Raw genomic sequence first — 144,179 nt, 5'->3', positions numbered from 1 at the left:
CACCCCTGGAACATCTCTTTTGGAGACATTCTAGAAATACTCAGAGGGGTAACTGGAAGCTGAAAGACCCTACCTCTGAGGAGTCTGTGTACTTGCAAGCATTTGGTTCTCACACACCTACTTCTTGAGCGACTCCTCCCACTGACGATCTCATTAAGTTGATCGCTCAGTGGGCTTGGAAGGCTCTCAGCTCCATAGAACCAATTCTATGAGGACTAGACAAGATACTGTCTGCTCTTGAGGACCACCAACACTGAGCAAAAGGTTTAGCAGTAGATGCAATGGTAGTGGCGGTGGCCACCAAAAAGGAACTAGCTGAGAAAAGTTTCTCTCTTCATGCCCCTAATCGAGAGTCTAGGGCGATGGACAGATTTGGAAAGTGAGTTTATGCATCATCGACCTAGGCCTTAAGGTCTTTGAATTTTATGGCATATTTCACTAGGCTCCAGAGGATCTGATAAAAGAGCTATTGGAAACCCTAACAGGAGCTGTGTCTGGCGAGGACCAACATAGTATCGCCTCCCAGTTAGCTACCCTGGACTCTATTTCCAGATCTTCCATGAGGCTCATTGCACATGCAGCCGAAGGGGTGACCAGGTCAGCTGGTTTAGGTGTTGCTATTAGACAACACCCCTGGATGCACCTGTGTGAGTTTGTGGAGCCATTCAAGTCTTCCTTCTTTGATGCTCCCTTTGACTGATCTTCTTTGTTCGGCCCCAAAGCCAAAGAAACTCTAGCCAGGTGTGAGAAGGATGGGAAGACCCTGTCTGTAGTGGGCATACATTTTTCTGGTCCCCAATGATCAGACTCTAGGAATCGGAGGAGTGGAAAGATATGGTTCAGAAAGTCCCAAAGACTTTTCCAGGACACACATGGTGGAGGGGCTCCCCTTGGGGCAGATGGGGGAGCTCTAATGGAAGACGCCGACCCTGAGGCAGAGGTGGCCCACAGAATCAGGGTTCCAGAGATTTTCTCTGGCCAGCCATACCAGCACTTCTGAAAGGGTGCCTGATTGCTTACCTTTGGAAGTGGTCAGGGGAAGATTTTCTCTGCATTCAAGATCCTGGCGACAGTTAACCTCAGATGCTTGGGTGCTGAGAATTATTACCAGAGGTTACACAGTCCCCTTCATCCTTTAATCCAAGATTTCTAAAAAGGCCCTCCGATTTTCCACACAATCAGAGGGACCAAGTAGCCTTAAAAATACAAAAGCTGCTAGAGAGAAGTCATCCAAAAAGTCCCACCATACCAGATAGGATCCAGATTTTACTCGAGGTTCTTTTTCATGCCAAAAAAGACAGGGGACTTTAGACCAATTTTGGATCTCAGCCTTCTGACAAGTTTGTTCAACAGTCAAAATTCCGGATGGTCATGGTTCAGTTTATACTTCCCTTTCTAGAGGAAAATGAGTGGATGTGCTCTATAGACCTTCAAGATGCGTATTACCACATCAAATTGGAAAAAACACTCTACAAAGGTTCTCTGCTTTCGGCTAGGGAGCCAATCACTTTCAGTTCAGTGCTGCCCTTTTGTCTCACCACAGCCCCCAGGGTGTTTTACCAAGCATCCGGCAGCAGTAACAGCTCACTTGAGACTGCACAGATTCCGGGTGGTTCCTTATCTAGATGACTGGGTCATCATTGCTCCTACCAGGCATCTACTGCTTCTGCACTTGTTCGCACATCTGGGCATCAAAGTGAATCAATCAAAATCTCAGCTAAGCCCCACACAAGATCTAGAATTCATAGGAGCTCATCTGGACACCATCTTTTGTGTAGCTTCCCTTCCTATACACAGACTGGAGAAGATAAAATCCCAAGTACAAGCTATTTGCAGAAGCAAAGTTCCGGCATTACTAGTCCTTCAAGCATTAGGTTCCATGGTGGTGGCCATCATACTGGTTCCTCTTGTAAGATTCCATATGCAGCTGCTACAATGGCTTCTAGCATCACAAAGGCCCATTCTGACCACCCAGTGACCTACCTCATTCTTATCACCAGTTGTTGCAAAAAGGACCTGTATTGGTGGATGGAATCTGAGGAAATTCATTTAGGCCTTCTCTTTGTTCCCTCCTCAACCCAAGGCCATAGTGACCATGGATGCCTCCCAGATGCGGTGGAGGTGGGGCATTATCTGGGAAGAACAGTCCAAGGCAACTGTCCTCAATAGAGGCCAACCTGCATATCAATGTTCTGGAGTTCAGGGAAGTGCTCTCAGTTTTGCAAGCCTTTCAATCTGTCCTCCGTCTGGCAGTTCAAGTAGACATCATGTCCATGGTCTGGTACATTAACAAAAAGGGTGGAACCAAATCTTACCCCCTGTGGCGAGAAGCTCTATGACTGTGGCAATGGGAGATTTCCTGCAACCGCTTTTGGAGGACAACACACATCCCGGGGAGCTCGAACATAATAGCAGACAAATTGAGCACATGTATCCTACTGCCTCACCAGTGGTCTCTCAATCCCAGAATAGAGAAAGAGATTTTCCTTCACTGGGGCTAGCTTTGCTGCGACCTATTTGCATCCTCCCTGAACAACAAGTGCAGCAGCTACTTTGCCCTAATCCCCCCTCAGGGGGAGTCCCCGAGAGACGCTCTTCTCTTCACTTGACCCTTGGGTCTTTTGTATGCATTTCCACGTTTCCCCCTCATTCCCCCCTCATTCCTGTCTTTCTCAAGAAAGCAACCAGGTTGAGAAGCGAAGTGATCCTCATTGCACCCTATGGTCCTCAACAAATTTGGTTCCCCTTTCTATGGCCTCATCTAATTCACCATCCATGGATTCTGGACCCAGTTCCAGACCTGCTGTTTCACCCTCAGGGACTGGTGCATCCCAACCTTTAAAACCTTAAACTGGTGGCTTGATTCCTCCAATTCTGCTACTTGCCAGGCATAATAATTTACATTTCTCAGTGTGAAAAATTCTGCTGGCTTCCCATAGACCATCCACCAGGAAACTCTACCTTAACAAGTGGAAGAGATTTTTGACTTAGGATTGAGATCATATGCCCTTCTCCGCACCGGTGGAAAAAGTTCTAGAATTTCTAGCCATTCTTTTTGATCAAGGAACGTCCGCCCCCACTATTAAGGTCTAATTAGCTGCCATCTCTAACTTCCATAATGGTTTCAAGGACCTTCCTCTCATTTCACATAGACTATGTAGTGTGTTCCTCAAGGAACTCTGCAATTAAAACCTCCGTTTAAAGACCCTCTAGCCCCCTGGGATCTGTCCATTGTTCTTTAGTCATTGGTGCTTCCTCCCTTTGAACCAGCAGTAACATGCCATTTAAAGTTTCTTTCATGGAAAACAGTTTTTCTCATAGCTATTACCTCCGCAAGATGGATTTCTGAGATAAAAGCTTTATGCTCGAACCCCCCCTTACTTGGTTTTCTATAAGGATAGAGTTTCACTCAGAACCAACCCATCTTTTCCTCCGAAGGTGGTCTCAGAATCCAACATTAATCAAACCATTGACTTGCCGCTTTTCTAATTTTTCCAACAAAGGTGAATATTGCCTATATTTGCTGGATGTTCACAAATACGGTTCTATCTTAGTAGAACTAAAGAATCTAGAAACTCAGACCAGTTGTTTGTATCCATTTTTCCCAACTTTAAGGAAATGTTTCCAAAGTTACCTTGTCAAAATGGCTAAGAGACTGCATTACTTACATATGTAATAAAAAGAATCTCAAGTTACCTGCACCTGTGAGAGTGCATTCCACCAGATTGATGGCCACTTCAGCTGTTTTCCATCCCAAGGCTTCCATGAAAGAAATTTGCACAGCAGCAATATGGCTACTTCACATACCATTATAAGCTATTACAAGTTGGATCTGGTCTCCAGGGGAAGAGCTTTCTTTGGTTCTCAGGAATATCTTTCCATAAGGTCACCCAGGACCTAAAGTAGCTGGGGACTCTGTCCCAAGGGTCAAGAATAGATGAAGATTGACAACATTATATAAAGAAGTTATGTACTTACCATATAACGTTCCATCTGTGTTGTCGAGCTTCATCGTACATAACTACTACTTTTTTTTTAATCCATATCTAGAGTGAATATTTTGAATGTGAACAAAATTACATCCATTTTGAGTGGATAAAATTAATTGGATGTCATTTTCATTCACTCCTCAACAGAAGGGTTTTGGATCTGACTCTGCCGCTTCTACCAGATCTTCAGATAAAAAAAAATTTGAGCTTCTCCCTTACCCATAATGCCGTGCCAGCCTAACATAGCCCAGATCTCATTTGCCGCCATTTAGCTATAGATGCGGATCCTCTCGCTCTTAAGCGTTTTGGGTATTTTCTTTGGAAAATGTTTCTCTCAGTTTTGTTGACATTTTTTGTTTCCTGTCTCCTCTCACCTACCTCCCTTGTTTTACCCTCTCAACTACTGTGAGTCACTTCTGAGTGCCTTTTTACTGTTTTTTAGTAATTCACCTCAGTACCATTACTAGTACTCACTCTTTCTAAAACTCTTGCCTTTCTGCTCTTCAGAGTATTTCTATCTACCATTGTTGGTAGTTATCTATCCTATCCCCTTAATGTTAAAAAAACAAAAAAATATTAGTAGTTTTGTAACTTGTTCCTTTTTCCCCCTGTAGCTTAGTTAGGAGGCCAGTATGGCAAACAAGCCTAATGTTTTTAAAAAGTGCATCACCTGTGGGCATAAAATACCAAACTCTGATGCCGCCAGAGAATGCATTTCTTACCTAGGAGCCATGCATTTAGAAGCACATCGCTCAATTTGCTCTAGCTTCAAATCTCTAGGGCTGTTACTGACTGGAGGAACAAGTTAGTCTTGAAGGGCCTCCTGCATTCTACCTGTACCACAGCTGTGGCTCAACCCCCCTAACAAAAACTGATAAAGGAAAACCTGATTCACCTTCCAAAGAAAAAAAATCTCGAGAGGTCGCTGGACCCTACTACTACTACTTTGACTCCTTTATCTCAGCATCTTTCAAAAATTTTAAAGAAAATCAGTTCCAACCATCACAGATCCATCCACATCAAAGTCAAAATCACCAAGGATCCAATCACCACCTTTCCTACTCGATCCAGTACCATCTAGACTCAAAATACAAATGTATTCTTCTGCCAGTCTTACTTTTAGAATTCTTAATTGTCAAGCCTTGTATTTTTTTTTTTTTTTTGCTTTGCTTTGAAAATGAAGAACATTAGTGCCACTTTTCTTTAATCTTTAGGGCAAGTCTTCTGTTAATGAGACTATTTGCATGGTTACATTTTCAAAATTTGCCTGGATATATAAAACCTGAAATTTTGAATTTCCCTCTTGATAGAGAGCTTATGTTTATATTTAGACCATCTGCTGCTGAGGCCCTGAAAAATGTCAGCAGAGCGAAAAAAAAAATAGTAAAGGGGTGACTTGATATTTCAGACTGCCTTCATGTATGTTAAAGGTTTCAATCCCAGTTCAGGATCCTTCTATAAAAATCACAATAAGCAGACTCTGCAAACTTCAGGCAATTAGATGTTTAAGAAATGATGGCAGGGGGACTATAAAAAGAAGAGAGGGAACCTTCCAAAAAGGACAATCCAGCAAGTCTACTAATAGTCCCCCACCACCACCATCGATCATTAAACTATTTTCCCCAAAATATCTGTCCATTTATCTCTTTGGCAACAATCATTCAGAATCTGCTGGCTCAAGGGGCAGTGGAACCTGTCCCATTATCCCTTGCATTGAAAGGTTATTAACGGATGTCTGTTACCCAAGAAAGAAGATTCACTGAGGCTAGTCCTAGACCTTTCCATTCTCATACAGTTTGTGAAAGTTACAAAGTTCAAAATGCTTTCCCTTCATATCAGTTTACCTTCTATTCCCCCTTTTCAGTTTTTTGATGATTCTAAATTGAAAGGATGCTTATCGCATTCCATATTTCAGTTTTGTTTTCTTTTTGATCCAAGGGTCTTTACAGAATGTCTAGCTCCAGTGATATATCCTATTGCAGACTGCAGCATATTTACAATTTTCCCTATTTAGATGACTTGCTTACCTTTTGCAGTGTTTTTGAGAAGTTTCAGGGAACTTGCATTTGGGTGTGAAATCACCTTTGTAGACAAGGTTTCCTGGAGAACATTCAAAAATCATGTCTAATTCCATTCCTCAGAATAGAATTATTGGTGTCTCCTGGATGTATTGGTTCAGAGATTTTTTCCCCACAAGAAAAAGTAGATTTATATCTAGATCTTTTCCTGATATTTTTTTACTGAGTTGAGGACTTCAGCAAGGGAATTTCTGCAGATTCTAGGAATCATGTTATCTGTGATTGTCATGATTCCCATAGACATACTTCACATGAAAAAGATTCAGTGGTACCTAAAATGTGCATGGTCATAACATTAACACACCTGACTCTTCAAATTCCAGTCGTGGGATTTGTAAAAAGGGAGCTACTTTGGTGGAGAGACTGTTCTTATCTGCCAGAATCAGAGGTGCTGCAGCCAACTGTCATAATGTCAGGAAGAATGTATGATAGAAGAGTGCCAAAAAAGCTACAAAGTATGGTGTATATAGAACAGTGGTGTGACCAGTGACTGTGTGGTACAGAAATGTGGGCAGTAAAGGTAGAGCGGTTGAAGCTAAAGGTGATGGAGATAAAGTGCCAGATATGGATTGTGACATGCACACCGTGGGATAGATGAAATTAGAACATTAGAACAGATGCCATATTAGCTCCAGTTGCAGACATGTTCAAAGAGACTAGATTATCGTGGTTCAGGCATTTGTGCATATAAGCAAAAGACAGTCTGATGTAGAAGTTTTAGTTTAGACAGGAAGAGGGCAAGAGGAGATGAGTGTCCAGCAAAGAGATGAATTGTGTGGGAGAAAGCCTGCAATAGGCATGACTGTCAAAGGTAGGAAGGCATTGAATTGAGAGATGGCAACACTTGACACAACAGCCTGATCCATGTAGAAGATGGGGTCAATGATGTTAACTAGATTTGTGTGAATCCTGGTCACCCATTTCCTTTTTCTGACTCCACTCACTGCCAGTAATGAATTGGATAATGTCAACTAAATTATACCAAAGCTCATAATGTTGAACACCTGAAACAGCGTAAAACATTAAATTCCAAAAATCATTACCATTATAAACCCAGGAACAATTGCTAACATAGGTCCCAAAGGGGGAGGGGGCAAGTTATGTATATTGGGTGTTTGACATGTTAGGCTTTGATGTAGCTTAGTTGGCATTGCCTTATTCAGTAGAGGCAGTGTCAATCATGTGATATTCTGCCTCACCTGAGATATCACAGTTCAGCACAATCTCATTTTTCAGGCTTCTTACATTCTGTCAGAGCAAAGCTTTTTAGCAGACAAGCTAAGCAGAACCAGGACAGATCATCACAAGTGGAAATTGAATCAAGGGGGTCTTCCAGGATTTGATCCAACTGGTAGGAGCACCTCAGATCTGTTCACCCTCATTCACAACAAGCTTACAAAATTCTGCTTCAGGACTCCTTGCAAGCAGGCCTGGACGAGAATGTTCCAGCATGTCTTTCCACAGAAATCCAGGACCATTCTGAAGATTCAGAACTCGCCAAAGATCACTGTAGTGATTCATTTTTGGCAAGGCAACCATGTGGTTCTCCATTCTGGAAATTGCAAGGACACTTACAAGCTTCCTCACAGACTGGGTCCTACTCACACAAGACAGGGGTTGTTTAATACATCCCCAATTTGAAACCACTTCAGTTGACTGCCTTGATGGTAGAATTTTAATATTGTATTGGCACCGATTCTCTAAAGATGTGCAGCAGATGTTAAAGGAGGCAAAGATAACTGATACTAGGAAACCATATGTTGACAAATGGAAAGGATTATGCAGCTAGTGCTACATTACAAACAAAAAAAAAACTTTTAAGGCTAGCATATCTCTAGTTCTACAATATTTGAAAGTTATCATCTGGCCTTTCTTCTTCCTCTGTTAGGGGTCATCTTTCAGTATGTCTGCCCATGGATTTCCCTCTCTTTCAGTGTACACTCATGTCGAGCTGTTTTTGAAAGAATCAAAGTCCTAAAAAGCAGGTGGCCTCTTAAGATCTCTGTTTTGGGAAAACTAACTCTTGTTCCATTTGAAATAGCTTAGCAGTCTGATTTGAGGTTCTTAACATGGAAACCAGTGTTACTGATAACCTTAAATTCTTCAAAAAGAGTGCCTGTGTTCCAAGTTCTGTTGGTGTCTAATCTTCACAGTTTTCACAAAGATAGGATTTTGTTAAGAATGAGTCCTTCATTTATGCTTAAAGTGATAACAGTTGGCTTTTTGCCAAGATGTTCACCTCACTGCCCTCTTTCCAGAACCTAAAATGAGGGAGAAAGAATTATTCATACTTGAGGTGTCCACAGACCGCTCGTATACTGCAAACCTTCATAAATACCAAGTTATTCATTTCCAGTGAAGGTAAGAATTTGTAACCAGTGGTGAAAACTGGGATTTTATAAATGATTGTCCCATGCTCTTTCATTTTGTAACTCCTACCATTTTAGGGCAATTGCAGGAAGGGTCAAGGCACAATCTGAGGGCATTTGCTTCCGTGACTTTTTGGAAAGGGTTGGACTTGAAATGTTAGACTGGAACTTTGGCCTGTGTGCATACTTTTACAAAGCACTAGAAACTAGACTGTTTTCCCTGGCCTACAGTACACTTTCGTAGGACCATTTTCCAAGGGCTTCTGGATCCTTGTTCTTCCTTCTTCCACTCTCTCTAAGATTTGGTAATCTACCCACTTAGTTTAGGCTGCTGCAGTAGTGATCAGATGCCCCCCCCCCTTTTTTGCATGCTTTGTTAGGGTGAGGACATTCAATTTTGAAAACCTAGCATTGACTCTTTCAAGGCCGTAGCCTCCTTTCCTTAGTTGGCATGAAAGCTTGAGCACTCACTGGTGCGGGTGTGTGGAAGTAGCTCTTAAGTTTTGAAGCTGGCTGGCCGTTATATCCTATGCAGGTTATAATTTATATAGCTTAGGGTATTGCAACAGTGATCTATTTGAATGTCACCTGTTATGGTAAGTTTACCTACACAGCTGTTCTTTTCTTTCCTCTCCACTTTTCCACTGCCAGATAATTTTACTTTGGGCTTAACATTGTGCTGTTGGAATACCTCTGGGTCTTCAGGAAACCCATAAGGCTTTTCAGGCTGTGGGCCATGGGCATCATATATCACTATTGTAGGCACACTTGTTAACCTTCCAATGAAGTAAAAACAGCTGTGGCTGCTCTCCTTTTAATAGTGCATAAAATCTACTTTGGCAGGAAAGCTGCACACTGAACAGTCAAGGGATTGTTGATGTCTGAATGTAATTCCCATGAATAGTAAGTTATACTGTAGCAGTTCCTTTACTCAAACATGTATCATGGTGAGTGTACTTTCACAGCTGTACTGTTCATTTTGGGGATCATTGCTGTAATTCTTGATAGGATTTTGCAGCAGGCAGTTGTCCGTTTTTCAGCCATAGTCCAAGAGCACTGTGACATCCAGATCAGGGATGAGGTTATCTCTAGGGTTGCCACCTTTTAACAAGGGCAAGTGGGATGTGAGGGTGTGGTCAATATGATAGGGGGTCTGGCCAACATGACACTGACCACACCCCCATCATGACATCACCGGAGTTGTTAAAGGGGATGTAGTATTAGTTATGGATACAACATTGTGACATTACAGCATACTGAAAACTCAAACCATTTAAATGAAGTGAAATATTACTGCAAACACACATCATTAATCAGTTGTAACAGTAAATACATTTTAAAGGAATAAAAAACAGACTACTCATTAAACAGACACTTGTTTATTTAAAAAGTTAAATTCATAAACCAACCATTACTATTCAGAAAGAAAACTTAAAAAAATCTACATACCACATACAAGCCAAGTATAAAATTAAGACTTTTTATTGTCAATTAAAGCTAAAGCAAAGAAATAACACAAAACTACATACTGCACCCTAGCAAATAAATGTTAAACAAAGAAAAACACAAAATTACAAACTGCACCCTAGTATTTTATACTGCACACTAGTACACTAAATCACTTTTTTTTTTTTTAAAGTGTATTTTGATTTTGATTTTATGGCTTGAAGAAGGGCCCAATTTGAAGCAGTATTTGAGTAAAAGTCACAACATTTCATCCGGTAATTTACACTCATTAGTTTAGCTTTTAACAAGTCCACACTACATCAGTTTTGCACATCTGTCCATTTACCTTTCACCAAAGAAAAAACTCTTTCTGCAAATGCGTTTGAGGTCGGTATAGATAAAACCCCAGCAATTACCGGATATAGTGTAGTCAGTTCAGGCCCTTCTTTGAAAAGCTTCAGCCACTTCACTCCTGGGGTCAAGCTTGTGTTACATAACTGTTCAAGAGAGGGTCTAATTGCCAAGTAGTCCCTAAAAAGATAATCTTCATCTACATCCTGCAGACTCAGGGCAGTGGTCACATTAAGCAAGTCACTGAAGGCAAAGGGCTCATTTAGAGATAATTTAGACAGTGTAAACAAGTAGTTGCTTTCAGTATAATCAAACCACTGTTCCAGGTATTTCACTGCAGTCTCCAAGAACACAATGAAGTCTCTTTTTCAGTTTGTTAGCAGAAGTGCTGTCTAATGTGCTCATAAGTGCCCTAAGTTTCCCTCCAAAGAAAGCACCTTCAGCTCTTGCCTGCAGTTTTTGCTTCAGAGAGACCATTACACAAAAAGTTTCCATGGCAGTAAGTGCTGATTTTTCTAATGTACTTATATGTTCATTAAAATCAACAAGAACAGCACAGAGAAAGTGCAAATAGTACTGGGGCAGTGTAGGCAATTCATTCTCACCATGTTCATTAGCCGAAAAGTACTGCCATATCTGCCGGGGGTCTCCTCTTCTCCCTGAGAGAGGAAATAGGACTGGAGCACTGGGAGATTTTTCACTACTCTTTCAATGGCTGGGAGTAGTGACAGCTACCTTGTTGGCACATGTCTTAACAGACTCTCAAATTCCATGCCACAAAACTCAAAGAAGTCTCTCAAGTCTCTGGTCCTTGTGGCCGAACCTGAGAAGTGACTGAAAAGTTTCATTACAAATACTTCCACATCGTACGGTAGTTGTGCTGCAGCTTTTTTGGCTGCATTGTGAATGATATGGGCCACACAGCCTTCTGGAGTGATGGGCACTTTTCTTTTAATCTGGTATACACACCAGATTTCTTCCCATAGTTCACACTGGCATTATCAGCCCCATAAGCTGAAATGCTTTTCCAGGGCAAGGAGTGCCTTTCCATAATGTTGGAAATTTGCTGTGAAATAGCCTGTGCAGATTCATCAGGGTCTTTATAGAAGTCCAAAAGGCCATTCACCACCCCTTCTTCTTTAGAAAAATACCTCACAACAAAGGGAAATAATTTTATGTTCCCCTTGTTGGAAGCATCTGATGAAATTGCAAATGAAGTGCCTGGTTTTTGAAGGTCATGCAGGAGGTATTCCAATGAGTGCAGTCTCAAAACATTTTCGACTATGGCTTCAGTCTTGGTTCTGCCACAAGATAGTTTCCTTGCAGTATCCGAGTCACTGTACAACTAGCTGGCCAACTTTACTGAGCAGTCCAAGCTGTTATAGGAAATATTGTGCTTAACAGAATGGAAAATCTCAGAGGCTTCTGCTGCAATGATCCTAAGTTCTGGTTCCTCAAGGTTTGCGTTCCTTGCCCACTTTGTCATCAGGTGAGTGGATTTAGCTTGAAGAATAGCAGTCTTATGTTCAGTTGCCTCATGTCGTGTGACATAGTTTCTTCCACCGTTATTACAAACAGTTTGAAAAAGGTCAAATAGTAAATGAGGTAATGTAGGGGGCATTTTGGCCATTGAAAACTAACATTAATACAACTTGTAGAAAATGAAATGCATTATTTTTACCACTGAACAACCCCACCTCACCCCACCCCTCAAGAAAAAAAAAAAGTTAACCACATTCACTGAACCGAAAAACACTAAAATGAATGAGAATGCACAGTGGATACCATAGACCTGATTTAGCTTTTGATCACAGCAGTTAAAAAAAATGTATGGCACTAATTTACACAGCGCAATGATCTATTAATGAACATGCCCAACAGCAGCACTGGTCGTAATTGGATTATAATGAAAACAGTACATAAGTTTATTGAAGACATCACTAAAACACAAAATACAAACTTTGCTACTTATAAAAGCAAACTACCCTGTAACAACGACATGGTTTAGCACAATCTCAAATACATTGCATTAACTTCTGAGCATCCATCCACAAAAAAAAAAATAAACAGGAAAAAAGTCCAGAAACATTTTAACTTTTAAAAATACTTATTGCAAGAGAAGTAATATCAACTACAATGTACAGCAGACTCCATGGGCTCCTTTTCATAGGTTCATACTAGGCTATCTGCCCGAGGGCATTTACAAGCCTAGCCCATCGTTTTGTGGCTTACGCCACCCCTTTAGTATGGGGAACTATACCCATTATTTTGCTGTGCCTCTGTCGAGCAGTGACACTGAGGTAATCCCTGGGGTATATCTGCGATCTCCCATCCATTGGTCAAGATTTCTCTTGAACAAGGCCAGCGAGGTGCTCTGCCTCACATGTACCGGGATTTTGTTCCACAGCATAGGGAGTCTTTGGGTGATGAATCTATCCCTCCAGCACGTCCTATTAATAGCCGTGTCGAGGTTTAAGTCTCCCTCCTTGTGGCTCTGATGGATCTAGATTTTTTGAGGTGAAGCATATTCATCAAATCTGGGTTTGACATGGCCTTGTATGTTAGGCAAAGGTCACCTCTGAGCAAGCGGTGGCGACTGAATAGAGCTGGAGTTCTTTCAGTCGGGCAGCATAGGACAGATTTTTGAGACCCTTTATCCTTTTGGTGAGGAACTTTTGTGGCCTCTCCAGCTGCTGCAAGTGTCGGGTCAGATACATCCCAAATGGGGCATTGTACTCAATCATTGGTCTGATGAGTGATGAGTAAAGGGAGACTATGACCTCCCTTGATCTAGATGAGAATCCCTTCATGATAAGGTGGGCAATGTAGAAGGTCTTCCTAACTACTTTAGCTACATGGGTGTCGAATGACAGACTACTATCAACCTGGGTCCCCAGGTCCCTGATAACTTCTGTGCTCAGTGGATTGCCACCTATTTGGTAGCTAGGGGTAACCTTGTTTTTCCCAAAGGGTATGACTATGCATTTTTTGGCATTTAACTTCAGGCCGTGGCTCTGGCACCAGTTATCCGTTTCTGTGAGACCCTTCTGAAGGATATCTGTGTCAGATGTGTTTTCTACTATGGCCCAGTTTGCAGTCATCTGCAAACTTTGTCAGCCATAACCCTCCTGTGTTTGCTTGTACTTCGGAAAAGTAGATGCCAAACAAGAGTGGGCCCAGGACTGAGCCCTGTGGGACACCACTTGTGACAGGCTTTGAGTCTGACATGGCGCCAGCAACTCTGACCCTGTGGGTTCTGTCACTCAGTCAGTTTGCAACCCATCTTGTGATGTATGGGTTAACATTTAAGCTGATGAGTTTTTCAATGATACCCGAGTGGGGTATTGTATCAAAGGCCTTAGCCAGATCGAGGTAGGCTGTATGGACTGCCTTTCCCTCGTCAATGGCTTTGGTGACTGTTTCGAAGAAGTCAACCAAGTTTAAAAGGCATGATCTGCCTTTGACAAAGCCAAACTGGGTTGGATCCAAAGTCTGCAAATTCCCTATGTCTTTATTTATGAGGTCCATTATGATCCTCTCCATGGCTTTGCAGATAAGGCTTGTCAAGCTAATGGGCCGGTAATTTCCAGGGTCGGTGGAGGCACCGCCTTTGTGAAGTGGGACCACAGTTGCAGTGCGCCACTCCCTGGGTTATGTATCCAGAGGTAAGACTTTGATTAAACAGCTGTCCTAGCTGTGGGTTTAATTCCTCATTGAGTTCGTGGAGCACACAGCCGGGGACACCATCAGGTCCCATGGATGCTGTGTTTTTGCTTTGGAGAGAGCAGTTCTCACTTGGGCTGGAGATGTTTGGGGGCTGCAATCGTTTGGTATAGATATCTCTCCTTTTGGGGAGGGGAGAAGTTTGCACTGAACCTGTCAGCCAGTATGTTGGCAATGTCTGTAGGATCAGTAATCTTCACATCATTTTGAACTAGTTCTGAGCATATCTGGGAGTTTCCTCCTAGGTTTCTAACATAGCTAAAGAAGGCCTTATGATTGTCTTTTGAGTCTTTAGCTATTTTTCTCTCGAAATTTGCTTTGGATGATTTTATGAGAGCTCTTAGTTTTTTACTTATAGTGATCAAGGGTGTCTTACCTTTTAAGGATTTTGCTCTATCTTGTAGTAGCTTCCTCCTTTTGTTGTAGAGTTTGTTTATGGCTGGGGTCCACCAGACTGGACGCTTGCCTTTGGTACAAAGAGTCTTTGTTTTATTTGGGATTGCCTTATCCATGCAGTCCTGCAGGTGCTGGTAGAAGGTGTTTGTAAGTGATTCAGCGGCTTGAGTACTGTTTTCCGCCAGCTCGGGGGCCTTAAAGGAGACCACACTAGTGTGAAGTCGGCTTTTGAGAAGTTCTTTACTGTGGTCTTTTTTATTTCAGGTGGGGGTGGGATGAGGACCTCCAGCGAGATTAGTTTGTGATCTGATCTCACCAGTGAGGGGTATACTTCCGGTGTTGAACATTGTGCTCCCATGTTCGTGATGATGAGATCAAGTATGTTATCTCCTCTTGTGGGGATGGTGACTAGTTGTTCCATGGCATTTGAGTTTATGAATTCCAGGAACTTTTGGGCTAGGGTGTTTGGGCTTGAGTAGTGTTCCCAGTCTATATTAGGGTAATTGAAGTCACCTAGTATGATGGTGTTTGGTGATACATTTATCCCCTCTAGTGTTTTCAGGAAGGCCATGTGAGGTTCCTGAGTTTGTGAGGGTGGCCTGTAACATGCTACAATTTGCAGAGCAGTCTTGCCTATGGTTAATTGCACCTGGATGGTCTCCGATGCATCGTGCGTTGCCACCAGTCTTGAGGTGTGGGTGTCCTTGATGAATATGGATACCCCCCCTCCTTTCTTGGTATTGTCCATATTTTGGGGCCGGAACGCATGATATGAGGTAAAACCTGATAGCGCTGGGGTGCTCTCAGGAGCCTTGAACCAGGTGTCACAGCACAGACATCGATGTTCTCCATACTGAGAAGGGCCTCGAGTGCGTGCATTTTGAGATTTAGACTTCTGGCATTGAGCAGCATTACCCTTAGTTTTTTTCCTTTTTTGTGTTCTAGGGTGGTAGGTTTAGAATTTGAGCCTTGCCTAAAAAAGGCACTATGGGGGTGGCAAGAGCCTTTGCCAATATCCGGAATCCCAGGGGTGACAGGTGCAAGCCATCCCTTGAAAGCAGCGTGGCTTGTCCAGCATGTCATCCCAGGCAGACAGATACTGGATTCCCTTTGAATGACACCAGTGTTTAAGCCAATTGTTAAAGCTGATCATCTTATCTTTGTATTGTGGCATCACTCTTGGTGAAGGTAGGATACTGCTCAAGGTCAGGGTCATACCTGCCTGGGCTACATAATCAGAGAGCTCCTCAATGTCTCTTTTCATGTAGTCCAAGGAGGTACGTCTCAGGTCGTTTACACCAGCGTGGACAATGACTGAGTCATATTTGTACTTGCTGTTGAGAGACCTGAGTGCTTGCGTTATGTGGCGGATTCTAGCGCCCGACAGGCAGCTTACTGTGACCTTCTCCTTACTCAGTCTGGTGAGCGGGACGTCAGTGTGTCTGACTATGGAGTCACCAATGACTAGTGTGTCTGGCATTGTGTTTGGCCTTAAGGGCTGTGACTGTTTGACACTCTGACTGTGAGGTCTATGTGTTGCAGGTGTTGTGTTCTGAGGTGGTGGTTGTTTGGGTGTCTGCTTTGGTGGCCTCTGCTGTTTTGGTAGATTTTTGATCAGAGCCTCCGAGTATGTCTTTGTGTGTTTATGTGTATGATTTGAGGTTGTAATGGTGCTATGTGAGACTGGGTCTATAGTGTGTGTGGTAACCTTCTCCTCCTGACTGGTCTTGCCAGTCCTGTGTTGAGAGAGCTCAGCCTCCAGTTTGGCCGTATAGTTGCATCTCTCGCATGTATTTGTGTTTTGTGGGAGGAGGAGAGGGTTGTCTGTGTACATGAGGCAATTGTAACATTGCCTCAGTATTCCCAGGTTCACCAGCTGAGCAGGAGAGGACACTAGCAACTGATCCCTCGACATGCTAGAAGGATAGACAAAAACTTTACAAAAGATTCAGGGGGACGTGGGTGACCGAGAAATGGGGGTTACCCTTTTGGGGTACTATCTATGACAAGAGTGCCGTATCAAGGTAATAAGTACTGTAGGAGCAAGTGCTAGGTTTAACAGATAGAGAATAGTCTACTTGGAGTCAAGTGGAGATTATCTTTTTAGTTATAGGATACGCTGATTAGATCAGTAGTATAGTTCGAGGAAGGTAGTTTTAAGGGAAAATTTGAAGAGTGGACTTTAGGTAGCCCGAATAGTTTAAACCTGCCTAACCGGCGCTGCCCTAGTGTGCAACAGTGGCAACTCCGCGCTAACGCACGTTTACCGCGTTTTATACCAGGGGGCTGGAAAAAGCTAGAAACTGGCCCAAAACGACCAATAAACTACTAGTTACTGGCTGAAACCTCACAAAACTGGACAAAAGGCAGCTCAATGCTTCCCACTCCCACTGGTAAGCAAGGTAACTTCCTCTCCCCCAAATAAGGCAAGGAAACAGTACACAGGAACTACAACCAAAGCCCAGGAATCAGCAACTCTGAAACTGGACTAAACTAGTAAAGCGGGAAAAACAAGAGATATTTTTTTCTTTTTTTCAAAAAACAGGCAGAAACAGGTACAGCAAACACTTATAAATGCTATGAATCAGCTACTACAGCGTACACAGAAGAATTTGCTACAAATACAGTCAAATAGTAACAAACAAGGATTCCAAGTGCAATATTAAGTTAAATGCAGTAAAAACAGCTTCAATGTAACAGAAAGGCAGGCGAAATACAGTCGCTAGGTATTCAGATGTGGAAAGCAACAAAAAATATACTTAGTATCAAGAAAAGTCGCTTATTCAGCTGTCTGCAGCCTGGATTACTCTGCTGGCCCACGTGGAGTCTGTGATGAGTAGGTACAAGCTGAAAAACGCGCGTTTACCGCGTTTTATACCAGGGGGCTGGAAAAAGCTAGAAACTGGCCCAAAACGACTAATAAACTACTAGTTACTGGCTGAAACCTCAAAACATAGCAATTGAGTAATTTACCCAGCACAGCAATGCAATAAACAGGCCCAAGTAAAAGCAGTATACCCATATTCACATTACAAGCAAAGCAGTACATTTTAATCTTATTAAAAATGCATAATAAATTAAATGCACACATTTACAAGTATAAATGAAAACAATCTTGAAACAGCTTCGGCAAATTGGCAACATGTACCTACTAGAATAATAAATGAATTACATTAACTGTTAACATTCCCCCTCAAAAGGTAGACTTGTACCACATACACAGTGACTTGCAGGAACTAACAGGAAAAATTACCCAAACAGTATATCCTAACTTCCTGAAAACAGCATTAAATTGCACACATTTCCATACAAAAAAGTGCAAACTATGCTCGAACATTTTCTATCTGCAAACAGACAATACCCAGAAAAAGCTACGACAATAGAAATACATCACACTAAATTTATATTTCACTGCCCCCCACCAGAAATAAACAACTTCTATACACAGTTCAGCCTTTTAAAAGTAATGCTTCCAAATCACACCCCCAAGAATAATAACAATTACATATACATTCAGGTTTTATACCTTTAAAAACTACTACTCAAAAATATCAAAATAACCATTGCACAGATTTAAATACTGCATACTACTACATCCCCATCCACATCTAAACATTAAAAACTTAAATAAAGCACAATATTCCCATTTTAAATAACTAAAGCTACAAAATGCTATTATGTACTTTTACTACTTACTACTATCACAGTTATTGCTGGGCTAGCTGGCTTCCTTCCTGCTGGAATGGCTAGTTGGATGCTCAAGTGGTGGCTGGGGCTGGCTGGCAGGCAGGCTGCCTTGCTGGCTAGCAGGCTTCTTTGCTTGCTGGGCTGGCTGCAGAAATAAAAATCTCAGATCTTTTTCATTCGTAGCTGTAGAGCTTAGTGCTCTACAGCTGCGACCTTTATTGGGCTCTTCTTTAGTAAGTCTCCACCCCCTCCAATCCCTGCAGCCAATTACTGTGTTGCATTACCACCCGGACTTAGCAGGGAATCCCTCTAACTGCAGGTCCGGGTGGTGACGTAGCCGCATTGCCGTGGAAAAACCGGAAGTATTTTCGGTTTTTCCACGGCAATTGAATTCGCAATTGTGAAAAGGGGAAAAACGGGACTTTTAAAGTCCCACGCTTGGTGACTGTGGGAAGCGGGATGAGAGGGCTCAACCTGTGAGTGTCCCGCTGACAACGGGATGGGTGGCAACCGTAGTTACCTCCCTTGCTGAGGACATCAGACAAGCTTCTGTTTGCCTTTTGATATGTTTCATTGTTTAGCTCCTTCTGCTCATTTGTTGGGGAATTTTTTCATTAATGTCTAGAAAAGGCTCGTTCCCCTTAAGCCCTATCATTTGCAGTTTTTATTTTTTTAGTCTTTATGATGAATATGATGTAAACATTGTAAAATGCTTAAAAATTAAGTACTAGGCTAGCTGCCCTTTTGGGCTCTTTTAAGCATAATCAATTTCCATCCAAGTTGAGTACACACACTGTGTGCTAAATTCCTTAACCATGCGAATCCTTACCCCTCCCCCCCAATAGTTAAGATGAGTCTGGAATATGGGGCTTTTGTGGAACATAGGCTATCATCGCTAAGTCAAGATACATCCATTTCTCTTCTGGCATGCAAACCCTGTGCAGTTTTGGAGCACAGAAGAAATGCAATGAATTCTTAATTTCCAGTAAAATGGATAGATACTGGTTTCACAGCAGGAAAATGTGGCTTTTGAGATTATGAAACTGCTTAGGCAAGACGAGTTGTGATCCCTGACCAAGCAATTGATTCGACTTTAGTAGCTGTTCTGGAGGCAGACCCTGTGGTTATGGTAGCAGCAGCAGCAGCTCCTTAGAGATTCCACAGATAAGTACTTTTTTTTTTCCCTAGCCATACTCACCTTCCTATGGGGAACATAGGTAATCCAGAAGGCTTTAGTCAACTCTGGCATCCCACCTTTGACAGAGAGAGTGACAGTGCTAAAAGAAATAGAGTACAAAGGATAAGTGCAGATAAAATCATTTTAACTAGCAGATCTAGGAGACTGTCTCCAGTACCTTTCTTGTGGGAGGAATAAAGATGTCTTGTTGAAGTTTCAAAATGTTTATTCAGTTAAGTAGGTGGATGGGCGATTGAGACTGATCTTGTTCTAATACATTACATTAAACAGATCAGGTATTTAAAGTTACCGACAATGGTGGGAGGGTCTGCGGAGCTGACTGGAGAAAAATCTGGGAGATGGAAAAACAAGGAGCCAATCCCAAAGCTTAGATGTTAGTCCCATTTTTGAATATTCCTGTAGGAGAGACAAAGGTTTACCTGTTCAGCAGCCTGTGGAACTTCATTCTTAGTTAAAAGGTTTTTATTTTTTAACAAATAAAACATGACAACACACCATGAGCTACTGCTGTAGAACTATATTTAAGAAAACACTTTCACCTGAGCTCCATCAGGTCAGTCTAATATAGTGGTTTACACTTTGATCATTGAAAATGCCTGCTTTTACAAGGCTATCATCAGACTTTATTAGCCTGTTTTTAAGTACGTAATACATGAAGCTGTATCTGCCTTTGTGGTTATCATATTCCTTGGAGCTAATTATGAAAGCTTTATTACAGAATTTTTTCTCCCCAGTCTGACTTGTCCTTATCAGTACTTGGATCACATGTAATATGAAAGGCTCTGCCCATTTTTATAGGGCTCATATCTCCTAAAATATGTTATGAAAGATTTACCGCCTCTTGTATAGTAAAAAGGTTTACAGTGCTTGCTTATAAGAGATTCGTATACATGATTAATATGACCGGTCCCATTCTTCTTGAAGACTGACCTTTTTATATGCAGGGGAGGTAGTCACAGAGTTACACTAATTGACTCCCATTTTTGAACAATACATGAATCTTGAGAACTAGCTTACAGTGGAAACAAGTCAATGTTCATTTTTACAGAGCTCATGCATGTACATAAGTAGGAGGAAAATTGTAAGTGAAGTTTGAGACCTCAACCTTTGTATAGGCTTTCTGTGCCCATGGAATAAGAATCAACCAAGTGGTGACTTGCTGAATATAAAAAATCTTTAATGAAAATTAAGAATTTCAGATCATCTTTGAGCATAGGCAAACGGTGCATGTGGTGTAAAGAATAAAGCAGTGTGGAATGGTGCCCTGGGCTAACAATTTTCAGTAAGTTTGTTAACTTCAGGCCAAGTGGCTGGAATCTGTACCTGGTTGCCGCGGGGTAGCTGCAGTGAGAATGCCCTTGGTCACCAATGTTCCAGTCTGAAGTCCTCACTATCAAGATTCTTCCTGAGTCTAGCAGTTAGTGAGGGTTCTTCAGTTCAGATTCTTCTCTCTTCAGATGTAAGGTGGTGAAGTCAGTGCTCTTCATTTCAGACTTCCTCTCTTCAGGTTCCAGGTGGTGAGGTCAGTGCAAAAGAGGGCTGGAAACTAAGCGGAATCAGGATGAAAAGACAATTAATCAGTCTCTTGAGTGAGGGGATGGTGCCATGGGGCTTAGGTTGTGGTTAGATGATGTAAGAGGCTAATGTAATCAGTATAGGTGTGGGCTGTCAATCAAACTAGGAGACTAGTGTTTGGCTACCTTTTCTCACTCCTAACAAAAGGAAAGCCCAATACCCAAATGAGTAATAGAAAGCATTTTCAAATAAATGGAAGTTTTTTTTTTAAGTATGTGCACATTATGAAGTAAAAAAACACTTTCAAACTGATCACAATTACTGTTTAGATTTGTACACCTCTTTTTTTTAAACACCTTTATTGAATTGTCACTTGTGACATAGGCAAATTGACATTTATATAAAAGTAATTAAACTATATTAACAAGTTCACATTTGCAAACATTATACTTCATATATATTGCTATATATCATATAACCTAAGCAACATTACATAAATTATTCAATTCCTGCCCTTTTTTTTTTTAAACAAGAATCATCTTTATTAAACCATCACCTATGACATAGGCAATCATACATTTATATAAATGAAAACAAACCACACAGACACAAGCCTAGTTGCAAGCATTTTATATCACAAACAATACTGATTTCTCCTGAGTACTCTCATTTGCAAATATTGTATATCGCTTATAATCAACCCAATCATTTTCAGTCAAACACTGCATAGCTCATTTAAGTCCTGCCTTCTTTTAAACCTCATTCCTCCCCTGTGTGTATTGTTCCCACACTTCCCATTTTTTTTCCTATGTAGTTTGTGCCTACCCTTTACTAAAGATCTCAATTCCAAATTTCTTACTGCATCTAATGTAGTTGGTTTGGATTTTGATTTCTATTTTCTAGTAATTGCTTTTTTGGCAGCCACCATAATTAGACAGCAAGGCCTTACCATGTCTAGGCAACTCCAAGTCTTTATCATAGCTCAAAAATCATCTCCCTCGTCACACTAGTCTGCCCACCCAGCATCTCTGACAATGCATCCTGCAGGGAGTTGTTAAAGTCCATCAACTCACCGCACTCCCAGAAAATATGTTCCCAATTACCTCATTATTCCCTGTCACACCTCCAAGGATTTGTACACATTTTGAAATCACAAAAAAATAAAATAAAACAGAGTGGCTTGTTTTCCATGTACTAGTTCACCAGATAAACCATAATAAGGTATATACAGTGATTTTACATATCTAATGTCTTGACTGGCTTTTTTTTTTTATATTAACCGCAGTGACAAGAACTAAGTTTATGTCCAAATCCTGGGTTAAACAGTACAGGTGTTTTAGCTGTATGATTTATAGTTTAGTTTACTTAGTACAAGTGCACATTTAATGGAAATGCTTGAGTTTAGCCAGGGTTATGGTGAGCATCTAGCTTGAACTGCCGGTTTAACTCCTTTTTTTTTTCCCAAAGATGGTATTTTTGTTTCCTTCAAATGAACTTGTTCAGAATGTGAAAGTGGCAGCAAGCATGGTCTGGGAAATCACAGCAGTGCTTCACTAGTTGTTTTTTTGTGGAGCTGTAGTCTGATGTCAGACTGGTGTGCAACCCTGATTCTGAATTTGTTCACAGTTTTCCCTATGTAAAAACAACTGCAGCCATTACACTGTGCATGGTATATCACAAAAGCAGTGTTGCAATTACCAGAACAAGTGCTGTTGATTTTTCTTCTGAGTACTGGACAAAAGTTTTTGTTGCTCATGTATTTGCAGTAAGTGCAAAAGGGGGCCACAGGGGTAAGTTCCTATATTGTCATCTGAGCTGAATTTGTACTCTTCTAGGCCCCTAATCTTCTTCCTAGCTCTCTCAAAATCAAAACAAGGATGGGGTCATTGGAGTTTTTACAGTTTGTCTGTATTTACCATCCAATTGTCGGTCATTATCTTTATAATTGTTTTGTAATCTACTGTAAAAGTGAGTGCCATGCTTTGTTTTCTTTTGTCCTCCTGTGGATCCCAGTGTTGGTTTCTTTTGAGACCTAGCAGTCTCCAGAGGGGGTCCCTCAAAATTGTGTGCTCTGCCTTTTTTAAAGATCTGATGGGTTTGAGGATGGAATTCAGCAGTCTGTTACTGTACCCCCTAATCAGTAAGCCTTGGTGTAGACTGATTAGATTTGTAATGAAATCTCTTGATTTCTTTGGAGGTGTGTGCAGTGTTCATACCCTGAGATGTTATAACATTTCTCTTAGTGATCTGGGGATGCCTGTTTTTATTGTGCAGCAGAGTTGGTTTTCTGAACAGGTTATTGGAGAGGTATTTATTTTCAGTGTTCTTAGATAAGTTTATGTTTAAAAAGCTGACAGAGGACTTGCTGTGAGTGGTTGTGAATCTCAGGAAGCTAGTGGAGTTACTGATATGGTTGTAAAAGACATTCAGTGTAGCTTCACCTCCTACCAGAGTATAAAGATGTCATCAGTGAAATGTGGAGAGCATTTTATAAATGCAGAATAAGAGCTTTGGTACACTGCCTTCTCCTCTTTTCCAACAGCTACATTGGCCAGGCTCAGGCTCAGGGCCATGGTCACCACCATAGCTGTTCCAGTAATCTCTTTATAAAACCTGTTAAACATGAAGTAGTTGTTCCTAAGGCTTAGATCCAATAACTTTCCTAGAACTTCTGTCCCTCCTAGCAGTACATTCCTGACCTTTTCGTATGCCTCTGTTATAGCTGGAATACAGTATAGCTGTATGGAAGCACTGTATAAAGTGCTTCCACATCTGTTGTGACAGAATTGTGGACTTGCTGAATGGAATATCTCTAATTTTACCCTGAAAATGCAGAGAGTCTAAAATAAAAGATCTGTTGAACTCTGCCATTGGTTTTATCTGGGCATAAAGGTAGATGTCTGTTATGGAACCACTGCTTGCCACTACTGCTCAGTAGGGAAGATCAGAGATATTCTTATGGGATCCCAAAGAAGCTTTATATTTTTGGGTAGGTGGTGACCAAAAAATCAAAAAGCTTGGCATCTAGAAAATCACCCTCGTACAGTGTTCTTAATTGCTTTCTCAAAGTATTATAAGCAACATTCACAGTGTTAAAATCACATTTACTGTAAAACCTCTTGTCAAGCATCATCAGTCTTGCAGTTGTAAACAGCTGTATCTGTGATTGGAATGCCTTCCCCCTTATCCTCCTTCATGATTCTGTGAGCCTTATGTATGCTTAAATTGTTTAGAGCAGACAGTTCCTTTTTGCTAATGTTGTATAACTTTTTCCTAGGTGGTCTACTGAGGGCTCTGCAGATATCAGCCTCACATTTACTCTTATGTGCACCCAGGGGTAAATATCACTGGGCTTTTTCCATTTTATACCATTGTTATTTCTATCAGTCATCATCCTATCCTTATTTTTGTCATTGAAAAATACTTTTAAGATCCCATCTCCTCACATACAGTTTAACATCTGTCGCAGTTTCCACCACGTTACTTCTATTAAAAAGTATAAAAGTCAGACCCTTACCTAAGATTTCTTCCTGTAGCTAAATCAATGGTTTTATGAATAGTTCCAGATCTTGGTTCTATGTTGTTGTTAGTTCTGGTGGGTTCCTTCTGTTGTGTCGATCTCTCCAAGTCCCTCAGCTCCCTGGCCCCTTTCCAGGACCTGTTTTTCTGTTGCTGGTGCCCTTGTGGAGACCTCTGATTTGGGCTGAAAGGCTACTGCATTGTGTGCCCCTCTGTAGTTTCCAGTTGGTGGGTGTCTTTCTCTGTGATGTTATCCTCAAGTCCTGTTGCCTTCATGCTGGTGGCAGGCGCACCTAAGCTGAGCCCAGGTTTTTGGTAGCCCTGGTGAAAATCCTCCTGTTGTCTCCTTCCGTATTTGTCTGGTCAGCCAGTAGGTGCAGCCTGGCTCCCTTGTGCTCCATCCTCCTGCTTGGTGTGGCTGTTAGGTGTGTCATGCTTCCATTGCCCAGCAAAATGTTTCCCCACTATTGTGTCTAGGTGGGTATCTCCTCCTCCTGGTTGAAGTATGTTGGTTTTGAAGTTCCAGAAGTCCCTGTTGATTTTTGACATTTTCATAGTCAGTGCTTCTGTTTTTCAAGATTTACAAATCTGGAAGGGGAGTTAGGGTTGTCTTTGCATGAATTCTCCAGGTTTAGCATATTGCTGATAAGGCATAACAAAACCCAGCAGGATTCAACTAAGGAGCTTACCAATCGGCATAGAATACTGTGTCCCACTCTGATTAAATCCTCTTCCACAATAGCTTCTTGAACATCTTTAGTTCCCCTAGGAATTAGTTATTTTTTATAATACTGTTCCTGAAGTAAATTTCTTCCGCATGTAATCCTTTCAGTCTTTGTTTCTTGAGGAGGAGAAAGTTGTCTGTAGGATCATGTTGGATGTTGTCTGTGTGGTCATCGTGCCCTGTCTGCTGAGTTATTTTTTACCTAGGTAAGTGTCTTCAGAAAGTTTCTAAGTCGTGAGTTAACTCCATATGGCTGGTGGTTTTCCTTAGTGATGCTTTTGAGTGGATAACTCCTTGGGGTACCAAGGATGAGCAGAAAACAGGTAATCCATGAGGCAGGAGTCCAGTCTGAGATGCCACCTGTGACCCAGAGTTTGATAGAACTAGCAAGAAAGAGTACAAAACATTTGTCCGGATTAAATCACTTGAGCTAGCAGACTCTGATATCCTCCCTGTGGGAGGAATAAAGATGCCTTGTTGAAGTTTCAAGTAGTATTTCAGGAGATATGAACCCCATAAAAGTGGGCACAGCCTCTCATGTTACATCTGATACAAAACTTGATAAAGACAAGTCAGACTGAAAAAAAAAGTTCTGTGATAAAGCTTTCATGATTAGCTCCAATGATAATGAGCCCCACAAAGGTTAGCCATAGCCTCTCCTATTACATTACAAAACAGGCTAATAAAGTCTGAGGATAGCCTCATAAAAGCAGGCATTTTCAATGATCAAAGTGGAAACCACTCTATAAGACAGAGCAGATGAAGAGCGGGCAAAAGTGTTTTCTTAAATATGGAACCCACAGTATAGATGAAAAACTCAGCAGGCACCTTCTTCCACGAGCCACACTTTATTGAATAAACCAGTAGTTGAGTGCTTTCATCCCGAATGGGACTTGCTCAGAACTCTGGTTTATTTAATAAAGTTTGTCTCATGGAAGAAGGTGCCTGCTGTGTTTTTCCACTATACTTTGTGGTTCTTAGTTTGTCCTTTTCCAGTTAATTATTGGTTTTCTTAAATAAAGTTCTGTAGTCATAGCTTATGGTATGTTGTCATGTTTTGTTTGTTAAAAATAAAAACCTTTTAACTAAGAATGAGATTCCACAGGCTGCTAAAACCTCCACTTAACTCTTCCAAGAAGGAGTTTGGTTGGTGAGCTGCTCTTGTCAAGGAACTATAAATGCCTGGGGCTGTGTATACAGAGAGCACCCAAGAATGTCAAGGACGTAAATATAACTGTGAAAGATGATAGTTACACCTTCAGATTGGTACTTAACCCAGTGATCTCTCAAGTCATGACATATTACAGCTGTAATATAGTACATCAAGAGGCAGATGAACACCCATAAAACTAATCTCTGTGCAGGTTGACCATGTAATTTTTGAACCCTGCCTTTACCCTGGACATTTATCTACAAGTCTACGTTACTGGTGGCATACTGTTGAGCAGGACCTTCTGAGTGTCAAATGAGTAGAAAGACAATGGTCTTCCTCAAAGATTACAGAAATGTGGATTGTCAAAATGTGACCGATTGCATTCTACAACTATCACCAGCTAAAGGTATTCTGTCCTTGGAAACCCTGTAGAACTGCTTTGTGACCATTGCTTTTTCCACCTTTTAGATTTGGTGCATTGTTTGCTTTTTGACTCAAACCCCCTTTGTTTCAGAAGTTCAACTGAGGGCAAGGAAGGGAAAGGTAAAGTTTGTCTTTGCTGTTCTGCAGTGTCCAAGACAAGTGTTCTGCAATTGGAAGTGTTTTACATGATCCTGTAGCGCTCTTATCAGTGCACAGTATTAACCAATTAAGAGGGTATTTTGAGTACATCCCAAATTCAACATACTTTCAGAAAATGATAGTTTCATAGTTTGGTACTAGGCTACCTGCCCTGGGGCATTTATAAGCCTAGCCATAGTGATGTGGCTTTCACCACCCCATGTAATGGTACAAAAGTGTACAGAATAGATTTAGAATACTGTGCCTCTGTCTAGAAGTGACACAGTGAAGACCCCCTTACATAATAGAATTAGTTTACTGTGCCTCTGTCTAGTAGTGACACAGAGATGACCCCTGGGGTAAACCTACAATCTCCCATCCACTCATGAAGATTTCTCTTGAAGAGAGTCAGTGAGGGGCTCTGCCTAACATGAACTGGGATTCTGTTCCAGAGTATGGGAAGCCTCTGAGTTATGAATCTGACCCTCCAGCATGTCCTATTCATATTTGTGCTGAGGTTCAAATCTTTAGCTCTCGTGGTTCTGATGGATTTTGATTTTTTGAGGTGGAGCATGTCCATCAATTCCTGATTGGATATGGCCTTGTACGTCAGGCACAGATCACCTCTGCGTAGGCGGTATGCTACTGAATAGAGTTGGAGTTTCTTTAGTCAGGCAGCATATGACATATGTTGGAGACCCTTGATCCTCTTGGTGAGGTACTTTTGGGGTCTCTCTAGCTGTTGCAAGTGCCGAGTGAGGTGCATACCAAATGGGGCATTGTACATGGGCCTGATGAGGGAGGAGTACAGGGGCACAATGACCTCCTTTGATCTGGATGTGAATCCCTTCATGATAAGGTGGGCAAGGTAGAAAGTCTTTCTAACCACTTTGGCAACATGGGTGTCAAATGAGAGATCACTATCGACTTGGGTCCCCAGGTCTCTGATTACTTTTTCCGTACTCAGTGGGTTACCGCCTATGTGATAATTTGTGGGCACTTTGTTTTTCCCAAAGGGGATGACTTTACATTTTTTGGCATTTAGTTTAAGGCCATGACTCCGGCACCAGTTGTCCGTTTCAGTGAGGCCTTTCTGTAGGATGTGTGTGTCAGCTGGTGTATCGACTATGGCACCTAGTTTGCAGTCATCTGCAAACTTTGTCAGCCACAACCCTCCCATGTTTGCTTTCACATCTGAGAAATAAATGCTGAACAAGGGGGGTCCCAGGACAGAGCCCTGTGGGACACCACTTGTCACTGGCTTTGAGTCTGACATGGCTCCAGCGATTTTGACTTTATCGGTTCTATCCTTTAGTCAGTTTTCCACCCTTCTTGTGACATATGGATTTACATTTAAGCTGTTGAGCTTGTCTATGATGCCAGAGTGGGGTATTGTGTTGAAAGCTTTAGCCAAGTCCAGGTAGGCTGTATGGACTGCTTTGCCCTCATCAATGGCTCTAGTGACTGTTTCGAAAAAGTCAACCAGGTTTAAAAGGCAGGATCTGCCTTTTACAAAGCCGAACTGGGTGGGATCAAGTGTCTGTAAGTCCCCAATATCTCTGTTTATTAGTTCCATAATGATTCTTTCCATAGCTTTGCAGACCAGGCTGGTTAAGCTTATGGGGCGGTAGTTACCAGGGTCAGTAGAGGTGCCTCCTTTGTGGAGTGGGACTACTGTTGCTGTACACCAGTTTTCAGGTACATATCCTGTAGTAAGGCTAAGGTTAAATAGCATTTTTATGTGCGGGTTTAGCTCCTCTTGGAGTTCACGTAGCACGCAACCCGGGATACTGTTAGGTCCCATTGATGCTGTGTTTTTAGCTTTGCTGAGGGCGGTTCTCACCTGGACATCTGAGATGACAGGGAGGTTACATTCAGCTGGGATAAGTATTTCTTCTTTTGGGGGTGAGGGAGGGGAGAAATTTGCACTGAACCTGTCTGCCAGAATGTTGGCAATATCTGTGGGTTCAGTGTATTTTTTGTCATTGTGAACTAACTCTGAACATATCTGAGGGTTTCCGCCCAGGTTTCTAACATAGCTGAAGAAGGTCTTGTGGTTATCTTTAGTGTCCATAGCGATTTTTCTCTCAAAGTTGGCCTTGGATGTTTTTATGAGAGAACGTAGCTTTCTACTAGTGCTGATCAGAGATGCCTTCTCTTTATGGGATTTTGCTCTGTCGTGCAGTAGCTTCCTTCTTTTGTTATACAATTTGTTTATGGCTGGGGTCCACCAGACAGGACACCTGCCCTTGGTGGAGAGGGTCTTGGTTTTATTTGGGATTGCATGATCCATGCATTCTTGAAGATGTCCGTAGAAAGCATTTGTGAAGGATTCTGCATTGTGGGATGTGGTTTCCACTGTCCCAGTGGGCTTAAAGGATACCATCTCAGTTTTAAGAAGTGTAAAGTTGGCTTTTCAGAAGTTTTTCACTGTAGTCTTTTGTGTTGGGGTGGAGGTGGGATATGTATATCCAGGGTGATTAGTTTGTGGTCAGATCTCACTAGTGAAGGGTATACTTCCGGTGTGGAGCACTTTGTCCCCATGTTTGTGATGATCAAGTCTAGTATATTATCTCCCCTTGTGGGAGAGGTGACTAGCTGTTCCATTACATTTGAATTTATGAATTCCAGGAACCTTTGGGCTAGGGTGTTTGGGCTAGAATAATGCACCCAGTCTATGTTAGGGTAGTTGAAGTCTCCCAATATGATGGTGTTTGGTGAGACATTCATATCCTCCAATGTCTTCAGGAAGGCTGAGTGGGGTTCCTGAGATTGGGAGGGTGGTCTGTAACATGCTACCAGTTGTATAGCAGTTTTGCCTATGGTTAGTTGCACCTGGGTGGTCTCTGATGCTTCATGTGTTGCCACTAACCTGGAGGTGTGGGTGTCCTTGATGAATATGGACACTCCCCCTCCCTTTTTGGTTTGGCCCGAGTTTTGGGGCCAAAAATCATGATACGAGGTATAGCCTGGTAGCGCTGGGGTGCTCTCAGGAGCCTTGAACCAGGTTTAAGTTACTGCACAGACATCGATGTCCTCCATACTGAGGAGTGCTTCGAGAGCCTGCATCTTGACATTTAGACTTCTGGCGTTGAGCAGCATTACCCTTAATTTTTTTCCATTTTTGTTTTCTAAGGAGGTGGGTTTGTCTTTTGAGCCTTGCCTAAAAAAGGCAATATGGGGAAGGCAAGAGCCTTAGCAAATATCCGGAAGCCCAGTGGTGACAGATGCAAGCCGTCCCTTGCAAAGCAGCGTGGCTTGTCCAGCATGTCATCCCAAGCAGACAGACATTGGATCCCCCTAGAATGACACCAGTATTTGAGCCAATTATTAAAGCTGGTCATCTTGTCTTTGTATTGTGACATCATTCTTGGTGAGGGCAAGATGCTGCTCAGGGTCAGGGTCATACCAGCCTGGGCTACATAATCAGAGAGCTCCTCTATGTCTCTTTTCATGTAGTCCAGGGAGGTACATCTTCAGGTTAGTGCCATATTAGCATTTACTTGTGTTCACTGTTATAGTACTAACAGTAGAGTTTACCATTGCTGTGGTAAACTTTGGCCATCCTGAATAACCAGAGACTTAAAACACTCCACCTTTGGCTGGTGCAGCCTGATCATGATGTCAGATCATCTGGATTTAAGGGTCATCAGCTAGCTCCTTCTTTCAGCTTGTTCTTGCATCAGATCCTGAAACATCCACTTTTGTAAACTATGTGGGTCAGTCCAGAGTTCTTCAAAAATCTGTGTCCCAGTATGGAACCTTTCATTATCTTATCTAATCAATTTGCTGTTAGAGGAGTACTAGGAGTAACACTTGTCTTAATTGTGGAAAACAAATTTTGCATCAGGACTTATTTTGCCTGGGCCCAGAGTACAATGTACCTAACTTTCCATTATGCCCACTTCCATAAGCATGCCATCTGACCTTGGGCCTAGTCCTTGGCTCACTTCTTAGAAAAAGAAGTAAAGCAGCAGTATCAGGGCAGTGACAATTCCATTACTAATAAGGCAAAACTGGCAAAACAAAAAAGTAACTGGAACTATGAGCAAACTCTAAGTACACTGTGGATTTTAAACTTTTGGAGTAAACATCTCTTACTTTTTACAAAGCAAATTTTCAAGTAAGTTGCGGACTTTATACTTTTTGGACAAACAACTGCTGTTTTATCCCCGTTTGTGGCTCCAGTTACTTTTTTGTTTTGCCTTCTTGAAAAAGGACAAGAGCATTAGGGTCCCTCACATACTATGGGATCTACCGGTTTAACCCCGCCTGTAAGTGTCGGGAGAAGCATCTGAAACATAGTAGGGTGGCAGACTTAGCTTTGTCATCAGCCACTTCAACCAGACGCATGATTGTTGAAGGACAGGAGATACTTTTATAGTCCTTTTGGAGTGAGGGGTATACCTGAGGCCTACGGTGAATACCTTTTGAAGTCTGATTTGCCTCAGGCCCCTCCACATCCCACAGGTTGAAAGACATGGGCTGTCAGTTGAGTCCAAGATTGTGCTGCAGACCATGGCTTCAACTCTTGCAATAGACCTTTGGATAGGGAGGGCAAAATCCCAAAATATATGGAGAGGGCTGTTGCTGCCACACAGTGGCCTGGTGACAGTTTCTCCGATGCCACACCCAAGTCATTCCACCCTGTACAAAACTAGGGTGAAGGCTTTCCCACCTTTTCTAGGAATGGACAAAAATTACATAGAACAAATGGGTACTGGGCATTGTAAAAACAGTCTGCAGGCATTCTTGATGTTCACAGAAACAAAATTTGGGAGGCTACAGCCCAAGTAAGGTCTGCTGCTACAGCAGGGGTCCATAAGATTCGTCCCCCTCTCCAGAAAAGGGGAAAAGAATATTACTTCACACTTTTCCTCATATCCAGAAAAGAAAGAACATGGAGACCTATTTTAGACCTTTCCAGACTAAATACATTCTAACTCTCAAGTTCAAAATGCTAACTTTACAAAAGCTTCTGCCTGTGCTAACAGTACAAGCATTCATGGTCACCCTAGATCTAAAAGTTGCTTGCCTTCACAATTTCTGTAGCCAAGTCTAACAGAAAGCATATTTGTTTCAGTACCAGAAGCAAACAATGTCAATTCTCTGTTGCCTTTTGGCTTATCTGCTGCATCCAAAGTATTTAAGTGTCTTTTACAGGACAAAAGGCATTCAGATATACCACTACATGGAAGATTGTCTGATCCAGGCAGATTATGTAGAGGATCTTCTCTCCTCCCTTCGCCTGACCATGGACGTTTTCACCAACCTGTTGCTCATCTTATCACAAAAACTAGTGTTTTCGGAGGCTGTACTGGGCATGTATCTACATAGGGCTTTCCTTCTAGAGGAAAAGATTACCTTTCTCACTCAGTATTTAAATCTCTCCTTCCCTTGCCAGAATTACTATTGAGTGAAGTTCTGAGAATCTTGGGAGGGTCATCATATTGATAACTGCTGTAGTAGCTGTAGCTATATGGATTTTATCCTGCCAAGGATATAACAGCCAGACAACTCCTGGCACCTTCTATGTGCTCAAACTGTCAGGCATCTTGAACTGAGTTGGTTAAAAGCCATGTTTAGGTGTCAAGCCCTTCAGAGCTTTAATGCCTCTGAAGAGAGCATTCCTGTAAGGAGTTTGAGGATCAACTGTCTGCTTCATGCTGTTCCTTTGTTGAGCAGATAATTCCCTTTGGGGAAAAACCTTTCATTTTCTAAATATTTGTGTTTTTGTCACTTTCCTCTTTAGAAAAGGTATTTTTAAAGCTAGGAGTTTTGTGTTTTAATGGACTCATGAGATTGCATCGTCCTTTTAAATGTGAGTGTCATTTTTTCCAGTCAGTTTAAAAGTTGTGTAAAGTAATTGAAAAATGTTTTTTTTCTTTGTAGACATCATTTATTTTATGTTTGGGACTGGCAAATTGTTTTAAAGTGCTTCTTACTGTGTTTTTCTGTGAAAAAAGTGACTTTAAAGACTTGTAGTTTTTACCAGCATTTGCTGTTTGTCTTCCATGGGAAAGCTGCACCATTTTTGTCTTGATTGTGGAACATACTACCGGTCCCATGGTCATCTTCCAACCCCCAAAAAAGAAAAAGTTAACCAAACAGTTAACTCAAATCCTACTCCTGATAAGTATGGGAAAATTATTGATAAGTTTGGTAAAAAAGTATATACTTCTGCAACTTTGATTTTCAGAATTTTGAATTATCAGGCTTGTTGATTTGTTCTAATTTTGAAAATATCAGGAATGTTTTATCTGCAGTTTATTCTTGTGAGGACAAATCTGCTTTGAATAATGTAGTTTTTTTCTGTTGCATCAATCACTACACATTGTGTACAATGTGTGTATGACTCTGATACTTCTTCCAGGGCTATGGCCTCGGGTACTGTTTTGAGGAGGTTTGCATGGCTGCATTCTCAGAACCTCCTCGATGTTAAAAAATGAGATTTAAACTCCGTTTTGGGTAGAGATTTAGTTTTAGCCCCTGTGCTGCAGAAGTGACCAAAAAGTGTGATGAAAGGAGTAAGCTGATCCAGGGAATCTCTAAGATTTTTTTAGCTCCTGTTTTCCAAGTAAGGATTGTCTAATTTCTCATCCAGTTTTGGCAAAAAAACATAATAACCAGTCTCAACAAAGTACAAGTAAACAGATGTTTAGGAAGAAATGGCAAGGGAGTTACAAAAAGAAACCTCAAACTTTCAAAAACCAAGAAGAGTTCAACAAGTCTAAATGACTATTCAAGTGACCTTGTGACCCCTTCCTACTCCGGCTCCTTTTTTTTTCTTCCAGGAAGTATGACTCTCCATTTTTCTCTTTGACAACAGATAGTTTTAGACAAATGGGATGGCCTTCCATTTCACTGTTACAGTATTCTGTATATTAGGGATACCCTGCCAAAGGCAGCCTGACATTCGGCCAGTGTACCAAAGCCTTTAGGCTGCTTTAAGGTATGCCGTGTGTCACACGTATGGTCCTGGCATAACATAGGGCATAAAGGTGACATTTGGGCGTACTATCCTCAGAACTTCTTTGCACCAGTCTAAACGCCATCATTTGATATTTGGTCTGAACGTGCCCATTACATTGCTGGCTCAACAAGCCATTTCAGATAAGGTGCACTGTTGAAGTTTTTTTTTTTTTTACTGTGGGGTTTCATCCAAAAAGAAGGGTAAATGCCAGTGTGGGAGATAGATTCTCAATAAAGACTGCTGTGACCAGTGTCTTTCTGTGTGCTTAGGTGCCTCTCACAACCATATATCCTATTCCATTTGTCAGGCTTTTGTACCTAAAACCCTTCATAGTAGACCATCTTCTTTGACACTTTATCTTGAAAATCAGCATCTTGAGCTTCTTGCAAAACACCATGGAGGATATTTCTTGTTCCAAGGGACAGCCATCAGTGAAGAAGGCCAAAAAGCATAGGCCAGAATCTTCTGCTGTTCACCCTCCAGACATCTCTTCTAAGGCAAGTGAATGCCCAGAGGTTCACCTGGCTTTGTCATTGGATTCTTATGCCATGACCAGGTTGGAGGAAGGTGGGGATCTGATTTTGAGCATGTCCAAGGAGGCTTTGCAGGCATCCATTTTGGATGTTCAGGGGGAACCACAGCTGATTATTTCTGAGGGGCCTAGGTGTGTTCCACAGATATTAGTCAGAGAAAAAGTCCCTATTATAATCACTGAATGCTGTCCTGGCCTGGGTCAGAGCCTTTCAAATTTTATAAGGCAGACGTCCCACTGAAGAAAAAGCAGAAGACTAAACATACTTCTGCGAATCACAGGCCTTCCCTTAGGGTTTTTTTTGTTGCTTTGATGCATTGAAACTCCTCAGGGAGTTTTTGTTCCAGCCCCCCTTGGTCCTCTACTCTCCTAAAAAGAGCCAGGGAACAAGATTCCTCTGAGGAGGAGCTGGATTTGGATGAGGAATCCTTTGTTACTCTTTTCAGATTCCTTCTCCTTTGGACTGTGGATCAGAGGAAGAGGACTATAAACCAGTCCTGATACTCCCTTTGAAGAGATTTCTTTTGGGAACCCAATCTCCAGGATGATGGAGTTTGTTAAATGGGTTTGTACTCAAGTCTCTGAGGTACATAAAACATACTATGAGTTGCTGCAGATGGACTCTCCTAAACCTTCTGCTATTCTTCCTGTTTTGGCTGCCTTGCTGGATGCATTTTCCAATGCTTCTAAGGCTCCAGATTCTCAACCCCTGCTTCCAAGAAACCTGATGGATTATATAGGGTGCCTGAGGACTGTACATTTTTGTACAAGTGTCCTGCTGCTGACCCATCAGTGGTGCCTGTAGCATCTGACAAACCCTCTGAATTGCTTCCTTGTCCCAAGTTATTGCCCTCTGATAAAGATAGCAGGACCATGGGAAGGCTAGAGCAAGAATGTTTACACCTCTGCTACCTTAGATTTTAGGGCTGTTAATTGTCAGACCCATATGTCCAGGTACTTGTTGGCTCTCCTATCCAAGGCTTGTCAGGTTTTTTCTGATCTTCCTGACTGCTCTTTCCCTGTTAGGGACTTCCTTCAATGTGACTCGTCATTCCATCAAGTGTAGTTATGATGCAGCAGAGGATCCCTCTAAGGCTGCTGTATTTGGGTCAGTGATGAGGAGGTATTCTTCGTTTTTGCTTGAAACTTGTTCCACTGTTAAGGCTCATTTATCAACTTTCTCTGTTTGTCTGCCTTCATCTCCTCCTTTAGCTTCTAGCTTTGAGGCTAAACAGTTCCTAAAGGATGTCATTCTCACTAGGATCTTAATTTTGTTTGAAAAAACTGACTCAGGCTCCTTTTGAGCCTGCAAATTCAGATTCCTTGCAACATAGCTGTTGGAAGACTGTTCTTTTATTAGCCCTTACTTCTGCCAGACGGGTGGCTGAGCTTCAAGCTGTTATGGCTTGTCCTCCTTTTTTGGTGTTTCATAAGGACAGGGTATCCTTGCATACTAAATGTTTAACCACCTCTAGTGCCTTGGCTTAATGCCTTCAAGGAATATTACACAAATCACAAAGCAAGCAATATACAGTCAAACATAATAAAAATCAAGTGAATAAAAAATACTTAATTACAGAATTCGATCAATTAATTATTTCCAATTGCATTCATTATTTAACCACCCAGGTACCAAAGTATTGTATGTCAGAATATGCATATCATTTTTATGTAACCGTTTATCGTATCATATTAGTTTATCATTTTCACTGAATTTTGTTATCTGTTGTTTTTATTGTTATCTGTTCCAAAATACAACCCTTTAACAGGGATGAATTCTCCTGATGGTATTTCTATACATTCCTTTTTGATATCCCTAATATGTTCTTGGAACCGTAAGTTAAAAGCCCTCTGGCTTTCCCCCACATAGAATAAATTACAGGGGAATTTTAAAACGTAAACAATTCCTTCAGTGTTGCACACAAATTTATTAATAGGATTAGATTTTTATTATTAATCTTTGAAAAACAACTTACTGTCTGATTACAAATAGAGCATTTGCCCCAATGAAAAGTACCCTTTTTAAGAGAAATATTCTTAACACCAACCAAGAGGGCTTTTAAGTTAAGGTTCCATTAACATATTGGGGATATCAAAAGGCAAAGTATAGAAAACCCTCTGGATGTGCATTTTAAATTATACCATTGGGGAATTTGTCCCTGTTAAAGGGTTGTATTTTGGAACAGGTAACAAAATTGGGTGAAAATGTCACTCTTAAAGATAAACTGTTACATAAGTAAGCTATCTATGTATATTCTGAAATACAGTACTTTGGTAGCTGGGAGGTTAAATAATGACTGTGATTGGAAATATTTGATTGACATCTGTATTTAAGTAATTTTATTCACTTGATATTTAATATATTTGACTATTTTTCATTGCTTTATTTGTGTATTACTCCTTGAAGGCATTAAGCCGAGGCACTATTGGTGATTAAATGTTTGGCTTCATTTTTCTGGTTGTGGCTGTTACTTTATTTTAGTTGCTTATTTTTATGGTTTGTCCTTGCATACCAATTCTTCTTTTTTGCCCAAGGTGTCCTGTAATCTGTTTATTCATTTGTTCACTTTTTTCCCTTCTCTGCACTCTGCCAATGAAAAAGAGCTGCACATGTTGGATGTACATAGACAACTCTATTATTTGGATAACACTAAGATTATTAGGAAATCTGATCGTCTTTGTTTCTTTTCATCCCAGGTCCTTGGGTTTACCTGCATCCAAGCAAACTATTTCTTCTTGGATTTCAAAAGCTAAATCTTTTTGTTATTCCTTTTATGGTAAAAGCCTTCCTTATTCTGTTAAGGTCCAGTTTACTAGGGCTGTGGCTTCTTCTGGTGCTTTTTCAAGGGCTTGGATACTAGCTATTCTTGAGGCAGCTTATCTGTACTTCTGTGCGTACATATACCAAGTACTACAAGTTGGATAGAATCTCTAGAGATAGATCTGATTTTGCTAGAACCATCCTTCTTGGCTTCCTAGAGGGCTCTGCTGGTCCTTCCTCCTCCCGAGTTTCTTCCTGAGTGTTAGCATTGTCCGATAGTACAGTTGTGTAAAATCTTACCATAACAGTAAAGGTCCTTCTCTTCACTGTTGCAGTATTCACTCCCTCCTTCCACCCCATGGTCCATTTCTATTCTGGATGTACTGATCATCTCTCCTTTCCTTGGACTGGCATTCCTACTGGGGCATTCAGTTCTGGGGATGGTATATCCAGACGACATACCTCTCAACATGGAAACATCAAAAATTTGGACAAGGCCCATGAAAAATAGGTACAAATATGTACGCTGATTAACATAAAATTTGCGTACATAATTATGTAACCCCACCCACTCTAATGGAATTGTGGAATACCAACTTTCAAAATGCAAACTGAAGAACAGACAACCAAAATATGGCACCAGAGTCCCCCTGTAGCCATTCCAATGTCCCATTACCTGGCTATTTCGCCCCATTTACCATAAACACTAATGTGCATACTGCTTTACTTCTATAATGATTATTTGGATTTTATTTTTACATTTTATAGCACAATGCACAAACACTAATAGACATCTGCTAAACAAAGCAATACTATCTCACAATGAAAGCAGAATTAGCATTAAAACTTCTCTGCCCTTGAAACTCACATTCATTGAAACAGCATTGAAACTTGCACCACATCCAAAGAAAATGCATCTGGCCAGTGGTGATGGATAAAGATTACCTCTGGGCTGTTTTCAAATTATAGACCCCTTGCACACAAAAGAAACCTACACGTGTTCTTTGATACACCTTCCTGACTTGAATTATATTCCTTGTATAACACAGCACACTTGTTAGACTTGGAGTGCATTTTAAATTTATTGTTTGAACATTTTTCCAGTAGGCAATGAAACAAAATTCATGATGAACCAATAATGACAAAACTACCCAATTCAGAACATTTCCATCATAAAAGTCTCTCTCCCTCTATATATATATATATATATATATATATATATATATATGGCAGGTGAACAAATTTCGAACATTTACTGTTATTAGATGAAACTCAATTCACTTGCTTGTTTTCTTCACATTGGCTACATAATTTATAATAAAATTATAAATGTCTGCTTGAATCACACTGAAGGAAATAAAGCAATACTTAACGAGGTGCAGAGAGACAAAACTTATCAAATTACCATGGCCAGGTATGAGCATGAATGAGACCTGCACAATATTACCTCTGAATGAATAGTTTTAGCCACTTTTTAATTTAGCAAATTGAGTCGCTCACTGAAGAAGCAATGATACAATTTTATATGTAAAATTAAATTCTGACTAGCAGGCGCCTCGACACTTTAAAAACTCCACTGCCAATCATGAGCAGACAGGTGATCCGCTGTGGCAACCACTAACCGGGAAAAGCCGAAAGAAGAAGAAGTGTACATTTATCTGCATTTTATTTATACGTAGGAAAGATTTTGACAGGTACAGAGGCAGGAGGCACAACATAAGCTATTTTAGTAACTTTCTAGATAACTGTTATTCCGTATAGTTTCAGACCTGCCTCGTGCTTGCAAAAAATGTTTTTTTTCATGTGACCTTAAATATTTATGACAGGTATAAATATCTCCGACATTCATGCTAAAGTGTAGAAGCAGCCCTGCCTGATGAGCATACACATATACCTACCAATACACTTGCAGAGGTTCTGAAATCTAAAACCAAGAAATCCTCAGCTGTATCTCAGAGGCATAAACTCAATAAAAAAAAAAAAAAAAAACAGTCTCTTAAATGTAACATAACTGACAACATCAAACCATCCATACAGAATCATCACAGCATACACTCTTAAGTTAAAAGCATTGTGTGTGTATGTCTTCAAGTTTGGAGAGACTGCCAAAACTGAATAAATTTAGCAAGATCCCATGTCACCATCTGTGCAGCAAAGCAGTTTAAATTGAAATAAGGGGAATGGGGCAGAATTTTTCATGAAAATGATTCCAGGAATTGTAACAAATGCACATCGTTCATTGCTCAGTATTATGCATAGTTTGACTTTCATTCTTTGTGAGTCAGTGTCTGAATAAAACACTCTACTTACACGCATGCACACATACACACCTTTCCTAAATAAATGGCACCAGCTTTGTACACACACCTCTTTCCTAAACGACAGCATAGACATACCTTTCCTAACATTCAGTAAGGTAGCAGCTTCGTAAACGACTCTTCCTCGCTTAAAGCCTTTCCAGGGCAGCAGCATTCAGCAAGGCAGCAGCTTCATAAATGGCTCTTCCCCACTGAAAGCCTTTCCAGGGCTTTAGTTTCATAAACGGCTCGCAGCAGCATAATTCCAGGCTCTCTTACACGCATATTGAGCTTGAGCAAGCTCAATTCTGACAGGCTGGCAAGATGCTGATGGCATCGCGCACGGGATGATGTCAGCTCAAAAAGCCAGGAAAAAAAATTTTAAACTAAAGTGCCAGGAAATTCGGAAATGAAGAGGTGCCACTCGGGAACCGTGGCACCCCATTATTTGGACCCCAGAACCTGGTAAAAACTGAGTAATTCAGAACGGTTGGGAGGTATGCTGGACATCATCTTTATGCCCAATGCTACGCAAGGAGCATACGTGTGACGTACCTTAAAGCAACCTAAAGACTTTGGTATACTGGCCAGATGTCAGGCTGCCCTTGGTAATGGGTCCCTAATGTAAAGAATGCTGCAACAATGAAGAGAAGGAGATCTGCCATTATGGTAAGATTTTACACAACCATAATTTCTGAAGATCATTCATCAAGGTTGATGATAGTGGGAGAAAATGCCTCCTTTCCAGGTGGTCATTCTTCACATCAGACACTGTTTCCACCATTTCTTCATCACATGGTGTCCTAAGGAGTTATAGAACCAGTTCTTCCTTCCCAGCTTGGGAAAGGTTTTATTCAAGGATGTTCTTAGTGCTAAAGAAAGAAAATGATTAGAGACCAGTACTGGTTCTTTCATATCCAAACCTGTTTGTGATAGTGCCTAAATTAAAAATAATGCAACTTCACAACCTGTTATCTTCTCTTCCTCTTTCAAATTTCCTGGTAGCACTAGACTTAAAAGATGCTTATCACATCCATATTCATCCAGACTTCAGATGTTTCTTAAGATTTTGTGCGTCTTGATCCCATTACTAGTTCTTTGCCTTACCCTTTGGACTATCCACTTCAGCAACAGTGTTCACAAAATGTCTAGCTCCAGTTATAGCTTATTGCAGGCTTTTTCAAAGTGTCAGAGTTTGTTCTCTTGGGTGACGGATCTCTTACACAAGTTGGGATTCCAACGGAACTTTAAAAAGTCTTTCTTGACTCTTTCGTACACCATTGTGTTCCTGGGATGTCAGCTAGACACCTCATTTCAAAGAGCTTTTCTTCCACAGGAAAAATAGAACTATATTTGGATGTATTTCTAAGTTTCATTTCTTGGACTTCGATTACTCTGAGGGAATAGCTCAGGATTTTGGGTCCCATGGTTTCTATGATTCTCATGATACCTCTGGGAAGACTCCAAATAAGAATGATATAGTGGTGTCTGAAGTCTTTTCTCTCCCAGCACCAACACACACTGTCTTTTCAAATCCCAGTGCTGGGGTTTGTCAGAAGAAAAATTGTTTGATGAATACAACAGATACCATTAAATCCAGGTCTTTCCTTCTCCCTTCCTGTTCCAAAGCACTGAGTGAGTCACCACAGACACCTGAGACTGTGCTTAGGGAGCAGTGTCAGCAGGGATAAAAGTGCAGGGTGTGTGGGACACCAAGGACAGATGCAACACATAAATATCAAAGCTGCTTGCCCTGATCAAGGCACTCAACTCTAAATCATCTTTGGTCCCTACTCAGGTTGTTAAAAACAATACCACAGTCATGTGGTACATAAACAGAGGGGAATCATGATGTCCTTCAAGGATGCATCTGCAGTCCTAACATATGGGTTGTCCTGCCTCAGGCAGCCCTTCGGTCGGCCGGATTCCAAAGTCTGGGTCTGGCCTCGGCTGATGTCGCACTCCACCCGACATCATAGCTGCTGTGGTATAAAGGCATCAGCCGACGCCATTTTCCTCAGTCTTTCTTGCCGCGCGGTGCCCGAAGCAGAAGCTGTTCGCAAGTGCCGGTCGGTCAGATCCAGAGATTTCTACTACCGAAGACTTCTAAAAAGCTAAGTACCCCGTTGGGGACTCTTTCTTGCCTCAGCCGATGTCAGACAAAGTAAATAATTGTTTAACTTGTGGGAAACAAATACCTCATAAGGATTTCCACTCTTACTGCCTTCCTTGTTTAGGCCCGGACCATGACGTATCAGCTTGTTTAGCCTGTGCTTCTTTCAACCGACGGACGCTTAGCCGTCGGTCGGAGTTTGCAGAGGAGTTTTTTGGTCCCGCTTTTGCTTACAAAATGCCGTCGGAGACTCCGACAGCACAATTAGTTAAAAAACACAAGGAAAAAGACCGACACTCGCGGTCCGCGGTTTTGGCTGAAACCACGGTTAGGCCAACTGCGAGTATCTTGGTTTCGGCTGAAACCGAGTCCTCGGTTCTTCCTTCGGCCGAAAACAGGCCTCCGGTAGCCGAGGCTTCACAGAACATGGTTGAATCGGCTTCAGAAATTGTTCCTACAGAAGCAAGCACCCAGGATTTGTCAGATACTATTCCTTTAGACATTTCTACCCCTGCACGTGGGGCTGCTAGACCCCCTGCATCCATGTCTATTAAGGCTTTTGCCAGGGCTAAAGCAGCTAAATCTTCTAAGGCCTTACCTGCTAAAATTCCCTCACACAGGCCTACCTCTAGTTCTCAAATGCTCAGCCTGGCTGAGGATCTCATTTCTTTGATCAGGGGATCCCAGCCTCACCCAGACAGGGCCTCTCAACCCCCTCCAGAGAAGAGGCCTAGGACTGAACCCCCGGAACCTGTTTCCACAGACAATTCCTCGGATGACTCAGATATCTCAGACCCTCAGGAAGGCCCATATTCTCCTTATGAGGATTCTGATGCAGAAGATTCCATTCCTTCTGCTTCTCCTCCTGAAGAATTTTCTTTTGGGGAAACCTTACATGCTATGAGGGAACACTTTCAATGGCAGGGCCAGGATTTTTCAGATTCAAGGAAAAGGCTAAGGACTTTCTTACACTTACCACAGCATAGGCCTTTAGCCATTCCTCCAGTACTTACAGTTGTTGATGATGCTTATAATGATGCCTGTACTGCCCCTGATTCTCTTCCTCCGGCCCCTGCCAAGCCTGACCGATATTACAGGGTCCCGGACACACACTACCATTTGTATAAGGCTCCTGTGGCAGATCCTGAAACCATTTCACAGGGCCCTAAGGCTGTGGCAGCTGCCTCTGCCAAAAATCCTCTCCCCTCTGAAAGGGAATCTAGAGCATTAGAGAGATGGGGTAAAAGGTTTATACTTCTGCTACTCTTTCGGCCAGGGCCTTAAACTGTCAATTCCACATGATTCAGTACCAGGAATTTTTGTTAGACCAGCTAAATAAAAAACTGTCCTCCCCTGAACCTATAGACCGCAAGTCCCTTCAGGAATTGGTTCATAACTCTCAGCAGGTCAGTAACCATTTCTTAAAATGTGGCTATAATGCACTGGAGGCTTCCTTTAGATCAGCTATGACTGGAACAGTGATTCGAAGGCATGCTTGGTTAAAAGAAGAATCCTTACCAGACCATGTTAAGTCAAAACTCCTAGATGCCCCTATGGAGAAACGAAGTTTGTTTGGCTCCCCTGCACAGGAGGTTCTAAAGAAGGTGGAGGAAAAAGCTAAATCTGTCCAAACAGTCAAGGATTTCTTACAGGTCCAACCTCCGAGGTTTAGCAGAAATTGGCCTTCGAAGAATTGGTCCTTTCCAGACACCTCTAGAGCACAGAGAGGCAGAAATAGACGCCCAAGAGGCAGAAGTCAATCCAGGGATGCCTACAGGGGACGTCAGTGGCAACCTACCAATCAGAGAAGTACTACCACAGATTCAACTACAACCACTTCCACTGGACAGACACAATGACTTGGCTCTGATTCCGCCTACCAGGGAACAACTGGAAGCACCCTTGGGCAGAAAGCTAGCTTTATTCTCCCACAACTGGCATTACATTACAGGAGACAAATGGACTTTACATACAATAGACAAAGGCTACAGGTTTCACTTTCACACTCTACCAAAAAAGAGAGGAATGCCAAACCTACCACCAAGCCAAAAAACAGACGCTCTAAGACAAATCAACAACTTACTAAGGATGAGAGATATAGAAAAGGTACCGCCTATGGAACAAGGCCAAGGATTTTACTCCAGGCTTTTCCTTGTACCAAGAAAAGAAAATCAATGGAGACCTATTCTCGACTTGTCCGCTCTGAACACATACCTCATTGTTCCAAAATTCAAAATGCTGACCCTCCAGCAACTTCTTCCCATGCTGGGCAAGGAGTCTTGGCTGGTGACTCTAGATCTCAAGGAGGCATACCTGCACATCCCTATATGACCAGATTGCAGAAGACATCTCAGATTTCTTGCAGGATCAGAGCATTATGAATTCTCAGCATTGCCCTTTGGCTTATCTACTGCGCCCAGAGTATTCACGAAATGCCTGGCATCAGTAATTGCTCATTGCAGGCTTCAGGGAATCCAAATTTACCCATACCTGGACGACTGCCTAATACAAGCAGACAACAAGGCAAAATTAACAAAAGATTTGGAAAAGGTCATACAATTGTTGCAAGCCTTGGGATACACAATCAACATGCAAAAATCAAGACTAGTACCATCCCAAAGGATAACATTCTTGGGTGCAGAACTGGATACATCAACTCAGATGGCTTTTCTCACAGAAGAAAAACAAAAGCAACTACCAGTATATTTCATGACATTAACAACACAAACTCAGCTTACTGCAAGGAAAGTCCTGCAAGCCCTGGGTTACATGGCATCCTGCATAATATTGATTCCGCATGCCAGACTGCATATGAGAAAGTTGCAATGGTACCTAAGGAATGTATGGTCTCAACACAAGCACAGTCTAGAAGCCCAGATTCCAATAATTCCATGCCTGAAGCAAGAATTCCAGTGGTGGGCTCAGGCCTGTCGGTTGAACAGAGGACTGCCTTTCCACAAACCTCATCCAATCCAGACCATCACCACGGACGCCTCAGACCTAGGCTGGGGGGAACATATGGTGGACAAGTGCATACAAGGCCTATGGACCCAAGACCAGCTGAATCTACACATAAATCTAAAGGAGATGCTGGCAGTGAAACATGCAATCCAGGCATTCCGACCATTCCTTCAACAAGGTCACTTGCTGATAAGGACGGACAATACCACAGTCATGTGGTACATCAACAAACAAGGAGGTACACACTCATATCCTCTATGCCAGATGGCAATGGACCTGTGGAATGTGGCCCTGAATCTCAACATTCAACTTCAGGCCAGATTTGTACCAGGAAAAGAAAATTCACTAGCAGACACCTTAAGCAGAACTACCACGGATGCTCACGAATGGATGCTGCATCCAGATATCTTCAAAACTATAACAAAGAAATGGGGACTACCAGAGATAGACCTGTTCGCCTCCCCACACAACCACCAATTGAAGAAATTCTGCACAAGAGCATACCACCCACTTGCTTGGAGGGTGGACTCCCTTTCCTTCAGCTGGAAAAACCTGACAGCATATGCATTCCCACCTCTTCCTTTGATGTACAAAGTCCTACTGAAGATCAAAGAGGATCAGCCAAGGGTAATCCTGATAGCTCCAGACTGGCCGAGGCAACATTGGTACCCGCTACTGAGAAGCATGTCTCGGACACACGCATGGCCTCTACCTCTATGTCCCTTGCTCCTAACACAGAACTACAAGATCCTACATCCAAACTTGAAAACACTGCAGCTAGCTGCTTGGAATATTGCATAAGACAAAATAACCCAGATTTATCTCAGAGGGTTAAGGACATTATCCTGGAGGCTCGCAGACCCTCCACAAGGAAAACATATTCAGCCAAATGGAAAAGATACCTCATGTGGAGTGCAGCAAAGGGGGAAAATGTTTCACTGGCAAACATAGCACACATCCTGGAATACTTAGCAGAACTGTTCCACAAGGGCCTGTCCTACTCCTCCATTAAGATTCATGCATCAGCAATCTCAGCAGAATACAACATGGATCCTCCTGTCTTCTCTCATCCTCTACTGAGACAGTTCTTGAGAGGAATCAAAAACGTAAAGCCTCCAAGGAAACCACCTTTACCTACATGGGATCTCAACTTTGTGCTGGAAAAGCTAACACTTCCCCCTTTTGAACCAGCAGCAACAGCATATTTACAGTTCTTGTCTTGGAAAACTGCTTTTCTGCTAGCAATCACTTCAGCAAGAAGGGTATCTGAATTACAGGCATTAATGGCAGTACAGCCATTCCTTATCTTCCATCAGGATAGAGTGTCTCTGAGAACCAACCCTACCTTTATGCCAAAAGTGGTCTCCAGAGTATCATTGAACCAAGCAATTCATTTACCTACATTCTTCCCCAAACCACAGAACAGGGGGGAAAGACTGCTACATACCTTGGATGTGCACAGACAATTACGCTACTACCTGGACAGAACTAAGACCAACAGAAAAACTGACCAACTTCTGGTAGCATATGCAACAGGAATGCAAGGAAAAGCAATTTCAAAACAGACAATCTCAAAATGGATAGGAAATTGCATACGATTTTGCTACTCTTCATGGAAAGACAACTCCTGAAAATATCAGACCTCATTCCACAAGAGCTACAGCCACCACTACAGCTTTCCTACGAGGAGTGGCTACCAAAGACATTTTAGAAGCTGCTACTTGGAGCTCCGTGCATAAATTTGCCAAGCATTATAATCTTCCTTTATACTCCAGATCCCGAGCAGGTTTTGCAACTGCTGTGTTGCAAGGGATCTTGACTACACCATCTTTATCTTAGTGCCTCCTCCCCCAGTTTGGCTATGGTATTCTACCCATATGTTAGGACTGCAGATGCATCCTTGAAGGACATAGTACAGTTTTGTACCTACCATAAATGTAGATGTCCGATAGGTATGCATCTGCAGTCAGGATTACCCACCCTCCTTCCCCTCTGTGGTATTCCTAGGGTACCTACCCCTCTTTTAGCTAGCTGGGGGAAATTATTATGGTGTATTTGTTTTTGTATATATGTATATATATATATATATATATTTTTTTTTTTTGCTCTCTACTGTTTGGAATTATTTGCATTTCTCCAAATTTAGCCTTCCTAGAGGGCACCTGGCATCTGGGGCAAGAAACACTGAGGAAAATGGCGTCGGCTGATGCCTTTATACCACAGCAGCTATGACGTCGGGTGGAGTGCGACATCAGCCGAGGCCAGACCCAGACTTTGGAATCCGGCCGACCGAAGGGCTGCCTGAGGCAGGACAACCCATATGTTAGGACTGCAGATGCATACCTATCGGACATCTACATTTATGGTAGGTACAAAACTGTACTTTGTGCTCCCTTGTTAGACTAGCCATGCTGACTTAGGGATGTAGCTTCACAGCAGTTTTATGCTATAGGCATCATACATTCTGTCAGAGCAAATATGTGTGGCATACAAGCTGAGCAGAACCAGGGCAGACCCTCATGAATGGAGACTTGATCAGGGGTCTTCCAAAATTTTTCTTCCGTCTGTGGGGAGTTCCTCAAGTAGACCTCTTTGCTTTCTCTGAACAATCAACTGGCAAGAGTCTGTTCCAGATCTCCATGCAAGAAGGCCTGGAAGACTGATGCCTTTTCTTTTACCTGGACAGGAATGTTCATGTATGTCTTTCCACTAATATCCAGAGTATTTCTGAAGATTCAGAAGGAATCTCTCAATATTATTGTGCTAACCTTCTAGCCCAGGCTGCTGTGGGTCTGCCTTGTTTTGAAAATGGCCAGGGGTAATTGCCACAAAGTTTCTTATAGATTGGATCTACTCACACAAGAACATGGGTGTTTGATACAGCCCTATATAAAACAACTTCAGTTGACTGCCTAGTTGATAGGGCCTTGATTCTTTTTAGGCACCTGTTTACTGAGGATGTGTAGCTGTTACTAATGGAGAAAAGAAAGCCTGCTAATAGAAAGTCATATATTAGGAAATGGAAAATGCTTTCTAATTGTGCCAGCAGCATAACCAGCATTCATTCAAGGCTAGCTGTTTTCTGGTTTTACAATATTTGTGTGAGTTACTATCCTTTAGCCTTTCTTATTCTTCTTTCATGTTTCCTTTACTAGCTATTTCAGCATGTCTGTCCATGGATCATCATCTTTCAATGCAGTCTCATGTCAAAATGTTTTTGAAAGGGGGTTTGTGCAAGAGATGTCCAAGTAAGCTGGTGACCCCTCCTTGGGATCTCAATTTTGTGTTGGAGAAGCTAACACTTGCTCCATTTGAACCATTTCACCTGACTGACTTGTCGTTCTTAACATGTTAAACAGGTTTACTGTTTCCTCTGACCTCTGCAAGAAGAATTTCCAAGTTGCAAGCTCTTATGTGAATCAACCCTATTTCATTTTCCACAGGGACAGGGTTTCTTTGAGAGCTAATCCTCCTTTTATTCCTAAAGTAATATTCAAGTTTACTTTAAGCCAAAACTGTCCATCTCCCTGTTTTCTTTCCTGAACTCTAAAAATGAGGGAGAAAAGATACTCCATACCTTGGATGTCCAGAGATACTTGTGGTACTATTTTCACAGAGCTAAATCTTTCAGATCTTTGGATCACTTGTTCATTTCTTGTGAAGGTAAGACGGGGCAACCTGTGTCAAAACAGACTATTTCCAAATGTCTGTCAAAGGTTCACCAAAACAAAACTATTCCAGGCAGGATCAAGGCCCATTCTACCATCTATGGCTTTTTGGAAAGGGTTGGATTCTAGAAGTTGCTACTTGGGCCTCTGTACATACCTTTACAAAGCACTATAAGCTTGATTCTTTGTCTAGATCCAGATCAGGCTTTGCTAAGACCATTCTCAAGGGGCTTCTGGACTCTCTTCCTTCCACCTCCCAAATGTAATAAGCTAGTGTAATCTACCCATATAGCTAAGGCTACAGCAGCAGTAACCCAATATGTTGACTAAAGCACAGTTATATAAATAAACTTACCTTAACAGTAGATGTTCGAGGGATAAGTGCTAGAGTAGCAGTTCCCAACATCCCTCTTGATTTGTGGTGTGTTTTTTTATGCCAGGGCGTGGACATTTATATATTTTTTTTGTTGTTCCTAGCATTTGTGTCGTCCTCTCTCTCTCTTAGCAGGAAAGCTCTGAAGGGCTTGGCACCCAAGCTTGTCTTTTAGTCAGCTCAGCTTGAGCTGCCTGACAGTTTTGAGTGTGTTAAACTTGCTCTAAAGCTTTAAAAGCTGTCTGGCTGTTATATCCTTAGTAGGATATAACCTATGTAGCTAAGGCTACTGCAGCAGTGATCATTCGAACATCTACTGTTATGAAAAATTTATTTACACAGCTGTTCTTTACATGGCCTCATGTATCCTAACAATCCCTGTAGCCAGATTGTACATGAGAAAAATTCAGTGGTACCTCAACAGTGTCTGGATCCAGCACATTCAGTCATTCAACCACAAAATTCAGCTCTCTCTCTGCCTCAAAAAGGACTTGGAGTGGTGGATCTAAGTCTTTAGGCAAAACACAGCAAGCTCTTTCAGAATTCCCTCTCCAAACCAGATTCTGACCACAGATACTTCAGACCTGGCTTGGGGGGGCACCTGCAGATGCACTTCAAGTACAAGGAAAGTGGGACAGACTTCATAAAAAGCCACATAAACCGTAAGGAAATTATGGGTGTACTGAAAGGAGTACTAGCATTCAAGGACTTAAAGAAACCAAGAGCTTTACTAGTGAAAGCAGATAACACCACAGTGATGTGGTGCATAAACAAGCAGGGAGGAACGTACTCCTACTGTTTTACTTGACAGTGTTACTGTGGGACACAGGTCAGTCCATGGGGCCTGCACCTAATGGCAGACCACCTCAACAGGTCAGAGGTAAGCCCTCATGACTGGACTCAAAACAAGGATGCATTCAGACTCATTAGGTAATCATGGTGTGTGAGAAATAAACTTTTTGCTGCAAATAAAAATAAACAGCTGTAAAGATTTCAAGGCCTGAAGGATGGATGCTTTCTTTCCATGGACCAGTCTGTTTCTTTATGTATTCTCTCCTATTCCTCTCCTCTCCAGAATGCTGCTGAAGATCAGGAAGGAAGGCCCAAGGGTGATTCTAATTACATGCTTTTGTCTGAGGCAGAATTAGGTTCTTCTGAACATTGTAACCAAAGTCCAAAACTATTCCCAATAGGAAAGAAACACCACCGGCCACAGACTGCTGAATTACAGAAGTTTATTCCACTACACAAAACAGGTTAAGCGCTTTCATCCAAACACTATTAGGACTTCTTCAGAACATCACATTGCTAAAACCCAACCCTTAAATAACACCCATAAGCACCTTAATTAACATCATAATTAACTAATTATGTATTAATACATTATACATTTAAATAAACAAACTTTATTACCATTAAAAACTACCCTAAAATATGCTTTCATTTTAATATAGCTGAAATACTCACATTGTCATTTATACCTGGATAATTTGTTGTGTCTAAATGCAGTTGCCACTTTAATTCACAAATGTCCAGGTGTACATCTAATACCCTACTTTGCACATCCTTAATCAATTGCTGCAACACCAGAAATTTAAAAACATGCCCTTGATATTTTAAAATGTGCCTACTCAGTGCATTGGTGACTTTCATTTCTAATATCTAACAAATGCTTACTTCTGTCTTTAAAACGCCTACTCATCTTTCCAGTATAAAATGCCGGGCAGTGTTCACATTTGGCCATATATACCACATTTTTACTTAAACAGTTGAAATGCCCCTGAATGTGTATATTGAATCCTTTTATACATAATTTACTTCCAGTCTTCAATTTTCTTCATCTTCACTCCCTCTCTTAATAATCCAAAAAGTGGTTTGGGATAGCTTCTTTTAATAAATAAACCTGTTAAATTCTATTTCACCCATAAAATCATGATCACAGCTTACCATTCTGGCAGCCCTTACTAACTGTCCCTTAACAATGGACTTCATTTGGTGGTAAGGGTGCCAGCTGTGAAAATCCAAATAAGAATTAGAGAAGGTAGGTCTTCTATATATCCCTAATGTCAAACTGTTGCTCCTTTTATCTATCCATAAATTGACATCCAAATAGGAAATCCTTTCTTGGCTGTATTCATGGGTGAACTTAAAAAATTCCACGGTCTGTTTAATATATTCCAAGAATTTTTTCAAACCTTCCTCATGCCCTTCCCAAACCATAAAAATGTCATTCAGAAACCTTGTATAATGTTTAATCTGGGCCTGAAATTCACTTTGGAATATGTACTCCTGTTCCCAATAGGACATGACATAGTTGGCAAATATGGGGGCGCATGCAGCCCCCATCGCCACACCGGTCAACTGTTTGTAGTACTGCCTTTCAAAGTGTAAATAATTATTTTTCAACACTGCCTCCAGTAAAACAATAAATACATTGATTTGATTTGATCCTGATCAAATAAGTGAGTTTTATTTAACTGAACCTCAAGCCATGCCAACCCCACTTTGTGGGGTATTACAAAAAACAAATTACACACGTCCATGGTAACCAAAAAGGTCTCATCATTAATACTTACATCATTTAATTTTTCTAAGAAGTGCCATGAATCCTTAGTTATATATGAAAAAAAAATAGCCTTTTCTGTAAGTGATAGTCCAAATACTTACTTATAAAACAAGTCTTGGCTCGCTTCCCATCTACAATAGGCCTAAATTTTTAATTTTCTAGACCCTTGTGTATTTTTGGTATTCCAGATATATTGGAAACCATAGGATATTCATTTTTCAAATATTTATACTCATTTTCATCTATTTGCCCTTGGAATAACATATTTTCTAACATCATATCCAACTTTTGATAAACTGTATTAATTTCATTTATATTACTTTCACAATAAGTTTCATTTACCAGTGGTGTTGTCATATTGTCAAGATAATCATTTTTTATCCATTATTACAAAACATTATCTTTATCAGATTTTATTATCCGTATGCTTTTATCAGAGGCCATTATCTGATAACACACTTTTCTCTTCCAAGGACATGTTACTATTTAGGCTTCTAGGTTTGTTTTTGAAACTTTCCTTAATGTCAGTTTCACAGGCCTTTTCCAATATTCCTACCACATTATTTGCTGGGATGTTAAACCTGCTTGGCCTTTTCAAATACTGCCCATGTTGATCCATAACATCTCCTATAAACCACATTTTTAAATTCATTTTATGCGTGAACAACTTTAAATCAATTAATGTGTCTGTTAGCACACCACGTCTACAAGGCACATATGTAAAACCTTTTGAAAGCAGATTGGCATGCACAACACCTATTGATTTTTTGAATAATTATACACTTTGTAATCCCCTGCACTGTTAAAAACCATATTGGGGGTAACAACTGTCACTTTTGTTGTCCGCCCCAACCATAACTTCGAACAAAACATCAAATTCTATTTGCCCATTATTATTGTTACTAACTTCTTCAATACACATATTATTAGCTGTGTTTGTGTCCATTGTCTGTATAACTCAGTCAATATACAAACTTACTTTGCCCAAGGAACCCATAGTACAGTCCATTAGTATCTCTGATGATGATTCTGCTTGGTCAGGGTCTTCTGAACAGCATGAGCAAGGAAAAACATGGTTGCTGTCTCAAAAGGTTTACCTGTTGACTCAACAGGGGAACTATAATACACCAAAATCTTACCACCTTGAGGCTAATAGCATGGTTAATATACTGACTTCCCCTCAATGAATTTCTTTGGACAAGGACATGCTACCTAGCCTGAGGGAAACTTACACAAGATTTTTTCTTATCAAAATGGAAAAGGTTTTCTGTCTGGTGTCACTGAAAAAGTATCAATCCTAGGTCTCTGGAGCTTTCCTAAGTGATAACCTACTTTACTGACAAGCCTGGTTTCTCTTTCTTTTCCATTAAGATATACATCTCAGCCATTTCTGCATGCTACCACCACTTTTTTTCCCATCCTCTTATGAAACATTTTCTAAAAGGTATTATTCACCTTAGACCATCCAGAAGAACTCCCGCTCTATCCTGGGACCTCAACTTTGTTTTAGAAAAACTTGCTCTGCCTCTTTTCAAGACTGTAGCCAAAGATGCCATAAACTTTCTGTCATGGAAAGTATTTTTTTCTTTTAGTTTGTATTTTTATTTGGAGGGTTTCAAAACTGCAAGCCCTCATATGCATTGAAGCCTTACTCCCATGACTAATCCCTCCTTCATGCCTAAAGTCATCATTAAAGTGTCTCTAAACCAGTCGATATATCTTCCTGCCTTCTTTCCTCACCCCCAAAAAGAGAGGGGAGAGGATTCTTTATTTACTGGATGTTCACAGTCAGCTAAAGTTCTACTTTGACAGGATTAAGTCTTGTAGGAAAAAACAAAGCGCTCTTTGTGGCTTTTGCATGCAACAAGTTGAGAAGTCCTATCAGCAAACAGACCATTTCTAAACAAATCTCTAGACACATTATCTTTTGATGATGTATCACCATGGAAAATAGACTCCCTCAATAATATTAGAACTCATTCTACCAGAACTGCAGCTACTACAGATGCTTTCTTGGGAAGAGTTCCCATCAGAGAAATGTTGGAGGCTGCCACTTGTTCCTCTGTCCACACCTTTATTGACCATTAAAATTTACCTTTTTTTTTTCTACAACTGGAGCTTGATTTTTCTCTGCAGTTCTGGAGGGCATTTTCACCTCAGCCTGATTTTTCCGTCTTTCCCCTTTTATATCTTTGGGAATCTTCCCATATTAGTACTCCAATAGTGAAAGAAGATGAACATAGTACAGTTGTCTACTTACCATAAATTTAGATGTTGGTGAGTGTCTTCACTGTTACAGTAGGTCTTCTCTCCATCCTTCCCCTCTGTCACTCCCTAGTGGTTGGAGTGGGCACCTTTTTCCTTTCTTTTTCTCCTTCAGGTCTGTAGGCTATTACTAGTGTATCAATGCCTTGTGGCAAGAGGCACTAGCTGATCAGAATCGGGGTTTCTGCCAACCCAGGAGGAGGGTTTTAAGACTCTGGCATTTGGGCTGGCCAAGGGCTAACACATCAAGAATAACCCATATTGTTAGTACTACAACAGTGAAGACATTATCTACATTTGTGTTAAGTACGCACAGCAGCACTTTTTCTCATTAGATGGGTCATGTATGTTACAGATGACCAAAAAGTCGTACTCCAAATAAGCTATGCCTTAGTGGAAAAGATTTTCAGTATGGTATAGCATGAAGCACCTACAGGCTTTTGTATTTTTGTATTATGACCTGTCCTTTTCCTGTATCTTAAGTTCATCCATAGGTTCATAGGTGGGTACTAGGCTATCTGCCAGAAGGCATTTCTAAGCCTAGCCAGAATGTGTTGGCTTTCCTCGCCGCCTTAGATTAGTTCCCTGTGCCTCTGTCCAGCAGAGCCACTGAAGTGATCCCTGGGGTAAGCTTTCTGTTTCCCATCCACTCATCAAGGTTTATTTTGAAGAGTGTTAGCGAGGAGCTCTGCCTAATGTAGATTGGAATCTTGTTCCAAAGCATGGGAAGTTTCTGGGACAGGAATCTATCCCTCCAGCACGTCCTATTGTGTGGTGAGGTTTAGATCCCTAGAGCAAGTGGCTTGAGGGGATAAGGTTTTCTTTAGGTGGAGCATGTCCATCAATTCTGGGTTGGACATGGCCTTGTATGTCAGGCAGAGATCACCTCTGAGTAGGCGGTATGCAACCTAGTACAGCTGGAGTTTCTTCAGTCGAGCTGCATAGGGCATCTGTTTGAAGCAAGTGATCCTCTTGGTGAGGTACTTCTGTGGTCTTTACAGCTGTTTCAGGTGTCTTGTAAGGTGCATCCCACATGGGGAGTTGTACTATATAGTGGGTCTAATGAGTGATGAGTAGAGGAGCACAATGATCTCATGATCTGGATGCAAGCCCTTTTGTGATTAGGTGGGCTATGTAGAAGGATTTTCTAACCACGTTGGCAATGTGATTATCAAAGGTGAGATTACTATCTACTTGGGTCCCCAGATCCCTTATTATGTCTTCTGTATTTAGGGGACTACCACCTATGTGGTAGTTTGTGGGTACTTTGTTTTTTCCAAAGGGGATGACTATGCACTTTTTGGCATTTTGCTTGAGGGCATGATTTTGATACCAGGTATCCATCTCAGTGAGACCCTTTTAGAGGATGTCTCTGTCAGCCAGAGAGTCAGTTATAGACCCTAGTTTGCAGTCATCTGCAAACGTGGTCAGCCATAGTCCACCTGTGCTAGCCTGTATCTCTGAGAAGTATATGCCGAACAGGAGGGGTCCTAGGACTGACCCCTGGGGAACGCCACTTGTAACCAGTTTAGAATCAGACCTAGTTCCCGCAACTCTCACCATGTGGGTTCTGTCCGTGAACCAGTGGGCAACCCATCTTGTGACGTAGGGGTTTATGTTCAGGCTGGTGAGCTTGTCTATAATACCAGAATGGGGAATGGTGTCAAAGGCCTTGGCGAGGTCTAGGTAGGCTGTGTGTACCACCTTTTCCTCATCTATAGCCTTGGTAACTGTCTCAAAGAAGTCCACCAGGTTTAGGAGGCATAATCTGCCCTTATCAAAGCCGAACTGGGTAGGTTCCAGTGTTTGGAGGTTCCCAATGTCTCTGTTAATGAGCTCCATGATGATGCACTCCATAGCCTTGCAGACCAAGCTAGTCAGGCTTATAGGGCGATAGTTCCCGGGGTCTGTTGTGGCTCCACCTTTGTGCCACTCTATGGGTACATAGTCTGTGGAGAGGCTGAGTTTGAACAGTGTGTTTAGGTGAGGGGTTAGTTCGTCTTTGAGCTCGTGTAGGACACAGCTTGGGACACCGTCCGGTCCCATTCATGCTGTGTTTTTGCCTTTGGAGAGGGCTGTTTTAACCTGAGTGTCTGTTATTTCAGGGACTCTACATTCTTCTGGTATGGTTATGGGCCCTTTTGTGGGTGAGAGGGGGGTGAAGTTTGCGCTGAACCTGTCTGCCAGGATGTTGGTGATATCTGTCGGTTCAGTGTATTTTGTGCCATTCTGCACTAACTCTGAACAAATCTGAGCATTGCCACTTAGATTCTTGACATAGTTAAAGAATGTCTTATGGTTATCTTTGGAGTCCTTGGCAATTTTTCTTTCGAAGCTCGCCTTGGATAATTTTATGAGGGATCGTAGTTTCTTGCTGATACTGATCAGGGATGTCTTCCCTTCTTGGGATTTTGCTCTTTTCTGTACTAGTTTCCTCCTTCTATTGTATAGCTTGTTTATGGCAGGAGTCCACCAGACTAGTTTCCTTTTCTTGGAGGAGTGAGCCTTGGTTTTGCTTGGGATAGCATGATCCATGCATTCTTGTAGGTGCCCATAGAATGCATTAGTAAAGGATTTTGCACCTTGGACATCTTTTAGCATGGGGGCTTTGAAACTTTCCATCTCAGTCTTAAGTAACGTGAGGTTTGCTTTTGAAAAGTTTTTCATGGTGGTTTCTTTGTCTGGGGATGGGGTGGAATGTGGATGTCCAAAGTGATTTGTTTATGGTCATATCTAACCAGTGAGGTGTTGACCTCCGGTCACCCATGTTGGTGATGACCAGGTCCAATATGTTGTCAGCTGTGGTGGGAGTGCTGACCAGTTGAACCAGGGCATTTGAGTTTATAAATTCTAGGAAGTGTTGGGCAAGGGAGTTAGTACTTGAGTAGTTCTCCCAGTTAATGTTTGGGTAATTGAAATCACCCAATATATGGGTGTTTGGTAGGACCTTTATGTTTCCCAGTGTTTCCAGAAATACAGAATGGGGGTCCTGGGACATGGTGGGTGATCTGTAGCAAGCTACAATTTGAATTGCAGTTTTGCCCATTGTTAGTTGCACATGGATGATCTCTGAAGCATCGTGCTGTGCCACTAACCTGGAGGTGTGGGTATCCTTGATGAATATGGATATTCCCCCACCTTTTGTATTTCAGTTCGGGTTCTGTGGCCGAAATGCATGGTATGAGTTGTAGCCTGGTAGTGCTAGGGTGCTCTCTGGAGCCTTAAACCAGGTTTCTGTTACTGCATATATATCAATTTTCTTTATACTGAGGAGTGCCTCGAGTGCGTGCATTTTGAGGTTTCGATTTCTGGCATTGAGTAGCATTAGCCTCAGTTTTTTGTTACTTGTGCTATTTATGGCGGTGGGTTTGTCTTTTGAGTCTTGCCTAAAAAAGGCACTATGGGGATGGCAAAAGCCTTGGCCAGTATTCGAAAGCCTAAGGGTGATAGGTGCAAGCCATCTCTAGCGAAGCAGTGTGGCTTGTCGACCATGTCATCCCAGGTGGACAGACACTGGATCCCCTTTGAATGACACCAGAAACTTAGCCAGATTTTTGAAATCGAGAATTTTTTCTTTATACCATTCTTGTTGAGGGCAGGATGCTACTTAGGGTCAGGGTCATACCAGCCTGGGCTACTTGATCAGATAACTCTTCCATGTCTCTTTTCATGTAGTCCAGAGAGGTACAACTCAGGTCATTCACACCAACATGGACAATGACAGAGTTATATTTGTACTTGTTCTGGAGTGACCTGAGTGCTTGTGTTATGTGGTGGATCCTGGCACCCAGCAGGCAGCTAACAGTAACCTTATCCTTATTCAGCCTATTGAGTGGGACATCAGTGTGCCTGACTGTAGAGTCACCTATTACTAGTATGTTGGTTATGTTATTTTGCCTTCAGGGCTATGATTGCATGGCACACTTGTTTTGTGAAGTATGTGTTTCATGGTTTGTGTTGAGGGTGGAGGTTGCTTGGATGTTTGCTTTGGAGGTCTCTGTTGCTTTTGCAGATTTTTATTTAGAGCCTCCGAGTATGTTTTCATGTATTTGTGTGTGTTTTTTGCCAGTGCTGGTTTAATGGGTCTATGTGAGACTGGTGGTGTGATGCAAGTATTTCCCTTTTCCTCTTGACTGTCTGATCCAGTCTTGGGTTGAGAGAGCTTAGCCTCTAGTTTGGCTGTATAATTGCATCTCACGCATGTATTAGTGTTTGGTGGTAGGAAGAGAAGGTTGTCTGTGTACATGAGGCAGTTGTAACATTGCCTCAAAATGCCCAGATTCGCCATTTGGACTCATTCCTTCTCCCAACAACTTTGTTTAAAATTCAGAAAGTTGATGTTCCTCTTCAGTTCTGTCTATTCTTCTGTCTTCAACCTTAGTAACCATTACATGCCTAGCCATATATACTTTTAAGCAGAAACACTTTAAAAGTTTCTACCTCCCTTTCAAGCAGTTAATAGTACTCGCCTCCTAAAATGAGCAAGGTTGTACAAGATAGTCCTTATGTTAATTTGTTTATCCCCATTGAATCATCAAGACTAGCCTTAAAGGTAGTCTCTTGGCCTGTAATGTTAACTCATTCCATAGACTGGGACTGGGAATACATTGAGTTTAGGAACTTACCTCTTCAGAGCATTTTTTTTCACTCCAGACTGCAGAGTAGAGATGAGAGGATTATGTATGCTTTGGAATATTTATAGCCAACTTGGGAATTTTATACTGTAAGAAAGACATTAAACTTCATTTGCTGTTTTTGTTTCCTTTATGCAAAAAATGCATGGTGATCCTGCATCCAGCCTTTCTCAAAATGTTTACTACAATGCAGAGATTGTGGATGATGATGTTGGAGCACATTTCATAAAGGCAGCTGCCATAATTGCAAACTTAAAACAAAATGCAGAAACAGAACTTGACAACTACTTGGATTTGTATTCACGCCTTCAGACTTTAAACAGGCTGGTCATTCAGCTAGAAGTAGGACTGGGGCTGATTTGCCTCTGCTGTAAGAAAACGCTTTCTGTAGCCCACCACCCATTTCCAGAGTCTGGTACTTTTTTGCCAGATTTCCCTTTCATAGTTGAAAAACAGTGTGGTATTGATCCCTATGACAAGGCATTCTATAGTTATGTCAAGAATCTAAATGGCAATGCTCAGATCTGCTTTGAGCTACAACAGAATGGCATTAAATATACTGATCCCAGGGATATTGTCAATATCCTGGCCAATCGATTTAGTGCCAACCTCACCCCCCCTCACTCCCTAAAGGGCCCATCTCAGTACCAAAAGATTGCCATATTCTGGTAACTCCTGCCACACAGGTAGAAACCGCACTCTCCAAAGCTAAGAATACAGCATCCATGGGACCAGATGACATCCCAGGCTGTATACTACATGAACTACAAAATTAACTGGCACCTCACCTAAGTGTCATGTTTAATCATAGCCTCACCTCAGGCTTCGTGCCCACTGAGTGGCGCACAGCGACAGTTATCGCACTCCACAAGGGGGGATCCACTGCCCCATCAGTCTGATGAGCCTGATCTGCAAGGGCATGGAACGCATTATCATGAAACTTATAAACAAAGACATTGGCAACCTTCAAACACTGGACCCCACCCAGTTTGTGTTCATGAAGGGCCGATCTTGTCTCCTGAACCTGATTGACTTCTTCGAATTAGTCTCCAGAGCTGTGGACGAGGGTAAGGCGGTCCACACAGCCTATCTGGACCTTAACAAGGCCTTCAATACCATCCCCCACTGTAGAATCATAGATAAACTTACTAAGCTGGGCATAAATCCCTATGTCACTTGATGAGTTGACAACTGGCTTACTGACAGAACCTAGACTGTAAAAGTAACCGACACCAATCCAGCTCCAGACAAGTGGAGTACCTCAGGGTTCAGTCCTGGGACTGCTCTTGTTTGGCATCTACTTCTCTGAAGTACAGGCTAACAAAGTTCGCAGATGACTGCAAACTGGGAGCCATTATTGAATCCCCAAATGATGTGGATGTTCTGCAAAAGGGCCTTACAGAAACAGATGCTTGGTGCCAGAGCCATGGGCTCAGGCTTAATGCCAAGAAATGTATAGTTATCCCCTTTGGGAAAAAACATGTACCCATGAATTACCACATAGGTGGCAGTACACTAAACACTGAAAGTGTGATGAGAGACTTAGGTGGACAGTGGTCTCATCTTCAATAACCACATCACCACAACAGTCAGGAAATCCTATGTGGCACACCTCATCACTAAGGGCTTTTCATTCAGAAAAAAGGAGGTCATTGTGCCACTGTACTCATCCCTCATTAGACTCATTATAGAGTACAAAGCCCTGTTTGGTATGTACCTCACAAAACATCTGCAACAGCTGGAAAGGCCGCTGAAATACGTCACTAAAAGAATCACAGGCCTAAAGCAGATGCCCTATGCTGACAGTCTGAAAAAACTCCAGCTATACTCTATGGCATATTGTCTACTCAGAGGCGATCTCTGCTTAACATACAAGGCCATGTCAAACCCTGAGCTGTTGGACATGCTCCACTTAAAGAAATCCCAATCCCTCAGAGCCACACGCTCCAGGGATCTAAACCTTGTCATCACAATGAACAAAACATGCTGGAGGGATAGGTTCCTGACCCAGAGACTCCCCATACTCTGGAATAGACTGCCCATACATGTCAAGCAGAGCACCTCCTTGGCCGTCTTCAAAAGGAACCTTGACGATCGGATGGGAGATAGAAAATTCACACCGAGGATCACATCAGTCACCCTGCTACACAGGGGTCTAGGGAAGTAAATATTGTGGGAAGAAATATCCATGGAATTGTTATGGCTAGGCTTGTACAGGCCCTAGGGCCGATAGCCTAGTACCAGCCTATGAACCTATTACACTTGTGGAGTGGTACTCTAGGAATCCGATAAGCTGTAGGGAAAGGGATATTCTATTTTGGATTACGGCCTGTCACTGCTGACCTAGATGCATGTACATTTTTAAGTTTCTTTAATAGATCTGCAGCTTCATGGCACAAGCACTAAAGCAGGAACATCTTTGCTAGGTCCTGGCTGAGACCACCAGCCTTCCAGGTCCTTAACCCTCTGATGTACTTTTTCATTCCTGCTAGCATACAAAATTCTTAAGATCAATGCCCATTACTAAGATCTACCCTTATCCCCACGCATTTTGTTTTTAAAGTCTCCAGTGCTATAACACCAAAACCCAAATGCTCATATTCCATGACAACTCTTCTGGCCATTACTAATAAAATGTGTAGTATTCTAGCTCCCAACCTTTAAGAAATAAAAGTTCTTATGATTGTGATATCAAAGTTCAACTTAGTGGTGATACTACTTTATATCTTGACTTGCCTATTCCAGTCTTTTGTCCTCTGCAGTTTATTACTGCCGGTTATACATATACTGAAAACACGTGCCAGTAACCCTTAGTTGTTAGATCACCTGAGTCACTGTACTAATACCTTTAGGCATGTATGCGCTGCTGCAGGTGGAGTCCTACATCTAGACAGTGTCTGAGTCCATCCTCTTCCCTCCTGCACTGACCATATTACTTGTGTGTCACTGTTGCAGTTGGAGTCTGGAGGACATAGCATCAGTAGTATATCCATTAATCCAAACTAGAGAGAGCAAGTATCCAAGTGAGGAACTTTTATTTCCTGTATTGTTTTTGCTGTATTCATAGATGTTAAGTCAAATGTTTGTCAAAAGTGTAGAAAACAAATCTCCCACTGGGACTGACTTTCTTTCTTTTGCAGGACAGTGAGCACAAAATGTATCCAGCTGCCCTCAGTGCTCTTGTTTTAACTCTGGGGATAATGTGCATAGGGCTAAATCTCTGTAAAAGTGTTTAGAAAGTGAGAAGGAGCATTAGTAGCCTATGTGCGTGCCATGGTTTCCTCCAGCTCCTCTGTTTATCCCCCAGTTAAGAGGAAGGAGAAACCTCTGAAAGGAAGTTGGAGAGCTGAAGATGAATGACAGTGCCTTTGTCTCTGATAGCAGTCCCAGGCTCTAGAAAGAGGGGTGCCCTTGCAGCCCCCTCAGATGACAATGTAGGCTGCTTAGACCCCTGTGGAGTCCACATGTCATCATCATTGACGTCTACTTGTGCCAAGTTTTACCAGGATGTCTGATGGGTCTGGAGCTGTTAGGCACTGGGTTCTGATGCTTGGATCTTGGTTACTGAGGGGCAGTATCCCCCACATCATTGTTCATGATGAGATCCCTGGAGACTGGATTCAGGTCAGGGCCTCTCATCCACGTTCTGCACCTTTATTAGATGAAAGAAAAGCTAGAAGGGTGGAGGGCAGTGCTTTCTGAAAAGAGTTGCTGGATCTCTGCAACACTAGTTTCCATGTTGCCAAAGACTCCCTGAAATGTGACTTTGATGCTCTAGAAGCATTAAGCTGGGCAACTGCTTTGGGGTCAGTCATTAGGTGGCATGGCTGGTTTAGGGAGCCAACCTCTTCCAAAAGATGTCAGAGCTGAAATCCTTGATGGCCCTTGGACAAGGATTACCTCTTTGGACCCCAAGCCCAAAGTGTTTTCAAGAAACTGGAGGAGAAGGCAAAGACTATGCAGAAAGTCAAAGACTTCCTCCTTGTACCTTGAGTCAGTAGAAACTATCCACTAAAAATGTAGCCCTTTCTTGCCTTTCAATCCTCAAGCAGAAAGTCCAGAAAAAATGAACACCTCCAGATATTGGCAAGCCAATCCAAGATCAGGCCTGGTGGGTCCTAACCCTTGGGGCCCAGCAGGACGTAGCTGTGATTCAAATAAATATCTCAGTCTGCTCCCTCCCAGGACCCACATCACCAACCATCATGATAGTTATGAAAAGACTGTCCCTCTTTCTCAGTACATGGCAAACCATCCCTCAAGGCAAGTGGTTTCTAAATGTCATAAGCTCATGTACAAAATCCATTTATTTATCTTCACTTCCAAAAGTTGCACATATCTTAACTGTCTGCCAAGGACAACTTGTGGAGGCACAGGTTCAGGTTTCCTGCATAAAGGAGAGAGGAAAAGGATTTTACTCCAGATTTTTTTCTGATCCTAAGAAATGAAGGATCCTAGAAATCAATCTTGGACCTTCAAAAGTTAAGGTTCCTCACTGTCTCAAAATACAATATGCTCACCTTACAGAAGCCATTAACTCTGAATCTTCACAGGGCAGTCCTGGTCCCTCTGAATTTGAAGGATGCCTAGCCCCACATCCCTATGGCAAAGAACATAGGTGATACCTTCACTTAAGGGCAATGGTTCTCACTACCAATTTTGTGTCTTGTCTACTGCTCTTGCAACTTTTATCAAATCTCTTTCTACTGTAATTGTTCTTGCAGTGGGAAGGGCATATATATTTATCCTTATCTGGATGATCGCCTCATTCAGGCAAACAGTTTAGAGAAATTAGATGCATCTCACAGTTGATTGCCTGTCAAATGGATGGAATCTGCATTCAGTCTGATAAAATCCTACCTGTAACCCTCCACCACAGTAACCTTCCTTAGGGTAAAATTGGACTACATCGTCCAAAAGCCTTTCTACCTCAGGAAAATATTCACTTATTTGCCCTGTTCTACCAGACCATACGTTAACAGGAATCAGTACCAGACAGAGCTTCTGAGTGTGTTGGGGTTACATGGATTCCTCTAGCCTAATGAAACACTTGGCCAGATTGCATAAGAGGAAAATACTGATAACCTAAAAGTGTGCAGGGCCAATACCAACAGCCATTATAGTTCAAGGTACCTCCTCCTCCTCTCTATATCAAGAAGGAGCTCATGTGGGTGAATAAAGACCTGCCACATCAACCTGGGAGACACCTTCAGAATTCATATGGGGCCCCATGTAGGCATTGCAGATGACTCGGATCACATCTGGGGTGCCCGTTCATGGGAGATGAGATGCAAAGTATGAGGGACAGCACATTAATATGGAAACATCAGTTTGAAAGAAATTATGGCAGTGCACAGAGCCCTTGTGGCATTTAAAGAAAAAATGGACACTGAGCACTCTGCCATTGAAAACAGGCAGCACCACAGTGATGTATAAAAGATTAGGTACTCAGTCATACCCTCTATGCTGGATGGCCATGCAGCTTTGGGAGATGTTGAGGGGGATGGGGCTGTACCTCCTGGCTTACCTGCCAGGGACAGAAAACAACTTGACAGACAGTCTTAGTAGGTCTGTGGTAGACCCACACAAATTGGTGCTAAAAAGGGCAGTATTCCACGAACTTGAACTCAAGTGGGGTGCACCAGACAATTTTGCCTCAGAGGAAAACTGGAAAATCAAGACGTTTTGCTCAAGGGCCCTTTCAAGTCTTCTCCTTCCCTTGGACAGTATTGTTTCTCTCTTTGTTTCCCTCCTCTGCCCCTCATGCCCAGGGTACTTCAGAAGATCAGAAAGGATGGGCCAAGGATGATCCTGATAACACTCTTCTGGCCCATGCAGAACTGGTTCTCAAGAAGACCAGGGAGAAGCCTACAGTGCTGCTAATAGAGGTGGATCTTCTGACAGAGAACGGGGGAAAACCATATACTCCCACTTGATGATTCTGAAACTGGCAGGGTGGATGATATGATCTTTATACCTTCCAGGAGACTTTTTAATAAGGATGTCTCAAGCTAGGAAACCAAACATCAGGAAATTGTACATCTCCAAATAGGTTATGTTCTCTCACTGGTGTATGTTGAAGGGGCAGAAATCTTTACAAGCAAAATTGTCCCTAGTCCTTTTCTACCTTACAAAATTGTAAAGAGCTGTCTTTTGCTTCCATTGAGATAGTTTCCTGTGCTATTGTGGCCTGCCTGCGTACCCCCCATTGTTTTCAGACTGTCATGAAACAGGTCTATAAGGGTGTCATCTACCCGAGGCCCCCTAAGAGGACCCCCTGTTCCTAAATGGAATCTAAAGTTTGTGCTAGCAAAACCTCATGTTTTTCCTTTAAGCCTGCTGCCTCTGCTGACTAAGTTCACCACCTGGAAAACTGCCCTACTGGTGGGCCTCACATCAGTCATGAGAATTTCTGAATAGCAAGCCATCATGTAGGGAATGCTTTTATTCTCTTTCACAAGGACAGAGTTTGTTTGTGTATAAACCCTTTTATACCAAAGATAGTTTCTGAAATCTCTTTAAACCAAACCATTCACTTGCCTGTCTTCTTTCCTAACCCACAGAAAGAAAAAAAAAAAAGAGAAAGCACTGCTTTTGCTGAGTGTGCATAGGCAACTCATTTTAATTGCACAAAACAAAGAACTACAGGAAGTCTGAACAGCCATTTATAGCATTTGCTATGAATAAGGAAGGATAACCCGTCATCAGACTTTTTCAAAGTGGATCTCAGATTTTCTGCTGCAAAAACCATGACAAGCAGGTGCCTGACAGAGGTAGGAAACATTTGTCAGCACACAGAAGCAACTACTGCTTACCTGATAGGAGTGCCTACCCATTTCATCCTAGCAGCAGCCACCTGGTCCTCATTGCACTGTTTTCCAAACAATGTAGTTTAAGAGCAGCTTCTAGGGCAGGATTTGCCTCTGTAGTTCGTCAGGGGTTCATCTCTTCTGCTTGATTTTCTATGAAACCACCCTTGCACATTAAGCTCTGGGAATCTTCCCAAAGGCCATTAATGCAGTGCTGAAGCATGATAAACATGGTACTATTGTGTACCTGCTTACCACAAATGCAGATACTCCAAAGTCTACACTTTTACTATAACTATTTCTTCCCCCCAGCCACCTGTCCATGCTTATCCTATCTTTGTGCTCCCATTTCCTTCTTGTTAAGCCCTTTCTCTGAACCAACTTAGTTTCCCCTTGCTTCTCATTCTCCCAGGGGACAGTACTGGTTGGGTTGTGCTCCGCATTCGTAAGGTAGGCAGTTGCTAATCATACTGTATCAAAAATGGTAAACTGTTGTATAGCAGGTTTCAAAGCCTGGATAGTACAATAAAGTAACATCTAAAAAAGTAAGGGTGTCTATGAACAGCAATCAATTGCAGGTAACACAATTATGTAAAATGCTCGCAAACCAAGCCTTACCTACAGGTAGACACAATGTAAATATTATGGTCACGATCCAGACTATAACGCTTGCAGTTTGCGTTTACTGTCTGACTAATGCTCACTAATTTAAATCATTACAGTCTTTGCTACTATGTCCAGTTATCAAGGTTAATAGAGATATGCAGATAAAATAGAAGTAAAAACCTAAATAAAACTGAAGTAAAACCTTGCTTGACACACACACTGCTAGAGGATGCTGATGGGAGAGTTGGCCCTGTATGTGATGATTTAAAAATGGTGCCGAAGGAAACTATAGAATAAATAAACTTCTTTTAGACATCTGAAGGGGAGGGGCTATGATATACACGTAACAGACCAAGAAGTTTCACAGCAAAGTAGATGGATATCCTAACATGCTGTTAATACAATGCAGTACTAAGAGCTTTGGACCGAGCCAAGAGGCAGGAAAGTTTGTATGTCCTAGAAAAAACAATCAGGAAGTACTGCAAGCCCAGGTCAGTGCTAGAAAGCCCTATTAAGTTAGTATCTCTTCTATGTTTGTATGTAGAAGGACAGGACAAACAGCGTTAAAAGCCCTGATGTATCAAAGAGACTGAACGGCTGAATATGGTCTAGAGAAAAGTAAATATGGCTACTGGGGGGGGGGGGGTGAGCTAATGGTGTCCTAGGAGTGTGTGCGCCTTTGCAAGTTATAATAAAAAAATACGCAGAGTACCGAGCAGAGGACATACACTAAAGGTTCTTTTAAAAATGTGCTGTTTGCCGAGTCTGGTTCTGGAATCTGGGTCAGAAGGGTGTGGTATCTTTTGATGCCAGTCAGCATCTGCCTTCAGGGGACCAATTGAAAATTGCGTTTGGGCTGTAGCTCATAAATTACATGATTCCCTGTACCACTGCAGACATGTCTGTTCTTCTGCACATCACTGGTAATTCCAGTTTGTCTGAATTTTTTGAACAGAAACCTGCTGCTCACATCTCCGGTCCTGCCACTCATCACATGTAAAGATGTGTCAACTTGAGATGATAATCAATGTGGGTGTGATTTAAAGTACAAGTGAGACGTCTTTTTACCTCCGTGATGCCTGTTGTACTACCACTCCATCTGGGCAACATTCGGCCTTTACCAAGGGACCATCTAAATATGTCAGTATTCTAATTAACATTAAAATATATATCCAGCTCAGTAGCTGTTTTCAAAGATGCCTTTCACAGAAGAGTGAACAGACTTGTTCAGTACACATGAAAGTGCAACATACAAAAAAAAGCATTCTCCAGACTGGGCTTCACTCTATCAGAATTCTGATGAAGTATGACTGTAACAGGATGAAAGCGCTTAATGTTTACTGTATATTCCCTGGAAAAAATGATTTGCTTTTTATTTTGGTGGCTGACTGTCATCTGGGAGAGTGCACTTTTATTGTTTTTTGGTTATAAGTAGTTTGAAGGTTCTCTCTTTTTTGGTTTTCTACTGCCTCTTGTGGCAGCTGACATTTTCTGCATGCACTGCCTGTGCTGAAAGACAAAATGAGTATAGGCAAGCAATCACATAATACATACCGATACAGGAAAATTCAAATGGCAGTGTAACAATACAGCTACACACATACACGTGAACAGAAATTTGAAATGATTCCCACAGTCCAACACAGAACTGTATAAGCATGTCCATGTGCAAAGAAGCAACAAACATTCAGATTTCTACATTTTAGGGCAGCAGTTCACACTACCAGAGTTATTTAAGAAGGGACAGAGGTGGTTACACTAATGCTATTAGTTGCACTAAAGCAGACACACCTATACCAAACATGGCTATGTGCAGCAGTGATGCAGAAATGTGACATGGCATCCACTACGCACGTGGGTCAGTGCCCCATAATCAAGCCTAGAAAACCACACACACTGCTACAACACAACACTGACTGCAAGTATTATGCTACATACAGTCACCAGCAGCAACCAAACTGAAATATATTTGGATCTATTGGATTAAATGAAAACAGATAATCAGACAAACTTCTCTTAGATACAGCAAAAATATTTATTAAATGCAGTACTGCACAGAACAGGCATGTAAATAATTAGTAAACTGTTCAGCACATCCATGCCTAACCTCTGCTCCCCACATCTGCCACATTATGCCAAGCATCCATCTTCCTGAATGGACCTAGTTTAGGTTCCAACAGCTGCTCCATGAATTAGTTATGCAGGGAATGGAACATAATTTTGCTGTCCTTTGTACACCATCTTGGTAGTCTCTATGAAGAGCAAGTATCTACAGTCATCATCAGAAAGTATAGCAAAAGAAAATGGCACCATAAGAATCATGAACTGCACAGGACTCTGAATCACATGCAGTGCACTCTAGTAAGGTGTATATACATGCACAGGTTGTATAAATGAGCAGGCATGTACAGCATACAATATCACTGATTGCAGCATACTCTGTCTGTGCCACATGTCACTGATACCCTTCTGCAAAAAATAGCAATTCACAGACAAAGGTAGAATATAGCCTCATTATTATAAATAAGGTGCAAAGTAGTACCTATTGGCATTTTTCATGGGTGACCCATTATTCTGAGTGCCAAAAAAGAGCAGCAGATTTTTCATTAGCTTGAATCACTTCCTTCCACCACAGAAACAATAATTCCAAGGTAGATAGTCTATGGGAGGTACACAGTGTTCTGCATTAATGAGGAAAGTGATCTATTAGAAGTGTCACACATATTTGAAAAACTCCTCACTGATTGCCTCTTGTAGAATATGGTTGGTAGGTTAAGACTACTATGTGTTACCATTCATGCTACAAGAGGCACTATAATGGTATCCTTATGCACTCGTGCACCTTTTTCCACATACAACCCCGGCAGGGGATGGCAGTCCTTTACATCCAACCAACTTTAGGCTGTGTAACACCAACGGCTGCACCCTACTGAACTCATACATCTTTCCACATAAAACTCCAACATGAAATGGTAGCCTTCTACATCCAGTCAACCTTAACACCAACAGCTGTACCCTACAGCACTCATGCACCTGTCCACATACAACCCCAACAAAAGATGGCAGCCGTTTACATCCAGCCAACCTTAACACCAACAGCTGTTCTCTACTGCACTCATGCACCTGTCTACATACAACTCATAGCAGGGGATAGCAACCTACTAAACAGGACAGCCACCTCCTCCCCATTCAGTCAGCCCTAGGCTCTATTACACCATTGTGGTATCCTGAGTATATGTGCATAGGAGTACAGTGGTAAACATAAAGGATGGATGATAGCTCTGCAAGCCCTGAGCATGCTGCCATGCAAAAGACATCTGCATATAATTGTGGAATGACCACTGTACAGCCCACAGACATAGCCACAGCAAAAGGTAAAACAGCAAGGGATAACCTTGCATGTTGCCCCAGCCAGAACATTCCAGCCCATATGCACATGCACCAGCACACATGCCATCAGAATTGCCCATACACAGTACAGTGTGTACTACATCCATGTAGAGTATGTGTACCAATTATATCCCTGCACAGGCCCAGCTAAATTCTGTGTACTATGTTGCACTCCAAGAGATCCCTGTGGGCTTAGCATGTGTGGTCTCCACAGTGTACCTAAACCAGACTAGCCAGTCATGTCCTAATGTACCAACTTGCTGTCATTATGACATAGCTTTTACATTGCACTCGTACATGCCTTTCTATTTTCTGTTCTCCTGTTCCCCAGCTGTACACATGCCCACCAAAGGCAATAGACAGCAGGCATTTGACAAGTTCAGCCCTGAGAAAATGTCATCTTGCTATAGGCAGTCAAGATACATAGACAATAGCTGTTCAGGAGGGGGGATTCCTGCCAGTCTCTGTCAGACAATATGCAGGAAAGAAACATTGATGCACAATGTCAGTGCTTCCAGTGAGAGAAAGTGCAATGCACATCAGTGTCAGAACCATATAAATGACATGATAATATGGGCTGCATGAAGAAGCATGCATCATAATAGTGGAAAGGACAGCAAAATGGGGTGGTCCTCTACTCAGCTTAGGACTCACTATGTATGAATCATTTTGGCAAATTTATCTAAGTGTGAGAAGGATGGTAAGACCCTTTCTGCTGTCGACATACATTTCTCCACCCCCAAAGGTTCTGTTCTAGGAACCAGAGGAGTGGTGGGAAAATATGGTTCAAAAAATCCCAAGGATCTTTCCAAGACAGACATGGAATGAGTTCCCCCAGGGGCAGAGGGGGAACCGGAATAGAAGGTGCCACCTTCACAGTAGATGTGGTGCACAAAACCTGGGCTTCGGGGATTCCTTTCCAGGTAAGCCCTTTCAGCGCTCCTGAATGGAGGCCCAATTGTCTTCCTCTGGAGGTAGTCAGGGAACATTTGTTCTTGCATCTAAATGCCTGACTAAACATAATGACAGGTTTCTAGGTGCAACGGATTGTATCCAGAGGCTATATAATTCCCTTTCTTCAACCTCCCCTTGTACACAAGAAAATCCCTGATGTTCCACCCAATCAAAGGGATTCAGCAGTGCAAGAAGTTCAAAAACTGCTGGACAAAAGAGTCATCCAAGAAGTCCTGCCAGATCAGTTAGAATCCGGAACCTACTAGAGATTATTTTAATGCCAAAAAGACAGGGGACTGGATGCCCATTTTGAATCTCAATGTGCTGAACAAATCAGTTCAGCAAACAAAGCTCTGGATGGTCACAGTACAGTCTATTTTTCCCTTTCTGAAGAAAGATGACTGGATGTGCTCAATAGACCTTCAGGATGCATATTACCATATAAAAATGAACAAACATTCCAGAAAGTTCCTCCGCTTCTGTCTAGGACCCAGTCATTACCAATTCAAAGTACTGCCCTTTGGCCTCATGACAGTCTCCCAGGGTGTTCACCAAATGCATGGCAGTAGTGGCAGCTCAGTTGAGACTGGAAGGATTCTGGGTGTTTCCATACTTGGATGACTGGCTCATAACCGCTTCAACCAGGCATCAGTTAATAGTAGCCAGAGGTTACACTTTTGATATCTGTGCCCATCTAGGGGTTACGATAAATCTCGAAAAATTCACATTTAATGCCAACGCAAAATTTGGAATTCATAGGGGCTGTAATAAATACTCATACAACTATAGCATCCCTTCTTCCAGAAAGCCTTCAGAGAGTAATGGTACAAGTTCAAAAATACTCTGCAGAAAGAGGGTTCATGCCTAACTAGTTTTTCTCTAAGGTTGATGGCAGCATAAATAACTGTAGTACCCTTAGCCAGGTTTCATATGAGAATTCTGCAATGGCTACTAGCTTCTCAGTGGTCCAGCCTTCACCAGCCTTTGTCAGACCAAATTCTGATCATCAATTATTGCAAGAGGGATCTTCTATGGTGGATGGATTCCAAACAAATTCTCCATGGTCGCCCCTTTGTTCTTCCAAAGCCCATGGCCATAGTGACCATGGACACATCCCAGATGGGGTAGGGGGCATTATCTGGACAAGACAGTCCAAGGCACTTGGTCCCCATTAGAGCCCAATTTGCACATTAATGTCCAGGAGCTAAGTGGGGTGCTTCTTGCATTGTAGGCCTTTCAGACAGCTCTTCATCAGGGAACTATTGCAATTCACACAGACAGTATGTCAGTGTTTTGGTACATCAACCAACAGGGAGGAACCAATCTTACCCCCTTTGTCGAGAATCCCTCAGAGTGTTGCAGTGAGCAATCTCCTTCAACAGCTTTCTAATAGCAACCACATTCTGGGAAGTTCCAATGTGATTGCAGACAAGCTGAGCAGATGCATTCTTCAGCTTCACAAGTGGTCTCTCAATCCAAATGTGGCAAAAATGATCTTCAGTCAATGGGGTCAACCTTGCTGCAACCTGTTTGCTTCTCCCCTTAACAACAAGTGCAGCAACAACTTCACCCTGATTTCCCCTCCGGAGAAGTCATCTAGGAATGCTGTCCTCCACAATTGGCCCTCCAGTCTCCTGTATGCATTTCCCCCGATACCTCTAATCCTAAAATTCCTACAAAAACCACTAAGGTTGAAAAGCACAGTTAATCCTCATTACACCCTTTTGGCCTCAACAGATTTGGTTCCCCTTCTTTTGGCCTTATCTAATTCAACAACCTTGGATTCTGGACCTGGTTCCAGAACTTCTGTCACATCCACATGGTCATGTTCTCCCAGACATTCTGAACCTCAAGCTGACAGCGTGGTTCCTCCAATTCCATTAGTTGCCAGGAGTCCTAATATTTCCTCTCAGGTATGCCACATCCTTTTGTCGGCTCATAAACCTTCCACTCAAAAACTGTACTCTAGTAAATGGAAGAGATTCATCATCTCTGCTTCTATAGACCATATCTTAGACTTTTAATCTCTCTTTTCAATGCTGGAGCTTCCCCTTCTGCCATTATATTACAAGTAACTGCAATTTTGAATTTTGACAGTGGTATAGAAGAAAGTTCTTTAGCCTCTCATACACTTTGTAAATTGTTCCTAAGAGGTACGCTTTTGCTAAAATCCCCATTTTTATGATCCCATACCTCCATGGGATATGAACTTAGTATTAAAGGCCATAATATATTCTCCCTTTTAGCCTTCTGCAGAATGTGACCTGAAGTTTTTATCTTGGAAGACACTTTTTTCTAGTAGCCATCACCCCTGCCAGAAGAGTTTCAGAGATCAAGGCATTGTCATCTGAACCCCCTTATCTGATTTTCCACAAGGATAGAGTATGTTTATGAGCAAATCCCTCCTTTCTACTCAAGGTAGTATCAGAGGCTAACATCAATCAAACCATTAATTTACCATTTTTCTTCCCACATTATTCCAACAAAGGGGAATATGCCTTGCATTTACTTGATGTTCATAGACAATTATGTTTCTATCGTCACAGAGCAAAAGACATTAGAAAATCAAGTCAATTGTTTGTTTCATTTTCTAGTGCAAAGTTGGGTAAGGCAGTCAGCAAGATAACTCTGGCAAAATGGTTGAAAGATTTTTAATTTATTTATGATAAGAATGAATTAACCTTGCCTAAGGCAGTGAAAGCACATTTTACAAGATCTATAGCCACTTCAGCAGTTTTACAATCCAGAGATTCAATGGATGATATATGTGCAGCAGCTACTTGGGCTTCTCCCCATACCTTTATTACTCATTACAAATTGGACTTGGTCTCTAGGGGAAGATCGTTCTTTGACTCGATGGTGCTCAGGAATATTAGGTTAGCTTAGGTAGCTGGGGACTCTGTCAAGGATAAAAATGAAAATTGACAACATCAGAAAAAGAAGTTATGTGCTTTGCATAACATTCCATCTGTGTTGTGTGTCTTTATTTATCTTTGACTTTCCTCCCTCCATGCCCCATTCTCAGGGATTATTTTTTGTTTTTTTTTGGTGGAGAAGATCATATATCCTTCAGGTATTGTGTTTATTCAAGCACAGTAAGATATGGCTTTGATCTGGCTTCCTTTCTATATACATATATTAATGTATATATGTGTTTATTTGTTTGTATACCTTCTGCAAACTCAATCTGAGGTAATTGAGAGAGACAGATTGTGGGTAGAGGTGAATCTCGAGAGTGTTTGGCTGGCACAAGCTGTAGTAATGGCCAAGTCAGTTCCAATATTGGAACCAAACCCATCTGTCAAGGATAAATGAAGATAGACAACACAGATGGAATGTTATGGTAAGTACATAACTTCTTTTTTTCTTTAGTAATAAATGTTCAGCATGTCTTTGGGAACTTGCCACTGAGAGCTACATTCTTCTTTTTTGCTTATGTTTCCATGAAAACAAGTTGATTATAGGACAATAAAAATGTTCTGAGGGTGTGTTTTTTTTTTGTTTGAGTGTTTTCATTAAAACAAAAAGTCTTGCAAAATGTGACATAGGTTCAAATGGAAATGACAAGAAACAACTGTATGAAAGATCAACCTGCCAACTATTAGTGAGTTCATGTATCACAAAAGCTGGAAATAGTTATCTAAAAAAAACTGTCATATATAATAGGTGGGAATAATAACTTTTTATCGTAATTGCGGTACTTTCAATATTATCATGGACTGTGAATGGTCTCACAGGTATAGACAAAAATGAAAGAACACTGAACTATATTAAGAAATGCAGACAGCAAATAGCAATGTTACAGTAGACATATATGGCAATAAATGAGCATGTGATATTGAGAAAGAAAGGATTTCAGGAATGATATCAGAATATCAGTGACAAAGGAAATGGGGTGGTGTTATAAACTGATAGAAGAGGAAAAAAGATAATAATGGTAGATTTGTGATAGTAAGGGGTTAAGCACAGTAGTTTGCATTGTTGCCTCACAGCAAGAACTTCTCCGGATCAACTCTCAGCTCGGGTACCTTCTGTGCAAAGTCTGCATGTCCTTGCTGCATTCATGTGGGTTTCCTCCTGGTGCTCCTGTTTCCTTCCACATTACAAAGACATGCATCTGGAGCATTTCTCCCCAGGGCTTAATTGGTTCATTCCAAATTGGACTTTCCAGGTAAAAAAAGGTTAAAAATAAATAAATATTGGTAAGGAAAGAGGGTTACACCAGTATGCATTTATATTTCACCTAAAACAGCTGTTATGGAGCATAAGAAATTTTTGAGAGAAATAAGCTTCATTCAGCGGGGAATATTACATATAAGTAGGGACCAGAATTTGATTTGCAACAGAGAGGATGTATCAGGCAGCCCTGAAGGGAAAATATAACAAAAGAGGTTAGATTTCTAAAGAATTTTATAAAAATATTTGGTATGGAAGACTTGAATTCAGTAGTAGGAACTCAAAGAGAATTTGCGTATTATATTTCACAGGAAGATATGCATTTAATTGACAGCTTTCACCCATATCCAATAACTTTTTCAGATCATATGCCAATAATAAGTAAAATAAAAATGCAGGGTAATGAAGTAAAAATGAGACACTGGTGCTTCCTCACCTACCTGCTAAAAAGAGAGGAATTTAAGGAATGGATAGTGAAAATTATTTGGGAGTTATTAGGGAAGACAGAAAGTACTTTTAAAGTTATGGCTAGTAAGTGGGGTAAAATTAAAGTAGAGTTTGAACTAAGGTGGACATAAAAGAAAAAGATATGGTTAAGAAGTAACAAAAATTATTTAGAGTGTCTGACAAAGGTTAAAGTATTGCAGAACAAGGGGGCTCTCACAAAACAAAAAGAGGTTCAACTGCAGAGTGCTAAAGAGAAAATTAAGGAGTACCTAGGTAATATGCATGAGTTTAGAAAGATTGTTATTTAGCAACTGTTTTTTAATAACTCCCGAGCACAAAAACTTTTCACAAAACAGCTTAAGCAACAGGAAGTAGAAATTGCTATTGCCAGTCTTAGGGAACCTGTAACAAGAAAAATAACAAAAGATCCTGTAGAAGTATTAGATATCCAAACTAAAATAAAAAACATATCCAATGCAAGATTAAAACAAGCAATGTAAGAGATGACACTAAACATAACACCAGCTTAAATCTTGGATCTTTATTAAACACAAACTTAGTGCTTTTGTTCTGTCTTTGCAAAGGATTTCATCAGAGTTAGTTTATAGGAAATTACACTTTAAAAAAACATTCTACCAATCACATTGTTCACCTACTGAATAATTAATCAATTCATGTCATCAATTTTAAAAAGTTCTAGAAACACTTAAAGAACACCTTGAATACAACATTTAAAGCATAATTTATGAATTACATAATTATTTGCTTAAAAAATATTTTATAATAATAATAATCTGCTACTCCAATAATCAAATTTTGTTAGCCCTGTCTTTTAAAATATTATTGCTAGAAATATTTCCATTTAAGCCCAGGTTTTGTACAAGTATTTAAACATGATTGCATATAACCTTTCTTATTTCCAATGCATTATCAACCCCCTCTTTCACCCACTACTATCTTATCAATAATAAAAAATGTAAATCTCTTAAACTCCTTACATTTTTAGAGTGTTTCTGCAAAATATTTGTTTCTTTTCCTTTTTTTTGTATAATTCAAAGGTTCATAGATCTTGTCTTTTATTTTCCTATTAGTTTTCCCCACATAAAATGCTGAACAAGATAAACAAGTAGCTAAGTAAGCAACCATACTGGTGTTACAATTACATAATCCTGGCATCCAATGGTCTGCAGATGCCCTTCCATACAAAGTTAGGGTCTATTGCTGACATACTTAAAATAATTACAGTTCCCACACTTAACTAATTTTTTATCTCAAATATTTTTTGTATATTATTTTAATCTTTTTCCAGGCATTTTTTTTTTATATTTTTTCCTCTACTGTAAGTAATTTGTTTTTCCCCTAAATCTACTTTATTCTCTTGAGTAAAAATTCAGTTCCACACATCCCTAATAAACTCACATATTCCAGGTGTTAAATTATCTTTCTTATTTCTATCATTTAATGTGTAAGTGATAATAGACGTGGGGTAGTAATAATGGAGTATGTTGAATAGTCAAGCAATATGTTTGAATTATTGAATGATGCATATACATATAGTACAGCTTAAAAATAAAAATATACTCTATGTAAAATTAGATTTTCAGTATACATACATACGCACACCCGTGTATGTATTTCCCTCCTTTCGTGAGTGGCCACTGGTAGCCCAGTTGAAGGACTACCTAATTGCAACCATGAAATGGATATTCCCACGGCTTTAATTCCTGAGGGTGAATAGTATAAAATGGAATTTATTTCTGATTCTATATAAGTGAATTGTCTTCATTATTGAGTATCTGGGCATTATCCAACCTGTGTCATTTTCTCCAAACTGGTCATTGATGCCTATGGAGAGTGCCCAGAAGTCATGGCCTGAGTGTAGATACAGAGGCAGGTCTGGGCTCATATTTTTCTGTGCTTGATGGCCTTCTTGATCTCTAATGAACCTTTCACATACCTGAGGATATGTTTGTTGTAGTGTAATGCAAGATGTTAATAGCTGTAGTCATAATACGCGTATGAGGTATCTTCTGGTGTCAGAGCCTGTTGATGATCTCTGGAGGTAAGTACATGCAAGTTTATGTAAATATGGCCTCAGAGTTATTCCATGTGACTGGCAATCTGGTATACTAGCTATAAGCTAAATAATTCTTATACTCTTCTTAATTGGGGAGTAGATGCATTTTCCCCTAATGTAGCCCAGGTATTTAAGCAGTTATTAAAAGCTTCTCCAAAATATTTAAAAAATACATATAGATCATTGTATTTGTTGTAATAAACATAACCAAAGTGTTAACAGCATCATTCCAAGCTGTATTCATGATGCCCTTAAGGAGTCCTTTCCCCAAATTCTACAGTTGAGTTCAGGACCTTAAAATTATTTACAGCAGTTGAAAGTATCTTTAAGCAATACTTCCTGGAAAATCTGAAAAATGTGTGCTAATTAATCTTTTAAATATTAAGTATACCTGAAATGCATACAAACTTCTTTTCTACAAATACAAAGTAAGAGTGAAATCAGCTTGAGAATCTAATTTGAACATAACTATAAAGTATCATACTTAAACAAATCAGTAACACACATATATATAATGCAACATTTATTCTCAGCTACTGGAATATGGATGTATTGTCAAATGACTGAAATGCTGACTGGCATTGCAACAAAAACAAAACATAAAACCTCCAAATAACCAAAATTCAGCACACAGTCCATTTAGGAGGAAATCCCCCTGCACCCCTAACTAGTTTAAAAACTCTGACATCTAACTACAGTGGGGAAAGGGCAAATTCCCACATCCCACTGTACTGCAATCTTGTCAAATTCCTGTTTTCAGCATTTTCTGTTCCTTGTATTATCATCTGGCTTTTCAGCTGTTCAACATTAAAGCTATATCACCTGATACCATACACACAACAGCAGAGTGAGCAATAAATGTTATTGGTTAACTTGTTGATTTAAATATGCAATAATACAGCACAGCTCTGCTTTTAGGACTATTTTCTTCAGACTTTGAGACATATACTTCTCCTATAAAATCATTACAGAGACCAAAATTTATTTACCTCAGCTAGAGTAAGATATAAGATATATATCCATTTCATGTATATATATATATATATATATATATATATATATATATATATATATATATATATATACACATATACACATACACACACATAAGAGTATTTAATCAAAAGACCGTGTAGACCCAACATTGGCAGGTAGTTAAATGCTTAATAAGCCTTTAGTATTACCAATCCAATTTATTGCCTGAAACTTTACTTGTTCCTCTGATTGTAACAGAAAATATTTCTTCACAAATGAAGAGATCTGCACCTGAAATACCAAATTTAAATGAGTGAATGTGCCAATGTGCATTTGCTCATTGGAATTCGCAACATTTGCAGTCGACATTCCCCAAATTTTGAAGTTGTACTTTCGCACTTTGGTGCATCATACAACTTACTTTCAACATAATGAAGATAAACAATGAAAAACATATACTAGTTAACTTTTTTAAGTTCTTTCTGTTGTCCTATGAGCCATGTGGTAACTTAATAAAAATGTTTAAGAAGAAACAAACAAAACTTGCTGCTTTTGTATTACGATGCAAGGCAAATGATATTGTTTACAGCAAGAAGAGAATTAACTAACTATAATCTTTTGCAACATTGGTGAAGTTACTGTCATGACATTGACCACATTACATTCCTTAAACAGCATAAAATATTAACTATGAAATTTTAGAGTGATTTGTTACTTTGAGAGTGCAGAAGGGGATTTACTATATCAAACACTTTTTGCAACTTAATTTGCACTGTGCTGTATTTATACATTTGCTTATTATTTATACAGTTGCTGAACTGTTTCTGTCCTTTGTTGTCTCCACTGTGTTTTTTTTCTGAGAGTAGCTCAGATGCTAGTTTCAGGTAGGGGGTTGTTGAACCAGCCCACATCCTAGCTGCTAGTCATTGCCTGAGGTGTATTTTCTCTGTTGTAATTCCAGTACAGACTGCATTTCTGTGAATTTGTACAAAGTTGATAGACCTCCTGGCTGTGAGCAGAGTTAGAATCTATTCCAAACTGGTAAGTACACTTTTTTCAACTTAATTTGCACTGTGCTGTATTTATACATTTGCATATTATTTATACAGTTGCTTTATTGTTTCTGTCCTTTCTTGTCTCCACTGTATTTTTTTTACAGGGTATCTCAGAAGCTTGTTTCAGGTAAGGGGTTGTTAAGCCAGTCTACATCCTAACTGTTAGTCATTGCCTGAAGTGTATTTTCTCTGTTGTAATTCCAGTACATACTACATTTCTGTGAATTGGTGCAAAGCTGATAGATCTGGCTGTGAGAAGAGTTGGAATCTATTCCAAACTGATAAGTACACTTTTTGCAACTTAATTTGCACTGTGCTGTATTTATAAATTTGCTTATTATTTATAGAGTTGCTGTATTGTTATTGTTTCTGTCCCTTGTTGTCTCCACTGTGTTTTTTTTTCTCAAAGTAGCTCAGAAGCTAGTGTCAGGTAGGGGGTGGTTGAGCCAGCCCACATCCTAGCTGTTAGTCATTGCCTGAGGTGTATTTCCTCTGTTGTAATTCCATTACAGACTGCATTACTGTGAATTGGTGCACAGCTGATAGATGATCTGGCTGTGAACAGAGGGATCTATTCCAAACTGATAAAGCACTTTTTGAAACTTAAATTGCACTGTGCTGTATTTATGCATTTGCTTATTATTTATACAATTGCAGTATTGTTTCTGTCCTTTGTTGTCTCCACTGTTTTTTTTTCCTCAGGGTAACTCAGAAGCTAGTTTCCGGTAGTGGGTTGTAGAGCCATCCCACATCCTAGCTTTTAGTCATTGCCTGAGGTGTATTTTCTCTGTTGTAATTCCAGTACAGACTGCATTTCTGTGAATTTGTGCAAAGTTGATAGATCTCCTGGCTGTGAGCAGAGTTAGAATCTATTCCAAACTGGTAAGTACACTTTTTTCAACTTAACTTGCACTGTGCTGTATTTATACATTTGCATATTATTTATACAGTTGCTGTATTGTTTCTGTCCTTTCTTGTCTCCACTGTATTTTTTTCACAGGGTAGCTCAGAAGCTTGTTTCAGGTAAGGGGTTGTTGAGCCAGTCCACATCCTAACTGTTAGTCATTGCCCGAGGTGTATTTTCTCTGTTGTAATTCCAGTACAGACTGCATTGCTTTGAATTGGTGGAAAGCTGATATATCTCCTAGCTATGAGCAGAGTTGGAATCTATTCCAAACTGATAAGTACACTCTTTGCAACTTTATTTGCACTCTGCTGTATTTAGACATTTGCTTATTATTTATACAGTTGCTGTATTGTTTCAGTTCTTTGTTGTCTTCACTGTGTTTTTTCCGCAGGGTAGCTCATAAGCTAGTTTCAAGTAGGGGGTTGTTGAGCCAGCCCATATCCTACCTGTTTGTCATTGCCTGAGGTGTATTTTCTCTGTTGTAATTCCAGTACAGACTGCATTTCTTTGAATTGGTGGAAAGCTGATATTTCTCTTAGCTGTGAGCACAGTTGGAATCTATTCCAAACTAAGTACACTTTTTGCAACTAAATTTGCACTGTGCTGTATTTATACATTTGCTTATTATTGCTACAGTTGCTGTATTGTTTCTGTTTTTTGTTGTCTCCACTGTGTTTTTTTCCTCAAGGTAGCTCATAAGCTAGTTTCAGGTAGGAGGTTGTTAAGCCAGCCCACATCCTAGCTGTTAGTCATTGCCTGAGGTGTATTTTCTCTGTTGTAATTCCAGTACAGACTGCATTTTTCTGAATTGGTGCAAAGCTGATAGATCTCCTGACTGTGAGCAAAGATGGAATCTTTTCCAAACTGATACGTACACTTTTTCAACTTAATTTCCACTATGCTGTATTTATAGATTTGCTTATTTTTATACAGTTGCTATTTTGTTTCTGTCCCTTGTCTCCACTGCGCTTTTTTTTCAGGGTAGCTCAGAAGCTAGTTTCAGGTAGGGGGTTATTAATCCAGCCCACATCCTAGCTGTTTGTCATTACCTGAGGTATTTTCTCTGTTGTAATTCCAATACAGACTGCATTACTATGAAGTGGTGCAAAGCTGATAGATCTCCTGGCTGTGAGCAGAGTTGGAATCTATTCCAAACTGATAAGTACACGTTTTGCAATTTAGTTTGTACTGTGCTGTATTTATACATTTGATTATTATTGATACAGTTGCTGTATTGTTTCTCTCCTTCGTTGTCTCCCCTGTATTGTTTTCCTCAGGGAAGCTCAGAAGCTAATTTCAGGTAGGGGGTTGTTGCGCCAGCCCACATCCTACCTGATAGTCATTGTCTGAGGAGTATTTTCTCTGTTATAATTTCACATCAGACTGCATTTCTCTGAATTCATGCAAAGCTGATTGATCTCCTGGCTTTGAGCAGAGTCGGAATATATTCCAATCTGATAAGTACACTTTTTGCAACTTAATTTCCACTGTGCTGTGTCTATACATTTGCTTATTATTTATACAGTTGCTCTGTTGTTTCTGTCCTTTGTTGTCTTCACTGTGTTTTTTTTTCTCGGGGTAGATCAGAAGCTTGTTTGAGGTAGGGGCTTTTTGAGCCAGCCCACATCCTAGCTGTTAATCATTGCCTGAGGAGTATTATCTCTGTTATAATTTCAGTTCAGACTGCATTTCTCTGAATTGGTGCAAAGCTGATATATCTCCTGGCTGTGAGGAGAGTTGGAATCGATTCCAAACTGGCAAGTACACTTTTTACAACTTAATTTGCACTGTGTTGTATTTATACATTTGCTTATTATTTATACAGTTGCTGTATTGTCTCTGTCCTTTGTTGTCCAAACTGTGTTTTTTTCTCAGAGTAGCTCAGAAGCTAGTTTCAGGTAGGGGGAGCCCGCATCCTAGCTGTTAGACATTGTCTGAGGTGTATCTTCTCTTTTGTAATAACACTACAGATGGCATTTTTGTGAATTGGTGCAAAGCTGATAGATCTCCTGGCTCTATGTAGAGTTGGAATTTATTCCAAACTGATAAGTTCACTTTTTGTAACTTAATTTGCACTGTGCTGTATTTATACATTTGCTTATTATTCATACAGTTGCTGTATTTTTTCTGGCCTTTGTTGACTCCATTTTTTTTTTTTTTTTTTGCTTAGGGTAGCTCAGAGGCTAGTTTCAGTATAGAGTTGTTGAGGAAGCCCACATCCTAACTGGTAGTCATTGCCTGAGGTGGATTTTCTCTGGTGTAATTGCAGTACATACTGCATTTCAGTGAATTGGTGCAAAGCTGATAGATCTCCTTGCTGTGAGCAGAGTTGGGATTTATTCCAAACTGATAAGTACACATTTTGCAACTTAATTTGCACTGTGCTGTATTTATATATTTACTTATTATTTATACAGTTGCTGTTTTGTTTCTGTCCTTTGTTGTCTCCACTGTGTTTTTTTTTCAAAGTGTAGCTCAGAAGCTCGTTTCAGGCAGGGGGTTGTTGAGCCAGACAACATCCTAGCTTTTAGTCACTGCCTGAGGTGTATTTCCTCTTTTGTAATTCTTGTACAAACTGCATTTCTGTGAATTGGTGCAAAGCTGATAGATATCCTGGCTCTGAGTAGAGTTGGAACTTATTCCAAACTGATTAGTACACTTTTTGCAACTTAATTTGTACTGTACCATATTTATACATTTGCTTATTATTTATACAGTTGCTGTATTGTTTCTGTCTCCACTGTGTTTTTTTTCAGAGTAGCTCAGAAGCTAATTTCAAGTAGGAGGTTGTTGAGCCAGCCCACATCCTAGCTGTTAGTCATTGATGGAGGTGTATTTTCTCTATTGTAATTCCAGTGCAGACTGCATTTCTGTGAATTGGTGCAAAGCTGATATATCTCCTGGCTATGAGCAGAGTTGGAATCTATTCCAAACTGATAAGTACACTTTTTGCAACTTAATTTGTATTGTGCTGTATTTAAACATTTGCTTATTATTTATACAGTTGCTGTATTGTTTCTGTCTTTTGTTGACTCCACTGTGTTTTTTTTCTCAGGGTAGCTCAGAAGCTAGTTTCAGGTAGGGGGTTGTTGATCCAGCCCAGATACTAGCTGTTAGTCATTGCCTGACATATATTTTCTCTGTTGTAATTCCAGTACAGACTCCAGGTTGCAACTTAATTTGCACTGTGCTGTATTTATACATTTGCTTATTTTTATACACTTGCTGTACTGTTTCTGCACTTTGTTGTTTCCACTGTGTTTTTTTTCTCAGGGTAGCTTAGAAGCTAGTTTCATGTAGGGGGTTGTTGAGCCAGCCCCCATCCTAGCTGTTAGTCAATGCCTGACGTGTATTTCTCTGTTGTAATTCCAGTACAGACTGCATTTCTGTGAATTGGTGCAAAACCGATAGATCTCCTGGCTGTGAGCAGAGTTGGGATCTATTCCAAACTGATAAGTACACTTTTTGCAACTTAATTTGCTCTCTGCTGTATTTATACATTTGCGTTTTTTTTATAAAGTTGCTGTATTGTTTCTGTCCTTTGTTATCTCCATGTTGTTTTTATTGTCTCCACTGTGTTTTTTTTCTCATGGTAGCTCAGAAGCTAGTTTCAGGTAAGGGGTTGTTGTGCCAGCCCACATTCTAGCATTTAGTCATTGGCTGAGGTTTATTTTCTCTGTTGTAATTCCATTACAGACTGCATTTCTGTGCATTGGTGCAAAGCTGATAGATCTCCTGGCCATGAGCAGAGTTGGAATCTATTCCAAACTGATAAGTACACTTTTTGCAACTTAATTTGCGCTGTGCTGTATTTATACATTTGCTGATTATTTATACAGTTTTTGTATTGTTTCTGTCCTTTTTTGTCTCCACTGTGTGTTTTTTTTTCTTCAGGGTAGCTGAGAAGCTAGTTTACGGTAGAGGGTTGTTGAGCCAGCTCACATCCTATCTTTTTGTCATTGCCTGAGGTGTGTTTTCTCTGTTGTAATTCCAGTAAAGTCTGCATTTCTGAGAAAAGGTGCAAAGCTGATAGATCTGGCCGTGAGAAGAGTTGGTATCTATTCCAAACTGATAAATACACTTTTTGCAACTTAATTTGCATTGTGCTGTATTTATACATTTGCTTATTATTTATACAGTTGCTGTATTGTTTCTGTCCTTTGTTGTCTCCACTTTTTTTTCTCAGTGTTTCTCAGAAGCTTGTTTCAGGTAACAGGTTGTTTAGCCAGCCCACATCCTAACTGTTAGTCATTGCCTGAGGTGTATTGTCTCTGTTGTAATTCCAGTACAGACTGCATTTCTGTGAATTGGTAAAAAACTGATAGATCTCCTGGCTTTGAGCAGAGTTGGAATCTATTCCAAACTGATGAGTACACTTTTTGCAACTTAATTTGCACTGTGCTGTATTTATACATTTGCTTATTATTTATACAGTTTCTGTATTGTTTCTGTCACCACTATGTGTTTTTTCTACAGAGTAGCTCAGAAGCTAGTTTCAGGTAGGGGGTTGTTGAGCCAGCCCACATCCTACCTTTTAGTCATTACCTGAGGTGTATTTTCTCTGTTGTAATTCCAGTACAGACTGCATTTCTGTGAATTGGTGCAAAGCTGATAGATCTCCCAGCTGTGAGCAGAGTTGGAATCTTTTCCAAACTGATAAGTACACTTTTTGCAACGTAATTTGCACTGTACTGTATTTATACATTTGCTTATTATTGATACAGTTGCTGTATTGTTTCTGTCCTTTGTTGAATCCACTGTGTTTATTTTTTTTATTTTATTTTACATTTGTTGACCGGGATAGTCCGACTGGATGCATGTCCATTTTCAGCGGAGGCCCGGGGAGAAAAGCTCCAAGGGTAAGCAGATACAGCATTACATAATACCAACATTACATATTACAAACAGATTATTTACAGAGATTACATAAGTAAGCAAGTTAAACAAGTTCCACAGGTTAAACTTAGTCCTGAGCACAAGTCAGGATTAAATTAAATTACACAGTAAACTGGTTAACAGATTTTTACACATTCGAGTTAGCCAGGCTAGATACATTGACATAGCCAGTTAAGTGACAAATGTTGTTTGAGTCTAGTTTTAAATTGACCTAAGGTGGAAAGTAAGGTAATATCGGCTGGAAGTGAGTTCCAGGATCTACTTACAGAGTTTGCAAAGAGAGAATCACCGGCTGTGTTATTAATTTTGCTAGTCTGAATTAGTAGTTTGTTAGAGGATCGAAGCGGTCTAGGATTGTTATAGGGGGTGATAATATTTTTAAGTGCAGGAGTATTGTCCGGATTATAGAAGATTTTATAGGCCATAATCAGTTGGTTATACTGGATTAGGCTAGGTAGTTCAAGCCAACCAAGCTGATTTAGATTGATGCAATGATGTGTCTTAAAAGGCAGCCCAGTGGCAAACCTGGCAATGTGGTTGTAGCAAATTGAGAGTTTGTTAAGGACAGTCTTGTTCAAATTCGAGTAGAGGGATGCATACAGAAGGGTTGAAAGAAGGTGAGAACGAGCTATGGCAATTTTAGCTGGAGGGGTTAGGAAGGCTTTTATTCTGTAAAGTGACCCTAGTTTTTTATTGATGGTTTTGATAGTTTGGTTAACATGTAGGTCAAATTTGAGATTATTGTCTATGATGACACCTAATAGTTTTGTAGATGGGTCAGGGGAGATTATTGTACCATCATTTGATTTTATGGTAAAGGTGAAAGCGGTAGTCCTATGTGTTGGTGAAAATAACAGCATTTTAGTTTTTTTTTTGAATTTAGGATCGGACGATGTTCAGAAAGCCAGTTTTTTATTGTATTAAAGGTGGTCTGGTTAGCTGACCATAACTCTACTGGAGATGTGGCTGAGCAAATCAGAGTAGAGTCATCAGCATATTGGATACAGCTGACTTTTGGGATGACAGTATAAAGGTCATTAATGAAAATGGAGAACAGCAAGGGCCCTAGTATAAAGCCTTGTGGTACTCCGAGGGTGTAAGGTAGAAGGTTAGAGAGTTTGTTCTGCCAGAGGACAGCCTGCTGTCGACCATCCAGGTAGGATTGAAACCATTGGAGGGCTCCAGTATCTAGACAGAATGTTTGCAGGGTGTGGATTAAAAGTTGGTGATCAACCATATCGAATGCCTTGGAAAGATCCAAAAAGAGGGCTGAGGATATATAATTATTGTTGTGATTATGGTTTATGGTGTTATTAAAGGCTAGGAGGGCTGAAGTAGTGCTGTGATGAGGACGGAAGCCATGCTGAGTGTCTGCCATAAGGCGATTTTGGATTAGGTGGTGCATGAATTGTCTATGAATACATTTTTCCATAATCTTTGCAAGTGGAGAGAGTATAGCTATTGGCCTATAATTGGAGAATTCAGTAGAGCTGCCTCCTTTGTGGAGTGGGATTACATAGGATATTTTCCAGATGGTGGGAAGTTTAGCTTCTACTATGGTTCGATTGATTAGTATTGAGATGGGGTAAGCAATAGCATCAGCTGAGTTTTGTAGGTACTCGGCAGGGAGTTGATCAGCAGAAAGTGTAGTGGGTTTTAATTTTTTTGATCAAGGTACACATAAGTGAAGTGGCGACTGGTTGGAAGCTGAACGCAAGTAGGTTTCTAGGGGTGCTACTTTCAGGACCAGGGGAGCTAGGAGGTAGTTGGCTAGCTAGGGCTTGAATTGTCTCAGTAAAGAATTGGTTAAAACTATCAGAAACATCTTCAGGGGTTTTATCAATAGTAGCAGCAGGGATTGGGGTTGAAGTTTGTCCAGGATGTAGTAGATTATTTAAACCTGCCCAAAACTTCTGAGGGTTATTTTGATTTACTGTCTGTAAATTACAGTAGTATTGTTTTTTGTCTTGTAAAATTGATTTTTTGGTTTCGTTCCTGGACTGCCTGTATTTAATGTGATCTTGAGGGTCTTTAGAAGAACGCCATAAAGCCCATGCTTTGTTTCTAAGGGTAATTTTGAGTTTAGATCTATAGAAAGCCATGGTGCAGTTTTTGCCTTGGTTCTCTTTGAACGAACAGGTGCATGCAAATCAAGGATCTCAAGGAATTTGTTGTTAAAGTATGCTACTGCTTCATCTAAGGGGAGGTGTTTTAGAATAGAACAATTACATGAGTTTAGTTCTTGTTGGAATTTGGCAGGGTCAAAGTTTTTATTATTTCTAACCTTTCTGAGTAAGGGATGTTGGGAATTAATGGTTTTGTGCTTAATTACATATGTGAGAAGGTGATCGCTTAGGCCATTAAGGAGGGTACCAGAGGTGTACAGTTGGGGGTGACTGTTTATGAGTACCCAGTCAAGTATACTTTCGTTTTGGTTGGGTTTACCTACCCTGGTAGGGGTGGATATGATTTGTGTAAATGCATGCAGGTTAATATGGGTGGTTGGGGATTCTAAGGAACAGGTGCCCCAGTCTATGTTAAAGTCTCCAAGTAGTAGGGTTTCTTGGGGGTAGTGACATGATAACCAGTGCAGGATATCTTCAAATGTAGATATATTGTTACCTGGGGGAATGTACATACAGATGATATTAATGCATTTATTTTTATTAAGTTGCAATTTGGTGGCAAGAATCTCAGAGTTATTAATCTGAGGAGGTTGTATTACATCTATGGTGACATTTAACTCAGATTTATAGAGTACAGCTACCCCGCCCCCCTTCCTCGAAGCACGATCCAGCCTGTGTATGTTGTACCCAGGTGGTAACACTTCATTGTCTTAAGTGTTAGGTTTTAACCAGGTTTCAGATAAACAGAGAATCTCAGGGGAGTGGACATCCAGAAGTGCATGGAATTCATGTACCTTGTTATTAATGCTTCTAATATTGAGATGACAGACTAGGAGAGAGTTAGTTGGCCTATTAATTGTAGGTTTGTAGCTTAGATTACAAGTAGAGGGGGTATGTGTATCTGAAGTGAGTGGGCCAGGGTTGGGGTGAATATCACCACCAAGTATTAGGTTGAGTCTATACTTGGTGATGAACTTCAGGAATTTGTTTATTAGTTTGTGGTAGTGTTTGGATCTAGAGCTAATGTGCCTGGGGTTGAGATGTTGATAGACTGAACAAGATGTTGGATAGGATCTGGTACTGTAAGTATGGTTGAAGGTGGAAGGATTTACAGCTGGGGTGATAGTATGGCCTTTTGGGACCTGAAATCCCGTAAGAAACTGGTTTTCATACAAGGTAAGGAGGTATGGTGTGAACAAGAGGAGTAGTAAAGAGGAGTATATCATTATATGTGATTCAGCTAGTGAGTGAAGGAACTGTTTTACCTGGTGATGCAACACCAGAAGATAGAGTGGTGAGGTAAAGGTACTGGAAGAGGGGATGGGAGAATGCCAGATGAAAGCTAATAGGTGCTATTAAATGTAGGTAGTAGAATAGGGGTGGGAGGAATTATCCCAGATGAAAGCAGATAGGATCTAGAAAGTGGGGGAGTGGCTATAGTACTATAAATTTAGAGGTACTGGGGGCGGGAGGGAATTTTAATGTTTATTTTCTCAGGGTAGCTCAGAAGCTAGTTTCAGGTAGTGGGTTGTTGAGCCAGCCCACATCCTAGCTGTTAGTCATTGCCTGAGGTGTATTTTATCTGGTGCAATTCCAGTACAGACTGCATTTCTGTGAATTGGTGCAAAGCTGATAGAACTGCTGGCTGTAAGCAGAGTCAGGATCTATTCCAAACTGATAAGTACACTTTTTACAACTGAATTTGCACTGCTCTGTATTTATACATTTGCTTATTATTTATATAGTTGCTGTATTGTTTCTGTCCATTGTTGTCTCCACTGTGTTTTTATCTCAGGGTAGCTCAGAAGCTTGTTTCAAGTAGGGGTTTGCTGAGCCAGCCCACATCCTAGCTTTTAGTCATTGCCTGAGGTGTATTTTGTCTGGTGTAATTCCAGTACAGACTGCATTTCTGTGAATTGGTGCAAAGCTGATATATCTCCTGGCCGTGAGGAGAGTTGGAATCTCTTCCAAACTGGTAAGTACACTTTTTGCAACTTAATTTGCACTGTGATTTATTTATACATTTGTCTATTATTTATAAAGTTGCTGTATTGTTTCTGTCCTTTGTTGTCTCCACTGTGTTTTTTTCTCAGGGTAGCTCAGAAACTAGTTTCATGTAGGGGGTTGTTGAGCCAGCCCACATCCTAGCTGTTAGGCATTGCCTGAGGCATATTTTCTCTCTTGTAATTCCAGTACAGCCTGCAGTTCTGTGAATTGGTCCAAAGTGGATTTATCTCCTTGCTGCAAGCAGAGAAGGAATCTTTTCCAAACTGATAAGTATGCTTTTTGCAACTTAATTTGCACTGTGCTGTATTTATACATTTGCTTATTATTTATACAGTTGCTGTATTGTTTCTGTCCTTTCTTGTCTCCACTGTGTTTTTTTTTTCTCAGAGTAGCTGTATTTCTGTGAACTGGTGCAAAGTTGATAGATCTCCTGGCTGTGAGAATAGTTGGAATCTATTCCAAACTGATAAGTACACTTTTTCAACTTAATTTGCACTGTGCTGTATTTATATATTTGCTTATTATTTATACATTTGCTATGTTTTTGCTGTCCTTTCTTGTCTCCACTGTGTTTTTTTTCCTCAGGGTAGCTCAGACGCTAGTTTCAGGTAGGGGGTTGTTGAGCCAGCCCACATCCTAGCTGTTAGTCATTGCCTAAGGAGTATTTTCTCTGTTATAATTTCAGTTCAGATTGCATTTCTCTGAATTGGTGAAAAGCTGATATATCTCCTAGCTGTGAAGAGAGTTGGAATCTATTCCAAACTGGCAATTATACTTTTTACAACTTAATTTGCACTGTGCTGTATTTATACATTTGCTTATTATTTATACAGTTGCTGTATTGTTTCTGTCCTTTGCTGTCTCCACTGTGTTGTTTTCCTCAGGGTAGCTCAGAAGCTAGTTTCAGGTAGTGGGTTGTTGAGCCAACCTGCATCCTAGCTGTTAGTCATTGCCTGAGGTGTATTTTCTCTGTTGTAATTCCAGTACATACTACATTTCTTTGAATTGGTGGAAGGCTGATATATCTCCTAGCTGTGAGCAGAGTTGGAATCTATTCTGAACTGATAAGTACACTTTTTGCAATTAAATTTGCCCTGTGCTGTATTTATACATTTGCTTATTATTTAAACAGTTGTTGTGTTGTTAATGTCCTTTGTTTTCTCCACTGTGTTTTTTTTCCTCAGGGTCGCTCAGAAACTAGTTTCAGGTAGGGGGTTGTTGAGCCCGCCCACATCCTAGCTGTCAGTCATTGCCTGAGGTGCTTTTTCTCTGTTGTAATTCCAATGCAGGCTGCATTTCTGTGAATTGGGGCAAAGCTGATAGATCTCGCTGTGAGCAGAGTAGGAATCTATTCCAAACCGATAAGTACACTTTTTGCAACTTAATTTGCAATGTGCTGTATTTATATGTTTGCTTATTATTTATACAGTTGTTGTATTGTTATGTCCTTTGTTGTCTCTACTGTGTTTTTTTTTCTCAGGGTAGCTCAGAAGCTAGTTTGAGGTAGGGGTTGTTGAGCCAGCCCACATCCTAGCCCGTAGTCATTGCCTGAGTTATATTTCTCTATTGTAATTCCAGTACAAATTGCATTTATGTGAAATGGTGCAAAGCTGATATATCTCCTGGCTGTGAGCAGAGTTGCAATCTATTCCAAATGGATAAGTACACTTTTTGCAACTTAATTTGTACTGTTCTGTATTTATACATTTGCTTATTATTTATACAGTTGCTGTATTGTTTCTGTCCGTTGTTGTCTCCACTGTCTTTTTTTCTCAGGGGAGCTCAGAAGTTAGTTTCAGGTAGGGGGTTGTTGAGCCAGCCCACATCCTCGCTGTTCGTCATTGCCTGAGCTGTATTTTCTCTGTTGTAATTCCAGTACAGACTGCATTTCTGTGAATTGGTGCAAAGCTGATTGATTCTGGCTTTGAGCATAGTCGGAATCTATTCCAGACTGATATGTATACTTTTTGCAACTTAATTTGCACTGTGCTGTGTTTATACATTTGCTTATTATTTATACAGTTGCTGTATTGTTTCTGTCCGTTCTTGTCTCCACTCTCTTTTTTTCTCAGGGGAGCTCAGAAGTTAGTTTCAGGTAGGGGGTTGTTGAGCCAGCCCACATCCTTGCTGTTCGTCATTGCCTGAGCTGTATTTTCTCTGTTGTAATTCCAGTACAGACTGCATTTCTGTGAATTGGTGCAAAGCTGATTGATTCTGGCTTTGAGCATAGTCGGAATATATTCCAGACTGATATGTATACTTTTTGCAACTTAATTTGCACTGTGCTGTGTTTATACATTTGCTTATTATTTATACAGTTGCTGTGTTGTTTCTGTCCTTTGTTGTCTCCACTGTGTGTTTTTTTTTTCAGGGTAGCTCAGAAGCTTGTTCAGGTAGGGGTTTTTGAGCCAGCCCACATCCTAGCTGTCAGTCATTGCCTGAGGTATATTTTCTGTGTTGTAATTCCAGTACAGTCAGCAGTTCTGTGAATTGGTGCAAAGCAGATTTATCTCATTGATGTGAGCCGAGTAGGAATCTATTCCAAACTGATAAGTACACTTTTTTGCAACTTAATTTGTACTGTGCTGTATTTATACATTTCCTTATTTAAACAGTTACTATATTGTTTCTGTCCTTTTTTGTCTCCACTGTGTTTTTTTTTTCCCTCAGGGTAGCTCAGAAGCTAGTTTCAGGTAGGGGGTTGATAAGTCAGCCCACATCCTAGCTGTTAGTCATTGCCTGCGGTGTATTTTCTCGGTTGTGATTCCAGTTCAGACTGCATTTCTCTGAATTGGTGCAAAGCTGATATATCTCCTGGCTTTCAGGAGAGTTGGAATGTATTCCAAATTGGCAAGTACACTATTTACAACTTGATTTGCACTGTGCTGTATTTATACATTTGCTTATTTATACAGTTGCTGTATTGTTTCTGTCCTTTGTTATCTCCACTGTGTTTTTTCTCAGAGTAGTTCAGAAGCTAGTTTCAGGTAGGGGGTTTTTGAGCCAGCCCACATCCTAGCTGTTAGTCATTGCCTGAGGTATATTTTCTCTGTTGTAATTCCAGTATAGACTGCATTTCTGTGAAGTGGTGCAAAGCTGATGTATCTCATAGCTGTGAACAGAGTTGGAATCTATTCCAAACTGATAAGTATACTTTTTGCAACTTAATTTGCACTGTGCTGTATTTATACCTTTGCTTATTATTTAAACAGTTGCTGTATTATTTATGTCCTTTGTTTTCTCTATTTTTTTTTTTTCTAGCTCAGAAAGTAGTTTAGAAGGGGGAAGGGGGGTTGTTGCCCATCCTTCCTGTGTCATCAGTCATAGGTGTTTTCTTTTTTTTTCTAATGTAATTGGAGCAGTAGACTCTGTTTCTTTGTGTGAATTGCTGCTAATGAGCAGATCCCCTGTGTGAGCAGTAGGAATCTATATCAAACTGATAACTTTTTACTTTGCAACTTAATATGCTGTATTTATATGTTATATGTTTGCTTATTATTTATACACTTGTATTGTTTCTGTCCTTTGTTGTCTCCATTGTGTTTTTTTTTCCTCAGGGTAGCTCAGAAGCTAGTTTCAGGTAGGAGGTTGTTGAGCCAGCCCACATCCTAGCTGTTTGTCATTGCCTGAGGTGTATTTTCTCTGTTGTAATTCCAGTTCAGACTGCATTTCTCTGAATTGGTGTAAAGCTGATATATCGCCTGGCTTTGAGGAGAGTTGGAATCTATTCCAAACTGGCAAGTACACTTTTTACAACTTGATTTGCACTGTGCTGTATTTATACATTTGCTTATTATTTATACAGTTGCTGTATTGTTTCTGTCCTTTGTTGTCTCCACTGTGGTTTTTCTCAGAGTAGCTCAGAAGCTAGTTTCAGGTATGGGGTTGTTGTGCCAGCCCACATCCTAGCTGTTAGTCATTGCCTGAGGTGTATTTTCTCTGTTGTAATTCCAGTTCAGACTGCATTTCTCTGAATTGGTGCAAAGCTGATATATCTCCTGGCTTTCAGGAGAGTTGGAATCTATTCCAAACTGGCAAGTACACTTTTTACAACTTGATTTGCACTGTGCTGTATTTATACATTTGCTTATTATGTATACATTTGCTGTATTGTTTCTGTCCTTTGTTGTCTCCACTGTGTTTTTTCTCAGAGTAGTTCAGAAGCTAGTTTCAGGTAGGGGGTTGTTGAGCCTGCCCACATCCCAGCTGTTAGTCATTGCCTGAGGTGCATTTTCTCTACTGTAATTCCAGTACAGACTGCATTTCTCTGAAGTGGTGCAAAGCTGATATATCTCATAGCTGTGAGCAGAGTTGGAATCTATTCCAAACTAAGTACACTTTTTGCAACTTAATTTGCACTGTGCTGTATTTATACATTTGCTTATTATTTAATCACTTGCTGTATTGTTTATGTCCTTTGTTTTCTCCACTGTGCATTTTTTTCTTCAGGTTAGCTCAGAAGCTTGTTTCAGGTAGGAGTTTGTTGAGCCAGCCCACATCCTGCCTTTCTATCATTGCCTGAGGTGTATTTTCTCTGTTGTAATTCCAGTACAGTCTGCATATTTGAGAAAAGGTACAAAGCTGATAGATCTCCTGGCTGTGAGCAGAGTTGGAATCTATTCCAAACTGATAAATACACATTTTGCAACTTAATTTGCACTGTGCTGTATGTATACATTTGCTTATTATTTCTACAGTTGCTGTATCGTTTCTGTCCTTTGTTGTCTCCACTGTGTTTTTTCTCAGGGTTGCTCAGAAGCTTGTTTCAGGTATCAGGTTGTTGAGCCAGCCCACATCCTAAATGTTAGTCATTGCCTGAGGTGTATTTCCTCTTTTGTAATTCCAGTACAGACTGCATTTCTGTGAATTGGTGCAAAGCTGATAAAATCTCCCAGCTGTGAGCAGAGTTGGAATCTATTCCAAACTAAGTACACTTTTTGCAACTTAATTTGCACTGTACTGTATTTATACATTTCCTTATTATTTATGCAGTTGCTGTATTCTTTCTGTCATTTGTGGAATCCACTGTGTTTTTTTTCTCCGGGTAGCTCAGAAGCTAGTTTCAGTTAGAGGGTTGTTGATCCAGCCCACATCCTAGCTTTTAATCATTGCCTGAGGTGTATTTTCTCTGGTGTAATTCCAGTACAGACTGCATTTCTGTGAATTGGTGCAATGCTGATATATCTCCTGGCTGTGAGCAGAGATGGTTTATATTTCAAACTGGTAAGTACAATTTTTGCAACTTAATTTGCACTATGCTGTATTTATACATTTGCTTATTATTTATACATTTGCTGTATTGTTTCTCTCCTTTGTTGTCTCCACTGTTTTTTTTCATCAGGGTCGCTCAGAAGCTTGTTTCAGGTAGGGGGTTGTTGAGGCAGTCCACATCCTAACTGTTAGACATTGTCTGAGCTGTGTTTTCTCTGTTGTAATTCCAGTATGTACTGCATTTCTGTGAATTGGTGCAAAGCTGATAGATCTCCTGGCTGTAAGCAGAGTTGAAATCTATTCCAAACTGGTAAGTACACTTTTTGCAACTTAATTTGCACTGTACTGTATTTATACATTTGCTTATTATGTATACAGTTGCTGTATTGTTTCTGTCCTTTGTTGTCTCCACTGTGTTTTTTTCTCATGGTAGCTCAGAAGCTAGTTTCAGGTAGAGGTTTGTTGCGCCAGCCCACATCTGAACTGTTAGTCATTGCCTGAGTTGAATTTTATCAGTTGTAATTCCAGTACAAACTGCCTTTCTGTGCATTGGTGCAAAGCTGATAGATCGCCTGGCTATGAGCAGAGTTTGAATCTTTTCCAAACTGATAAGTACACTTTTTGCAACTTAATTTGCACTGTGCTGTATTTATACATTTGCTGATTATTTATACAGTTTTTGTATTGTTTCTGTCCTTTTTTGTCTCCACTGTGTGTTTTTTCTTCAGGGTAGCTGAGAAGCTAGTTTACGGTAGGGGGTTGTTGAGCCATCCACATCCTACCTTTTAGTAATTGCCTGAGGTGTGTTTTCTCTGTTGTAATTCCAGTACAATCTGCATTTCTGAGAAAAGGTGCAAAGCTGATAGATCTGGCTGTGAGCAGAGTTGGAATCTATTCCAAACTGATAAATACACATTTTGCAACTTAATTTGCACTGTGCTGTATTTATACATTTGCTTATTATTTATACAGTTGCTGTATTGTTTCTGTCCTTTGTTGTCTCCACTGTTTTTTTTTCTCAGTATTTCTCAGAAGCTTGTTTCAGGTAACGGGTTGTTGAGCCAGCCCACATCCTAACTGTTGGTCATTGCCTGGGGTGTATTGTCTCTGTTGTAATCCCAGTACAGACTGCATTTCTGTGAATTGTTAAAAAACTGATACGTCTCCTGGCTGTGAGCAGAGATGGAATATATTCCAAACTGATAAGTACACTTTTTGCAACTTAATTTGCACTGTGCTGTATTTATACATTTGGTTATTATTTAAACAGTTGCTGTATTGTTTCTGTCCTTTGTTGTCTGCACTGTGTGTTTTTTCTTCAGAGTAGCTCAGACGCTAGTTTCAGGTTGGGGGATATTGAGCCAGCCTACATCATAACTCTTGGTCATTGCCTGAGGTGTATTTTCTCTGTTGTAATTCCAGTACAGACTAAATTTCTGTGAATTGGTGCAAAGCTGATAGATCTCCCAGCTGTGATCAGAGCTGGAATCTATGGAATCTTTTCCAAACTGATAAGTACAATTTTTGCAACTTAATTTGCACTGTACTGTATTTATACATTTGCTTATTATGTATACAGTTGCTGTATTATTTCTGTACTTTGTTGTCTCCACTATGTTTTTTTCTCATAGGGTAGCTCAGAAGCTTGTTTCAGGTAGGGGGTTGTTGAGCCAGCCCACATCCTGTTAGTCATTGCCTGAGGATTATTTTCTCTGTTGTAATTCCAGTACAGACTGTATTTCTGTGAACTGGTGCAAAGCTGATAGATCTCCTGGCTGTGAGCAGAGTTGGAATCTATTCCAAACTAAGTACGCTTTTTGCAACTTAATTTGCACTGTTCTGTATTTATACATTTGCTTATTATTTATACAGTTGCTGTATTGTTTCTGCACTTTGTTGTCCCCAATGTTTTTTTTTCTCAGGGTATCTCAGAAGCTAGTTTCAGATAGGGGGTTGTTGAGCCAGCCCACATCCTAGCTGTCAGTCATTGCCTGAGCTGTTTTTTTCTCTGTTGTAATTCCAGTACAGACTGCATTTCTATGAATTGGTGCAAAGCTGATATATCTCCTGGCTGTAAGCAGAGTAAGAATTTATTCCAAACTAAGTACACTTTTTGCAACTTAATTTGCAGTGTACTGTATTTATACATTTGCTTATTATTTATACAGTTATTGTATTGTTTCTGTCCTTTGTTGTCTCCACTGTGTGTTTTTTTCTCAGGGTAGCTCAGAAGCTTGTTTCAGGTAGGGGGTTGTTGAGCCAGCCCACATCCTAGCTGTTAGTCATTGCCTGAGGTATATTTCCTCTGTTGTGATTCCAGTTCAGACTGCATTTCTCTGAATTGGTGCAAAGCTGATATATCTCCTGGCTTTCAGGAGAGTTGGAATCTATTCCAAACTGGCAAGTACACTTTTTACAACTTGATTTGCACTGTGCTGTATTTATACATTTGCTTATTATGTATACAGTTGCTGTATTGTTTCTGTCCTTTGTTGTCTCCACTGTGGTTTTTCTCAGAGTAGTTCAGAAGCTAGTTTCAGGTAGGGGGTTGTTGCGCCAGCCCACATCCTAGCTGTTAGTCATTGCCTGAGGTGCATTTTCTCTGTTGTAATTCCAGTACAGACTGCATTTCTGTGAATTGGTGCAAAGCTGATAGATCTCCTGGCTGTGAGCAGCGTAGGAGTCTATTCCAAACTAAGTACACTTTTTGCAACTTAATTTGCAGTGTGCTGTATTTCTACGTTTGCTTATTGTTTATATAGTTGCTGTATTATTTCTGTCCGTATTTGTCTCCACTGTGTTTTTTCTCAGGGGAGCTCAGAAGTTAGTTTCACGTAGGGGGTTGTTGAGCCAGCCCACATCCTAGCTGTTCGTCATTGCCTGAGGTGTATTTTCACTGTTGTAATTCCAGTACAGACTGCATTTCTGTGAATTGGTGCAAAGCTGATTGATCTCCTGGCTTTGAGCAGAGTTGGAATCTATTCCAAACTGATAAGTACACTTTTTGCAACTTAATTTGCACTGTGCTGTGTTTATACATTTGCTTATTATTTATACAGTTGTTGTATTGTTTCTGTCCTTTGTTGTCTCCACTGTGTGTTGTTTTCTCAGGGTAGCTCAGACGCTTGTTTCTGGTAGGGTTTTTTTGAACCAGCCCACATCCTAGCCGTTAGTCATTGCCTGAGGTATATTTTCTTTGTTGTAATTCCAGTACAGCCTGCAGTTCTGTGAATTGGTGCAAAGCGGAATTATCTCCTTGCTGTGAGCAGAGTAGGAATCTGTTCCAAACTGATAAGTGCACTTTTTGCAACTTAATTTCTACTGTGCTGTATTTATACATTTCCTTAATATTTAAACAGTTGCTGTATTATTTCCATCTTTTGTTGTCTCCACTGTGTGTTTTTTCTTTGTAGCTCTGAAGCTAGTTTCAGGTAGGGGGTTGTTGAGCTGAGCCAGCCCACATCCTAGCTGTTAGTCATTGCCTGAGGTGTATTTTCTCTGTTGTAATTCCAGTTCAGACTGCATTTCTCTGAATTGGTGCAAAGCTGATATATCTCCTGGCTTTGAGGAGAGTTGGAATCTATTCCAAACTGGCAAGTACACTTTTTACAACTTGATTTGCACTGTGGTGTATTTATACATTTGCTTATTATTTATACAGATGCTGTATTGTTTCTGTCCTTTGTTGTCTCCACTGTGCTTTTTTCTCAGAGTAGCTCAGAAGCTAGTTTCAGGTAGGGTTTGTTGTGCCAGCCCACATCCTAGCTATTAGTCATTGCCTGAGGTGTATTTTCTCTCTTGTAATTCCAGTACAGACTGCATTTTTGTGAATTGGTGCAAAGTCGATAAATCTCCTGGCTGTGAGCAGAGTTGGAATTTATTCCAAAATGATAAATACACTATTTTCAACTTAATTTACACAGTGCTGAATTTATACATTTTCTTATTATTGATACAGTTACTGTATTGTTTCTGTCCTTTGTTGTCTCCACTGTATTTTTTTCCTCAGGGTTGTTCAGAAGCAAGTTTCAGGTAGGGTGTTGTTGAGCCTTCCCACATCCCAGCTGTTAGTCATTGCCTGAGGTGTATTTTCTCTGTTGTAATTCCAGTACAGACTGCATTTCTGTGAATTGGTGCAAAGCTGATAGATCTCCTGGCTGTGAGCAGAGTAGGAATCTATTCCAAACTAAGTACACTTTTTGCAATTTTATTTGCACTGTGCTGTAATTATACATTTGCTTTTTATTTAAACAGTCACTGTATTGTTTATGTCCTTTGTTTTCTCCACTGTGTTTTTTTTCTCATGGTAGCACAGAAGCTAGTTTCAGGTAGGGGGTTGTTAAGCCAGCCCACATCCTAGCTGTCAGTCATTGCCTGAAGTGTTTTTTCTCTGTTCTAATTCCAGTACAGACTGCATTTCTGTGAATTGGTGCAAAGCTGATAGATCTCCTGGCTGTGAGCAGAGTAGGAATCTATTCCAAACTAAGTGCACTTTTTGCAACTTAATTTGCAGTGTGCTGTATTTATATGGTTGCTTATTATTTTTACAGTTGTTTTATTGTTTATGTCCTTTGTTGTCTCCACTGTGTTTTTTTTTTCTGGGTAGCTCAGAAGCTAGTTTCAGGTAGGGAGTTGTTGAGACAGCCTACGTCATAACTGTTAGTCATTGCCTGAGGTATATTTTCTCTGTTGTAATTCCAGTACAGACTGCATTTCTGAGATTTGGTGCAAAACTGATAGATCTCCTGGCTGTGAGAAGAGTCAAGATGTATTCCAAACTGATAAAAACACTTTTTGCAACTTAATTTGCACTCTGCTGTATTTATACATTTGCATTTTTTATAAAGTTGCTGTATTGTTTCTGTCCTTTGATTTCTCCACTGTGTTTGTTTTCTCAGGGTAGCTCAGAAGCTAGTTTTGGGTAGGGAGTTGTTGAGCCAGCCCACATCCTAGCTTTTAGTAATTGCCTGAGGTGTATTTTCTCTGTTGGAATTCAAGTACAGACTACATTTCTGTGCATTGGTGCAAAGCTGATATATTTCCTGGCTGTGAGCAGAGCTGGAATCTATTCCAAACTGGTAAGTACACTGTTTGCAACTTAATTTGCACTGTGCTGTATTTATACATTTGTTTATGATTTATACAGTTGCTGTATTGTTTCTGTCCTTTGTTGTCTCCACTGTATTTTGTTCTCAGGGTAGCTCAGAAGCTAGTTTCAGGTAGGGGTTTGTTGCGCCAGCCCACACCTGAAGTGTTAGTCATTGCCTGAGGTGTATTTTATCAGTTGTAATTCCAGTACTAACTGCCTTTCTGTGCATTGGTGCAAAGCTGATAGATCTCCTGGCTTCAGGGTAGCTGAAAATCTAGTTTATGGTAGGGGGTTGTTGAGCCAGTCCACATCCTACCTTTTAGTAATTGCCTGAGGTGTGTTTTCTCTGTTGTAATTCCAGTACAATCTGCATTTCTGAGAAAAGGTGCAAAGCTGATAGATGTGGCTGTGGGCAGAGTTGGAATATATTCCAAACTGATAAATACACTTTTTGCAACTTAATTCACACTGTGCTGTATTTATACATTTGCTTATTAATTATACAGTTGCTGTATTGTTTCTGTCCTTTGTTGTCTCCACTGTTTTTTTCTCAGTATTTCTCAGAAGCTTGTTTCAGGTAATGTGTTGTTGAGCCAGCCCACATCCTACCTGTTAGTCATGGCCTGGGGTGTATTGTCTCTGTTGTAATTCTAGTACAGACTGCATTTCTGTGAATTGGTAAAAAACTGATAGGTCTCCTGGCTGTGAGCAGAGTTGGAAGCTATTCCAAACTGATAAGTACACTTTTTGCAACTTAATTTGCACTGTGCTGTATTTATACATTTGCTTATTATTTAAACAGTTGCTGTATTGTTTCTGTCCTTTGTTGTCTCCACTGTTTTTTTTTCTCAGGGTTGCTCGAAGCTTGTTTCAGGTATCAGGTTGTTGAGCCAGCCCACATCCTAACTGTTAGTCATTGCCTGAGGTGTATTTTCTCTGTTGTAATTCCAGTACAGACTGCATTTCTGTGAACTGGTGAAAAACAGATAGATCTCCTGGCTGTGAGCAGAGTTGGAATCTATTCTAGACTGATAAGTACACTTTTTGCAAGTTAATTTGCACTGTGATTTATTTGTACAATTGCTTATTATTGATACAATTGCTGTATTTTTTTCTGGCCTTTGTTTGCCCCACTGTGTTTTTTTATCGGGGTAGCTCAGAAGCTAGTTTCAGGTTGGGGGTTATTGAGCCAGCCTTTATCATAACTCTTGGTCATTGCCTGAGGTGTATTTTTTCTGTTGTAATTCTAGTACAGACCAATTTCTGTGAATTGGTGCAAAGCTGATAGATCTCCCAGCTGTGATCAGAGTTGGAATATATGGAATCTATTCCAAACTGATAAGTGCACTTTTTGCAAATTAATTTGCACTGTACTGTATTTATACATTTGCTTATTATTTATACAGTTGCTGTATTGTCTCTGTCCTTTGTTGAATCCACTGTGTTTATTTTTTCAGGGTAGCTCAGAAGCTAGTTTCAGGTATTGGGTTGTTGAGCCAGCCCACATCCCAAATGTTAGTCATTGCCTGAGGTGTATTTCCTCTGATGTAATTCTTGTACAGACTGCATTTTGAGAATTTGTGAAAAACTGATAGATCTCCTAGCTGTGATCAGAGTTGGAATCTATTCCAAACTGATAAGTACACTTTTTGCAACTTAATTTGCACTGTACTGTATTTATACATTTGCTTAGTATTTATACAGTTCCTGTATTGTTTCTGTCCTTTGTTGTCTCAACTGTTTTTTCCTCAGGGTAGCTCAGAAGCTTGTTTTAGGTAGGGGGTTGTTGAGGCAGCCCACATCCTAACTGTTAGTCATTGTCTGAGGTGTGTTTTCTCTGTTGTAATTCCAGTACAGATTGCTTTTCTGTAAATTGGTGCAAAACTGATAGATGATCTAGCTGTGAGCAGAGTCGGGATCTATTCCAAACTGGTAAGTACACATTTTGCAACTTAATTCTCACTGTACTGTATTTATACATTTGCTTATTATTTATACACTTGCTGTATTGTTTCTGCACTTTGTTGTTTCCACTGTGTTGTTTTTTTTCTCAGGGTAGCTCAGAAGCTAGTTTCAGGTAAGGGGTTATTGTGCCAGCCCACATTCTAACATTTAGTCATTGCCTGAGGTGTATTTTTTTTGTTGTAATTCCAATACAGACTGCATTTCTGTGCATTGGTGCAAAGCTGATAGATCTCCTGGCTGTGAGGAGAGTTGGAATCTATTGCAAACTGATATGTACACTTTTTCCAACTTAATTTGCACTGTTCTGTATTTATTCATTTGCTTATTATTTATACAGTTTCTGTATTGTTTCTGTCCTTTTTTGTCTTCACTGTGTGTATTTTCCTTCAGAGTAGCTCAGAAGCTAGTTTCAGGTAGGGGGTTGTTGAGCCAGCCCACATCCTACCTTTTAGTCATTGCCAGAGGTGTATTTTCTCTGTTCTAATTCCAGTAGAAACTGCAATGACCAAGAGTTATGATGTAGGCTGCCTCAATAAACCCCTACATGAAACTAGCTTCTGAGCTACCCCGAGAAAAAAATGCACAGAAATGCACTCTGTATTGGAATTAAAATGAAGAAAATACACCTCAGGCAATGACTAAATGTTAGAATGTGGGCTGGGGCGGTGCAGTGGTACAGTGGTTAATGCTGTTGCCTCACAGCAAGGGGTTTTCCGGTTCGATTCTCAGCTGGGGTGCCTTCTGTGTGGAGTTTGCATGTTCTCCCTGCATTCGCGTGGGGTTCCTCCAGGTACTCCCCTTTCCTCCCATATTCTAAAGACATGTTTCTGGAGCATTTCTCCCCGGGCCACTGCTGAAAACAGGATCTGTGGAACCTAGTCAGACATTCCCGGTCAACAAATGTTAAATAAAAAATAAAAATAAAACAGTACAGTCTGCATTTCTTAGAAAAGGTGCAAAGTTGATAGATCTCCTGAGTGTGAGGAGAGTTGGAATCTATTCTAAACTGATAAGTACACTTTTTGCAAGTTAATTTGCACTGTGCTGTGTTTATACAATTGCTTATTATTGATACAGTTGATGTATTTTTTCTGGCCTTTGTTTGCTCCACTGTGTTTTTTTTTTCTCGGGGTAGCTCAGAAGCTAGTTTCATGTAGGGGTTTATTGAGCCAGCCTACATCTCTGTTGTAATTCCAGTACAAACTTCATTTCTGTGAATTGGTGCAAAGCTGATAGATCTCCCAGCTGTGAGCAGAGTTGGAATCTATTCCAAACTGATAAGTACACTTTTTGCAACTTAATTTGCACTGTACTGTATTTATACATTTGCGTGTTATTTATACAGTTGCTGTATTGTTTCTGTCCTTTGTTGAATTCACTGTGTTTCTTTTCTTAGGGTAGCTCATAAGCTAGTTTCAGGTAGTGGGTTGTTGAGCCAGCCCACATCCTAGCTGTTAGTCATTGCCTGAGGTGTATTTTCTCTGGTGTAATTCCAGTACAAACTGCATTTCTGTGAATTGGTGCAAAGCTGATATATCTCCTGGTTGTGAGCAGAGTTGGAATCTATTCCAAACTGATAAGTACACTTTTTGCAACTTAATTTGCACTGTGCTTTATTTATACATTTGCTTATTATTTATACAGTTGCTGTATTGTTCCTGTCATTTGTTGTCTCCACTATTTTTTTCTCTCAGGGTAGCTCAGAAGCTTGTTTCAGGTAGGGGGTTGTTGAGCCAGCCCACATCCTGTTAGTCATTGACTGAGGTTTATTTTCTCTGTTGTAATTCAAGTACAGACTGCATTTCTGTGAATTGGTGCAAAGCTGATAGATCTCCTGGCTGTGAGCAGAGTTGAAATATATTCTAAACTGATAGATACACTTTTTGCAACTTAATTTGCACTGTACTGTATTTATACATTTCCTTATTATTTATACAGTTGATGTATTGTTTCTGCCCTTTGTTGTCCCCACTGTGTTTTTTTTCTCAGGGTAGCTGAGAAGCTAGTTTCAGGTAGGGGGTTGTTGAGCCAGCCCACATCTTAGCTGTCAGTCATGCCTGAGGTGTTTTTTTCCTCTGTTGTAATTCCAGTACCGACTGCATTTCTGTGAATTGGTGCAAAGCTGATAGATCTCCTGGCTGTCAGCAGCGTAGGAGTCTATTCCAAAATAAGTACACTTTTTGCAACTTAATTTGCAGTGTGCTGTATTTATATGTTTGCTTATTGTTTATAAAGTTGCTGTATTGTTTCTGTCCGTTGTTGCCTCCAACGTGTTTTTTTCTCAGGGGAGCTCAGAAGTTAGTTTCACGTAGGGGGTTGTTGAGCCAGCCCACATCCTAGCTGTTCTTCATTGTCTGAGGTGTATTTTCTCTGTTGTAATTCCAGTACATACTGCATTTCTGTGAATTGGTGCAAAGCTGATTGATCTCCTGCTTTGAGCAGAGTCTATTCCAAACTGATAAGTACACTTTTTGCAACTTAATTTGCAATGTGCTGTGTTTATACATTTGCTTATTATTTATACAGTTGTTGTATTGTTTCTGTCCTTTGTTGTCTCCACTGTGTGTTGTTTTCTCAGGGTAGCTCAGAAGCTTGTTTCAGGTAGGGTTTTTTTGAGCCAGCCCACATCCTAGCTGTTAGTCATTGCCTGAGGTATATTTTCTGTGCTGTAATTCCAGTACAGCCTGCAGTTCTGTGAATTGGTGCAAAGCGGAATTATCTCCTTGCTGTGAGCAGAGTAGGAATCTATTCCAAACTGATAAGTACACTTTTTGCAACTTAATTTGTACTGTGCTGTATTTATACATTTCCTTATTATTTAAACAGTTGCTGTATTGTTTCCGTCCTTTGTTGTCTCCACTGTGTTTTTTTCTCGGTAGCTCAGAAGCTAGTTTCAGGTAGGGGGTTGTTGAGCTGAGCCAGCCCACATCCTAGCTGTTAGTCATTGCCTGAGGTGTATTTTCTCTGTTGTAATTCCAGTTCAGACTGCATTTCTCTGAATTTGTGCAAAGCTGATATATCTCCTGGCTTTGAGGAGAGTTGGAATCTATTCCAAACTGGCAAGTACACTTTTTACAACTTGATTTGCACTGTGCTGTATTTATACATTTGCTTATTATTTATACAGTTGCTGCATTGTTTCTGTCCTTTGTTGTCTCCACTGTGTTTTCTCTCAGAGTAGCTCAGAAGCTAGTTTCAGGTAGGGGGTTGTTGAGCCTTCCCACATCCCAGCTGATAGTCATTGCCTGAGGTATATTTTCTCTATTGTAATTCCAGTACAGATTGCATTTCTGTGAAATGGTGCAATGCTGATATATCTCCTGGCTGTGAGCAGAGTCTGAATCTATTCCAAACTGATAAGTACACTTTTTGCAACTTAATTTGCACTGTGCTGTAATTATACATTTGCTTATTATTTAAACAGTCACTGTATTGTTTATGTCCTTTGTTTTCTCCACTGTTTTTTTTTCTCACAGTAGCACAGAAGCTAGTTTCAGGTAGGGTGTTGTTGAGCCAGCCATCATCCTAGCTGTCAGTCATTGCCTGAGGTGTTTTTTTCTCTGTTCTAATTCCAGTACAGACTGCATTTCTGTGAATTGGTGCAAAGCTGATAGATCTCCTGGCTGTGAGCAGAGTAGGAATCTATTCCAAACTAAGTGCACTTTTTGCAACTTAATTTGCAGTGTGCTGTATTTATATGTTTGCTTATTATATATACAGTTGTTTTATTGTTTATGTCCTTTGTTGTCTTCACTGTGTTTTTATTTTCTCAGGGTAGCTCAGAAGCTTGTTTGAGGTAGGTTTTTTTTGAGCCAGCCCACATCCTAGCTTTTAGTCATTACCTGAGGAATTTTCTCTGTTGTAATTCCAGTACAGACTGCATTTCTGTGAGTTGGTAAAAATCTGATAGATTTCCTGGCTGTGAGCAGAGTTGGAATCTATTCAAAACTGATAAGTACACTTTTTGCAACTTAATTTGCACTGTTCTGTATTTATTCATTTGCTTATTATTTATACAGTTTCTGTATTGTTTATGTCCTTTTTTGTCTCCACTGTGCATTTTATCTTCAGGGTAGCTCAGAAGCTAGTTTCATGTAGGGGTTTGTTGAGCCAGCCCACATCCTGCCTTTCTATCATTGCCTGAGGTGTATTTTCTCTGTTGTAATTCCAGTACAGTCTGCATTTTTGAGAAAAGGTGCAAAGCTGATAGATCTCCTGGCTGTGAGCAGAGTTGAAATATATTCTAAACTGATAGATACACTTTTTGCAACTTAGTTTGCACTGTACTGTATTTATACATTTCCTTATTATTTATACAGTTGATGTATTGTTTCTGCCCTTTGTTGTCCCCACTGTGTTTTTTTTCTCAGGGTAGCTGAGAAGCTAGTTTCAGGTAGGGGGTTGTTGAGCCAGCCCACATCTTAGCTGTCAGTCATTGCCTGAGGTGTTTTTTTCCTCTGTTGTAATTCCAGTACCGACTGCATTTCTGTGAATTGGTGCAAAGCTGATAGATCTCCTGGCTGTGAGCAGCATAGGAGTCTATTCCAAACTAAGTACACTTTTTGCAACTTAATTTGCAGCGTGCTGTATTTATATGTTTGCTTATTGTTTATAAAGTTGCTGTATTGTTTCTGTCCGTTGTTGTCTCCAATGTGTTTTTTTCTCTGGGGAGCTCAGAAGTTAGTTTCACGTAGGGGGTTGTTGAGCCAGCCCACATCCTAGCTGTTCTTCATTGTCTGAGGTGTATTTTCTCTGTTGTAATTCCAGTACAGACTGCATTTCTGTGAATTGGTGCAAAGCTGATTGATCTCCTGCTTTGAGCAGAGTCTATTCCAAACTGATAAGTACACTTTTTGCAACTTAATTTGCAATGTGCTGTGTTTATACATTTGCTTATTATTTATACAGTTGTTGTATTGTTTCTGTCCTTTGTTGTCTCCACTGTGTGTTGTTTTCTCAGGGTAGCTCAGAAGCTTGTTTCAGGTAGGGTTTTTTTGAGCCAGCCCACATCCTAGCTGTTAGTCATTGCCTGAGGTATATTTTCTGTGCTGTAATTCCAGTACAGCCTGCAGTTCTGTAAATTGGTGCAAAGCGGAATTATCTCCTTGCTGTGAGCAGAGTAGGAATCTATTCCAAACTGATAAGTACACTTTTTGCAACTTAATTTGTACTGTGCTGTATTTATATGTTTCCTTATTATTTAAACAGTTGCTGTATTGTTTCTGTCCTTTGTTGTCTCCACTGTGTTTTTTTCTCGGTAGCTCAGAAGCTAGTTTCAGGTAGGGGGTTGTTGAGCTGAGCCAGCCCACATCCTAGCTGTTAGTAATTGCCTGAGGTGTAGTTTCTCTGTTGTAATTCCAGTTCAGACTGCATTTCTCTGAATTTGTGCAAAGCTGATATATCTCCTGGCTTTGAGGAGAGTTGGAATCTATTCCAAACTGGCAAGTACACCTTTTACAACTTGATTTGCACTGTGCTGTATTTATACATTTGTTTATTATTTATACAGTTGCTGCATTGTTTCTGTCCTTTGTTGTCTACACTGTGTTTTCTCTCAGAGTAGCTCAGAAGCTAGTTTCAGGTAGGGGGTTGTTGAGCCTTCCCACATCCCAGCTGATAGTCATTGCCTGAGGTATATTTTCTCTATTGTAATTCCAGTACAGATTGCATTTCTGAGAAACTGTGCAAAGCTGATAGATCTCTCTGCTGTGAGCAGAGTTGTAATCTATTTCAAACTGGTAAGTACACATTTTGCAACTTAATTTGCACTGTACTGTATTTATACATTTGCTTATTATTTATTCAGTTGCTCTATTGTTTCTGTCCTTTGTTGTCTCCACTCTGCTTTTTTCTCAGAGTAGCTCAGAAGCTAGTTTGGGTAGGGGTTGTTGAAACATTGCTTTTTTTCCCGATGTTTTTTCTTTGTTTCCATTTTTTTTTTGGAATTGGTCAAAAAATTTTTCCCCAAAAATGGAATTTTTTTTCCAAAGGTGTAATTTTCAATTAATTTGACGTGTTTTTAACTTTGCATTATTTTTATTTTGTGTTTTTCCCTTTTTTTCCCTTTTTTTGGGTACTGAACTTTTTGGGAATGGGTTTTTAACCCCCTCCTTTTACATTGCCCGAGGGTTTTTTTTGTTGTTTCCAGTTCTTTTGTGAATTGGAAAAAAGAAACCCTCCCTTTAAACATTCCAAATGTAATCCTTTTGCAATTATTTGATGTGCTGGATTTTGCTTAAATTTTAAATTTCATTTTTTCGTCCTTTTTTTTCCCCTGTGTTTTTTTCATGCTAAATTTTCAGGGGGGGTTTGGCCGCCCCTCCCACCCTTTTTCCCAGGTTTTTTTTTAATTCCGTAAGTTTTTTCAGAAAAAACAAAACTGTAGATTCCCCGAGGGGTTGGAATCATTCCCAAAATGATTCATTTTAAAATTAATTTCCTGGCTTTTTAAATTTTTTATTATTTAACGTTTGGGATTTTTTTCCCCTTTTTGCTCCCCGTTTTTTTTTTTTGGGGGGTTTAAAGGGTGTTTGGGTTTGGTTGTTGGCCCCCACTTTTTTCGAGGTTTACTTGTTTAATTCCCAAAAAAAAAAAAAAAAAAAAAAAAAAAAAAAAAAAAAAAAAAAAAAAAAAAAAAAAAAAAAAAAAAAAAAAAAAAAAAAAAAAAAAAAAAAAAAAAAAAAAAAAAAAAAAAAAAAAAAAAAAAAAAAAAAAAAAAAAAAAAAAAAAAAAAAAAAAAAAAAAAAAAAAAAAAAAAAAAAAAAAAAAAAAAAAAAAAAAAAAAAAAAAAAAAAAAAAAAAAAAAAAAAAAAAAAAAAAAAAAAAAAAAAAAAAAAAAAAAAAAAAAAAAAAAAAAAAAAAAAAAAAAAAAAAAAAAAAAAAAAAAAAAAAAAAAAAAAAAAAAAAAAAAAAAAAAAAAAAAAAAAAAAAAAAAAAAAAAAAAAAAAAAAAAAAAAAAAAAAAAAAAAAAAAAAAAAAAAAAAAAAAAAAAAAAAAAAAAAAAAAAAAAAAAAAAAAAAAAAAAAAAAAAAAAAAAAAAAAAAAAAAAAAAAAAAAAAAAAAAAAAAAAAAAAAAAAAAAAAAAAAAAAAAAAAAAAAAAAAAAAAAAAAAAAAAAAAAAAAAAAAAAAAAAAAAAAAAAAAAAAAAAAAAAAAAAAAAAAAAAAAAAAAAAAAAAAAAAAAAAAAAAAAAAAAAAAAAAAAAAAAAAAAAAAAAAAAAAAAAAAAAAAAAAAAAAAAAAAAAAAAAAAAAAAAAAAAAAAAAAAAAAAAAAAAAAAAAAAAAAAAAAAAAAAAAAAAAAAAAAAAAAAAAAAAAAAAAAAAAAAAAAAAAAAAAAAAAAAAAAAAAAAAAAAAAAAAAAAAAAAAAAAAAAAAAAAAAAAAAAAAAAAAAAAAAAAAAAAAAAAAAAAAAAAAAAAAAAAAAAAAAAAAAAAAAAAAAAAAAAAAAAAAAAAAAAAAAAAAAAAAAAAAAAAAAAAAAAAAAAAAAAAAAAAAAAAAAAAAAAAAAAAAAAAAAAAAAAAAAAAAAAAAAAAAAAAAAAAAAAAAAAAAAAAAAAAAAAAAAAAAAAAAAAAAAAAAAAAAAAAAAAAAAAAAAAAAAAAAAAAAAAAAAAAAAAAAAAAAAAAAAAAAAAAAAAAAAAAAAAAAAAAAAAAAAAAAAAAAAAAAAAAAAAAAAAAAAAAAAAAAAAAAAAAAAAAAAAAAAAAAAAAAAAAAAAAAAAAAAAAAAAAAAAAAAAAAAAAAAAAAAAAAAAATTTTTTTTTTTTTTTTTTTTTTTTTTTTTTTTTTTTTTTTTTTTTTTTTTTTTTTTTTTTTTTTTTTTTTTTTTTTTTTTTTTTTTTTTTTTTTTTTTTTTTTTTTTTTTTTTTTTTTTTTTTTTTTTTTTTTTTTTTTTTTTTTTTTTTTTTTTTTTTTTTTTTTTTTTTTTTTTTTTTTTTTTTTTTTTTTTTTTTTTTTTTTTTTTTTTTTTTTTTTTTTTTTTTTTTTTTTTTTTTTTTTTTTTTTTTTTTTTTTTTTTTTTTTTTTTTTTTTTTTTTTTTTTTTTTTTTTTTTTTTTTTTTTTTTTTTTTTTTTTTTTTTTTTTTTTTTTTTTTTTTTTTTTTTTTTTTTTTTTTTTTTTTTTTTTTTTTTTTTTTTTTTTTTTTTTTTTTTTTTTTTTTTTTTTTTTTTTTTTTTTTTTTTTTTTTTTTTTTTTTTTTTTTTTTTTTTTTTTTTTTTTTTTTTTTTTTTGTTTTTTTTTTTTTTTTTTTTTTTTTTTTTTTTTTTTTTTTTTTTTTTTTTTTTTTATTTTTCTTTTTTTTTTTTTTTTTTTTTTTTTTTTTTTTTTTTTTTGTTTTTTTTTTTTTTTTTTTTTTTTTTTTTTTTTTTTTTTTTTTTTTTTTTTTTTTTTTTTTTTTTTTTTTTTTTTTTTTTTTTTTTTTTTTTTTTTTTTTTTTTTTTTTTTTTTTTTTTTTTTTTTTTTTTTTTTTTTTTTTTTTTTTTTTTTTTTTTTTTTTTTTTTTTTTTTTTTTTTTTTTTTTTTTTTTTTTTTTTTTTTTTTTTTTTTTTTTTTTTTTTTTTTTTTTTTTTTTTTTTTTTTTTTTTTTTTTTTTTTTTTTTTTTTTTTTTTTTTTTTTTTTTTTTTTTTTTTTTTTTTTTTTTTTTTTTTTTTTTTTTTTTTTTTTTTTTTTTTTTTTTTTTTTTTTTTTTTTTTTTTTTTTTTTTTTTTTTTTTTTTTTTTTTTTTTTTTTTTTTTTTTTTTTTTTTTTTTTTTTTTTTTTTTTTTTTTTTTTTTTTTTTTTTTTTTTTTTTTTTTTTTTTTTTTTTTTTTTTTTTTTTTTTTTTTTTTTTTTTTTTTTTTTTTTTTTTTTTTTTTTTTTTTTTTTTTTTTTTTTTTTTTTTTTTTTTTTTTTTTTTTTTTTTTTTTTTTTTTTTTTTTTTTTTTTTTTTTTTTTTTTTTTTTTTTTTTTTTTTTTTTTTTTTTTTTTTTTTTTTTTTTTTTTTTTTTTTTTTTTTTTTTTTTTTTTTTTTTTTTTTTTTTTTTTTTTTTTTTTTTTTTTTTTTTTTTTTTTTTTTTTTTTTTTTTTTTTTTTTTTTTTTTTTTTTTTTTTTTTTTTTTTTTTTTTTTTTTTTTTTTTTTTTTTTTTTTTTTTTTTTTTTTTTTTTTTTTTTTTTTTTTTTTTTTTTTTTTTTTTTTTTTTTTTTTTTTTTTTTTTTTTTTTTTTTTTTTTTTTTTTTTTTTTTTTTTTTTTTTTTTTTTTTTTTTTTTTTTTTTTTTTTTTTTTTTTTTTTTTTTTTTTTTTTTTTTTTTTTTTTTTTTTTTTTTTTTTTTTTTTTTTTTTTTTTTTTTTTTTTTTTTTTTTTTTTTTTTTTTTTTTTTTTTTTTTTTTTTTTTTTTTTTTTTTTTTTTTTTTTTTTTTTTTTTTTTTTTTTTTTTTTTTTTTTTTTTTTTTTTTTTTTTTTTTTTTTTTTTTTTTTTTTTTTTTTTTTTTTTTTTTTTTTTTTTTTTTTTTTTTTTTTTTTTTTTTTTTTTTTTTTTTTTTTTTTTTTTTTTTTTTTTTTTTTTTTTTTTTTTTTTTTTTTTTTTTTTTTTTTGTTTTTTTTTTTTTTTTTTTTTTTTTTTTTTTTTTTTTTTTTTTTTTTTTTTTTTTTTTTTTTTTTTTTTTTTTTTTGTTTTTTTTTTTGTTTTTTTTTTTTTTTTTTTTTTTTTTTTTTTTTTTTTTTTTGTTTTTTTTTTTTTTTTTTTTTTTTTTTGTTTTTTTTTTTTTTTTTTTTTATTTTTTTTTTTTTTTTTTTTTTTTTTTTTTTTTTTTTTTTTTTTTTTTTTTTTTTTTTTTTTTTTTTTTTTTTTTTTTTTTTTTTTTTTTTCTCTCTGTTGTAATTCCATTACAGACTGCATTTCTGTGAATTGGTGCAAAGCTGATAGATGATCTGGCTGTGAGCAGAGTTGGAATCTATTGCAAACTGATATGTACACTTTTTCCAACTTAATTTGCATTGTTCTGTATTCATACATTTGCTTATTATTTATACAGATACTGTATTGTTTCTGTCCTTTGTTGTCTCCACTGTATTTTTTTTTCTCAGTGAAGGTCAGAAGCTAGTTTCAGGTAGGTGGTTGTTGAGGCAGCCCACATCCTAGCTGTTAGTCATTGCCTAGGTGTATTTTCTCCATTGTAATTCCAGTACAGCCTGCATTTCTGTGAATTGGTGCAAAGCTGATTGATCTCCTGGCTCTGAACAGAGTCGGAATCTATTCCAAACTGATAAGTACAGTTTTTGCAACTTAATTTGCACTGTTCTGTGTTTATGCATTTGCTTATTATTTATACAGTTGCTGTATTGTTTCTGTCCTTTCTTGTCTCCACTGTTTTTCTTTCTCAGGGTAGGTCAGAAGCTTGTTTGAGGTAGGGGCTTCTTGAGCCTGCCCACATCCTAGCTGTTAGTCATTACCTGAGATATTTTGTCTGTTGCAATATCAGTACAGACTGCATTTCTGTGAATTGGTGCAAAGCTGATTGACCTCCTGGCTGTGAGAAGAGTTGGAATCTATTCCAAACTGATAAGTACACTTTTTGCAACTTAATTTGCCCTTTGCTGTATTTATACATTTGCTTATTATTTATATAGTTGCTGTATTGTTTCTGTCCTTTGTTGTCACCACTGTGTTTTTTTTCTCAGGGTTGTTCAGTAGCAAGTTTCAGGTAGAGGGTTGTTGAACCTGCTCACTTCCCAGCTGTTAGTCATTGCCTATGGTGTATTTTCTCTGTTGTAATTCCAGTACAGACTGCATTTCTGTGAAGTGGTGCAAAGTTGATATATCTCATAGCTATGAGCAGAGTTGGAATCTATTCCAAACTGATATGTACACTTTTTGCAACTGAATTTGCACTGTGCTCTATTTATATATTTGCTTATTATTTAAACAGTTGCGGTATTGTTTATGTCCTTTGTTTTCTCCACTGTGTTTTTTTTTCGCAGGGTATCTCAGAAGCTAGCTTCAGGTAGGGGATTGTTGAGCCAACCCACATCCTAGCTGTCAGTCATTGCCTGAGGTGTTTTTTTCTCTGTTGTAATTCCAGTACAGACTGCATTTCTGTGAATTGGTGCAAAGCTGATAGATCCCCTGGCAGTGAGCAGATTAAAAATTTATTCCAAACTAAGTACACTTCTTGCAACTTAATTTGCAGTGTTCTGTATTTATATGTTTGCTTCTTATTTATACAGTTATTGTATTGTTTCTGTCCTTTGTTGTCTCCACTGTCTTTTTTGTTGCTCGGGGTAGCTCAGAAGCTAGTTTCAGGTAGGGGGTTGTTGAGCCAGCCCACATACTAGATGATAGTCATTGCCTGAGGTGTATTTTCTCTATTGTAATTCCATTACAGCCTGCATTTCTCTGAATTGGTGCAAAGCTGATAGATCTCCCAGCTGTGAGCAGAGTTGGTATCTATTCCAAACTGATAAGTGCACTTTTTGCAACTTAATTTGCACTGTACCTTATTTATACATTTGCTTATTATTTATACAGTTGCTGTATTGTTTCTGTCCTTTGTTGAATCCAGTGTGTTTTTTTCAGAGTAGCTCAGAAGCTAGTTTTGGGTAGTGGGTTGTTGATCCAGCCCACATCCTAGCTTTTAGTCATTGCCTGAGGTGTATTTTCTCTGGTGTAATTCCAGTTGAGACTTCATTTCTGTGAGTTGGTGCAAAGCTGATATATCTCCTGGCTGTGAGCAGAGATGGTATTTATTCCAAACTGGTAAGTACACTTTCTGCAACTTAATTTGCACTGTGCTGTATTTATACATTTGCTTATTATTGATATATTTGCTGTATTGTTTCTGTCCTTTGTTGTCTCCACTGTTTTTTTTCCTCAGGGTAGCTCAGAAGCTTGTTTCAGGTAATGGGTTGTTGAGCTAGCCCACATCCTAACTGTTAGTCATTGCCTGAGGTGCATTGTCTCTGTTGTAATTCCAGTACAGACTGCATTTCTGTGAATTGGTAAAAAACTGATAGATCTCCTGGCTGTGGGCAGAGCTGGAATCTATCCCAAACTGATAAGTACACTTTTTGCAAGTTAATTTGCACTGTGCTGTGTTTATACATTTGCTTAATATTTATACAGTTTCTGTATTGTTTCTGTCCTTTTTTGCTTCCACTGTATGTTTTTTCTTCAGAGTAGCTCAGAAGCTAGTTTCAGGTAGGGGGTTGCTGAGCCAGCCCACATCCTACCTTTTAGTCATTGCCTGAGGTGTATTTTCTCTGTTTTAATTCCAGTACAGTCTGCATTTCTGAGAAAAGGTACAAAGCTGATAGATCTCCTGAGTGTAAGGAGAGTTGGAATCTATTCCAAACTGATAAATACACTTTTTACAACTTAATTTGCACTGTGCTATATTTATACATTTGCTTATTATTTATACAGTTGCTGTATTGTTTATGTCCTTTGTTGTCTCCACTGTTTTTATTTTTTTTTCTCAGGGTTGCTCAGAAGCTTGTTTCAGGTATCAGGTTGTTGAGCCAGCCCACATCCTAACTGTTAATCATTGCCTGAGGTTTATTTTCTCTGTTGTAATTCCAGTACAGACTGCATGTCTGTGAATTGGTGCAACGGTGATATATCTCCTGGCTGTGAGCAGAGTTGGAATCTATTCCAAACTGATAAGTACACTTTTTGCAACTTAATTTGCACTGTGCTTTATTTATACATTTGCTTATTATTTATACATTTGCTGTATTGTTCATGTCCTTTGTTGTCTCCACTATTCTTTTTTCTCTCAGGGTAGCTCAGAAGCTTGTTTCAGGTAGGGGGTTGTTGAGCCAGCCCACATCCTGTTAGTCATTGCCTGAGGTTTATTTTCTCTGTTGTAATTCCAGTACAGACTGCATTTCTGTGAATTGGTGCAAAGCTGATAGATCTCCTGGCTGTGAGCAGAGTTGGAATCTATTCCAAACTGATAAGTACGCTTTTTGCAACTTAATTTGCACTGTACTGTATTTATACATTTCCTTATTATTTATACAGTTGCTGTATTGTTTCTGCCCTTTGTTGTCCCCACTGTGTTTTTTTCTCAGGGTAGCTCAGAAGCTAGTTTCAGGTAGGGGTTGTCGAGCCAGCCCACATCCTAGCTGTTAGTCATTGCCTGTGTTGTATTTTCTCTGTTGTAATTCCAGTACAGACTACATTTGAATTGGTGCAACACTGATAGATCTACTGGCTGTGAGCAGAGTTTGAATCTATTCCAAACCGATAAGTACACTTTTAACAACTTAATTTGCACAGTGTTTTATTTATGCATTTGCCTATTATTTATACAGTTGCTGTATTGTTTCTGTCCTTTGTTGTCTCCACTATGTTTTTTTCAAGGTAGCTCAGAAGCTAGATTCAGGTATGGGGTTGTTGAGCCAGCCCACATCCTAGCTGTTAGTCATTGCCTGGGGTGTATTTTCTCTGTTGTAATTCCAGTGCAGACTGCATTTCTGTAAATTGGTGCAAAGCTGATAGATCTCCTGGCTGTGAGCAGAGTTGGAATCTGTTCTAAACTGATAAATGCACCTTTTGCAACTTAATTTGTACTGTCATGTATTTATACATTTGATTATTATTTATACAGTTGCTGTATTGTTTCTGTCCTTTGCTGTCTCCACTGTGTTTTTTTTCTCAGGGTAGCTCAGAAGCTAGTTTCAGGTAGGGGGTTGTTGAGCCTGCCCACATTCTAGTTGTTACTCATTGCCTGATGTGTATTTTCTCTGTTGTAATTCCAGTTCAGACTGCATTTCTGTAAATTGGTGCAAGCCCGATACATCTCCTGGCTGTGAGCACAGTTGGAATTTATTCCAAAATGATAAATACACTATTTTCAACTTAATTTGTACTGTGCTGAATTTATACATTTTCTTATTATTGATACAGTTTCTGTATTGTTTCTGTCCTTTGTTGTCTCCATTGTATTTTTTTCCTCAGGGTAGCTCAGAAGCTAGTTTGAGGTAGGCGGTTGTTGAGCCAGCCCGCACCCTACCTATTAGTCATTGCCTGAGGTGTATTTTCTTTGTTGTAATTCCAATACAGACTGCATTTCTTTAAATTGGTGGAAAGCTGATATATCTCCTTGCTGTGAGCAGAGTTGGAATCTATTCCATACTGATAAGTATACTTTTTGCAACTTAATTTGCCTTGTGCTGTATTTATACATTTGCTTATGATATATGCAGTTGCTGTATTGTTTCTGTCTTTTGTAGTCACCACTGTTTTTTTTTCTCAGGGTTGTTCAGAAGCAATTTTTGGGTAGGGGGTTGTTGAGCCTGCCCACATCCCAGCTGTTAGTCATTGCCTAAGGTGTATTTTCTCTGTTGCAATTACAGTACAGACTGCATTTCTGTGAAGTGGTGCAAAACTGATATATCTCATAGCTGTGAGTAGAGTTGGAATGTATTCCAAACTGATAAGTGCACTTTTTGCAACTTCATTTGCACTGTGCTGTATTTATACATTTGCTTATTATTTAAACAGTTGCTGTATCATTTATGTCCTTTGTTTTCTCCAGTGTGTTTTTTTCTCCGTGTATCTTAGAATCTAGTTTCAGGTAGGGGGTTGTTGAGCCAGCCGACATGCTAGCTGTCATTCATTGCCTGAGGTGTTTTTTTTCTCTGTTGTAATTTCATTACAGACTGCATTTCTGTAAATTGGTGCAAAGCTGATAGATGATCTGGCTGTGAGCAGAGTTGGAATCTATTCCAAGCAGATAAGTATACTTTTTGCAACTTAATTTGCACTGTTCTGTATTTATTGATTTGCTTATTATTTATATAGTTGCTGTATTGTTTCTGTCCGTTGTTTTCTCCACTGTGGTTTTTTCTCAGGGGAGCACAGACATTAGTTTCAGGTAGGAGGTTGTTGAGCCAGCCCACATCCTAGCTGTTCGTTATTGCCTGAGGTGTATTTTCTCTTTTGTAATTTCAGTACAGACTGCATTTCTGTGAATTGGTGCAAAGCTGATAGATCTCTTGGCTGTGAGCAGAGTTGGAATCTATTCCAAACTGATAAGTACGCTTTTTGCAACTTAATGTGCACTGTACTGTATTTATACATTTCCTTATTATTTATACAGTTGCTGTATTGTTTCTGCCCTTTGTTGTCCCCACTGTATTTTTTCTCAGGGTAGCTCAGAAGCTAGTTTCAGGTAGGGGTTGTTGAGCCACCCCACATCCTAGCTGATAGTCATTGCCTGAGGTGTATTTTCTCTGTTGTAATTCCAGTACAGACTGGATTTCTGTGAATTGGTGCAAACCCGATAAATCTCCTGGCTGTGAGCAGAGTTGGAATTTATTGCAATATGATAAATACACTATTTTCAACTTAATTTGTACAGTGATGAATTTATACATTTTCTTATTATTGATACAGTTGCTGTATTGTTTCTGTCCTTTGTTGTCTCCATTGTATTTTTTTCCTCAGGGTAGCTCAGAAGCTAGTTTCAGGTAGGGGGTTGTTGAGCCAGCCCGCACCCTACCTATTAGTCATTGCCTGAGGTGTATTTTCTTTGTTGTAATTCCAGTACAGACTGCATTTCTTTAAATTGGTGGAAAGCTGATATATCTCCTAGCTGTGAGCAGAGTTGGAATCTATTCCAAACTGATAAGTACACTTTTGCAACTTAATTTGCACTGTGCTGTATTTATACATTTGCTTATGATATATGCAGTTGCTGTATTGTTTCTGTCTTTTGTAGTCACCACTGTTTTTTTTTCTCAGGGTTGTTCAAAAGCAATTTTCGGGTAGGGGGTTGTTGAGCCTGCCCACATCCCAGGTGTTAGTCATTGCCTAAGGTGTATTTTCTCTGTTGCAATTACAGTACAGACTGCATTTCTGTGAAGTGGTACAAAACTGATATATTTCATAGCTGTGAGTAGAGTTGGAATCTATTCCAAACTGATAAGTGCACTTTTTGCAACTTCATTTGCACTGTGCTGTATTTATACATTTGCTTATTATTTAAACAGTTGCTGTATCATTTATGTCCTTTGTTTTCTCCAGTGTGTTTTTTTCTCAGTGTATCTCTGAATCTAGTTTCAGGTAGGGGGTTGTTGAGCCAGCCGACATGCTAGCTGTCATTCATTGCCTGAGGTGTTTTTTTTTCTCTGTTGTAATTTCAGTACAGACTGCATTTCTGTAAATTGGTGCAAAGCTGATAGATCTCCTGGCTGTGAGCAGAGTTGGAATCTATTCCAAGCAGATAAGTATACTTTTTGCAACTTAATTTGCACTGTTCTGTATTTATTGATTTGCTTATTATTTATATAGTTGCTGTATTGTTTCTGTCCATTGTTTTCTCCACTGTGTATTTTTCTCAGGGGAGCACAGAAGTTAGTTTCAGGTAGGAGGTTGTTGAGCCAGCCCACATCCTAGCTGTTCGTCATTGCCTGAGGTGTATTTTCTCTTTTATAATTCCAGTACAGACTGCATTTCTGTGAATTGGTGCAAAGCTGATTGATCTCCTGGCTCTGAGCAGAGTCGAAATCTATTCCATACTGATAAGTACACTTTTTGCAACTTAATTTGCACTGGTCTGTGTTTATGCATTTGCTTATTATTTAAACAGTTGCTGTAGTGTTTCTGTCCTTTGTTGTCTTCACTGTCTTTTTTTTCTCAGGGTAGCTCAGAAGCTAGTTTCAGGTAGGGGGTTGTTGAACCAGCCCTCATCCTAACGTTTAGTCATTGCCTGAGTTGTATTTTTTTTTTGTAATTCCATTATAAGCCGCATTTTTGTGAACTAGTGCAAATCAGATACATCTCCTGGCTGTGAGCAGAGTTGGAATCTATTCCAAACTGTCAGGTCCACTTTTTGCAACTAAATTTGCACTGTGCTGTATTTATACATTTGCTTATTATTTATACAGTTGTATTGTTTCTGTCCTTTGTTGTCTCCACTGTGTTTTTTTTTTCTCAGGGTAGCTCAGAAGCTAGTTTCAGGTAGGGGGTTGTTCAGTGGCGGCTGGTGACTTCAAATCACAGGGGGACTGCAGGAGACAGCTGAATGGGTGGGGTCAATGGGGAAGGGGTGGGGTCAACCATAAAGGGGAGGAGCTATGCACAAAGCCACAAAAAACTAACTTTAATTAAATACGCTGCCCTGGGTGGCAAACCATCATTATGAAAGTCCAATCAAGACAAAAATAAGTGTAGAAGAATAAAAATATTTCAATGCATTGGCTGCATGACAGCTTACTTAATATCTAGATGGAAACAAAAGGTTGTGAGGCATGAAAAAATAAATTACTTTTTAAATACATTACTGGAATGCCAGTCAAAATCAAGTACAAGAAAAACCAGAAGCACTCAACTCAAACCACTTCTCCTTGCACTGCAGTTCTAATTATAATATATTCAGCTTTATTAAAGTACCAAGTAACATGCTGAAAGTAGAAATCTATGTGATGCCCCACTTGTAAAAATGTTTCTTATCCGAAAAGACCTGCTGCCTGACAACTTGTTTCATGGGGAAAACATGATAAAAGTAAAAATGAAAAGCAAACAAGAAACAAGCTCAAGATACATTGCTTAAAGGATTACTGTACAGGTTATGGACCACACATGATTGGCATTCTGTTTAGTTTACGGGTAAAGTCTGTAGAGATGACTGGAAGTCTCCAACAAGTGTAGTGAGCTTTTAAAATAATGGAATCCTGTCCTTTAATACCCAAGGCTTATACATTATCTAGTCAAGTATTCTCTGCATGGCAACAACAGAAAGGCTTTCAATGTTGGCAATTCTTTAACAGTATGCTTATTAAAGCTTACTTGCATCTTACGATGTCAGACAAGCTTACCTTATGGTCATTAAAGCATTGCTATTTAAACACAGAGCAACAGGCACTTTGAGTAATAAGCATAAATCTGAGTAATAAGCATAAATCAACAGTACAAAAATATGACAGAAACCAGACCATTCTGCAAAATCAAGGACAGATGAAAAGCCACTGTAGTACTTATGCAGTGTGTCCTCCCCATCCAAGGTAGATACAACTACTCCTTGCCTTGCTTGGACACATCCAGAGTCACTACATGGGGGAGTGGGGTGCAACAAGCATGTCACAATTTGAAATCTCTCTGGCTGACTGTGATGGCCCTGACACATTTGTCATACCTCTCAACCTCAAGAGCAAGAAATATGTACAAAGCCATACACAGAAGTGGGACAAAGGCCCAACAATAAGGACAATTTTTAAATATTGCTCTAATAAACTTAGAAAGATAATAGAATAGGTCTTGCATTAGTATGAATTTTCTGAAGGGTATAAAATCTGAAACTCAAATGTCTGTCATTTTCTAACTTCAGTCTTTAGTGATTTGTCACTAATTTGCCAAAAAACACAATTTTATGAAAAATGGACCAAAAATGTGATGCAAAAATATAAAATAGACACACAATACAGCTGCTACCTGTCAAAGAAGGGACACTTTAATATTAGTACTGTTACCTTGAGCAGCTGACAAAATAAAAGAATCTACATGCATTTCAAGTAATCTATAACTTTGATTATTACAGTTATTTCTTAATTGTAAACCCTCCATGTTTTCTTCCAAAATTGCTATTTTGCGGAGGGATTATTAGGGGAAGAGCAACATTTTGAGCCAAAAATTGGGGACAGTTGAGAGGTTGGCTATGCCTAATTCTATAAAGCAATTTATTTGCATGTACCTCTCAACCTGTTAATGCAGTAAATCTGAACAAGGCCAAATATACTGGGGGCACATATAAACAGTACTAAAAATTGCTCTTGTATAAATTGAGACAGTTGATAGAACAGCTCTTACTTTAACATGCATTTTTCTGAAGGTTATGAAGTCTGAAACTTATTATTTAGTGACTTCTGGCAAATCATTTAGGAATTAAAACTACAAATTTTATGAACAACAAACCAAAAATAAGAAGCAAAAATCTATTCATTCTTTGAAAATCTGGACAGTTGGGAGGTATAGTTCAGCTGGGCCTGTCTGAGTTTGCTGCCCTTCCCCCCTGACAAAATAATGGTTGAATGGAGCCTCTGCAGCCATTCCAATGAACCATTACTTGGCTATTTCACTCCATTCACCATAAACACTAATGTGCAAACTGCTTTACTTCTATGATGAGTTGGACTTCATTTGAAAGTTTTATTTTGTATTTTACAGCACAAACACTAAGTCATCTGTTAAACAAAGCAATGCAGTCTCACAATGAAAACTTAGCATTAAAACTTCTCTGCCCTTGAAACTCACATTCATTGAAACAGCATTGAAACCCACATTCAAAGAAAATACATTTTGCCAGTGGCAGATAAAGATTAATTTTGGGCTGTTTTCGAATCATAGGCCCCTTGCATATGAAACATACATGTGCTCTTTGATACACCTTCCTCGTACTAAAATTATATTCCTTGTACAATACAGTACACTTGTTAGAGGGTGTTTTAAATTTGTTTTGAACATTTTTCCAGTAAGCAATGAAACAAACCATATGCACCCATAATGGCAAAACTGCCCAGTTGAGAACATTTATCATAAAAAAAGTCTACTCAGACTTCCAAAGTCCACCATTATTAGTAAATATACACAATTCTACAGTCCACCATTATTAGTAAATATGCACAATTCCACAGTCCACCATTATTAGTAAATATGCACAATTCTGCAGTCCACCATTATCAGTAAATATGCACAATTCTACAGTCCACCTTTATCAGTAAATATGCACAATTCTACAGTCCATTATCAGTAAATATGCACAATCTCTGAAGTAAGTCATCTAAATAATTCCATATTAAAGAAATCTGTAACTAATGAAGCGGTTGCTGCTAGCAATCACCTTTATATTTCATGGTTTCATCGAAAAATAAAGTGTCTGTTGCCCCTCAGGAATAAATTGCCTATATTACATAAAAAATGATAAGCTAGTAATAATATTGCAAGAGGAAATGGATGGCAAACTGATAACGAACTCATAGTTAGTATCTTCACCAAGGAGAACATTCTCAGTACGGCAGCATCCACCCCTTGTGGGAGTAGAACCCACAGCCTTCTGCATCAAAAGCAAGTACACAACCTGTTGTGCTATAGTATTAACTAGGCAAAGCACTAAACTTCTATTCCCCTGCAGCTCTCAGCTCCTTGTAGAATCTACTCAATACTCAACTGCATCTCAACTTCGCAGCTCAAGAAAACTGGAAAAAGCCAAAATGTATTGGGGGGGGTCAAAAGCCCAAAAACCAGGGACACATTAAACATTGCTTGTATAATCTTGAAAAGTTGCTAGAATAAAATGTTGTGTTGCCACCATATATTTTACTGCCAAGGTCCCTGAGCAAAAAACAGTCAGAGTAACATACCACTACGCTACATCAGCTGCTTTGTAAAAGAGAGGAAGACTGAAACTTAAATGGCTATCATTTAGCGAATTCAGTTCTCACCATAGCTGTCAACCTCTTAGTACAAAACACCTAGACAAACCCAGTAATGAGGGAATACAGCCCTCAAACATATTCAGTGAATTCAGTTCTTGTCATAGCTGTCAACCTTAGCACAAAAACCTGGACGAAGCCAATAATGGGGGAATACAGTCCCAAAAATAGGGACAAATTTAAAATATTCATCTTATAAACTTAGAAAATTGCTAGAAAAAAGGTTGTGCTACTATGTATTCTGAAGAACATGAAGTTTGAAATTCAAATGCCGGTCAATTTTACTGCGGACAGAACAAAAACAATTTTCAGCAGAGACGCAGGGATTAATACTGCAGACACGTCTTTGTAAAATGGCAGGGCACCAGAGCAAATCCACACAAACACAGGGAGGAGATGCAGACTCCACACAGAAGCCACCCCAACCAAGAATCAAACCAGAAAACCTATAGCTGTGAGGCAACAATACTACCACTGCACCATCAATTATGCAAGGAATTAAACATTCAGAAACCTGAAGTCTGAAATTCAAATGCTGTCAATTTTACTGTGGACAGAACAAAAACTATTTTCAGCAGAGACGCAGGGATTAAAACTGCAGACACGTCTTTGTAAAATGGCAGGGCACCAGAGCAAATCCACACAAACACAGGGAGGAGATGCAGACTCCACACAGAAGCCACCCCAACCAAGAATCAAACCAAAAAACCTATAGCTGTGAGGCAACAATACTACCACTGCACCATCAATTATGCAAGGAGTTAAACATTCAGAAACCTGAAGTCTGAAATTCAAATGCCTGTCAATTTTACTGCGGACAGAACAAAAACAATTTTCAGCAGAGGCGAGGGATTAAAACTGCAGACACGTCTTTGTAAAATGGCAGGGCACCAGAGCAAATCCACACAAACACAGGGAGGAGATGCAGACTCCACACAGAAGCCACCCCAACCAAGAATCAAACCAGAAAACCTATAGCTGTGAGGCAACAATACTACCACTGCACCATCAATTATGCAAGGAATTAAACATTCAGAAACCTGAAGTCTGAAATTCAAATGCCTGTCAATTTTACTGCGGACAGAACAAAAACAATTTTCAGCAGAGACGCAGGGATTAAAACTGCAGACACGTCTTTGTAAAATGTCAGGGCACCAGAACAAATCCACACAAACACAGGGAGGAGATGCAGACTCCACACAGAAGCCACCCCAACCAAGAATCAAACCAGAAAACCTATAGCTGTGAGGCAACAATACTAACACTGCACCATCAATTATGCAAGGAATTAAACATTCAGAAACCTGAAGTCTGAAATTCAAATGCCTGTCAATTTTACTGCGGACAGAACAAAAACAATTTTCAGCAGAGACACAGGGATTAAAACTGCAGACACGTCTTTGTAAAATGGCAGGGCACCAGAACAAATCCAAACAAACACAGGGAGGAGATGCAGACTCCACACAGAAGCCACCCCAACCAAGAATCAAACCAGAAAACCTATAGCTGTGAGGCAACAATACTACCACTGCACCATCAATTATGCAAGGAATTAAACATTCAGAAACCTGAAGTCTGAAATTCAAATGCCTGTCAATTTTATTTAACATTTGTTAATCAGGACAGTCTGACTTGGAACAAAAAAACAATTTTCAGCAGAGGCCCAGGAAGAAATAATGCAGACATGTCTTTGTAACATGGGAGGACACAAAAGCAAACCCACACAAACACAGGGAGAAGATATAGACCCCAAAAAGAAGGAACCCCAGCCAAGAATCAAACCTGAGAACCTGCAGCTGTGAGGCAACAGTGCTACTACTACACCATCAAATATCAAGCATTAAAACATTTACAAACCACAGATATTATGAGGAACAGATCAGATCAAATATGAGGCAAAAATCTGCAATTTTTTTACAAATGGTGGTGGGTAGGGAACTCAAGTCTTTAACACCTGCATACAGGGTACAGGGTTCAAGCCTGAGGTATTCCCTACCACACCACCATGAGCACCTGGGGCATTTTCACACACACACACACACAAAGCACCAAGCATTTCAGACAGTAAATACAAGTACACACCATATATTCCATCAATACACTTACCTGTCCTGTCCGTTCTCCATAATATCCATCCAGCTAACGTCCTGCCCGCGCAATACTCCCAAGACCCGCGAGATCCCTGCTGCATTCAAAAACGTCTTCCCGAGATCGGCGAGACTGTCCCGAAATCCTGACTGCTGCTGTTGCAGTCCGGCCCCGACATATTCTCCCAGCGAGTGCACAGATGTCTCCTTGTGTCCCCCTATGGGGACTGCCGTCCTGCCAGGAGCATGCGCATAGACGCACAGTAGTCGGGACTACTGCGCATGCGCGAAATTTAAAAAACATTTTTTTTTCTATTTTTTATTTTCTTTTTGATTTGAGGGGGCTGCAGTCCGGCAGTCCGATAGCACGGGCTGCCCCTGGGTTTGTTGTGCCAGCCCACATCCTAGATTGCCTCAGGTGTATTTTCTCTGTTGTAATTCCAGTTCAGACTGCATTTCTCTGAATTGGTGCAAAGCTTATATATCTACTGGCTGTAAGCAGAGCTGGAATCTATTCCAAACTGGCAAGTACACTTTTTGCAACGTAATTTGCACTGTGCTTTTTTTTATACATTTGCTTATTATTTATACAGTTGCTCTATTGTTTCTGTCCTTTGTTGTCTCCGCTGTGTTTTTTTTCTTAGGGTAGCTTAGAAGCTAGTTTTAGGTAGGGGGTTGTTGAGCCAGCCCACATCCTAGCTGTTAGTCATTGCCTGAGGTGTATTTTCTCTGAGTTAATTCCAGTACAGACTACATTTTTTGAATTGGTGCAAAGCTGATATATCTCCTGGCTGTGAGCAGAGTTGGAATGTATTCAAAACTGATAAGGGCATTTTTTGCACCTTAATTTGCACTGTGCTGTATTTATACATTTGTTTATTATTTATACAGTTGCTGTATTGTTTCTGTCCTTTGTTGTCTCCAATGTGTTTTTCCCTCAGGGTAGCTCAGAAGCTAGTTTCATGTAGGGGCTTGTTGAGCCAGCCCATATCCTAGCTGTTAGTCATCGCCTGAGGTGTATTTTCTCTGTTGTAATTCCATTACAGACTGCATTTCTGTGAATTGGTGCAAAGCTGATAGATCTCCTGGCTGTGAGCAGAGTTGGAATCTATTGCAAACTGATATGTACACTTTTTCCAACTTAATTTGCATTGTTCTGTATTCATACATTTGCTTATTATTTATACAGATGCTGTATTGTTTCTTTCCTTTGTTGTCTCCACTGTATTTTGTTTTCTCAGTGAAGGTCAGAAGCTAGTTTCAGGTAGGTGGTTGTTGAGGCAGCCCACATCCTAGCTGCTAGTCATTGCCTAGGTGTATTTTCTCTGTTGTAATTCCAGTACAGACTGCATTTCTGTGAATTGGTCCAAAGCTGATAGATCTCCTGGCTGTGAGCAGAGTTGGAATCTATTCCAAACTGATATGTACACTTTTTGCAACTTAATTTGCACTGTTCTGTATTTGTACATTTGCTTATTATTTATACAGATGCTGTATTGTTTCTGTCCTTTGTTGTCTCCACTGTGTTTTTTTTTCTCAGGGTAGCTGAGAAGCTAGTTTCAGGTAGGTGGTGGTTGAACCAGCCCACATCTTAGCTGTTAGTCATTGCCTGCGTTGTATTTTCTCTGTTGTAATTCCAGTACAGACTACATTTGAATTGGTGCAACACTGATAGATCTACTGGCTGTGAGCAGAGTTTGAATCTATTCCAAACCGATAAGTACACTTTTAACAACTTAATTTGCACTGTGTTGTATTTATGCATTTGCCTATTATTTATACAGTTGCTGTATTGTTTCTGTCATTTGTTGTCTCCACTATGTTTTTTTCAAGGTAGCTCAGAAGCTAGATTCAGGTATGGGGTTGTTGAGCCAGCCCACATCCTAGCTGTTAGTCATTGCCTGGGGTGTATTTTCTCTGTTGTAATTCCAGTGCAGACTGCATTTCTGTAAATTGGTGCAAAGCTGATAGATCTCCTGGCTGTGAGCAGAGTTGGAATCTGTTCTAAACTGATAAATGCACCTTTTGCAACTTAATTTGTACTGTCATGTATTTATACATTTGATTATTATTTATACAGTTGCTGTATTGTTTCTGTCCTTTGCTGTCTCCACTGTGTTTTTTTTCTCAGGGTAGCTCAGAAGCTAGTTTCAGGTAGGGGGTTGTTGAGCCTGCCCACATTCTAGCTGTTACTCATTGCCTGATGTGTATTTTCTCTGTTGTAATTCCAGTTCAGACTGCATTTCTTGGAATTGGTGCAAAGATGATATATCTCCTGGCCATGAGCAGAGTTGGAATCTATTCCTAACTGGCAAGTACACTTTTTGCAACTTAATTTGCACTGTGCTGTATTTATACATTTGCTTATTATTAATACAGTTGCTGTATTGTTTCTGTCCTTTGATGTCTCCACTGTGTTTTTTTCTCAGGGTAGCTCAGAAGCTAGTTTCAGGTAGGGGGCCTGTTGAGCCAGACCACATCCTAGCTGGTAGTCATTGTCTGAGGTGTATTTTCTCTGTTGTAATTCCAGTACAGACTGCATTTCTGTGAATTGATGATTAGCTGATAGATCTCCTGGCTGTGAGAAGAGTTGAAATCTATTCCAAATTGATAAATACACTATTTGTAACTTAATTTGCACTGTGCTGTATTTATACATTTGCTTATTAATTATACAGTTGCTGTATTGTTTCTGTCCTTTGTTGTCTCCACTGTGTTTCTTTCCTCAGGGTAGCTCAGAAGCTAGTTTCAGGTAGGGGGGGTTAGCCAGCCCACATCCTAGCTGTTAGTCATTGCCTGATTTGTATTTTCTCTGTTGTCATTCCAGTACAGACTGCATTTCTGTGAATTTGTGCAAAGCTGATAGATCTCCTGGCTGTGAGCGGAGTTGGAATCTTTTCCAAACGGATAAGTGCACTTTTTGCATCTTAATTTGCACTGTGCTGTATTTATACATTTGCTTATTATTTATACAGTTGTTGTATTGTTTCTGTCCTTTGTTGTCTCCACTGTGTTTTTTTCTCAGGGTAGCTCAGAAGCTAGTTTCAGGTAGAGGGTTGCTGAGCCAGCCCACATCCTAGCAGTTAGTTATTGTCGGAGGTATATTTTCTCTGTTGTAATTCCAGTACTGACTGCATTTCTGTGAATTGCTGCAAAGGTGGTATATGTCCTGGCTGTGAGCAGAGTTGGATTCTATTCCAAACTGATAAGTACACTGTTTGCAACTTAATTTGCACTGTTCTGCATTTATACATTTGCTTATTATTCATACAGATGCTGTATTTTTTTTTGTCCTTTGTTGTCTCCACCTTTTTTTTTCTCAGCGTAGCTCAGAAGCTAGTTTCAGGTATGGGGTTGTTGAGCCAGCCCACATCCTAGCTTTTAGTGATTGCCTGCAGTGTATTTTCTCTGTTGTAATTCCAGTACAGACTACATTTGAATTGGTGCAAGGCTGATAGATCTACTGGCTGTGAGCAGAGTTTGAATCTATTCCAAACTGATAAGTACACTTTCAACAACTTAATTTGCACTGTGTTGTATTTATACGTTTGCCTATTATTTATACAGTTGCTGTATTGTTTCTGTCCTTTGTTGTTTCCACTGTGTTTTTTTTTCAGGGTAGCTCAGAAACTAGTTTCAGGTAGGGGGTTGTTGAACCAGCCCACATCCTAGCTGTTGGTCATTGCCTGGGGTGTATTTTTGCTCTTGTAATTCCAGTGCAGACTGCTTTTCTGTGAATTGGTGCACAGGTAATATATGTCCTAGCTGTGAGCAGAGTTGGATTCTATTCCAAACTGATAGGTACACTTCTTGCAACTTTATTTGCACTGTTCTGCATTTATACATTTGCTTATTATGTATGCGGATGCTGTATTGTTTCTGTCCTTTGTTGTCTCCAGTGTGTTTTTTTCTCAGTGAACCTCAGAAGCTAGTTTCAGGTAGGTGGTTGTTGAGCCAGCCCACGTCCTAGCTGTTACTCATTGCCTAAGGTGTATTTTCTCTGTTGTAATTCCAGTACAGACTGCATTTCTGTGAATTGTTGCAAAGCTGATAGATCCCCTGGCTGTGAGCAGAGTTGGAATCTATTCCAAACTGATAAGTACACTTTTGCAACTTAATTTGCACTGCTCTGTATTTATACATTTGCTTATTATTTATACAGCTGCTGTATTGTTTCTGTCCTTTGTTGTCTCCAGTTTGTTTGTTTTTTTCTCAGGGTAGATGAGAAGCTAATTTCAGGTAAGGGGTTGATGAGCCAGCCCACATCCTAAGTGTTAGTCATTGCCTGAGGTATATTTTCTCTGTTGTAATTCCAGTAGAAACTGCATTTCTGTGAATTGATGCAAACCTGATTTATCTCCTTGCTGTGGGCAGAGTTGAAATATATTCCAAAGTGATAAGTACACTGTGTTTTTTTTTAGGGTAGCTCAGAAGCTAGTTTCAGGTAGGGGTTGTTGAGCCAGCTCACATCCTAGCTGTTAGTCATTGCTTGAGATATATTTTCTCTGTTGTAATTCCAGTACAGACTCCATTTCTGTGGATTGGTGCAAAGCTGATATATCTCCTGGCTGTGAGCAGAGTTAGAATCTATTCCTAACTGATAAGTACCCTTTTTGCAACTTAATTTGCACTGTTCTGTATTCATACATTTGCTTATTATTTATACAGTTGCTGTATTGTTTCAGTCCTTTGTTGTCTCCACTGTGTTTTTTTCTCAGGGTAGCTCAGAAGCTAGTTTCAGGTAGGTGGTTGTTGAACCAGCCCGCATCCTAGCTGTTAGTCATTGCCTGAGGTGTATTTTCTCTGTTGTAATTCCATTACAGATCACATTTCTGTGAATTGGTGCAAATCTGATATATCTCCTGGCTGTGAGCAGAGTTGGAATCTATGCCAAACTGTCGGGTACACTTTTTGCAAGTAAATTTGCACTGTGCTGTATTTATACATTTGCTTATTATTTATACAGTTGTATTGTTTCTGTCCTTTGTTGTCTCTGCTGTGTTTTTTTTTTCTCAGGGTAGCTCAGAGGCTAGTTTCAGGTTGGGGGGTGTTGTGCCAGCCCACATCCTAGCTGTTAGTCATTGCCTGAGGTTTATTTTCTCTGTTGTAATTCCAGTTCAGACTGCATTTCTTTGAATTGGTGCAAAGCTTATATATCTACTGGCTGTAAGCAGAGTTGGAATCTATTCCAAACTGGCAAGTACATCTTTTGCAACTTATTTGCACTGTGCTGTTTTTATACATTTGCTTATTATTTATACAGTTGCTCTATTGTTTCTGTCCTTTGTTGTCTCCGCTGTGTTTTTTTCTCAGGGTAGCTTAGACGCTAGTTTTAGGTAGTTGTAATTCCAGTACAGACTGCATTTCTGTGAATTTGTGCAAAGCTGATAGATCTCCTGGCTGTGAACAGAGCCAGAGTCTATTCCAAACTGATAAGTACACTTTTTGCAACTTAATTTGCACTGGCTTGTATATATAGATTTGCTTATTATTTAAATAGTTGCTGTATTGTTTCTGTCCTTTGTTGTCTCCACTGTGTTTTTTTTCCCTCAGGGTAGCTCAGAAGCTAGTTTCAATTAGGGGGTTGTTGAGCCAGCCCACATCCTAGCTGTTAGTCATTGCCTTAGGTATATTTTCTCTGTTGTATTTTCAGTACAGACTGTATTTCTTTGAATTGGTGCAAAGCTGATTGATCTCCTGGCTGTGAATAGAGTTGGATTCTATTCCATACTGATAAGTACACTTTTTGCAACTTAATTTGTAATGTGCTGTATTTATACATTTGCTTATTATTTATACAGTTGCTGTATTGTTTCTGTCATTTCTTGTCTCCACTGTGTTTTTTTTTCTCAGGGTAGCTCAGAAGTTAGTTTCAGGTAGGGGATTTTTGAGCCAGCCCACATCGAAGCTGTTAGTCATTGCCTGAGGTATTTTCTCTCATGTAATTGCAGTACAGACTGCATTTCTGTGAATTGTTGCAAAGCTGGTGGATCTCCTGGCTGTTAGCAAAGTTGGAATCTATTCCAAACTGATAAGTACACTTTTTGCAACTTAATTTGCACTGTGCTGTATTTATACATTTGCTTATTATTGATATTGGTGCTGTATTCTCACCCACCCTCCCTTTTGGTATCTTGTTCTTATACTTGGTGACTTTGCAGTTGCCCGCCCCTAGTGTAAATTTCGTCTGAAACACCACCCCAGGTCTAGTGTCATTAGCTCATTTTACCTATTACAGAGAGAACATTTGAGAAGGCCAACCCACTTAGTTTGTTAAGCTTGAATTATCTTCTGCTCTTCCTTTCTCCCTTTCCACTTTACTAAAAAAAAAAAAAAAAAAAAAACTTTCCTAGAATCTCTCTGTGTTCTGACTGAGTGTGCTTTTAAGCTGATAAGTATATTTTTGGCACTTTTTAACTGTTTAGAGTTGAATAAAACAATAATTGAATTCAGTTCCGAATACATTTTGAATAAATTGCATTTATTTAAACTGTATTGTCTTTAATAGTGCTACACACTGAAGTGTGTTAGCTTGCACTGCACTTGAACTTTTTAGTGCTGTTTTAGCTGCTTTTCTGTAAAAAAAAACCTGTAAGCCTGTTTCCTACCTTTCCTTTAACTAGTGTAGTCGGGATACAGATTTGCTGTATCCCAGACTATATGTTAGCTTCTGAGCTCCCCAAGCCTTTCTGTGTTAGAGGGAAGCCTTCTAGCTTATCATTGGAAGTGGTAAGCATTAGGTAGCTTATCTACCACAATAGGAGTGGCTTCTGGCCCAGAATTTGTAGTTTATTGGCCGTTTGGGCAGTTTTTCCATCTCTCTCTCTCAACTTCCTGATTTAAAAGCCAGCATTTGCACTTGTCCCCCCCCCCCCCCTTTCCTGTAACTTGTCTAGTCCAGATACAGGTTTGCTCTATCCAGGACCATTTGTAAACTCCTGAGCCCCCCAAGCCTTTCTGTGTTGGAGGGAAGCCTGCTAGCTTTTCAGTGGAAGTGGTAAGCACTAGGTAACCTATCTACCACATAAGGAGTGGTTTCTGGCCCATATATTGTAGTTATTGGTTGTTTGGGCAATTTTTCCATCTCTTTCAACTTTCTGATTTAAAATCCCATATTTGCACTTGTTTCTTTCCTGTAACTAGTCTAGTCCAGATACAGATTCTTAGTTTTAGCACTTGAATTTTCTTATTCATGCTCAGCACTTGTTCAGAACTTGTTGTAAGCACTAAATAAGCTACAAAGTACTGCAGCACTCGACCTTCCTCATTACCTAGAGGAAAACAGTTTTTGTACTTACATTCCTCACTTGCTTAGAGAAAAACAGCTCTTGTACTCACTTTCCTCACTTATCTAGAGGAAAATATTTTTTTTATTCAGGCATTTAAAAGGGTCAGCTCCCGGGATGCCACGGTGGTACAGCGGTAGCATTGTTACCTCAAAGCAAGAGGTTCTCCTGTTCGATTCTCGTCTGGGCTTGGGAGTGCCTTCTGTGTGGAGTCTGCATGTCCTCCCCGTGGTTGGGTAGTGTTCGAAAGACATGCGTGCGTGAATGGGCATGCCTTCATTGAAGGTTGAATGTTGAGCTGACACCTTGGCATTTCATAAAAATCTACTGCCAATCACTGGCGGACCGGAGTTCCGCTGTGGCGACCCCTTACCAGGAAAAGCCAAAAGACAAACAACAACAAGGGTCAGCTCTCAGTGTTCTCTCCTGTCTATCTGATGAATCTGGGCATCTTGGGCCAATGTAGCAATTGTCTCATGTACACAGACAACCCTCTCCTCCTACCAGCCAACACTACAAACTGTGAGAGATGCCCTTATTTAGCCAAACTGGAGGGAAAGCTCTCTCCAACCAAGACTGAACTTGACAGGCAAGAGGAGAAGGTAAACACTTGCACCACACCACACTCATCACATAGTCCCACTAAATCTACACCACCAAAATCCACACATAGAAACACAAAAACCTTTGCAGAGGCTCTCAATAATAATCTGTTCAAGCAGCAGTGACCTCCAAAGCAGAAACACAAGCAACCTCCACCCTCTAACACAACCCAAATGACACATAGCCCACAGACTCAGTGTGCCACTCAACCACAGCCCATAAGGCAAAACAACGTATCCAAACACACTAGTCGTAGGTGACTCTATAGTTAGGCACACTGATGTCCCACTCACCAGGCTAAACAAGTAGAAGGTTACTGTCAGCTGCCTGTCAGGTTCCAGGATCTGCCACATATCCCATGCACTCAGGTCACTCCACAACAAGTAAAAATATGACTCTGTCATTGTCCATGTTGGTGTGAATGACCTGAGACATACCTCCCTGGACTACATGAAAAGAGACATGGAAGAGCTCTCCGATCTTGTAGCCCAGGGAGGTATGACCCTAGCCCTGAGTAGCATTCTGCCATTGCCCAGTATAGGGACAAAATGATTGACTTCAACAATTGGCTAAGCTTCTGGTGTTATTATAAGGGGATCCAGTATCTGTCTGCCTGGGACGACATGGCTGACAGACCACGATGCTTTGCCAGAGATGGTCTGCGCCTGTCACCCCTGGGATTCCGGATACTGGCTAAGGCTGTCTCCACCCCTATAGTGCCTTTTTCAGGCAAGGTTCAAATTACAAATTCACCACCATAATAGGAACAGGCAAGCAAAAACTGAGGGTAATCCTACTCAGTGCCAGAAGTCTAAATCTCAAAATGCACTCACTCGAGGCACTACTTAAAATGGAGAACATCGATATCTGTGCAGTGACTGAGACCTGGTTCAAGGGTCCAGAGAGCACCCCTGCACTACCAGGCTATAACTCATACCACACTTTTTGGCCATGTAACCTGGAGCAGAACACCAAAGGCTGAAGTGTGTCCATATTCATTAAGGATATCCACACCTCCAGGCTAGTTTCTCAGCATAATGCATACAAGGTCATCTAAGTGCAACTAACTCTGGGCAAAACTGCAATCCAAATTGTAGCTTACTACAGATCCCCCACCATGCCCCAGGATTCCCACTCCTCTTTTCTTGATATTCTGGAAAATATTAGTCTTCAACCAAACACCCTAATAATGGGTGATTTCAACTACCCCACCATTAACTGGGAAAACTACTCATGTACTAACTTCTTCACTCAACGCTTTCTGGAATTCATAAATTCCAATGCCCTGGATCAACTTACCCATATCCCCAACAGGGGCAACAGTATCTTAGACCTAGTCATTGCCAGCATGAGTGACCGGTGTTCCACACCTGAAGTCAACTCCTCGTTGGTCCGATCCGACCATAAGCTAATCACCGTAGATATCCACATTCCTCCTCCACCCCCCCCCCCCATTAAGGAAACCACAGTCAATAATTTCTCCAAAGCCAACTCCATGCTTCTTAAGATAGAAGTGGCGAACTTCATGACACCCCTGCAGATGGACAATACAGTTATGACTGCTGAATCCTACACAGATGCTCTCTATAAGCACTTACATGAGTGCATGGACCCTGCTATCCCAAACAGAACCGAGACGCTATCCTCCAAAAAAGGAAGCCAATCTGGTGGTCCCCTGCCATAAACAAACTGTACCACAGAAAGACGAAACTGTTGCAAAAGAGAGTAAAATCCCATGAGTGGAGTGGCTCCCTGGTCAGCCTCAGTAAGAAGCTGAGATCCCTTATAAGATCCTCTAAAGCTAACTATGAAAACAAAATCACCACTGATTCCAAGGACAACCACAAAGCATTCTATAGCTACTTCAAGAATCTCAATGGCAACACCCAGATCTTCTCTGAGTTACAGCACAATGGCATGAAAATTACAAAACCAACTGATATTGCCAACATCCTGGCAGATAGGTTCAGTGCTAACTTTACCCCCCACTCACCCCCTAAAGGGCCCATATCTATACAGGAAGAATGCAAGTCCCTGTAATCACAACTACTCAGATAAAAGCTGCAGTCTCTCAAGCCAAAAACACAGCATCCATGGGACTGGACAACATCCCAGGCTGTGTTTTACATGAACTTCAGAATGAACTGGCTCCCCACCTAAGCACCATGTTCAATCATAGCTTCACATCAGGCTTTGTGCCCAATGAATGGCACACAGCAACAGTTATCCCACTCCACAAAGGGGGAGCCACCACTGATCCTGGGAACTATAGCCCTAGTAGCCTGACGAGCCTGGTCTGCAAGACCATGGAACGTATCATCATGAAAATCATAAACAAAGACATTGGTAACCTCCAAACTCTGGAGCCCACCCAATTCAGGTTTGTGAAAGGCAGATCATTCCTCCTGAACCTGATCGACTTCTTTGAGGCAGTCACCAAAGCCATTGATGAGGGTAAGGTGGTTCACACAGCCTATCTTGACCTCACCAAGGCTTTCGACACAATCCCCCATTCTGGAATTTTAGCTAAACTCACTAAACTAGGTATAAATCCCTACAGCACAAGATGGGTTGACAGCTGGCACACTGACAACCCAGACTATAAAAGTTGCAGACTCCAAATCTGACTTCAAACCAGTGACGAGTGGAGTACCACAGGGTTCAGTCCTGGTACCTCACCTGTTTTATATCTACTTCTCTGAAGTACAGGCTAACACAGAAGGCCTTTGGCTAACAAAGTTCTCAGATGACTGCAAACTAGGAGGCATAGTTGAGTCCCCAAATGATGTGGACATCCTATAGAAGGGCCTCACTAAGACAGACGCCTGGTGTCAGAGCCATGGCCTCAAGCTCAATGTCAAAAAGTGCATTGTCATCCCCTTTGGTAAAAACACCGTACCCATAAACTACCACATAGGCAGCAGTCTACTTAACACCGAATGTGTGATAAGAGACCTTGGGACCCAGGTGGACAGTAGTCTCTCCTTTGATAATCACATCACCACAGTAGTCAGAAAGTCCTATGTGGCACACCTCATCACAAAAGGGTTCTCATCCAGGAAAAAAGTGGTCATTGTTCCCCTCTACTCGACAGTCATTAGACCCATTATAGAGTACAACACCCCTTTTGGAATGTACCTCACAAGACATCTGCAGCAGCTTGGAAGGCCACAGAAGTACCTCACAAAGAGGATTACTGGCCTCACACAGATGCCTTACACTGACAGTCTCAAAAAATCTTCTGCTTTACTCCACAGCATATCGCCTACTCCGAGGTGATCTCTGCCTAACATATAAAGCTATGTCAAACCCAGAGCTGTTGGACATGCTACACCTAAAGAAATCCCAATCCCTTCAAGCTACATGGTCTAGGGACCTAAACCTTGTCACAACAATAAACAAGACATGCCGGAAGGATGAATTCCTGTCCCAGAGACTTCCCATACTCTGGAACAAGCTACACATCTATGTAAAGCAAAGTTCCTCATTAGCACTCTTCAAGAAAAATCTTGATGAGTGGATGGGAAATAGGAAATGCACCCCGGGGATCACATCTGTGGCTCTGCTCGACAGTGACACAGGAAAATAACTTTCTTGGGTGGCATAAGCCAGGGAACCTTGGTGGCTAGGCTTACTTAGCCCCTTGGGCCGATAGCCCAGTACCTGTCTATGAGCATATGAAATACAAGAGAAGAAAAAGCTCTATCACTTGCATTTGTGCTTAAGGGAAGCTATACTCCTGTTTTTTTTATCCACTGGGTATGTAGCTGACATTGTTTCATTGATTATATATGTAAATGAGATCATAAACTGATCAGGAATTACTTGAATGTAAAGTTTGTATATTGAAGGTGAGGGGTGAGTAAGTGCAGGGGGCTTTCTCCCCAGTAAATCTCATTTTCATAATTATTAATAATTTATTAACCCTTTGTTGACTGAGTTAATCCCACTATGCCAATGGCCTCTTTTTAGGGGAGACGTGAAGTGAAAGTGATACTGAAATGGTGACATTTTGCCATAGCACTAGAAGATGTTCCCTAATCTTTGGAGGAGAGGAAGTGAAGCACTTTCTGGGCTTCTAGGTGGCACTGGAGGGCTGCTACTGCAGTTCTGGGAATCACATGATGGAGGAGAGTGCAGCAGAGGTGGAAAAAAAAGCAGGAGAAAACTTACTGATGGAAAGAGAAGGAAATTAAATTACTGTTACAGTGTTGGTAAATGGAGGACTGAAGACACAAGTGCCAATATATTTAATGAACTAAGTAGAACCAAAGGAAGGAGAAGAAGCTAGACAGAGTGACATACTGGAGCAAGTATTACAGGAAGAAGAAACAGAGAGACTGGAAATGCAAACAACTGTTGGTAAAGAGAAAACAATGGAGGTATTCTCAGCTTGTGGAGTAGCCAATTTTCAGGGTTCACCTCTGCAACAGTTTTTTTTTGTTACAAGAAATAAGACCTTATGTAGATGCAGCAAGGCAAGGAAGAATGGATGAAGGAAATGCGAGGGGACAAACAGTTGCAGTTTCTCAACAGCCACAGAGAAGATGACCAGTGTTAAGAATAAAAAGTAAAAGTGCTGGTTAGTTTGAACAGGTATGACTTTATGGATGGTATTATTTTGCCACTAGGATTTAACACTAAAGACCTAACAACATTAATTCACATGGGAGCTGAATATTTTTGTGACGTGACATTCTTTAACTTGCTGGAAAAAAATTATGATTGAGACTGAAAAAAGAAAGGCAGTTGCACAGTGGAAAGACTATTTCAAAGCTTGGAACTACAACTAAACAAAATAAATGTGCAGTTTAGGACTTCATATATGGATGAGCATGAGTTAAAACTGCTTTTTCTTTCACTATGTAGTAAAGTACATGAAATTAAAAAAAAATGTGATGAAAGAATTGTATGAATTAGGGGTTGGGAAGTGTGGGTAACAATGGATGCTAAGGATGGGAAATTTTATATATATTTCAGTTACAGTAATTGTGAATGGTGAGAGAGTATTTGTTATGTACTGGTGTCAACCTAAAGCATGTTATTTTTGTGGGAATGAAAATCAGTTAATACAAGATTGTAACAAACAAAGGTGTCCCCATTGTGGGGAGAGGGGATATACAGCAAAAAAACTGTAAGCCACTTGTAGAAAATTGGATTGACTGTCCCATATTGGAAAATGAAAGAGTAGATGAATAGGAAATCTCAGAAGAAGACAGGTGAAAATATTATAGAAGATGTTGCAATAGAAAGTGGTAAGGGGAAGGGGATACTGAAGAAAGGTTAAACACTGAAGAGACACTTAGAGAAGAAATAACAGTTCAAGTGAGGTTATTAATACACAGGAAGAGAACAGATTTACAATTTACAAAAGTCAAGCGGAAAGAGAGGGAGAAAATGGGACAGGAGAAGAACAAGAACAAGATAGTGAAAAAAATCAGTTGATGTGAGACTTGGGAGAAGGATAAGAAAAATAATATCTGGAAGTAAAACACAAAAAAAAGTTAAAGGCTGATATAAGAATTTTAGCATTAAATGTGACCTTCATTAGAAATAAGAGGCTTGCTAGATACCAGCTCTAACAAAGAAGGAAAAAGGAAAGGAATACAGGCAGTATGGGTGGTGGGGCAAATTCTTTGGTTGTCAGGAAATTAGATATGTTCTGGAATAGGAATTCTTATAAAAATAAAGAAAAAGGAAATTTAGATGTAGCAATAGTAGTACCAGGAAGGGTAGTGATATGTGAAATGAGAATGAGACAAAAATGAATAAGATTAATACAGATTTATGTATTTACTGATATTTATTCATTTAAATTTGTTTACGTGGGTAGTGCACTGATCTCAGTGGACCATTTGCAGGCAAAGCCCAGGTGAATAGGGTCACATAAGAAATGAATAAAACATATTTATAGATACAAGAATATGTGAAAAATATAAACATATTTACAGATGCAAAAAATATGCTGCAATATTTAGTTCAAGAAGCAGTTTACAGAGGCAAAACACAGGTGGAAAATAATCTAATAACAATAAAAAGGGATCTATGCTTAGCAGGGATTTTTGAGTAAGATGAAGCCATATGACAGAGAGAAAATAGATGCTTGAAGAAATCAAAAATATGTTTGTAAATACTCCAGAAGTGCTGGTAGCAGATTTTAACTGTAACCTGAAGAAAGAAAATGGAAAAATAAAACAGGATATTAAGATGTTAAGGGATTTAATAAAATGTAGAGATTTAAAAGTAGGAGAGAGTAGAGAATGGACATATAAAAGGGGAATTTATAAGACTGAAATTGATTATGTAATTTATTTTAAAGACATAAAAGAAATAATGGGGTACAGAGTTTTCAGATCATAGAACAGTATGGGTTAGAATAGGAGAAGACAGAAAAATAATAAAGGTTGGGAACGGGATAAAGAGATTAATTGCAGAGTTTAAAAAGCAGGAATAAATGATATGGCAGAAATAAATATTATGGAAAGATCACATGACAATGAGACCATTTTATAAAAATTGGATACAGTGGTGGGTAACTGAAATGCAGAAATATAAAAATACATTTAGAATGGGAAAGAAGAATAAAAAAAGAAATTTTAAGCTATTTTATGGAATTATGAAAAAGAAATAGAAAAAGGAAGTGGCAAAAATTAGGGAAATAGAAAAACGATATATGAAAATAGGTTCATAGGTAGGTAGGTACTAGGCTATTGGCCCTAGGGACTATACAAGCCTAGCCAAAAAGGTACCCTGGCTTTCGCCACCCAAGAAAATTATTTTCCTGTGCCCCTGTCAAGCAGAGCCACAGAAGTGATCACTGGGGTGAATTTCCTATTACCCATCCAATCATCAAGATTTTTCTTAAAGAGTGTTAATGAGGAGCTCTGTTTGACATAGATATGTAGTCTGTTCCAGAGTATGGGAAGTCTCTGGGACAGGAATCTATCCCTCCAGCATGTTCTGTTTATTGTGGTGACAAGGTTTAGGTCCCTAGAGCATGTAGCTCGGAGGGATTGGGGTTTCTTTATGTGGAGCATGTCCAGCAGCTCTGGGTTTGACATAGCTTTGTATGTTAGGCAGAGATCGCCTCTGAGTAGGCAATATGCGATGGAGTAAAGCTGGAGTTTTTTGAGACGGTCTGCGCAAGGCATCTATTTGAGGCCAGTAATCCTCTTTGTGAGGTATTTTTGCGGCCTTTCCAGTTGTTGATGTCTTGTGAGGTACATACCAAAAGGGGCGTTGTACTCTATAATGGGTCTAATGAGTGATGAGTAGAGTGGAACAATGACCTCTTTTTTTCTGGATGAGAAACCTTTTGTGATGAGGTGTGCCACGTAGAAGGATTTCCTGACCACTGTGGCGATGTGATTATCAAAGGAGAGACTACTGTCCACCTGTGTCCCAAGGTCTCTTATCACACTTTTGGTGTTAAGTAGATTACCGCCTATGTGGTAGTTCATGGGTACAGAATGTTTACCAAAGGGGATGACAATGCACTTTTTGGCATTGAGCTTGAGACCATGTCTTTGACACCAGGCATCTGTCTCAGTGAGGCCCTTTTGTAGGATGTCCACATCGTTAGGCATTTTGATTATGGCTCCTAGTTTGCAGTCATCTGCGAATTTAGTTAGCCAAAGACCTTCTGTGTTAGCCTGTACTTCAGAGAAGTAGATACCAAACAGGAGAGGACCCAGGACTGAACCCTGGGGTACTCCACTTGTCACTGGTCTGAATTCTGATTTGGAGTCTGCTACTTTCACAATGTGGGTTCTGTCAGTAAGCCAGTTGGCAACCCATCTTGTGACATAGGGATTTATACCTAGTTTAGTGAGTTTATCTATAATTCCAGAGTGGGAGATGGTGTTGAACGCCTTGGTGAGATCTAGATAGGCTGTGTGAACCACCTTACCCTCATCTATGGCTTTGGTGACTACTTCAAAGAAGTCTAACAGGTTTAGGAGACATGATCTGCCTTTCACAAACCCAAACTGTGTGGGGTCCAGAGTTTGGAGATCTCCAATGTCTTTGTTTATGAGTTCCATGATGATACGTTCCATGGCCTTGCAGACGAGGCTCATCAGGCTTATGGGGTGGTAGTTCCCGGGGTCTGTTGTGGCCCCCTTTTGTGGAGTGGGATAACTGTTGCGGTGCACCTTTCAATGGGCACAAAGCCTGAGGTGAGGCTATGATTGAACATGGTACTTAGGTGGGGTGCCAGTTCATTCTGTAGTTCATGTAGAAGGCAGCCTGGGATGTTGTCAGGTTCCATGGATGCTGTGTTCTTGACTTTGGAAAGTGAGGGTTTTACCTGTGCAGCCATGATTATAGGAACTTTGCATTCTTCCAGTATAAAGGTGGGCCCTTTAGGGGGTAAGAGGGGGTTAAAGTTAGCACTGAACCTATCTGCCAGGATGTTGGCAATATCAGTTGGTTCTGTATATTTAGTGTCATTGTGTTGTAACTCAGAGCAGATCTGAGTGTTGCCATTGAGATTTCTGACATAGCTATAGAATGCTTTGTGGTTGTCTTTAGAATCAGTGGCAATTTTGTTTTCATAACTAGCTTTATAGTAATAATAGAGGAAAAAAGTAAAAATTATATTACATGGGCAAAGATTTTTTTTTCTGGAAGGAACAAAAGAGGTTTGTCTTTATTTAAGAAAATAAGTAAAAATGAAAGAAGGATGGATGTTATCATAGATGACAAAGGATATATAAAATACAAACAAAAAGATATTCTCGAGCTGGTAGAAAGCTTTGTTGAGAAAATGTGTGAAAAGAGGCAATGGATGGGCAAAAAGAATGGAAAGAGAGAAAAAATATCTTCTTACAAAGTAAGGATTTTTTTAGAAAATGATATAACAGAAGAAATAGACAATATGATAATATGGATGAATCAGCACTAGGACTGGATTGTGTAAGTTATGAGTATTAAAATGAAATGAATAAAGATGAAATAAATGTTTTTAATATCAAATGAATGGATGAAGGAGTGTATAATAGAAGAAAACCTGTGGTGGTGTGATAAAATCTGTATGGAAAAGCATGAAAGAAAAGATATAAAAATGAAGGCTCACAACACTAGGGAATTCTAATTCTGACTATAAAATATTTATGAAAATCCTATAAAAAAGGATAGCAAAAGTATTGGCTGAGGTAGTCAGAGAAGTGATTTGTGGTATAAAAGGAAGAGAGGTGAAAGAAATGTTAATTTTAGTGAAAGATGTAGTAGAGATAATACTGAGAAAAAATAAAGAAGTAAGACTGTTGGGACATGATGTAACTAAAGCATTTGATAAAGTGAGCAATAAAACAACATGGCAGAATTTGGAGGTATATGCATAGGAAAACAATATTAATGTAATAAAAAAATGTTATGAAAATTCATGGGTACAAGTTATGATAAATGAGTATATGGAGATTAAATAAACATTAAGAGAGGAGTAAAACAGGTTGCCTGATGGGTATGTGCCTATTTGTATTAGCAATCAAAGTGGTAGTACAGACATGCATGTATGAAATGAAGGAAGCAATAGGTGAGATGAAAGGAAATGTTACATTACCTATATATACAGTATATATATATATATATATATATATATATATATATATATATATATAGATATATATATATATAGAGAGAGAGAGAGCATATACACATTATTTAATTCTAATAAAAAAGGTAGATAAGTGAGGTTGTAATAAAGTTCAAAAGGTTGTTACAAAGCTGGCCTATAGTTAAAATGAAGTATAAATGAAGTGTAAGGGATTTGGTGAGATAAAAAAAATGAATATATGTGACATTTAGTGAGTATGAAAGTGTTGTAAGTCAATGGAGAAAGATACTGGAACAAATAAAAAAATATTTTGGTGGAAAAGGTTTTACTTATCATTTCAGAAAAATAAATATATACTGAATACTTATGTATTAGGAAAAATAGCATATTTAGGGGAAATATTTATATTTCCCACTCAGAACTGCGGTGGTGGTGCTGTGGTAGTGTTGTAGCCTCACAGTAAGACGTTGTCCTGTTCGATTCTCAGCTAAAGCGTCTTCTGTGTGGAGACATGCATGAATGGGCGTACCTTCATTGAATGTTGTGCGTCAGGGCTGGCAACTCAGCACATAAAAATCTACTGCCAATCATTAGCGGACTGGAGTTCTGCTGTGGTGACCCCTAACCGGGAAAAGCCGAAAGACACAACAACAACATTTATATTTCCCACTCAAATGTAAAAAGAGTAAAGATTTTTTTAGCTTCATTTGGGGTTGAAGACTGAACTTGATTAGAAGAGGAATAATGTATAATAAGAAAGAAGAAGGTGGTACACTTAGCATCTTAGCATTTATTTTGGGTAATGAGAAATGTAAAAGAAAGGCAAAGAAATGATAGGTAAGATGCTATATAAAATATATGGAAAGAGTAACAGGGAAAAGAAAAAAGGCAATAAAAGGTGTTTGAACATTTTTATGAAGCAGAGGATTTTTTTGCACAGAAATTTATTAGACAAGTTACCAATGAAAGGGAAAATCAAATAATATAGTGAGAGAGGCAAGAACATACATTGATTGTAGTGAAAAATAAATAAAATGTTTTTCAGCACTGCAAAAAGAATAAAGATTTTTGAGAAGTTTAAAAAATGAAATAGATGTAAGGGTTTAAAAATATAAATTTGAATATGATATTATATGGAAAGTATGATAAAGTAAAGAAATGTGATACTGTTAAATGGGATAAAGTACTGTCTGTGACAGTATGAATGCTGTGGAAAAAAGACGTGAGAATTTGTTACATAATAAGAAAATGGAAGAGGCTGCTGTATTAGCTGAAATAAGATGGTTGTGGAAGAACGTGGGGTAGAAGATAACTATACAGTAAAAATAATTGAAGAAATATGACTGTTAGGTTTTTAAACCAAAGTAGAGCACAAAGCACACCAACACAGAGAACAGGCTGTATAAACGAACGGTCATACAATAAAGCCCAAGGGAAGCTGATTTATTTTGCTTTGGTTTAAAGAACTGTTAAGTTATTTTGTGTTGATAACTTTTAAATAATTTTAAGTATGAATGTAACACAAATGAGTGTATACATAATTGATTTCAAATTTTTATAGGATATAAAATTAATTTAAGTGTTGATAAAGCACCCTTACTCTTTTCAATCAGTACCATAGGATCTTTCACATCCATCTGAGCTAACACCAGTGTAAGAAGATGGGGCTTCAGTTTACCATCTCATCCGAAAGTCAGCACACTCAGGAAAGCACCCTTTCCCCATACTGCACTGTAGTGTCAGTACTGGAAAATTAACCCAGCTATTTAAAAGGATGTGTTTTCTTTTGTGTTTGCAGGATGATATGTGTTTGTTATGTGTAGATCATAGATTAAATTGTAAATTTGTGCTAATTAATGAAGTAAATCTGTGCTTGGATATGGAAAAAGTGAAATCTGGGAGATGTGTCATTACTTTTAAGTGAAATGTGCATTTTTGTACTGATATATGTAGAATGCATACTTATGCTGTATGTTTGACAGTAGTTGTTTAGTAGACTTTTATTCAGTTTAGATTTTGTGTATTTGTGTTGCTCAAGTTTTAGTTGTTTTAATTTTTTGCCCATATCCCTTTACACATTGTGACTGTGAGGGGTGAGACTGTAGATCAACACTGGCTGATCAAGAAATTCATTGAAGGAGTTCTTCATCACTGCCCTCCTCAGAGGAACTCCTCTCTTCCATGGAACTTGAACTTCATAACTGACCAAATCCCCCACCCCCCACCCTTCATTTAACTTGCTAGCTCAGTGTCATTAAAGTTTGTTCCTGAAAAATTATTTTGGTGGTCATATGCATTCTTTTACAAGGACTGGGGGTCCCTTAGAAATACCTCCATTTCCTCCTGAAAATGGTATCAAAGTTGTCCTTAAACCGGTCATTCTGCTCAATGTTTTATTTTCTTTTTGGGGAAGGAACCAGTGTAAAATGAGCCCTTCTCACCACTGACATGATACTTGAAGTGAGTGCAAGACTATGGCATGGCAGAATAACTTTGTCTTCTTTACTACAAGAAGGATAGGGTGGTAATTGTCAACCAGTCATTTTGAAGTGGTTTGTAAACTGCATTATCTTCTTTGGGGAGAGTCACTGTAAAAATAAATCATAATATCTGGTTTATCCACCTTCTCTATCATTCTAATTATCTGTATTTTCTCGGTTATAGCTCATACCCTTCCAAGTTCATGGCAGGGCTTGTAAAATTAAAGTTACTGATGTAGATTATGTGAGAGAGCTTATATTCCACATTGCTGCTTTTTTTAATTTTTAGCCATTTTCAGTACAGGTGGTCCCTTAGATCTGCCAGTGTTAAAGTAATTACGCTGAAGTCATAATGGACATTTTCTCTTTCATTTGGCTCCATTTTTGACTTTATCCAGCAGAAAATCTTGGAAAGATACTTATAGGTATTTTGCCATTTGAACAGACAAGAATTATGTGAACCACAGGTCAGCCCCATGAGAGAAGGTGCAACAACATCTGATAACTCTGTGACAGATCATTCAATTACTCCTTTGAAAAAGTACATTTGTAACAACTATCTTAAATTTTTGTGCTGGCTCCCAGGGCACATGCATTGCTTCAAATCAGTAAAGCATTCTTTAAGGCCACTTTATATTTAAAGCCCCAGTCAGAAATGCAGACTTCCTGCAAAACCTTTATTTTAGAAATGTTTTCTCAGACATCCTTTGAACCAGCAGTGAAGGCAAACCTCAAATACCAGTCTAAAGAAACACTTTTCATAGTAACTATTACTACTAATAGGAGGATTTTTAAATTATAAGTTTTGTTAGTCAAATTCCTCTAGCTGAAGCCAGTCCCTCACACTGCCACAATACATCAGAGAAGGGAAGTAAATGCAAATGTGTGGGCTAGGGGTAGCTGTTGGGCTCACCAAGACACTGCCTGGTGGTAGCCTGCAATGTGAGTGTATGGAAGCATACACTTGCATAAGGAAGGCATTTGGGCCACTGCAGTGACATGGATCATATACATCCCTACCCAGAGGTGGGGTTAAGCTATTAGAAAATGCAGTCATTGCTGGGGATGCTGGAAAGGGCATAAAGCACCCTCATAGCTGACTGAAAGATGCGCCCCTCCAGATAGCTCTCACCCTGATCCCAGATAAAATTTGTGGTTAAGGGAATGAATGAACTATATCCAAGTAGGGTAGGCTTGATGGTTGGCAGACAAGG

This window comes from Protopterus annectens, chromosome 9.part0 (genome assembly GCF_019279795.1).
Source record: "Protopterus annectens isolate FY-2018-M chromosome 9.part0, PAN1.0, whole genome shotgun sequence".
Taxonomy (NCBI): Eukaryota; Metazoa; Chordata; order Ceratodontiformes; family Protopteridae; genus Protopterus; species Protopterus annectens.
Note: the sequence above shows the minus strand (reverse complement) of the source record.